Consider the following 107,487-nt stretch of genomic DNA (forward strand, 5'->3'; position numbering starts at 1 on the left):
TAAATAAAGATTGTGATTCTGAAAGATTATCAATAAAAATTTTAAAGTGTTTTTCTGATGACAAGTTCTTTTTGTTTATAATCCTGAGAATAAGGTAATTGCGACTCTCAGTACAGTTACAGACTGTGCGGAAAGTCGCTCTACCCCTTGACATCTGAGAGCACATGCAAGCAGCGTATTAAGACAGATTGAGGGACTTTATCGCCCACCTAAAACTGGAGGTGCATACGAGCGAGCGCACAGGCACATACAAATAAACGTCGCCCCCCTTTGCATCCCTCCTCCCTTACTCTTATCCTATAACACATTCCTGCGGAGGGAGCTGGTAGGAACGTTGGGTTGCTCGGTCAATGGCCAGGGTCAACGGCGGCGTGGTGTATTCCGCAAATATGGCCGACTGTGAGGGCGGGCACAAGCCGGCGTGAGTAGGTTAAACGTTGAGTTTTATAAGGGCACCACGGGGTGACCAGCCCCTCCCCACCCACCCCCACCCAGCCCCACCCCTCCCACCAACCACCCAGCCCAACCCTCACCCCCCAGCCCCCCACCCTCCCCACCCAGCCTCTCCCGTCCTCCCCACCCAGCCCCTCCCCACCCAGCCCTCCCCTCCCCACCCAGCCCCTCCCTCCCCACCCAGCCCCTCCCTGCACGACCGACGGACGGACACAATAATCCCCTATGGGCTGGTGTAACCAGGAGGTTCCTACCAGTATAATCGCTTGTCACATACAGCTCGCTCTGCCCACGACAGTAAAAAAAATGTTGCTGGGGTTGTCCCACCTGATGACGGAAGCTTGTGTTGCCTCTGCAACGTCGTGATTAAGTTATTTTATTTTCACCTACGTGACTTTACCGAAAGAACCAAAGAGTATGGATCCTTGCAGTCACTAAAACATCAAATCTAATACAAACTAGGGTTGCCACCTGCCCGAATTTCACCCGGACAGGTTACAGCCGGACAAGTGGAAACCCGGTTCAACCCGGACAGTCCGGGAATTGGCATCCGTTGTTCCGGTGGCAGGGATTGGGTTCTACTAAGGGGCCGTCCATAAATTACGTCACGCACCTAGGGGCGGCGGGTCAGACATTTGTGACGATGCGTGACGAGGAGGAGGGGTTTGATAAATGTGACGTCACGTAAAAATGCGCAACTTTAAATAAATATAGACAACACGTTCTACTTAATTAAATCGACTTATTAATAAATGTTTTCTCCTACAATATCATAGTGCAGCGGCACATTAAATACGCACTACAATGACAATAGTTTAAAGCGATTTGAAGCATGTTATATTTTGGGGGGAGGGCAGAGCTTTGTGACGTCATATTTGAGGAGGGGTCTGACTTTTTGTGACGCCGTGTGACGAGGGGGGGGGGGTCAAAAATCGTCCAAAATCGCGTGACGTCATTTATGGACGGCCCCTAAGATCTGGTGGCATCATGTTGAACTGTTACAATATGGACGTATTGACGGTACTCAGCATAACACACCGGTCCTCATAAGCCTTGGGCACGAGTCAAATCAGCATTTGGATGACTTGAGCAGCCAATCATCATCAGGCTGGGTGCTGCGATACGGCAACAGACTGTGAAGCTTCGTGTTCAGCTGCCCGTAACGTTCGTCTTCTGACTGCTTCGACATCACGGGAACCGATTTTGACGCACCACCCACACCCCACAAGATTCCCTGACCGGGGGATTGCGAATCACGGGAAGAAAAAAAAAATCGTGAACATTTGGCACATTTTTTTTTAGACCGGTGTACTGCCAATGCATATTCTTAGGTTTTTTTCGGTAAAGTCACGTAGGTAAAAAAATTTAAAATTAATAAAAGTAAAATAAAAATAAAATAAAAATCACGACGTTTCGGAGGCAACACAAGCCTCCGTCTTCAGGTAGAACTGTCACAGCATGATAGCTGTATCAATGAAGACGGAGGCTTGTGTTGCCTCCGAAACGTCGTGATTTTTATTTTATTTTTTATTTTACTTTTAGTATTTTTTTTTACCTACGTGACTTTACCGAAAAAACCTAAGAATATGAATCCTTGCAGTCACGAAAGCTTCAAATCTAGAATTACTGCCAATACGTTCATATACAGTCCTGCAAGTTAACGATAACACACCTAGTACTTGATAACAAGACAACGCCTATCGTACGCAATTGTGATCCTGAGATAATAATGGTTATTGACACCAAAAAATATCATTTTTCGATTTAAAGCTTTCGTGACTGCAGGGATTCATCTTCTTGGTTCTTTCGGTAAAGTCATGTAGAAGGGAAATAATAAAATAATAAAAATAAAACATAATAAAATAATATAATAATATAAAAACATTTCTTTTGTTTTATTTTTATTACTTTATTATTTCCCTTCTACGTGACTTTACCGAAAGAACCAAGAAGAAAAAATGTCATTGTTTAGAATATGCCACTCGAAGTGGTTATCCCATTGGTTTGGGGTCATGACCCCATGGTGGGCTGGCTCACGCCTGCTGTGCCACTGATGCGACTCGGAGGGGAGCGCCGCTCTTTATTCAGAGCAGCAAGATGCACAAGGGGAATAAGTCACAAGATGTCGACGTTGAGTCACATATTCACTTTAAGATGTTTTTTCTTCATGTTTTTGTTTTTTTCATAATCAACGTTTTTGGGTTTAGATCGCGTTATTTATGAATGTGTCGTAACCCTCCACCACCCGATGATGCTGGATGCAATTACCAGCGAAACGTCGTACTCAAATTGTAAATGTTGTGGTTTCACGCTTCAACACACCGGTGGGCTAAAGCAGTGAACTATTTGTCTTTTGTCAACGTGACACTTTTTTACTGATTGGCCGTGTCGGGTGGTGGAGGGTTACGACACATTTATAAATATCGCGATCTAACCCAAAAACGTTGATTATGAATAATATTGGTCGCGAAAGCGTAAGTGTTAAACCTTTTAGTTTTTTGCTTGTTGCGGTTGCACCCGATTCAAGAGCCGAATGGCTCACAGGGCTATACCTAATAAATGAGCTTGAACTTGAAACTTGAGTGGACGTCAGCCCGCGTTATCACAGAGCCACACGACATACATATAGCCGCTGTTCTGGCTGTAAAACAATCACCAACAAACTGGCAGGCCAGTCCAATGACGGAGCCTTACATTTTCTTAGATATATCCTGAGCGATATTCAATGGGGGGACCTCACTGTAGAAATATAATAAAATCGTTACAAACAATTTTTTTAATACATGTTTATAAAAGGAAACAGAAGCTTAATATTGTATATTGTAGATATGGGCTCAGCCTATTGTAGGTTTGACCAGCAGAGTTCGGCAATTGGCATCTGAGTTCGGCTGGCGCCACATTTTTTGTACCAAGATGTGCTGTCGATGTTGTGTTGAACTATATTGCACTCGCCCGTTTAGCCAGTCAGGGCTCGGCACGGCAACCTGCCAGTAGGAAAAAATCACCCATACCGCGTACCGTGAGGTCTCCGCGTGGGTTCGGCTCAGGGTTGTTACGGTGGTGAGATGTTAACTACCTCGCCTGGCATACAGGAGGTCGTGGGTTCGATCCCAACCCTGATTCCTGCTGCTGTATATTTGGAGTTCGCATGTTCTCCCCGTAGTCGTGTGTATTTTTTCTCCGGGATCTCTGTTTTTTTTCCTCTACATTTGGAAACGTGCGTCAAGAGTATTTGGCGACTGCTATAAATTTCCACATAACCAACTTCATTGGGCTGGGCTATCATTTGTGGCCAGGTCGCTAAAATAAAATGTGTCAGTGGGAAAATGAGCATCGCTATCTCACCTGGATTACACTCTGGGGATAGAGCAGTGCTTCTGTGGTTAGCACACTGCATAGTGGATTGGAAAAGGGCATTGCCTTTCCCTATATACAGCAACTCCCAGCCTCCAAATCGTCTTCTCTTGCAGAGTGCATTTGAATACGGTCGTTGACAAGTGAGTGACGATGCCTGCAAGTTGAATTGAACTCACATACGCAAATTCATACATGAACTCCTCTACTTATAAACAAGTTAGGTTCCCAGAGGCCTGTTCGTAAGTCGATTTGTTCGTAAGTCTAACTTTACTTCTGTCAATTTCAAACACGTTGTACGGCATGTACACTATACATGGGGAATGGCTTTAAAAGTTGTATAAGCTCCTGTAGATTTAGATGCCACTGGTTCTTCACGTTCTGCAGATGTAGATGCCACTGGTTCTTCACGTTCTGCCATCTATTGCGCGGCGGTTGAGCTTACAACTCTCGGTTCGAACAGGCAACTGGACATACTGAGATATTTGGTCGTATCTCTAAATGTTTGTAATTCGACTGTTCGTAAGTAGAGGAGTCCCTATATACCAAGAAGAATATATCAATAATGCAGGGGTTTTGTTTGGGTTAGATCGCGTAAATTTACGTGATCTAACCCAAAAAAACCGGTATTATGGATGACATTGGTCACGAATATAACAAGCAGGACAAAGTCGGCCAATTAAGAGAGCCTCTGTTCTAGTTGCGAGCGATTCGACTGCGCCGAGAAGCGTGCGGTAGGCAAACGTACGCACACACACAGCAGCGTAGAAAAATTAATCCCGTAAAAACTAAGTTTTTCTACTATAAATCCTTTATATGCGTGGCGGCTAGAGTCCTCTCGTCCTCTGGCTTGAGATGGCTGCCACCTATGGGTCAGATGATTGCCTGCCACCATTAAGCAATTGGTAATTAAATATAATTTATTTTTTCCTAAAATGTTGAATATTTTGGAAATGTTTTTTCACGAAAATAAATTGTCACGCACAACGAGTCTGTGTGCAAAATGTCAGCTCGATTGGATGACGGGAAGTGGGTTAAAAAACGACCGAAAGATTTGCACGGTCGTAAGCGCGCAAGCAAGCAAGCAAGTGAACTTAATATAAAGGATTTAAAAAGGACGCACCTGTCGCGCGTTCTGATTGTGCGTGCATGCGCACAGCATCACATTCAACAAATCAAACTTTTAAAACGTATGTTGTTGCCATCGTTCTCCCCCCCCCCCCCCCGTAAGAACTGCACTGATATGAGCACTGGTATTGATAAGCCGTTGGGGTACATTGCGTAACGATTGGGATAGAGGTTTTATATGCTTCGTCGATAGCATGTGTGAAGTGTCCTTGAACAGACAAGAGGGACGGACAGACCATGTTTTCTGGATCGGCAACATGTGGCGTTTGGACTCCGTTAAAAATCGAAATGCAGCCAACATATATGTAAAACAATACGTATTTTTTGGTAAAATATTGATACGCGTGCTCCATCTTCAAACATTGCAATTAGATGCAGCATAACAGAGCGTGGGTCGTTATTGAGCAATGACCCCGTTATCAAATCTGGCACGTGATGTTTGCAATTGTTGCGCTCACAAACAGGACTTTGTATGTCAGATAAGGCCTCCTACCTGGTCCCATCGAATGTTTGCGTCCTACGAACCTTTGCCACCCGAAGGGAACATTATGGAAGCGATGCTGCATCACATTTTGCAGTTGGAAGCATGTTTCCCACGCAACGTGAAAACTAAAACCCAGCAAATTGGAAGAGCGTGTATTGTAGTTATCCCAATTTATCTCGATTCTCGCTTTGTTTCGTATCTGTTTGTTTCTATCCCTTTATTCCTCTCTCTCCTCTTCTAAATCTCCCTCCCTGTCGATTTCTCTCCTCCCTCCACTCGATCTCATTCACATCCCTCCCGCTATCTGCCTGTTTCTATCTCTCTCTATCTCTCTCACCTCTCACCCTCACTCTCATTCCCACCTCTCTCAAATTCGCTTGCCTTTCCCGAACCCTCCCTCCTACGACTTGTCGCTCTCCCTCTGTTCCCTCTGTTTCAAGCCCTGCCACTCTCTGCCCACACCTCTCTCCCCTTCGTTCCTCTCCAGGTCATCCTCGTTCCTCTATCTCCTCCCTCACCTCCCTCACCTCCCTCCCTCACCTCCCCCTATCTCCCTCCCTCACCTCCCCCGATCTCCCTCCCTCACCTCCCCCTATCTCCCTCCCTCACCTCCCCCTATCTCCCTCCCTCACCTCCCGCCCTCACCTCCCTCACCTCCCTCACCTCTCCCTCCTTCACCGCCCCCTATCTCCCTCACCTCCCCCTATCTCTATCACCTCCCTCACCTCCCGCTATCTCCCTCACGTCCCCCTATCTCCCTCCCTCACCTCCCTCACCTCCCTCACCTCTCCCTCCTTCACCGCCCCCTATCTCCCTCACCTCCCCCTATCTCTATCACCTCCCTCACCTCCCTCACCTCCCTCACCTCCCTCACCTCCCTCACCTCCCCCACCTCCCCCTATCTCCCTCCCTCACCTCTCCCTCCTTCACCGCCCCCTATCTCCCTCACCTCCCCCTATCTCTATCACCTCCCTCACCTCCCTCACCTCCCCCACCTCCCCCTATCTCCCTCACTCACCTCCCTCCCTCACCTCCCCCACCTCCCTCACCTCCCTCACCTCTCCCTCACCTCCCTCACCTCCCTCACCTCTCCCTCCTTCACCGCCCCCTATCTCCCTCACCTCCCCCTATCTCCCTCACCTCCCTCACCTCCCGCTATCTCCCTCCCTCACCTCCCTCACCTCCCTCACCTCTCCCTCCTTCACCGCCCCCTATCTCCCTCACCTCCCCCTATCTCCCTCACCTCCCTCACCTCCCCCTATCTCCCTCCCTCACCTCCCTCCCTCACCTCCCCACCTCCCTCACCTCCCCCCCTCCCTCACCTCCCTCACCTCTCCCTCACCTCCCTCACCTCCCTCACCTCTCCCTCCTTCACCGCCCCCTATCTCCCTCACCTCCCCCTATCTCCCTCACCTCCCTCACCTCCCCCTATCTCCCTCCCTCACCTCCCTCCCTCACCTCCCCCACCTCCCTCACCTCCCCCTATCTCCCTCCCTCACCTCCCTCACCTCTCCCTCACCTCCCTCACCTCCCTCACCTCTCCCTCCTTCACCGCCCCCTATCTCCCTCACCTCCCCCTATCTCCCTCACCTCCCTCACGTCCCCCTATCTCCCTCACGTCGCCCTATCTCCCTCCCTCACCTCCCTCACCTCTATCTCCCTCACCTCCCTCACGTCCCCCTATCTCCCTCCCTCACATCCCTCCCTCACCTCCCTCACCTCTCCCTCCCTCACCTCCCCCTATCTCCCTCCCTCACCTCCCTCACTTCCCCCTATCTCCCACATCTATCGTACACGACTGGGGTGGAAGTTTGGGGAAGGCCGGGGGGGGAACGTGACGTCAGCCCGATGCACGAACCCGGATCGTCTCTGTGGGACGCGGGTGATGTCATCACGGAGATGTGCGCAGTGATGTCAGCCAGGCAGCCAGCCAGGAATCCAGGAAAAGTCAGCAACACTTTTTTCTTAATGTACTGTGTAAGATAAATATATACACAATAAAAATGCTGAATTAGGATGCAAACTATTTGGAAGTACGAACATTTGTGAATACACGTAGCTTCAAATCAATTAGCTTTTGATTATTTAAGTGTTTGGAGTTAGTATTATTCGGTTCTCTTGAAATGGATATGACCTGGCCCTCGCCTGGGATCGGGCGCTTTGGAGGCAAGGGTTGGTGGGTCACGTCGATTTATGAAACTGCCCAACGAACTGGGCTGCGAGATTGCCATAAGGTGGCAGTGCAGAAAGTTCGTGAACCCAACATACCCTAGACTGGCGCTCCTAGAACTCTCTCTCTCTCTCTCTCGAGCGGAGGCACTTCTGCCTGGCAGCGGCATGGGCAAAAGCAGTTGCAGGGCCGCGCCGACGAATGGGCCGATGAATGGGGTGAACGAGATTGTACAAAGGAGACAAAACCAACACGAACGGAATGGTACAAACAAAACAGCGGGACGGGAAGAAAGAAAAAAAACAATAAATTGTGACACACACTCGCGACAAGTTATCGAATCACGATAACGTGGTTCTTCCGTTTGGGGCCAATTTTCGCACAACGCGGAACGTGCAGCGTTAAAACGCGGAACGCTCCCGTTATAACGCGGTACGAGCACTGTTATAACATGGAACGCTCCCGTTATAATGCGGTACAAGCACCGTTATAACGCAGAATGCTCCCGTTATAACGCGGTACGAGCGCCGTTATATCGCAAAACGCTCCCGTTATAACGTGGTACAAGCACCGTTATAACGCGGTACGCGCACCGTTATAATGTGGTACAAGCACCGTTATAACGCGGTACGCGCACCGTTATAATGTGGTACAAGCACCGTTATAACGCGGTTTATGAGCGGTCAACGACGAACTACTTTCTTGAGCTGCGCGGCCGAGTGGTGTGATACGGTACGCGAAGTGATACAGTAACGGGGCCCTCATCTCAGGCTGATTTGACAGCGCAAATGCGATTCAGTAACCTGCAACAATTTCTCGCTTGATGAGTTCTTTTCGCTCAATGCGGCACATTTTCAGGAACGCATCTTCCGCGTTAAACGAGGAATTGCTGCATTAACCCCCCCCCCCCCCCTCCGGCAATAAGCCGGGCGTGTTCCTCGATTTACGTTGTTTTGTTTCACCTCTGCAATAATTGTGCATTGTCTCAAATCAGGGCAGGGCCCTTTGACTCTTCTCGGCCTCTGAAATGCTGACATAGATGCCCAACTCCCCACCCCGCACGCACACCGCTCTACCTCCCCGCGATTAAGACACGAGGAGGTGACTCGCCCCAGCTGGTGTTTTTTTTGTTCTAGGGGAAAGGGCCCAAGGACGAAGGTCGGCAGCTACACCTCAGCTGTGTGTGCGTGGCAGGGTTGCAGGGCCTCTTAAACCCGAAATCTCAACCTCGTAATGGGGACTGAGACGGCTGTAAACAATACGGCTAAGTAAACAAATATGTTTCGATTTAAAGCTTTCGTGACTGCAGGGATTCATCTTCTTGGTTCTTTCGGTAAAGTCACGTAGAATGGAAATAATAAAATAATAAAACATTATTAAATAATTCTCACGACGTTTCGGCCACAACGCAAGACAGACCTGTTCTCCACCTGAGGACAGACCTGTTCTCCACCCGAGGACGGCTGCTTGCGTTGTGGCCGAAACGTCGTGAGAATTATTTTATTATGTTTTATTTGTAATGTTTTATTATTTCCATTCTACGTGACTTTACCGAAAGAACCAAGAAGATAAACAAATATGTTGCCTCGTACGAGCTGTGCGGGTAACCGCGATATGCGGCTGACTGGTGCGGTTGGTGTGGGGCTGCCAGATATTTCACGCAAAATCCTCGAGACCTGTCACACATCAGCAGCCACGCTCTATCCGCTGTTCGATGAAGGCATCGCCAGCGTTGTCCCCATACCTTACGGCAAGTGTTTAGTTGAAGCCGGAGCGGCCTCGGTAGTTTTCACACAGAGTTATATCCACCTCGCCAGACGTATGAATGGAGTTGGCCAAACTTCCCAATATAGAACCACAGCGCTTGGGAAATGAACTAAACTAACCTTTTTATTTTACCAGGTAAGGCCCACTGAGCTTTGTAGCTCTCTTTCAGAAGCGACCTGGCTGTCAGAAGCGACGAAGTGGCTTTATCATATGGAAATGTATAAGCAGCCGAATACTTTGAACGCATGTTTCTAAATGTGGAGGGAAAACCCGGAGGACCCATAGAAAGATCCACGGGGAGAGACGTGCAGACTCAAACATATACAGCAGGTATCAGTATCGGGATCGAACCCACAAACTCCTGTATACCAGGCGAGGTACTTAACATCTTGTTGATAGTGCTGGTTCTGGCTGCCTTCCTTCCCCGCGTCTCCGTACGGAATCGGCGCCCGTTACAAATTCTGCGGCGTTTTGATATCCGCGAATTTGCACGAACGCCGCCGCCATTTTTGCGACGCGAAATAAAACGAGGCCTGCAAATAATTGCACTGAATAATGATGATTTCGCACGTGGGGATGGGGGTATTTGCACTCTCGTTGTTATTCGAGCGCAAGGCTGTCATGGCGAAAGGCACTGCGTTTCACAAACTCCATCTACAGTCGTCGCACATTATGGGGGCGACATTGCCACTGTGTCATCCCTGTTGAGTAATTTGCAGGTAATTAAACAAAAATTGGACCATGATCTTTAACTTCCACCAGTGGAGCAGACAGAGTGTCGTGGTTTATGGGGTTTTGACGGTTAATTCACCCGCCAGTATTCGCCAGGACAGCTGCTGGACTTGAACCTCTACATAAATCGGCGAATACGCCACGTCACCGCCATAATTACTAAACATCTGTGAAAAAGAGCCTCATAGCTCATCAGATTCCTCCAGTATAAATACATGTTCGGATTAGTAAGTACATTTATGAATGCGCAATTCTTACCACCTAAGTTTTCATGAGTGTGCAGGATTCATACATTGTAAGCTCTTGCATCTTCTGCTGAACTGGTTGAATGTCTGTAAAGAGTCTCCAATATCGTGCAGCGGCAGTGAGTTCCAGGCTGACAGACCACTGAGTAGGTGAATGGGTGGGTGAGTAGGTGAGTGAGTGGGTAGTTGAGTTCCAAACCGATGGAAAGCTGAGTAGGTGAATGGGTGGGTGAGTAGATGAGTGAGTGGGTAGTTGAGTTCCAAGTCGATGGAAAGCTGAGTAGGTAAATGGGTCGGTGAGTAGGTGAGTGAGTGGGCAGTTGAGTTCCAAGCCGATTGACAGCTTAGTAGGTGTGTGAGTCGGTGAGTAGGTGAGTGAGTGGGTAGTTGAGTTCCAAGCAGACTGATAGCTGAGTAGAAGGTTGGGGCGATGAGTAGGTGGGTGATTAGGTGGTTGAATTCCAAGCCGATGGAAAGCTGAGTAGGTGAGTGGGTCGGTGAGTAGGTGAGTGAGTGGGCAGTTGAGTTCCAAGCCGATGGAACGCTGAGTAGGTGTGTGAGTCGGTGAGTAGGTGAGTGAGTGGGTAGTTGAGTTCCAAGCTGACTGATAGCTGAGTAGAAGGTTGGGGCGATGAGTAGGTGAGTGATTAGGTGGTTGAATTCCAAGCTGATGGAACGCTGAGTAGGTGAGTGGGTCGGTGAGTAGGTGAGTGAGAGTGGGTAGTTGAGTTCCAAGCCGATTGACAGCTTAGTAGGTGTGTGAGTCGGTGAGTAGGTGACTGAGTGGGTAGTTGAGTTCCAATTAGCCTGATAGCTGAGTAGAAGGTTGGGGCGATGAGTAGGTGAGTGATTAGGCGGTTGAATTCCAAGTCGATGGAACGCTGAGTAGGTGAGTGGGTCGGTGAGTAGGTGAGTGAGTGGGCAGTTGAGTTTCAAGCCGATGGACAGCTTAGTAGGTGTGTGAGTCGGTGAGTAGGTGACTGAGTGGGTAGTTGAGTTACAATTAGCCTGATAGCTGAGTAGACGGTTGGGGCGATGAGTAGGTGAGTGATTAGGTGGTTGAATTCCAAGTCGATGGAACGCTGAGTAGGTGAGTGGGTCGGTGAGTAGGTGAGTGAGTGGGCAGTTGAGTTTCAAGCCGATGGACAGCTTAGTAGGTGTGTGAGTCGGTGAGTAGGTGACTGAGTGGGTAGTTGAGTTACAATTAGCCTGATAGCTGAGTAGACGGTTGGGGCGATGAGTAGGTGAGTGATTAGGTGGTTGAATTCCAAGTCGATGGAACGCTGAGTAGGTGAGTGGGTCGGTGAGTAGGTGAGTAAGAGTGGGTAGTTGAGTTCCAGGTCAATGGACCGGCCTCCACCACGTGTCCATGAGATAGCCGCGAACAGATTGGTGTAGACACTTGGAGTATACCACGGTACACAACTTGTAATAAATCCTTCATTATCATGGAACTAAAAGGCAACTGATGCGGTACCTTTGTTATAACTCTGAAAACATTTACGCAACCAGTTCTGAGTTGACGCGCGAACAGTTTTCCATTAACAGAGCATCAGAGTTATCAAGCGAGTGTTACTCAGTATCTGTGGTCTCTGAGGTGCCACCAGTGGTGGGATGTTAACTACCTCGCCTGGTTTACAGGAAGTCGTGGGCTCGATCCCGGCCCTGATGCCTACAGTATATATTTTGAGTTTGCATGTTCTCCCCGTGGTCGCGTGGGTTTTTCTCCGAGTCCTCCGGTTTTCCCCTCCACAGTTAAAAAAATATGCATTTAGAATATTTGGCTGCTGTAGATTTCCACTTGATAAGTCACTTCGTTGAGCTATCATTTGTGGCCAGATCGCTTCTGAAAAAAGAGCTATACAGCTCAGTGGGCCTGACCTGGTAAAATAAATGTTTTAGGTCTCACCTGGTTAAACACATACACTCCAATTAGCACGGTTAACCACGTAGGGTGGAAAAGAATTTCAACATACATATACTTGAACATTGTGAAGGTGCCACGGTGTGAAGTGTACCAATCTCCCTGCCCTATCTCGAGATGACCCCTAACTGAGAGTTGAACGTGCAATCGCCTTCATTGGAGGACCATTGACTGGAACGTTCATTAATTTGAGGTTGTTCTCTGATAAGTATTTCGCGTTAAAAAATCAATTTCTATCAGCGTCCTGCTTCGAGGCGAGCTGTCCATTTGGAATTCTCACAGAGTGGTGCATCAACCTGTGGGGTAGAGAACGGCCCGTGGAAGGTGACATCACAGAACTGCTTCTGAGATTTCTTCAAGTGATCTCTTATCTGCACTAAGGATGTGGCACGCATTAATATGCTCTATTATAGAGCTGTCTCACATGACAGTCAAACCACATTCTTCATCCAATTCTCAGAACTTTAATTTGGCCAAATTAGGTGAAAAATTAAACTGATTTAACATAATATATTTTGTACAGTCATTGGTGGCTCACTGAGACCATCAACTCGCGTGCGGCTTCAACCCAGATTCAAACCCAGGATCTCAGCGGACCTGCCTCAGCACTCTGAGCCATTCGGCCACACCATGCAAGTCGTTATCCACCTTTGGATTTACACCGCAGATGACCTTTTCGTAGCTGTGCGGTGAGCGGCACACATCAGCGTATCTTCAATGTGCTCCCCCCACCCGATGGCAATTGCGAGACAGGTAGGTGAGGTAACATGACCTCTGCTGCTGCAGAGAAACGTCACGCGTCGGTAATGCGTCTTGTCATCACGATCGGCGCTGACAAATGGTCGTTGGTGCAGCCACCTTTGTTCTGCTGAGGTATGAATTCCCCTCTCCACCAGTGGGGCATCTTCACGCACATCCTCCAAAGTCGGCAGCACACACCGCACGGCACGTGCGCAAACCATCGCCAGTGAAAGGTCTTGGCAGAGGCACGAATTCGGAAAACTCCACGTGAACGGTGGCTTGGAGATGTTAACTACCTCGCCTGCTATATGTTTAGAGTTTGCATCTCTCTCCCTCTCTCTCATCATCATCATGGTAGGTAGGAGTTCAAGTTTCATTTATTAGGTATAGCCCTGTGAGCCATTCGGCTCTTGAATCGGGTGCAACCGCAACAAACAGAAAACAAAAACATGAACAAGAAAACATCTTAAAGTGACTATGTGCAAACAGAAAATCCAAGAAAAGACAGCAAAATATTGCAGAAAAGCACCGTACAACAACACTGTGTGCAAAAATCCCAGTGGGATGCAAGTCAAACAACCACAACCACAAGAATACTTAGATTAAGGCCATCAGTCTAACTCTGTACTACAACAAACAAACATGGCCAAACCAAAACACTTTTCGAAAATCACCAATATAAAGCCATAAAAGCAATGAAACAGTGATCATAGGAACTGTGACCGAATTTTCACAATAAACGACGTAAACAACATGTACTACCAAACTCTGCAGCCATAGCTGGCTGCATGAGTCACTCCACAACAGCAGGAGCATCAGTCGGAGTATCAACATTTTTCAATGCACCTTTAAGATTAGCACACTAAATGTTAACTAGGAGATGTTAACTACCTCGCCTGGTACACAGGAGGTCGTGGGTTCGATCCCGACCCTGACGCCTGCTGCTGTATATTTGGAGTTTGGATTTTTCTCCAGGTCCTCCGGTTTTTTTTCCCCTCCACATTTAGAGTCAACGTGCGTTTCGAGCATCTGGCTGCTATGAATGTCCATGTGACAGGCTACTTGGTCGAGCGATAATTTGTGGCCAGGTCGTTTCTGAAAAAGAGTGATATAGCTCAGAGGGCCTTAATTGATAAAATATAAATAGTTTAGTTTGGAGTGCCTCCCAATATTACATTTGAGCAGGGCAATGATTTGTCTCGCTGCTTATACTGTACAGATACATAAGTAACACATAAACTGAATGCTGGTAGCACGAGGACCTCTCCATATTTCGTTTGCTCATCCCAATCGATCCCATTGTTGTCGATTGGTGCTCCTCCTCTATCTGGGTCGTGTGTTAACGGCAGTTACTCATTTACCTGGCTCTGGCCACTGCCCCGCGGGAGGGAGAAAGAAGACTCGGTGTTCCCTTGTGGGTAAACACTCCTCATGTGAGCGGCCTTTCCGTGTCAACAAAGCGGCCCAGACGGCCGGAACCGTAGGGAAAAAAACCGTCTCTCCACCAAAATCCATCCCCAGTAAACAGGCAAATGTTGGTCCAACAACGTTTGGTTGGGACCTTTGGGTCTAACTTTTGCCCAATGAGGCTTTGCACGTTTACTGGATCTCCGTCGTGTGATTTTAAACTCTACAATTACACTGCTTTGAAAGGTAAATATAAAGGTGCAGCCCTGATAATGTTTCGGCCATGCCATGTGCTGACAGAGGGACTTTCATGCCTGGGCAGCTCTAGAAATCCCTTCAAGGGCAGTGGTGGTTCCCAGCCTGAGGTACGTGGACCACCACTGGTCTGCAACACTTTTTGAGGCCTGACAGAGGTTCATGGGTCCAGAAAGGTTGGGAACCACTGCGTCACGGTGGCGAGATGTTAACTACCTTGCCTGGTATACCGGAAGTCGTGGGTTCGATCCTGGCCCTGACACCTGCTGTATAGTTGGAGTTTGCATGTCTCTTCTCACCGAGGTGGCGTGGATCTTTCTCCAGGTCCTCCGATTTTTCCGTCCACATTTAGAATCAACATGCGTTTCCAGTGTTTGGCTGCTATAAATTCCCACGTGATAAGCCACTTCGTGGAGCTATCATTTGTGGCCAGGTCGCTTCCGAAAAAGAGCTACATAGCTCAATGGGCCTTACCTGGCAAAATAAAATAAATGGTTTTCAGACTTACACTTTACCCCACCACACGGCCGACCGTAGACTACCTGTGGTGTGCCCATGAATACTGCTGGGTGGACAGAGCCGACAGGGTGGGATTTCAAGAGATTCAATAAACTTGCTCCATTCGTTCAGCTAACGGCGCCTGGGAGGTCAAATTGACCCGGCGCCCTCTGGTTGGCGAGCCCAGTGTGTTGACCGGATTTAAATGGAATAACATGAAATAATTTATTAATAAAAAGAGGCTTTCCTCCTCAAGGCCGCGGGTGCCTTCAGCGTTGGTGTTCGGTGTTTTTTCTGCAATATTTTGCTGTCTTTTCTTGGATTTTCTGTTTGCACATAGTCACTTTAAAATGTTTTCTTGTTCATGTTTTTGTTTTTTGTTTGTTGCGGTTGCCCCCGATTCAAGAGCCGAATAGCTCACAGGGCTATACCTAATAAATGAAACTTGAACTTGCCTTGGGTACCTTAAGGGCAATTCTTGTTGGCACTTGTCACCAGCAACGCGCATTCTGTGGGCACCTACGGTGACTGTATGTAATGTCATCTCGAGTTACAGAGTTGCATCTGGCCAATGAAAAGTGGTCTGTTTGGCGCACAACCTCCGGTAGCCACGTGACCTTTGTCTGTTATCTGATTGGCGGTTGCCCATCTGAGTTTGCCACTCGAGGGAGGAGCAATCAGGATTTTCTCGATTTGGGGCAACTACATATGTTGTTTACAACGGAAATTGTCAAAGCAACTAATATCGCCAGTTACAATTACTGAAAAATGGCGCCCAAGAATTGGCCTGAAGGCATTCTGGACCGACTGCTGCACTTGATGGTTCAAAATGTAGTGGAAAAGATACGTATTATCTTATTACCCACAATCCAACGTGACAACACAATACTGTACATTGTGAGCATGTAATGATTGATTTCCTGCCTACACCACCTGTTATTCAATTAGGTTTCATGATCCAGGACACAAATATATCGAGGATTTTCTTCGCCTCTCGTTTGAACTGTCTCGTTTATCCCTTTAGCCTGAATGTGCCATATGACGAATTCCACAATTCCAGAAAACCACTTCTGGATGACTTGTCCACAGAGAAAAACGGAAAATGAGTTTAATCTGCAGCTACTTCTAAGTGACTTATCGGTAATCCCCCCGAAGATAATAGAGCTAGTTAATTTGTGATAAAAGACATTTTTGTGTGGATTGATTCGGGTACATATAATCGGAGTAATGGATTTACTAATAATATGGCCTCTGGTAATCGGATTTTCGCTGTACATTTGGGGTATCCCTGGTATGTAATTTTTCAGCAGTGATGAATTTTCAGCCAGAACTGTCGGGTGATAATGTTGGCACCCAGCCACATCTATCTCACCTCATTTTATTGTCGTGATTGTTACAATGCTGTTCGTTGGATAGTTATGGATAAAAGTGTCCAATAAAATTGGATTATTATTGATAGGCATACCTCGTACTCTAGTGGTAGTGCCTTACACCGATACATTCCCTCCTCCTGCAAAAAATACCGCGTGGGGAATGGAGGAGCCCTGATGATCGCCGATCCTGTTCCACCTCACACCTATCTTCATCGGTTCCACATGTTTATGATCTGTTCGTCTCGTCGGATGCTGCGAGTGTGCGCGCACAGGGTGGACGCAAAGACAGCGCCACTGTGAACTCCCGAATGATCATCCATCGGCCACGCATCCGCATTCGCCAGCACCGAGCGTGGAACGCTTGCTCAGCCAAATGCCACACTCCTCTGTGACCCCGGCCCCGGGTCCAACCCGTCCGTCCCCTTCCACGTCTCGGCGCAAAGTCCGTCCGCTGTCTCGTCACGGCTTAGCGCTTCTGGCTGCGCGGGGCTGTTGCTGGGTTGTAAAGTTGCGGCTCAGTGCGATGCTCGTGCACGGGCAAAAGCCCCGACGGCATGGGATTGAGTAAGGCAGTGCGGTCATCTTTTAAAATCGGGTTATGGAAGCCAGTGCGAGGCGGTATAATGTCATCATGTCAGCCAGAGGCGTGCCAGCTATGCTGGCGGTCGGGGGAAGAGCAGCAACAACAGCAATAAAGTTTCAGAAAATGTAATAATTGTGCGTCCGTCTAGCCTGGTGGCTCAGCGGTTCGCAATTGGAAGTTCAATTCCTGGTTGGCTGGGGTTGTTGACTCAGCCCATCGTCTCTCCAGCGGTCGATAAAATATGTACCACTGCGGTCGCCCTATCGGGAGACTCACCCCCGCCATACGAATGTGGAATTTCACTACTGACACACCCATGCCTCAATGCTCATTTGGATTTAAATTTGACTTTTAATCTTGTGTCGAATTATAAATAAGTGAATACAGTACTGATTTTTGATACATGGAATTCTGGAAACATTTTGAAGAAAAATAGAGGCAGGAAAACTAAATCTACAGGCGTTTAGAGTATTTGGCTGTTTATACATTTCCACGTGATAAGCCACTTCTTTGAGCAATCATTTATGACTAGGTCACTTCCGAAAAAGAGCTACAGAGCTCAGTGTACCTTACCTGGGAAAAAAATATTGTTTTTATTTTATACCCAATGGCACCCTTAATAATAAAAAAAACTAATTTGCCCATTCCGAATAGTTGAGCTGCGTGGGCCAGCCACTGAAAACAACACCCCGCCCCTCATCACCCCCCCACCCCTCATCCACCCTCTCATCCCATCTGCCTCACCCCCCCCGCCCCCCAGTTCCCTTGGTCTTCCTCTCCCTTGTTTTCGTGTCTGGAGTGTATAAACTCTGCGTTAATAATTGGCGACGCTACCAGTTTTTGCAACCTGTGCTTGGAATTACACGCGAGAGTCGTTTTTACTTGCATTGTTCGGGCGGCAGAAGTGGCGGCCGTGGCTTTACACTCGTGCCTCACAGCGAACAAGGCCGCTGGGTTCGACTCCTGACTCGGGCACCCCTCTGTGTGGAGGAGTTTGTGTGTTCTCCCCCTGTTCTGCATGGGTCTACTCCGGGGTTCTTCGGTTTCATCCCGTCGCTAAGTACACATACCATGCGAGTGGTATTTGTCAATTATCCCAATACTGAAATGCAGATTCGAATTCAGAATTTCAGCAGTGTTTATTTTATATCAGGTATTTTTTTTCAATGGCAAAATAAAAAACCTGTTAAAATGTACATTTAAAAGTAATTTAAAAAAGGGGATGATTTAAGACATTTTCTCAAAGTTGTTTGCCATTTTGAATCGATCCTGATATATTAGATTCACAGGAATTCTAAATACGGGTCAACTGGTTCACAAAGGGCCCACGTGCCTGCCGATGTATATTTGTATGGCAATCTGAACTTCTTTCGCACCGTACCTAGCCAACCGTGCTCATCGGAGATGCGGGGCATGGGGGGCGTGGGAAGGACAACAAACTAAACACAAAAAAAGAACGGACGTAACGTTTATCCGGGTGATAGCAATAAGTATGCTCTGAGCTTGTACGCGGGTTTTGCTGCGATGTTTTATTTGCCACGTTTGTTTCCCGCATGCGTCAGCCGCATCACGAGGCTCAGGAGGTGTCGAAGGCCTAAAGCGCAGAGCCTCGAAGCCTGTCCACTGATGCCCCCCCTGGCCCTGTCGATTTTTTCTCTGCTATTTTAATCTGCGTCGTCTGACAATCAGGATTAGCTCAGAACACAATTCCAAAAGGTCGAGGCAGGGTGTCGACAGCGATGACGCCCCCCCCCCCCCTGCCTGCAAAGTTAATGGTTGCTTACTGGCATGGAGCCTTATGGCATTGTGAGACTGTGAGATACTTTGGGAGGCCTTCACCCAGCAGTGGATAGGTCATGGCTGATGGTGATGATGTTGGCAGAGGCTTCAGTTGAGAGTGGGCAAGGACTTGCGTTGTCCTGCCATGGCAAAGGGGCATTTGCTGCATCTGCTCTGAAACAGGGCCATAGTCCGAAACTTGAATGTTTTGTTACCCCAATAACATTACAAAAGTGTGATATTGGCATTGTTTCAGGAGCCTACGTGCTCATTACGAGCTCTTTTAGAACAGTGCTAATGTGGGAGTGAGAGAACAAAATGTGGAAGTAAATGTCACAGAACTACTTCTGACATCCTTTCAAGTGACCTCTTTCAAGTGACCGGAGAAAACCGATCACCGCTACTCCCACTATCACAGCATGACCACCACAACTGCTAAACCGCCGTCAAAATTAACACTACCACTTCCACCACCACGACTACTACCAGCAAAACCACCAAAAGCACCATACAAAGACAAAAGACAAAGATCCCCCAGATAGCCTTAACAGACTGTTGCGGCAGGTTTGCGAGCACCTATGAAGGCTGGCACGGCACACGAAGGAGTGGGTGGCCAACACCATGCCCGGTCACCTTTGTCTCCCCGGTGCTAACATTTACACACCGCACCAGGCGCCTATTTAAGGCTGAGTAGATCCAGGACAGGTTTAGATATTTCACCACGACTATTCGTCGTGAGCGGGAAATTAACTCTGGTTCACTGGGTTCATAGCGTTTTGCACTATCCACTATACTGTACTACCACTCCCACCACCTTAACCACTACCACCATCAAAGATAAAAACAAAGATCCCTCATATAACATTTAACAGACTGTGAGGGCAAGTACTGTAAGCGAGCACCTAAGAAGATCGGCATGGCACACGAGGTGGGTGACCAGCACCAATCCCGGCAGCCTTTGTCTCCCTAGTGTCGATGTTTAAACACCGCAGCAGGTACTCATTTGAGTCTGAGTCGACCTAGGGGAGAGCCCAGGACCGGTTCAAATAATCATCACTGGTGTTGGCCATGAGCGGGAATCGAACTCCGGTCACTGGGCTCGTAGCACAGAGCGCGAAGCCACTGCACTACTTGCTGCGCTACCCGCTACACTACCGCCACCACCATTGCCACCACCTGCACGCCCACAGTGGCATGGCCTACTTCGACGTTCTCTGCTCGGACTGTGTTTTCGGAATCTCGTGCTGTCTCTCACACCTGCTTGTTGACACTAACACAGAAAAAAATTCAAATCACGATGCCAACCTCTGGCTTATCTGCGCGGATAAGAGCGCGCTGATCCTGCATGCACGCTGGAAGGACCAGGGCGACCTTTGAACCGATGGAATGAAATAAACGAGCGCAATAAACCCCCGCCCCGTTATATGGCGTTTTTTTGTGCCTCGCTTTCAAGGTAGGTACGCGGCGAGTGGCCCCCTCCCCATTTGTAAATGTGATTTGTCGTGAAGTGACACGGACAATGAGAGCCCGTCTTTCGTTTGAAACCCCCCCCCCCCCAAAAAAAGTTGTGAATCATCCTCCCGCTCATGCACACGTCACAAACAACGAGCAAAAGCAGAACGAGCGCTGGTCGCTCGAGCCCTTCACGTGCCCCCATCATGTTGTCACCCACCCCCGCTAGCTTGGGGCTGTCGAAATTGGCCCGGCGATAGCAAACGAAATATAGATAACGTCCTCAGGAATGGACCCCCCCCCCCTTTCATGGATTAATACGGGGAGGGAGGTCAATCAGGTTTGTTCAATCTTGTTCATACCTCTGCTGTCATCTGGTTCCAAGTTTATAAATGTGAAGCGGGGGCCTCTCCCCAAAATTATGTCTCCTTAGGGTACCCCCCCCCTCGCCCCAAGTAAGTCGCCCCCCCCCCTCCCCCACAATGGACCAGCAGCACCACTGAAGAGTATGGCCTTCGTGCCATCTAGGCAGGACAGGAAAAAGGCCACCTTGTAGAAAGGAAGATGGTCCCCTTGTAGACAGGAAGAAGGCAACCATGTAAACAGGTAGACGGCCACCTTGTAGACAGGAAGGCCACCTGGTCGACAGGAACATGGCCACCTTGTAGACAGGAAGATGGCCACGGTAGAGACAGAAAGATGGCCACCGTGTAGACAGGAAGATGGCCACCGTGTAGATAGGAAGATGGCCACCGTGTAGATAGGAAGATGGTCACCGTGTAGACAGGAAGATGGCCACCGTGTAGACAGGAAAATGGCCACCTTGTAGACAGGAAAATGGCCACCGTGTAGACAGGAAGATGGCCACCGTGTAGATAGGAAGATGGCCACCTTATAGACAGGAAGATGGCCACTTTGTAGACAGGAAGATGGCCACCATGTAGACAAGAAGATGGCCACCGTGTAGACAAGAAAATGGCCACCATGTAGACAGGAAGATGGCCACCTTATAAACAGGGAAATGGCCACCGTGTAGACAGGAAGATGGCCACCGTGTAGACAGGAAGATGGCCACCGTGTAGATAAGAAGATGGCCACCGTGTAGACAGGAAGATGGCCACCGCGTAGACAGGAAGATGGCCACCGTGTAGATAGGAAGATGGCCACCGTGTAGATAGTAAGATGGCCACCTTTTAGACAGGAAGATGGCCACCGTGTAGACAGGAAAAAGGCCACCTTGTCGACAGGGCCTTATCCTTGTACTACTTTTCATTCTCGAGTTACAATAAGAATAATGACAACTTGTACATCCTCGTGACATGGCAATCCATTTTCCATTCATCATATATGCATTTGTGTAGTCATTTAAATGCCTCAGCAACTCAAAGCACATGACATCTCATATAAAACATTCAAGGGGCACCCACATCAGCAGCTATCCCCGTGCAGCATCAGGTGCCGTGGTGGCGAGGTGTTAACTGCCTTGCCTGGTATGCAAGAGGCTGTTGGTTCAATCCTGACCCGTAGTCGCGTGGATTTTTATCCGGGTCTTTTCGGTTTTCCCTCCACATTTAGAATGAACATGCGTTTAAAGTATTTGGCTGATATAAATGTCCACATGATAAGCCACTTCGTTGAGCTATCTTTTCTGGCCAGGTCACTTCTTAAACAGAGCTCATATACGCAGTTTGACAAACGCCTTTGAATAACCGAACATTAGTTTACTTCATCTTTGCGACTCAACTATGAAGTTCCCTGTAGTGAGACAACACTTAAGAGCAGTGGCGTAGCAAGAGCCGTCCCTAGGGTACGGTGACTCCGAATCAGGGCGACCGTCCTGGGCCCCACGCCTTTGGGGGGGGGGGCGGGGGCGTGCTTTGACGTCAAAGTGGTAGATGTAGTTGTTTGAAGGCATTGGGGGGCCCACACCGTGGGATTTTCCCCGGGACCCCCCCCCCCCCCCCCGCCGAACTGAGGCCCACGGGCCGGAGAGGCAGACCCAGCCACCGGGCTAGGCAGAATTAAGTAAGGGGTAGGGTCCATTTTATGTATTGCACCGGGTACATGCCAACCAGACTACGCCACTCAGGTAATCGTGGCGCTATCGCTATCATTGCCCCCCCCCCCCCTCCCTCTTTGAAACCCACTGCCCTCGGAGTCTTACGCAATCGTGACCTACCATCCAACAAACACCTTACAACCCCCTACCTCCACTACCACCTCCATCACCACCTCCACCACCTCCCACCACCACCTCCCACCACCACCAACCACCCCAACCCCGTGCGTGCGTGGGCTGTCCGAGAGTTTAAAACGCTGCGCCAGATTTGGCGTTGCTCACTTCGCGAGAGAGAAAGAGAGTGGAAGAAGGTGGAGGAGAAGGAAGGAGAGCAAGGGAGAAAGGAGTGAGAGGAGACAGACGCTGCCAAGGGGCAGGAGGGGTGCAACATGGCACGGTTATCGCCGTTCCACGTGGCCCTTCTGCTGGTGTTGGCCACAGCAACTGCACGTGAGTGATCTTGCACCTACGAAGCCTTTGGGCTCGAGCCCTGGTTGGGTCACCACTGCTTGCTTGGGTAACCAGTGGTGGTGAGTCGTGTCTGGTTCTGGGTTCTGATAATTCAAAAGTTTGTGCGCCACGGCAGCGAGATGTTAACTTGATTGCCTAGTATACAGGAGATCGTGAGTTCGAACCCGATCCTGATGCCTGCTATATATTTGGAGTTTGCATGTCTCTCTCTCCCTGTGGTCGCGTGGATTTTCCTCCGGGTTCTCCGGTGTTTTTCCCTCCACATTTAGAACCATGCATTTAGAGTATTTGGCTGCTATAAATGTCCACGTGATAAGCCACTTCGTTGAGCTATCATTTCTGGCCAGGTCACTTCTGAAACAGAACGATATAGCTCAGTGGGCCTTACATTGTAAAATAAAACGTAGTTCGTAGTTTTAATGGGTACTCAGTGCGGTACAGTCGACGCTATCACTGGGGAAACCAAGGTGATCGTGTCACGTGCAAATCAAGCCGCCCATAAGAAGTGCTCACTGTATAATGTAAGCTTACGCAGCGATCGTATATATTTTTTTTATATCAACAATGAAATTGCACTCTCTTAGAAATGTGTTGACGGTTTGACGAATATACGCGTGTGGTCAATGTGATGGGCAGGCAATGTTGTGACAAGGCTGAAATGCATTATTACTACCAAGGGAATGTGCCTGCATAATATTTAGCTAAGCTGAAATCTTCATCTTTCGGTGAGGGCAGTATAATTCAGGGTCATATAATTATCAAAGGTCACTTTCACACGAGTTACGTAAATAATACGGCGTATAGTGGCATAGGCTTTGATGTGATTAAGCTAAAGTCACAATTATAAGTAACATTTACATACAGCTCAACATATGTAGTATTGCATAAGTATATGAAGGGGCCATTAAAATTAGCCTTGGTCAATCCACTGCTAGCTGAGGGCCTCCAGCTATGTCAACAATGGGGAGTTAGACCATACCTCGTCGTGTTTGGCCAGTACAGGTCTGTGAAGTGGGTTCCAAGACCGATTCAGATCTTAAATGTCCACTGGTGTCTGGTAGCCGTGGCTGGGAATCGAACTCGGGTCAATGGGTTCAACCCACCCTCTCCACACTACAGTACAATATACACTATACAGCATAGACCAGCGGGCATCAAAATGTGCATTATTTGTCTAAAATGTATTTGCTCTGATTTACAATTGCTGTCATTTCGAATTGTTAAGTATGATATTGTTTTACCCAGGGCATAATCAATGTAGTATATTGATATAATGAATGCATTATTACCAAGAGGGAGAAAAAAAAAACATCGAAATATTTTAATTATATATTTTTTGCCGTGGTTTTCACAACTGATGATGATTGCTTGTATTGCAATCGAAACGTCGTGAGGATTCTATTGTTTTATTTTTTTATTTTATTATTTCCCTTCTACGTGACTTTACCGAAAGAACCAAGAAAATAATGTATCTTCATGTCATTTGTATGTATATGGATGTATTATACAGTATTGTTCGAGCTCGTGGTGATGCATTGGATGACGCATTGCGTTATGAACCTAGCCGTCCGAGTTCGATTCCCTGGCCACAGCTAACATCATTGGCGAGTGACATCTGAACGGTCCTTGAGTCTTCTTGGTTCTTTCGGTAAAGTCACGTAGAAGGGAAGTAATAAAATAATAAAAATAAAACATAATAGAATAATTCTCACGACGTTTCGGCCACAACGCAAGCAGCCGTCCTCAGGTGAAAACCAGGTCCGTCGAGGCCTGAGGACGGCTGCTTGCGTTGTGGCCGAAACGTCGTGATAATTATTTTATTGTGTTTTATTTTTATTATTTTATTACTTCCCTTCTTACGTGACTTTACCGAAAGAACCAAGAAGATAAATCCCTGCAGTCACGAAAGCTTTAAATCGAAATTTGGTCCTTGAGTCGTCAGCTTTTTTCATCGTTTTCTTGTTCAATTCGAGATATACGAATGGCAAAGCTAGATCACAGTTTAAACCGAGAAAAACTATTTAGTTTGGGCCCACGACTGGTGGTGGAACACTTACCTATGCTTTGGCTTTATTTACCCAATGGCCTATAGGATTTATCAGTTGCTAGACTTTTGCAATTCAACCATAATAATTCAGTTTACTGCGCAGATTTCTGGTAAAGGTAAAGATGCAGCTCCTCCAATTGCTCTCCCACGCCACTGCTGGCGGAAGGGCCACCACTAGAGGCAGTTCAAGAGAGTCCATCCAATCAGTATTTGGCCAACTCTTCCACACTGGCTAGACGTGTTGGGAAGTGTTAATCTATAATTTGGGAGGCACCTAAAAATCTAACGCCGGCCCTGGGCAAGAAGGGGCGAGTTGAGTGTCTGGAAGATCGTGCATCGTGACTCATGAAGTCTTCCCGAATCTTGCCCACGCAGAATACGCGGAAGATGACTCTTCCGAAGAGGCGACGTCCACAGACTGCCCAAGTGAGCATTCATTATTCCGCACGCTCGCTGCTCGCTCCTCACACGCAGCTTTCGCTTCGCCGCGCCTCAACCTCCTCACTCTGCCACCGGCAGCACCAGTGGTGTTACCATCGATGACCGACCATATCAGACCTCTCCGAGACGTTTCCCAGTTAACGAGCAACGTTAGCCCAACGTTGCCATGTGGTTGTAGCCGTTGGCTCAACGTCGACACAACGTTGGCATGTGGTTGGCACCGTTGGCTCAACGTTGGTCCAACGTTGGCATCTGGTTAGAACCATTAGCCCGACGTTGGAATATGGTTGGCACCCTTGGCCCAACGTCGGCCCAACGTTGCCATGTGGCTGGCGCCATCGGCCCTAACGTTGCCATGTGGCTGGCGCCATTGTCCCAACGTCGTTGCGGCATGTCGGCGCGTCGCTAATGCCCTCGCCTGCTCCCTGTGGCCGTGCAGAGGAGGCAGCGCGCTTCAGGCCACTCCGCAAGTACACCTACAGCTACGAGGCCGAGGTGGGCAGCGGCGTGGAGGGAGCGGCGCCCAACCGAGCCGGATTCCGCCTTCAATGCAAGGTGCTCCTTCCCACCGCTTCACTTGCCCCCTAACTTCTCTACCCCCCCCCCCTCCAGTTGCCCCCCTAAGCCCCCCCCCCTCTCCCCCCTCTCCATCTCCCCCCCAACCGGTCCATTCCCCCACCCCTAAGGCTCCACTGCCTCCCCCCCATCCTGCTCCACCCGAACCAGACCTGAAACATAACAATGGCCCTGTACCATAGACCTAAACCATAACCACAACAAATATAAACATTCTAGCCCTAACCCCGTGCAATTGACCTGAACCACAACACTATACTATAGGCCTGAACTTAAACCTAAACCCTTATACAATACCTATAACACTAACCATTGATCTGAACCCTAACACCACGTCATAGATCTGAACTTTAACCCCCAACTCCCCTCCGCCATGAGCAAGGAATAATCATGATGATGGTGATGGTGATCATTCCAGTCATGATGATGATGATGATAAAGAAGGTGATAATTATGTTACTGATATTGGAAACTATAATCAGATGTCGATCCAGTCTTCTCTCCATATAAAATCATATTTTAGTCCATCAGCCGATTCTCTTTCCAGATCAAAATTACCAAGCAACATTTGTTTAAGCAAGTAAACTTCTGGACCGGTTTCAACATTTTGGGACTCGCCAGCAGAGCCAGGCTTGTTGAATCTTGCTGGATTACGAGATGTTATTGGCAAGCACACTTCATATAATCTGTGCATTCACCTTCAACACATAGAGCACAACTAATGAGACATACACATAAAAAATAATTGTCCATCAGCCTAGTTGATTTTACCCATGATTATCTGCGGCAACTCAACGAGTCCGTGTTTTGACATCACGTGTTCTCGACGGTGCCAATGATGAGGCAGTTGATAACAGAACGACACATGACGACTATGCTATGCACGCTTGTGGCGGACTAAGCTAATAACAATTGCGTATTCTCCTGCGTCTTCTTCTGCCGCTGCCACTGCTCCTGCTGTTTCTTCTGCTCCTCCTACTTTCTGTTGCTTCTGCCGCTTTTTCCCCTGGCGCCGCCGCCGCTTCTCCTGCGCGCACACAGGTCGAACTGGAGGTCCCGGAACGCTGCGCCTTCGTGCTGCGCGTGAAAGACTGCGCACTGCACGAAGCCACGTCCACAGGACCCGACGGACGGCCGATCTACAGCCAGATCCGTAGGAGCGAGCTGCAGCAGAGCCTGAGCCGGTAGGAGACAGCACGCGCCTGGCCCGTGTACAGACGTACGCAGACTGCCGACGCCACATCACCCCCCCCACCCCCAGTGCAGTTAGCGAGTACCTATTAAGGCCGGGGGTGGCTTGGCCAGCACCACACCTGGCCACCTCGGTCTCCGTACTGCACGTGTTTCCAGACTTGGCAATGTTGGCAGTGGTTTAGGGTTAGTGCGATGATTCGTAATTGTTTTTGGTTATTGTGCGTTACGCCATGTAGTAGCCATCTGGCTAAATTTGTGTCGTTAAAACCCTCCACCACCCTACACAGCCAAACGTTTCAGCTCACTACCCCGGTAAGTTGAAGAACAATTCTCGCAACTAGATTTCGCGGCAGTCAGACACAGGCTTGGGGTGCCACGGTGGCGAGATGTTAACTACCTCGTCTGGAATTCAGGAGGTGGTGGGTTTGACCCTGACACCTGTATATTTGGAGTTTGTTCTCTCTCCCCGTGGACAGGTGGATATTTCTCCGGGTCCTCCGGTTTTTTCGCTCCACATTTAGAAATACGCATTTAGAGTTGTTGGCTGCTAGACATTTCCACGTGATGAACCAACTTCGTTGAGCTATCATTTGTGGCCAGGTCGCTTGTGAAAAAGGGCTGTATAACTCCGTGGGCTTTGCCTGGTAAAATAAAAATAGTTGAGCTCAGATTGAGATAAAGGTGAACACGAGGGTTGTATCGTACGTGTTGCATTCGCGCACAAAGTGTGAACCGTGTAGGAGTTTACACTTTGTTCCACTTTCAGAGCAGCTGTTCATGACGCTATCACAATTAAACACGCCCGGGTTAGGACACACACGCTCATAAAACAGCAAAACATCTTGAGCAATAGGGGTTGTCCCCTGCTCAATAACCCCCCCACTCCCCGGCAATCTTTAGAGCGCTGCACCTTTGCGCGACCCTAGGCACGGTGTGTAACGTGGCCCGGGTGGCTCAGCGGGTTCAGAGCATGGAGCCAGTGCCCTTTGAGAGCCTCAATTTTGAATCTGGGTCTCAGTCGGAAGACCCTTCCTCGGTTCAGTTCATTTAATGTATTAGGTATAACCCTGTGAGCCATTCGGCTCTTGACTCGGGTGCGACCGCAACAAACAAAAAGATGAACAAGAAACATCTTAAAGTGACTACACGCAACATAAAAATCCAGGAAAAAACAGGAGTCTTCCAGAAAAAGCACCGTATTTCAACGCTGTGTGCAAAAATCCCAGTGGGATGCAAGTCAAACAATAACAACCATAAGAGAATTTAAATTAAAGTTATCAGTCTAACTCTGAACTACAACTAACAAATATGGCTAAACCAAAACGTTTTCGAAATCACCAAAATAAAGCGATACAAATTATGTAACATTGATCATAGGAACTGTGATTCAAATTGATTGAACCGTGTTCCAAAAATGCAGTGAGCCCGCGGTCTCGGTCCGGTTACTGGCCATTTGTGGTAAAAGGGCTTCGGATTCTCATCGGATTTCTCCAGGATGAATATTCTCATTCAATGACTGCAATCGTAAAGAAACATGAGAAATGGCAGGAAGAAGTGGAGGGGACTCACTGTGAGGCCTCATGTCCCATAGGGAATGAAGCGGATTCATTAGATTTCGATTTAAAGCTTTCGTGACTGCAGGGATTCATCTTCTTGGTTCTTTCGGTAAAGTCACGTAGAAGGGAAGTAATAAAATAATAAAAATAAAACGTAATAAAATGTTTTATTTGTATTATTGTATTACTTCCCTTCTATGTGACTTTACCGAAAGAACCAAGAAGACGGATTAATTAGCTAAGGAACTCACCGAAAAGACACCCCATTGCGTCAATTTAGAATTTCTCACTTTAACTCGGCAAACCTTTGCGCCCTGAAAATCACCCCCCCACCAAAAAGATGTATCGTGACAATATCATGTTGACTGTCACGTGACGGGCATCTCTCCCTCTCTGTCACTCACTCTCTTGGTGGCGGCGGGTCGACATGATCCGCTAACGGATGATGATGTCGACGGTCCTCCACATTGTGCCTTCACCCCATTCGTCAGCGACGTTCAAGCCACTTCGCAACAACTCCGGCCTGACCCCCCCCCTCCCACACACCCCTACCCCCACCGCCACTTCGATCGCTCGCTCCTCCAATCACGGCGGACAATTCACGATCGGCCAAAGACACGCGAGACGACACCGTGGTTCTTTATCGCGATTGCCCGACGCACCGAGGCCTTGAGCAAAGTCACGGCAGGTTTTCTAGGGAAGTTTGAGCCGCGGCTATCTCGAGAGTTCATTCGGTTCAGGACGTGCTGATGCGGAGCAATTTCTTTGCTTTATTGGTTCGCCCGCACCACCCCGCACCCATATCGCACCACCAGAGTCAGCGCCACCTTATCTGCCGCGCGCCGCTATCAGGGCCCTGCTTGCTTGCAGAACAAATCTGAATGGCAACATTTCAGCGCAGGTTAATCATTGGCCCGGCGACCTTGGCTGGGTCTGGCCGATGCGATTGGTGGGACGCCCCCCCCCGCATCCCTGGTTTAATATGAGGCAATGGAAGAGCACCCTCTGCTGGGGCTTTGGAAGCTGTGAACGATGGGGGGGGGGGGGGGGGGCAATGATGAGAGCCGTGCAGACAAATACCGACCGGCGGTGGAGTCGACTAACTCGGCACACCTGGGCTGAGATCGATCTATAGAGACCCACGTAAATCAACGGAGACGCGTGCTGATCAATATACCCATATCAATCAATAGAGAGCCGTATTGATCAATAGAGACCCATGTTGCTCAATAATAGACCAATATTAATCAATAGATCTGTATGAATCAATAGCCGCCCACACTGATTAATAGACTGAGAGTAATAAATAAACACCTGTACTGATCAATATATCCATTTGGATTAATATACACCCATATAGATCAATAGAAACCCACATGAACCGATGGATATCCGTTCTGATCAATACTGATATTGATCAATAAAGATACGTACGAATCAATGACAGATCCATGTGAATCGACGGAAACCCATATTGATCAATAAGTATTCGAGTCGTCCTTGTTAATCAATGGAGATCCATTTTAAATAACAGAAACTCATAATCAATATTATACTTGTATCAGTGAATAGAGATTCTAGAGACTCGTATGGCTCGATCGAGACACATATTCAGTAGAAACCCAGAGAAGTCAATAGGGACCCATAACAAACATGGTCTTTATCAATCAATAGAGTCCTCACCGAATATTAATATTAAAACCAACAATATCGTATTTAAAAATCATAGTTAAGAGACAAACAACAAACATACGATAAAATAGAATAAAAATTTATATTTTTTAATCACATATTTTTTTCTAGAACAGCCCCATATTAATCAAGATACCCCAGAATCAGAATGTTAATTTATAACGGATGGAATCAGATTAGCGATAAAGCTCTTTTTCACAGATCTCCAGTAGAGTCGGGTCAGAACGTGACAACAAACAATAGAAAAGATGAAAGGAGTGCAAACTATAGGGAAGGTAAATTTCGATTTAAAGCTTTCGTGACTGCAGGAATTCATCTTCTTGGTTCTGTCGGTAAAGTGACGTAGAAGGGAAATAACAAAAATAATAAATATTTATTTGGTATTTTATTGTTTTATTTTTATTATTTTATTATTTCCCTTCTACGTGACTTTACCAAAAGAACCAAGAAGATATAGAGAAGGTTAACAAATCACTTAAAAACTAAACTATTTTTATTTTACCAGTTAAGGCCCACTGAGCGACGCTCTTTTTCAGAAGGGACCTGGCCACAAATGATAGCTCAACGAAGTGGCTTATCATCATCACGTGCAAAATGTACAGCAGCCTATCAAGACGAGCCATGCGGCTCATCGAATGCGTCCCGGGGCTAACGCATGGGGGCAATGTGTTGGTGGTTTGTGCCGCAGGTTCGAGCTGGGATTCCGCACCTCGTACGGCTCCGTGGCGACCCTCTTCCCGCACAGCGACGAGCCCGAGGCGGTGCTCAACGTCAAGAGGGGAATCATCGCGGCGCTGATGCCACCCCCTACAGGGGAAGGAGACCGCGACTCGCGCGTGCTGGTCAGTCTCCCTCTCTCTCTCTTTCATAAGCTCTCTCTTTCTTTCTTTTACGCTCTCTCACCCACTCACTCTCTCTCTATCCCTCTCTCTCTCCACGTGACTTTTTTTTGTATTGTGCGCGGTGCTTTTAGCACCGCAGCGCGTCGATTTGTAGCGTTTAATTTCATTTGTTTGCTGGTGACTGCATTTCATATTGAAATCGCCTCCAGTGCATTTGCTGCTGGTGGCAAAAAAAGTTGTTTAAAAGTCAAAAAGTCTCTTTCATAAGCTCTCTCTTTCTTTCTTTTACGCTCTCTCACCCACTCACTCTCTCTCTCTCTATCTCTCTCTCACGTTCCCTATCTCTCTCTCAGGCTTTCTTTGTCTCATGCTCTCACTCTCCCTATCTCTCGCAAGCTCTCTCTCTCTTTCTCTCTTTTTTTACGATCAGTGGAAACAAGAAGATGCTCGGTGTAGTCGGCACTTTGCTTCGTTCATCATTTCGTAAATTTTTTTAAACTTTGCTTTATGTAAACCCCCACCTCTCGCTCACTCTCTCACTCTTTTTTTTCATAAGCTCTCTCTTTCTTTCTTTTACGCTCTCTCACCCACTCACTCTCTCTCTATCCCTCTGTCTCTCTCTCACGTTCCTTATCTCTCTGTCAAGCTTTCTTTGCCTCGTGCTCTCACTCTCCCTATCTCTCACAAGCTCTCTCTCTTTCTCTCATGCTGTGACTCTCTCCCACTGTCGCAAGCTCTTTCGAGCTCTCTTACTCTCCCAATGTCTATCTGTCTCTCTCGCTCTCTCACGTGCTCTCTCTCACTTCAAGCATGCAGGTCACTCTTTCTCATCCTCTCGCACCCTCTCTCTCTCCCTCTGTCTCTAACTCACTCTCTCCCAAGCATGCTGGCCAGAGCAAAACTCAGAGTATGGGATGCCCATGCCTGATGTTAGCCGTTGACCAGGAAGCCAATTCAGGTTGCAGCGTTCACAGCGCAGCGTGCGAAACGAAAGGCAGCATTCGTCATCGACTAAGTAGCGGTGGATCAGCTACGGGAGAGAGGAACGAGCCGGTTGGAGGCCTCTTCCCGCCACCTTCACCAGCGTGGTGAAGTATGGTCAAACAACCCCCTCGACTGACACGGTTGCGGGGGGCGGGAGAGGCCTTCATCCAGAAGGGGATCGACAGAAAAGGGGCTGTAACCGAGCGCGACTTGATGGTTGTGATCGTGCCGGCCGGGCTAACGTTGCACGCGTGTCTCCCATGCGCGTGTCTCCGAGCAGCCAAGCGTGCACGGCTCGTGCCCCACGGAGGTGACGGTGACCGCCCGGAAGGGCATTGTCCCGTCCGAGGTGACCCTGACCCGCGACCTACGCTCCTGCGACTCGCCCGTGGGCAAGGGCGCCACCGCGAGCCCGCTCGCCCTCGTCTCGGGCCTGGTGGGTAGCGCGCGTGCACACGGGCACACGCACAAAGATCCCCCCATATGGCCTCAATGGGATGTTGGGGCAGCCAAGTGTCGGGAGCGAGGAGCACCTACGAAGGCCGGGACGGCGCGCACGAGGGGAGTGGGTGGTCGGCACCACGCCCGTGCCGATGTTTGATACACATCATAGCGGATACTCGTTTTGAGGCTGAGCTGACCTAGGGGAGGCCCAGGACCAGTTCAGATAATCGTCACTGGTGTTGGCCGTGAGCAGGGTTCGAAGCACAGTGCGCTCACCGCCACACTACCACTCCCCACACATACAAAGAAAAAAAAAGATCCCCCGTGTAGCCTTAACAGACTGTAGGGGCAAGTGCTGTTAGCGAGCACCTATGAAGGCCGAAACGGTACACGAAGGGGTGGGTGGCCAGCACCACGCCCGACCGCCTTTGTCTCCCCAGTGGCGATGTTTACACACCGCACCAGGTACTCATTTGAGGCTGAGTCGACCTAGGGGAGGCCTAGGACCGGTTCAGATAATCGTCACTGGTGTTGGCCGTGAGCGGGAATCGAACTCGGGTCGTTGGGTTCACAGCACAGCGCGCTAACCGCTACATTATCGCTCCCCACACACACACATACGAGCACGCACACTGATACACATGGCTACATATGCACGTACACTCATGAATATCCAGAGGTAGACACACACACACGTGTGTGTGTGCCAGGAACATCGTCACCCGCAGAGCATCATTGAGACCTCGCATGTACCCTCGCTGCATCACCTGGGCATTTAGAAAACGACGATGACGACGATGATGACGTCATCGTCGGGGCACGTGCATCGCCTCCGCGCGATCCTCCGATCGACGCTCGATCTATTCGCTGACGCGGGCTCACCGTGGGGCGGTGTTTGATTGGTTGGTGTGGAATTCTCTCGTTGGCGCTGTCCACAGACCACGTTTGCCACGTCGCTCTTCGCCTCGACGCAAGAATGCACCTACAGCCTGGACAGCCGTCGCAAGGCGGTCAGCGAAGTGACCTGCACAGAGCGCCACATGTTCCTGCCCTTCTCCAACAGGTGCCCGACAATACCGGTGACGTTCGAAGATGTTCAGACGGCAAATAATAGACGCACATGCTTTGTTATTAAACACGCGCACAAATATGCTTCGGTAATGTGTGCGTTGTTCTTGAAACTGGTTGGCCAAACACCAGAGAGGGCCTCCTTTATAGATTTGTCTCCACCGGTGCTATAGACCAAAGGACGCCAATAGGCGAACAGTGTAAAGGCAATGCAAGTCTCAAGGTGTCGATAGCCCCGGGAGTTGAACAGTTAAACCCACGGGACCTTTTTGGCATCTGTGTTTGGGCGGCAGGAATTGATGTGGATTTTCTTTTTTCTTCTCCTTCCAGGGGCAAAAGCGGAGCGGTCTCCACCGTGAAGCAGACGCTGAAGATGACCGACCAGGCCAAGTCCAACATTCGCAACTTTGACGTCAGTGAGTTCCCGCACCTTTTCTCGATCTGGCAAGAATGAAGGAAGCGATGGCGAGGTGCGGTGGCCGCCGGTGTGGCATTGAATCGCGATGGCCTATTGACATTTCTACACCATTGGGGTTCCCGGGAGGTGGGGGGGGGTCGAAGGGGTGGGAGGGGTGGGGGGTGGAAGGGGTGGCGGTGTGACCGGATCGCCTTCATCGCGCGTCCCCCTCTTGCGGGCGAAGTAGCCGCGATGGGTCACACGGGGCAATTTTAATGGATCACTCCCACCGCCCGCTCGCCCCCGCTACAAGACAAAGATCCCCCGTGTAGCCTTAACAGACTGTTGGGGCAAGTGCTGTCAGTTAGTAGCACCTACGAAGGCCGGCATGGCACACCAGGGGGTGGGTGGCCAGCACCACGCCCGACCGCCTTTTTTTCCCGAGTGGTGCTATTTACACACCTAGGAGAAGCCCAGGACGGGTTAAAATAATCGTCACCGGTGTTGGCCGTGAGCGAGAATCGAACCCCGGGTCGCCTTTTTCTCAGCGCAGCGTAGCGCTAACCGCTGCACCGCCGCTCTCTCACCCCCGCCCCCCCGCCGCCCCCCCACCAATCACTCACCCCACCCCCCCGCCACCGCAGACGAGAAGAACGGACGCGAGATGACGTACGAGCCCCAGGCGACGGAGGCCGCTGGGGAGGATCCGCAGCGAGTGCTGAGCACGCTGGCCGAGATGGTGGAGCTGGGCACCGGCGCCGACAGCAAGCGGCAGGCGGAGCTGTTCGCCAGCCTCCTGGCCGGCCTGCGGGCGCTATCCAACGGGACGCTCTTCGAAATACTTCCACGCCTGCTCGAGTCGTCCAGGTACGCGACGCCGCCGATCGACGCGGTCGGCTACGCACGGCGCGATAGAAGTTCAACGGGCATAAGGGGTAGCACAGGGAGTTGTAGGGGGAGCACAGGCAGAGTTTCAGGGGGGCTGCCGGGGGAGCACAGATGGAGCACTGAAGGAGTGCAGGTGGAGCGTGCACAGCTGACGGTGGCGTTCCCACTCGCCGCTCGACTCCCGTGATGCAGTTGAGCAGTCCCAATTGTCGAGGGAGAAGCGCCTCTCGCACTCCCTCCCTCCCGTTATCCGCGCGCCCCGGTTAGCGGCGACTCGGGGATTTTCTCAGTGTCCCCACGTGAATGCCTGAAACTCGGAGCGCCAGACGAAGGCATCTTTAGGATTCTAGTTATTCAGTGTTAAGTGGATGATTGACCTGCGAGTCAGCAGGCTAAGGCAACTTTAGGATGCATCAGGTTCAGTGCCAGTACCCAAGGTTAACATAAACAGACTGAGCCATGATGACGATTACGATGGAGGGTGATGTTTGCCTTAATTAACGATGACGGTGGTTACGAGGAAGATGTTAATCAATGTGACGATGACAACGTCGGCTAAATCCCTGTCGCTCCATGTGCCCCCGTGCCCCACACTGCTCCTCCTCGACCTCCTGCTATCCCCCCCTCCACCCCCAACAGCTCCATCACCCTGCAGTCGCTGCCCCAGTGCGGCACGGCGCCGTGCTACAGCGCGCTGCTGCAGCTGCTCCGCTCCAACCGCGTACCGCCGGCACTCTCCGGCGTCGTGGCCTACGCCCTGGGCTTCCACCCGGCGCCCTGCACCATGGTGGTCCGCGACACGCTCACGCTCGCGCAGGCGGCGCCGACGCGCGCCAGCATGCTCGCCCTCAGCATGGTCGTGCACAGGTGACTTGCGGCGCCAAACGACGCGCGGGCAGCAGCCGCCGTGTTCTTTAACAACCCACGTGCTCGCACCACGTGCGGAGTACGTACGTGCGTGCGTGCGTTGAGCTTCATTTCCGTGGCGTGTAGCCAGCCGTGCTCACTGTTATAGGGCAACACCCCGGTTGACGGCGGGGGATGCGTCATTACCCGCGTGAACAAATTAAATCAACTTCTTGGTTCTATCGGTAAAGTCACGTAGAAGGGAAGTAATAAAATAATAAAAATAAAACATAATAAAATAGTAATTATATTATATTATTATTTTATTATATTATTTTATTGTGTTTTATTTTTATTATTTTATTACTTCCCTTCTACGTGACTTTACCGAAAGAACCAAGAAGATGAATCCCTGCAGTCACGAAAGCTTTAAATCGAAAATTAAATCAACTCGAGCACTTACCCCGATGGAACTGCGCGGGCTACACTTGGTGGGGGGGGGGGGGGTGTCTCTGCGTTTGCGTGTGTGTGTATGCGCGTACAAAGCAGTTGGTCAACCATGCTGCTGCAATGCCCTTTATTGAATTTCCCCCCCCCCCCCCCCCCCCCGCTTGCAGGCACTTCACAACACACAAGCAGGTTGGGCCAGAGCTGCAAGACGTGGCCGCCTTCGTGCGGTCGCAGCTGGGAGCCGACTGCTCCGGAGACGAAGACAAAACTTACCTGGCGCTCAAGGTACGGGACCCCCACACTCATAATATAGTTTTGTTTTTTTGGGGTTGGACCGCGTAAATATAAATGTGTCGTTAAATCCGCCACCACCCGACACAGCCAATTAGTAAGAAAAAAAAAACGTGTCTATTTGTTTGTGTTTCTCCCTTGTGATGGGACTTTGTGGGATGAACGTTGAGATTTATATGGGCACGAGGTGACCACTACGGTCTGAATTGGTCAGTGATAAGGTAGGACACTGATACGGGGTTGACAGGTATTGACTCGGGCTGCAGGCAGCACCGCTGACTGGTGGTGCGACGGGCGACGCGTGACGTGGCATTTCCCTTGTGTTGGGCTCTCTGCAGGCGGCGGGCAACATGGGCGGTGCCCTCCAGGCGGCGGACGGCGCTGTGGTGGACACCCTGGCAGCGTGCGTGGGGAACACGCAGCTGCCGCTGCCGGTCCAGATCGCCGCCATCCAGGCGCTGCGCCGGACCCAGCTCACCGAAGGGGTGCGGTCAGAACGCGGCGCGCCGGCACCGACACAAACACCCCCACCTCCCCGTCATCCGTGGTCGGGCCTGATCGTCACGGGGTGGCTGCACGCTGGCGGATTCTTGAATCTGTCTTCGCGGGAGGTTCCAGCGGTGCTCGTGGGAAGAAGCGGCAGTGCGACGTTCGGCACGGTAGAAGTCGATAATGTCGGCGCAGTGGCAATGTGGACCGGATCGATCGCCCCGAGCGCAATCAATCGTTTCAGATCTCGCAGGCTAAGCAGGTGTATTCGAGCCTGCCCAAGCGCTTGAACGGGAAGGCAACCTGGGTGCGCTCTGTGGTGTGGTGTTGGGTTGCTGCCAAATCACAAAAAGCAGTTCAAAAGTTTTCAGTCTAGACGGTTTCAAAGTGCATAACTCCGAGACGCCTCCTAACATCGGAAAGGAAGAGCGTTCCAGACGGCCGCGGAAGCAGCGCATCTGAAAGCGCCGCGCGATGCGGCGAACATCTGTGTTTGACGGACAGCCGAAAATTCGACAACCAGCCAGTAAGGTTCGCAACGCCGCCGCGGCCAACACTGCCGCCGCCGTCAACCTGAACCCACCCCACCCCTTGCTCCCTCCCGCAGACTCGCACGGCTCTGCTGGACGCCTACCGCAACTCGCGGGCGCCTGTGCAGCGCCGCATCGCCGCCTACCTGGCCCTGATGTCGCAGCCGGAGCCGGCGCTGCTGTGGGACGTGCTGAACACGCTGCCGCGGGAGGAAAACAAGCAGCTGCGCAGCTACGTGGTGTCGCACGTTGAGGCGCTGCGCACCAGCAAGGGCCCGGCCGCCTCCGCGTGAGTGCACGGAAAACTCGGCGGCACCGAATTAAGAGGAGTCCGACCGTGGAATTTTCCACGCCCCACTTCCGCCTGTTGTTGCTCGCGTTCTGGAGTAAATTTCTATTATTCAACTACGACTCGGTGTGGCTCTCCACGGAATAAATTAATTGGTCTTCATATTCTTAGGTTTTTTCGGTAAAGTCACGTAGGTAAAAAATTAACATTAATAAAAGTAAAATAAAATAAAAAAATAAAATTAAAAATCACGACGTTTCGGAGGCAACACAAGCTTCCGTCTTCAGGTGGAACCGTCACAGCACGCTTGCTGTATCAAGTAAATGCGTGCTGTGACGGTTCCACCTGAAGACGGAAGCTTGTGTTGCCTCCGAAACGTCGTGATTTTTTTGTTTACTTTTATTAATTTAATTTAAATTTTTTACCTACGTGACTTTACCGAAAAAACCTAAGAATATGAATCCTTGCAGTCACGAAAGCTTCAAATCTAGAATTAATTGGTCATCGCCGCAGGCTGCGCGAGATGCTGGAGCAGGTGATTTCCGGGATGGAGCTGCCGGCGTCGTACGCCTACAGCTCGCTCAAGTACTCGCGCAGGATGTCGGCGTCGCGCGTCGTCAGGCTGCCCGGCGCGGAGCATCCCGTGGCTGGCACCGTGCAGCTCGACGTCATCCTGGAGCCCAGCGGGTTCCTGCCGCGCTCCGTCGTGCTCGAGACGTCGCTGGACGTGCTGGGAGAGTCGCTCGACGTGTTCGAGGTGCGAGCGTGAGCGACCGGACGACCCGCGGCCGCCTTGTCCGGGAGCGGTTGTGCGAAGTGTCCCCGCGTCTTGAACGTGTGCGCGCGGTGTTTTTATTTTCTCACATTGTGACGATCGTCTCTCTTGGTGCCCATCGCTCCTTTTAAACGATGGTCACGTGAATGACCGACGAAGAGTCCTTTTATCTGTCATTCTCTTGTGTTTACAAATGTGTTTTCTTTTTTTACGGTGTCATTCGACGTTGATTTTCTTTGATGTCGCTCTGTTGCAATAACTCTGCGGAACCTACCGGGCTGCTTGCTGGCCAGTAGATGGCTGTACAGCTAGCGGGTTCTTTAACAACCCATCTGGGGAGATATTTTTTGGTATTATTCATAGCCACTCATGCGCACGGTGGGTGTTGTTGTAAGTCACCTGTCAGGCGGCTCGCAATCGGAAGGTTGCGAGTTCGAATCCAGGTTGGGCATTATCATCCCCACCGGCACTCGATAAAATGAGTACAGATTTATTGGGGAAGCCAACAGTGGTTGTCCTCTGTATCGACTCGTCCCCCACCGCCACTAGGAATGTGAACATTTCCAAACCTCTAATTTGGTTTTTGCCGGCGTGACAATACGCGTCCCCGAACGGATGAACGACGTTCTGAGCGTGATGTCTGCGATGTCGACGACAGATCGGCGTGGAGGGCCAGGGCTTCGAGGCTCCGCTGGAGGCCCTCTTCGGGCCCAAGGGCTTCTTCCCGAACAGCGCAATGAGCGCCGCCTTCTGGGTGGACGGCAAACTTCCCGAGCAGCTGGCGGCCGTCCTTCGCAAGTGGACGGGAGTCAACCCCGACCAGCGCAAGCAGGTACGGGCACGAGCCTGCTCCGCCCCACCCCCCTCTCCCGCGCCTTCGCCTGGCTCACCGCCACAGGCAGCCCGCCCGGGAAAAGTCCGTGAGTCAGGAACGCGTTAAGAGTCCTGGGTTTTTTTTGTTGTTGTAACTTTCGTTACGAATGGCGCGGGCACGCTCAAGATTACGCGTTCACATGGGCGACGTAACAGACACGTGGATTAAATAACACGCGCGGTAAAATTACATCGGTCACACCATTCACAGTCGCAGGCAAGGAATGGAGCGCGTTCCAGAGGACCACCGCTGCGGAGAGCAATGAAATCGCCTCGTGTATAGGTGCTGGGTTGATCGTAGAATTCGCACAATAGTCTCAGAATGTTTCACGTGAAGCTTAAGTAACGGGGAAAGCTTGCTGTAAAAACACGCGAGTCTTGAGACTAGAACTAAAAAGTGTAACAGACTCAGATTCCCCAATGGACCAATGAAGGAAGGGAATTCCACAATCGTGGAGCCTGGCTGCAAGAAGCTCCATCTCCCATCGAGCAAAGCTCTGGTCTTTGGAATAATGAGCAGACCGTAATCAGCAGATCTACGTTTTGTTCACAATGGAATATTAAACCAGAAGCAGATGGGCGAGATATATAGGAGCCAACCGATGGCCACATGGGAGGATCGAGAGAGAGGGAGACTGCGGACGGCTAGGCGAGGCCTTCGCGACTGTGGCCGACGCCGATGACGACACGGCGCCGCCTCTCTTCTTCGTTTTCCCCGCGTCCCAGAACATCGACCTGCCCAAGGAGATGTTGGGCACCATGCAGAAGCTCATGCAGGAGGTGAACCTCCAGAAGCTGCCCATGGAGGCGTCGGCGTTCCTGCGCGTCATGGGCACGGAGCTCGGCTACGTGCGGCACAGCGACATCAAGATGCTCATCGGCTTCGCCACCATGGCCGGCCGCGGGCTCCAGGCCCTGCCCAAGCAGGTGAGATGGGGGGGGGGCGCTTCGTGGCGCGTAAAACATCGCCGCTCGGGAGACGAAGGCGGCCGAGGCGTGGCGTTGGCCACCAGCCCCCCTCGTGTGCCGTGCCGGCCGGCCTTCGTGGGTGCTCGCTGGCACCGCTTCAGGCGACACGGGCGACCCTTGTCTTTGTGCGAAATGAAATGAATCGCAAAAATAACGAAGCGCTATCCATTCAAACACGAATGAACAAACGTTGTTGCTTTTCGATTTAAAGCTTTCGTGACTGCAGGGATTCATCTTCTTGGTTCTTTCGGTAAAGTCACGTAGAAGGGAAATAATAATAAAATAATAATTCACCTGAGGACAGCTGCTTGCGTTGTGGCCAAAACGTCGTGAGAATTATTTTATCATGTTTAAAATGTATTATTTTATTATTTCTCTTCTTCGTGACTTTACCAAAAGAACCAAGAAGATGAAACGTTGTTGCTGTTTGCGTGCCACTCGAGGTTTTGTGCCAGCGTCGTCGTCCCTATTTAAATAATGGCCCGCGAATACCCAACCTGGGTGACGCACGGCACGGCAAAAAAACCCTCCGCGACCGGCAAGATTTCTAGAGCTTACGTAATCGCCGGCGCCGGCTTTCCCGTCCACCTCGCAGCTCGTCCCGTGGTCTCGAGCCCTGACGAGCAAAGCGGCCCCAGCGCTCCCCGGCTCCTCGCTCGTCATGTGACTGGAATTCTCACGCCCACTCCGGTGTCTGTCCCCGCGCGCAGATCCTGAGCGCGCTGGCGGGCGGCGTGGAGGCCGACCTGTTCGTGCACTACGTGTTCATGGACAACGACGTGACGGTGCCCACCGGCGCCGGCCTGCCCCTCCGCCTCGCCAGCACCGGCAGTCTGGTCGCCGGCGCCAAGGTCAAGGCCTCGATGCGCCCAGGAGAGGTGCGTGTGTGGGCACGTGCGCGCGTGTATGTGTGTGCAAGTAAATGTGTGCATGCGTGTGAGCACATAGGGAGCGGTAGTGTGGCGGTTAGCGCTACGCTGCGCTACGAACCAGACAACCCGAGTTCGATTCCCGCTCATGGCCAACACCAGTGACGATTATCTGAACCGGTCGTGGGCCTCCCCTAGGTCGACTCAGCCTCAAATGAGTACCTGGTACGTTGTGTAAACATCATCACTAGGGAAACAAGGCGCTCAGGCGTGGTGATGGACACCCACCCCCTTTGTGTACCGTGTCGGCCTTTATAGGTTCTCGCTAACAGCACTTGCCCCAACAGTATGTTTCAGGCTATACGGGGAATTTTTGTCTTTGTGTGAGCACAGGCAAACTAAAACACAGTAAGTGGGCTCAGTAGGGGGCACAGGTGGTGCATCTGCCAGTCATCTCAGACATTCAATCCAAGGGAGTAGTGAACAAAGCGAATGGCTGGAGGTGCCACTCCCTGCCGGGGCTGGGCCAGTAATATGGAGTGAGCTGACGGGAGAGGAGGAGGAGGAGTGAGGGTGAGTGGGGATGGGGCTGCCAGCTTAGGCCCTGGTTGAGTCTCCCAGAAATACGGTGGCCTTTTTTGTTGCTGTAAAAGCCCAGCCCGGCGGAAATCCACCGCCGATTCAATCCCTAATCACGTGACGTGAGCCGGCACAACCGGAGCGGACGCAACCGCGAGCTGTGGCCGAACGACTTAGCCCAGGCGATTGGAATGCCGACGCGCGGCTAACCGCCCTCCCCCCCCACATCACATGTCCGCTCCGTCTCCAGGCGAGGCGAGCCTCCGCCGCCCCGTCGCTCTCGCTGGAGGTGGTGTCCTCCATGGAGGTGATGCTGCCCGGCGGCGTAGCGCGCGCCGGCCTGCACTCGGCCACCAGCCTCTACCACGAGTCGGCGCTCGGCGTGGCGGTGCAGGCCACGGGCGGGGAGCTCCGCGTGACCCTCACGCCGCCGCAGAAGACCAACCGCCTCCTGAGCTTCGGGTGAGTCCTCGGCTCTTGCAGCCACGCGGTGAATGTCCGTTTATATAACCGCGGTCGGTAGGGGGGGGGGTGCTGGGTTCCAGGTCGCGTTTTTCCTCCCACCGATGGAATTGTGCAAACGGTGTAAAGTAGGTCCACGTCGAACCACGGCCGGGATTTGAACCCCGCGGACTTTGCGATGGCGGGCTGCCACCAGGGCTTCACGGCCCAGCGCTTGTTGACCTCTAACCCCTCCCTCACCACCCACAGGAACCAGCTGAGGCTGCTGCACCGACAGAGGGTGGAGACGCTGCCGAGCATCGAGGAGAACCGCGAGCAGTGGCAGTCGTGTCGGCCGCTCGTGTTCGGCGTGTCGCTGTGCCAGAGCGGTGCCTACTCCAACGCCAGCTACATCGAGGCTGCGCCCTGGTTCCCGCTCACCGGCGCCACCAGGTGCCCCCCCCCTCACCTCCCATCCGCGTCCCAAGCCCCCCCCCCCTGGAGCGGAGTCGAACACGCCGCCGCTAGGTCGGATACACGCTCCGGCAATTGTGCTTACAAAGGGCAGCTGCGTGGCGAGTTCGAACGCCGGTGGCGTCGTTCAGCGACGGAACTGCGCTTGTCAAAAAGTGCGCGTGATGAACAAGTTATCTCGGTCAAGCCATGGCGACGGGGTTTGTCCCTTGGGCTCCTGTCAGCAAGCGGGTCTTCGACACTTCACGCGGCTTCAAAGTGCACCTAGCCTGGCACAAGCACCGTGGTGACATCACCGCCACTTAGTGTCGAACGGCGGCTGTTATCGTTGTTCATGAGCCACGATGGGTTTTGCAGAGAACAACAACCTCAGGTAGCCGCGTGACGTCCGCCCGTGATCCCATGGGCAGTTTTGCATCATAACAGGGCGACTCAATTCTTTGACAAACGAAATGTGGTGCCGCAAACGTTGCGGGTGACCGTTTGCCGGCGACGGACGTCCCGAAAGTTCCCCTAGGAGCGGAGGCCGTTCCGCCAGCAGTGTCGCCGAGCGAGCGCCTTGCGAGGGGTACGACCTTCATCCATTCTTCCCCGTCACGTTCCGCCCGCCAGGTTTGAGATCTCGACGGAGCCCGCGGACGGTGTGACCGAGTACTCCGCCATCGCTGCGCTCTACTCGCAGGCCGGACAAGAGAACCTGCAGTTCAAGGTGCAGGCCACAGGTAAAGGCCTCCCTCCGCACGATGCAACGTTGCACACTCCGACGTAACTGCGTGCGTACGTAATATGTATATATGTTGAAATTCTTAAAAGTCGGTGACCCCCCCCCGCTCCCGCCCGCGCCGTCTCCCTCCGTCCCTGCGAAGGCACGGGAGAGACGAAGGAACTCGGGAGCATCCTGATGCTCGACCGCGACCGCCACCGCATCCAGTGGGACCTGGACCTGCCGAGCTGCCCCGGCTGCCTCAGGGTGGAAGTGGGCGTAGACGACGAGTCGGACGCCCGCCTCAACCAGGGTGGCTACGCGGCCTCCTTCAACGTGAGCTACCAGGAGCAGCGGGAGGCCTTCCTGCTCGCTCGGATCAGGTAAGGTCGGCATGCGCCGCCAGCAGCACCCCGAGGTTGGTCGGCGACTGGGCACCGAGGGGGGGGGGGGTGGGGAGAACTGGACCGTTGACGTCGTGATGTGAAAGTTCATATGGAGGGGGAGAGGAAAAGGGGTAAGGGGGAAAGATAACTAACACACTTTCGGGGGGGAAGGAATGGCACAGGTGAGAGGAGGATTAGCACGGTTGGCTACGTACGGTGCGAAAGAAGTTCAACATATGTACGTACGTACTGTGGAAGGTGGGGAACCGGTAGGGGGGTGAGCGGGTGGGTTGGGGGGGCCACGAGTTTTTGTCTGATGCGCCGGCGGACGGGCGAGCGAGCCGGTGAGACCGTCCCCTTTTTCTCTCTCCTCGGCGGTTCCGCGCGCACGCAGGCAGACGGTGACGGACGCTCGCAGCCTGCTTTTGCAGTACTCCGCTGGGGTGCCGCGCCTCGGCCTCCATGGCAACTACGTGGCGAGGGCGTCCCTCGGCCAGGACGACCGCATCGTCGTCAACGCCGAGATGACGGGAGCAGGCCCTTTCTCCTCCGCCTCTTACGGGAGCGAGGTGGTCTACGGTACGTCGTGCCCGCCAGATGGTCGGTGGGAACCGGCGAGATGTCAACTACCTCGCATGGTGTACAGGAGGTCGTGGGTTCAATCCCGACCCTGACGCCTGCTGTATGTTTGGAGTTTCCATGGCCTCTCTCCCCGTGGTCGCGTGGATTTTTGTCTGGGCCCTCCACATTTAGAATTGGATGCTATAAATATCCACGCGATAAGCCACTTCGTTGCGCTAACATTTGTGACCAGGTCGCTTCTGAAAAAGAGCTTCATAGCTCAGTGGAGCCTTGCCTGGTAAAATAAAAGAAAAATTTGTTTCAATAACAATTTTTTTTATAGATTAAAGCCAAACATCCACCACCGCAATGCGATCCGGTGGTGAAAGCCACCGAGTGTATTTTTTTTTTACGTGGAATATCAATCCACACTGTCAAGAAAAATTAAATGTTAGTTTGGCCGAGAGGCAGGGAACATGCCCCTCGCCTCTTGGAACGCTTCATTAGGCTCAGCGTGCTGGTGTTCGTGGTAGTAGTGGTCGTGATGTAGATATGTATGTTGAACATCTTTCGCACCGTACATAGTCAAGCGTGCTAATCTGAGGTGCGCGGGAACGAAAACATTCTAAACACAAAAAGCAGTTCTATAGAAATTAGTTTTCAATCTATATTTTAAAGTGCATAGCTCCAGTGGCTTCCTGATATCGGAAGGAAAAGCATTCCAGACGGCCACAGAAGCACATCTGAAAGCGCGCGATGCGGTGACCATCTTTGTTCGATGGCCAGCCAGAAGCCGCTGCGAGGATGACCGGAGTTCGCTTGATGGTTTATGCTCCCTGACGAAATCAGCGAGGTGATATTAGTGGTGGTGGTGGTGGTGGTGATCATCCTATTGACTGCAAAGAAAAGTAAGAGGGCTTGGCCAGGATACGTCAGACGATGATGACCGATGTTTCTAGTCTAACGACGGATTGGCAGCCAGAGAAGGAAACTCGTGGCAAGAGGATGTCTCCCACGGCCGAGATCAGCTCTCGTGCAGGAGCTGAATGGGTCGTTACACACAGCCGGAGCGTGAGAGATGGCAACGGCCAAGGGGTTGTCCTTCGTCCAGCAGTGGACTGATCACGGCTGCTGATAAAACGAGGTTGTGGTGGCGTGATACGTGACTCTCTCTCCCTTCCCGGCCCTCTGCAGACCTCGACAAGGTGCAGGCCCAGTGGAGCGCGGAGGCATCGTCGGACCCGAAGGGCGCCCTGGAGGCCCTGCGCGATGGCCTGGCGTACATCGACGTGCCGTCCCCCGATGAGTACCGCCTGCAGCTGCAGAGGGCGCTCAACGCCATGCTGGAGGGCCGCGTGGCGCAGACCGACATGACGCTGCGGCACATCGTCGTCAAGGGCCTCGAGGTGAGCGGCGGGCCCCCACGCGTGCGTTTGCTGGCGGCAGAATTGTCGAGTCAATTTATATTTGTTGGTTAACATGCTGGCGCCTGTCTGGCTGGAATCTGTAACCCGAAAGCGCCATCGTGCCGGTGTTATCATTGTCGTCATCTGCATCGCCGTCATTATCAGCAGCAGCAGCAGTGGCGGCATTGTTACTAGCAATATTCCCACGTCGCCCTTGCAAAAGGGGCAGTGCTGTTTCATGTGTGTCACTGGGTTTATTTGATCTCCGGGGTTAAATAAAGGACACGTCACACAAAAAACGGAGTATCAGCAGCAGCACAGGCAACAGAATTGTCATCCGGTAATATCATCTCCCTCATCCGTACTGTCTTCAGCAGAAGCAGCACTATTTGTAGAATCAGCATTCATTGCATAGGCAGAATTGTCGTCATTATCATCGATGTCATCGATATCATCAGTGTAGCGACTTAATGGGCAGTTGCAGCTGCTGCTGCCCATTAAGTCGCGACACTTAATAGCCCGATTTAATCATCTCCTCCTTGACGATCGCTCGCTCGGCGTCGTGTCCCTCAGGCCATGGACATGTGGATAAAGAAGTCGACAAACAACGGCAACTGGAACCTCTCGCAGCTGCAGCGGCTGCAGACGCAGCTGTCGCGGGGCCAGGAGATCACTATCCCGTCGCTCAGCGAGTTCATCAACATCGAGATGCCCCACAGGAGCTTCGTGTCGAGGTGTGTGTGTGCAGTCGCCGGCTCGTCTCCAGTTCGCCTTCACTCTGTTACCACCGCCTCCGGTTTGGCTCCTCTCTTCTCCCCGCCTCAGCGTTGGCGTGCTTATTTATCTCTCTCTGTCTGTCTCTAAACTAAACTATAAACTATTGTTATTTTACCAGGAAAGGGCCCACTGAGCTATGTAGCTCTTTGTCAGAAGCGACCTGGACACAAATGATCGCTCAACGAAGTGGGCTTATCACGTATAAATTTAGAGCAGCCAAATACTCTAAACGCACGTTTCTAAATGGTGATGGAAAAACTGGAACACCTGGAGAAAAATCCCCGCGACCACAGGGAGAGGGAGAACACGCAAACTCCAAATATACAGCAGCAGGCATCAGGGTCGGGATCGAACCCACTACCTCCTGCACACCAGGTGAGCGAGTTAACATCTCGCTGCCGTGGCACCAAAACTTTGAAATTCTCAGAACCCAGAACCGGACACGACTCGCCACCACTGGTTACCCAATTAACCCAAGTAAGCAGTGGTGACCCAACCAGGGCTCGAGCCCAAAGGCTTCCTGCGTCCGTAGGTGGGGTACAAGATCACTTACGTGCAGTTGCCGTGGCCATCACCATCAGGCGAGATAGTTAACGTCTCTCTCTCTCTGTCTCACAGCGCCGTAACTGTGGGCTACCAATTCAACAAGCAGTCGTGGACGCTGCAGATCCCGGTGCCCATGGGTGGGCGCATGACCGACCCAGTGCGACTGCTGCCTCGCACGCTCCGCACGCCGGCGCTGCGCATCGCTCCTCTCGGCATCAACGTTGCGCCACGGCAGTTCACCATGCAGCCCGTCTACCTGCCCGGCCTCGGCATGGTGAGTTGGAAATGGAAATAAATAAATATTTATAAATATATATAATCGTCACCATTCATGCCTCCACATTGCTGGACTACAGGCCACGTGCAGCACAGCCACCACCGCCTGAGTCGTTGGCCGTTGTGTCAGTACGAGAGCAAATGATCGATTTTGATTTACGCGACATCCGTTATGAGCCAAGTAAAACGCATCTCGGCGTTGCATGACGCCGACGGCATTCCTGCATCGTGTGTACGTATGAACGTTTAACTTCTTTCGCACTGTACGTGGGCAACCATGCTAATCAGAGGTACGGGGGGAAGGACAACAGACTAAACACAAAACGCAGTTCTCAAGAAATGAGTGTTCAATTGAGATTATTTAAAAGTGGCTTCATCTGCATCCCGTGCCTCCGCGCAGGTCGACTCCATCCCGGCCTTCAAAGTCCCCGAGCGTGTCACACTCAAGGTGCCGCTGTTCGGCGAGCTGAGCGTCGATGCCAAAGTGAAGAGCAATATGTACAACTGGACGGCGAGCGCTCACGTCGCCAACGTCGTGGGCGACGAGGAGGACACCTCCGAGATCCGGGTGCGCTCCGGCGTAACGGCCGTGTGCCCCTGCGACATGCTGTCGTACGTCTTCAACGGTGAGAGCCGGGGGAGGGGGGGGGGGGCGAGACGCGCGCCGAACCTTGTCGCGGCGACAATGACGATGCAGCAAAGGCAAAATATTTATCGCTTGGCATTTAGCCGTCTTGGCAGATCAGCGGTGCCCGGAGTGCATAACGATGACGAGACGACACGATGACGACGTTGACCCTCCACCCTCCCCCCCCCCCACGCGCGTGAGTGCCAACGCTAGAGTGGTCGGGCAGCAACCTCGCGGTCGAAAGTTCATGATGGTCGACGTCGCGCGACGTTTTCCCCCGCTCGCAGCGGAGCCCGGTTGCTACACCGGTGGCGCACTTGCGGCGGAGAGTAGGGCACGGGCAGTTGCCCGGTCACTCGAGTGGCAGGGCGATCTAGACGCAGGCACGACGCAAGAAACCTTTGCTCCCTTTGCTCCGTTGTGAGAACAGGAACCCTAGACCGCCGGTTTAACGCGAATACCGCCCACGCTGCTCGTTCGATGATGGCGGCACCGTGACGTTACAATAAATATGTTAATTTTTTTTATAATATGCGTCCAAATGCAGTGGGACCCGTGAAACAGTGGGCCTGTGCAGTCACGAGCAGCCTCTTAAAACAAGGATATACATATGATTATTCTCATCACTATTATATGTGAATCAATTCATAGATGAAAGTCCTGATCTTGGGCAATTTAATTGCTGGGAATTGGCAGCAAGGATTGTCGGGGGGTGGGGAGGGACTTCCAGACCGTGGGTGCAAAAGCAGAGGAGGCAACCTCCCATTGAGTGGCGGTAAACAGAGGGTTCTGACATAGGGCCTTGGTTTCTGGAGTGGAGACAATGTGAAGGGTAGTAGAGTGAGACGAACAGCGGTGCATCCACGGGCAATCTTGAAGATAGCGAGGGCCTTCTTGTAGTTAAAACTATAAACAATTTTTTTTATTTTAGCAGGTAAGGCCCAGAAGCGGCCTGGCCACAAATAATAGTTAAACGAAGTGGCTTACCGAATACTCTAAATGCACGTTTTTAAATGTGGAGGGAATGAGAGAAAAATCCACACACCATGGGGAGAGAGATACGCAAACTCCAAATATATAGGCTTCAGGGTAGGGATTGAACCCACGACTTCCTGTATACCAGGTGAGGAAGTTAACATCACGCCACCGTGATGCGGGAATGGATTGGGAATGGGTGCGGTGATTCGAGGGTTGAAGTGACGCGGCCTTTTGTGACGTGTTTCTGCAGGCTACACGGCACTGTCACAAAAGCACTGGAGCGCGTTCGAGATCCGCACGGACAACACCATCACCAGCCAGCTGCTGAACCTGACCACCAGCTACAAGAGCACCGCGGACATGAGCGAGGGCCTGAACGTCAAGACCGAGTTCACCAACCGTGTCGCCACCGGCCTGCTGACCACCACCGCCAACGTCGTCGCGTCCGCGACTGGGGATGCCACCCAATCGTCCTTCACCGGCGAGCTGGCCGCCAGTGCCGAACTGCCTCGGGGCGTCCGCGCCAAGGTGGCATCGTCGTCGTCGGGCACCGTCAACTTCCAGACGCGCGACCACATGCTCAATGGCGAGCTCCGTGTCGACTCCGACTTCCACTCGCTGGCGGCGACCTGGCGCAGCGACTACGACGGGTCGCGCTACTCGATGGTGGCGTCGAACGATCTGACCGTCGGCGCGGACCTCAAGTCACGCAACCGCGTTGAGCTGCAATCAGGGCTGCGCGCAGACAAGCTGGCCGTTCGCACGGAACTGGCCTTCCGAGAGGAGAACGTCACCAACGTGCTGAGCGTGATGTGGGACGGCCGCTTGTTCCATATGCAGGACACGCTCCAGGGCCGCCTGCTGGGCTCCTCCTTTACGCACGCATCCACCTTTGACGCGGGCAAGGAACGGGCATCGTTCTCCGGGCAGACGGACGGGCTTTTCGGCGGCGTAGGCGTGACGAGCAAGCTAGATGCCGCGTATGCCTCTGGCGCCCTCAGGCTCAGCACAGAGAACAAGGCTGAGTGTGCACGCGGCCGCTTTGACCACATGCTCACGGCCGGCGTGACGGCCGAGGGCCTGGAAGTGTCGGTGGAGACGAGCCTCGTGGGTGCGCCCGGCCGCGCCGCCTACAAGGCATCGCTCGTCGTGGACGCGGCCGGCGCCGGGGGCAGTGCCAACGCCGTGGTAACGAGCGGCCGTGTCGTGCTGGAGACCACTGCGGAGGGCAGCGCCCGTGCGTCAGGCCTCAAGGTCACCACGAACACCGTGGGACGGGCAGCGGGCAGCAAGGTGCAGCACAACGCAGAGGGAAGGCTCGACGGAGGCGGCCTGGTCCTCGTCAGTGCCTACTCCGGGCAGATCCTGGAGACGGACTCAAGCAGCACGGTCAACTTCGAGCTGAACAGGGCAGGCCTGAGCTTTGTCACCAAGACCATGGCCTCCTACGCCGAGAACAAGGTCGACCACGGCTGTAACCTCAAGGTCGCGCCGTGGTCCGTCGACCTCACCGCCGTCGACGAGGTAAAGGTCCTCGGCGCCTCCTTCTCCAACCAGGTGGCGGCCAAGGCCGGCTTCCTCACTGCGTCGGTGAGCGGCTCCGCGTCCGGCGACTTCTCCGGCAATGAGGTGCGGCACACATACAAGCTGGGCTATGCCGACCTGGCTGGCTCAGCCTCCTTCGACACCGTCGCGAACCTCAACGGCGGCAAGCTGCAGAACCAGCTCAGCCTGGAGTTCGCCGGGCTCGCTGGCAAGGTGGGCGCAACCACGACGTGCGAAACGCCGGCGCTTAAATTCTCGAACGTGGCGCGCGGGGCGGCACTGCCGTACTCGCTCAGCTACGAGGTCATCACCGACTCCCAGGGCAGCCTCAGCGCCTATGGCGAGCACATGGGCAGCCTGTCCAACAAGTTCTTCGTGCAGGCCGAGCCGCTTGCACTGGTGCTCTCCAACGAGTACCGCGGGTCGACGCAGCACGACATCGCGGGCGGCAGCCACGTGTCGTTACTGCGCCACAAGCTGGGCGCGCAGGTGAACCCGACGGAGCAGAGCGCCGACTGGGAGCTGACGGCCGAGCTTAATGACAACCGGTACGTGCAGAAGCTGGAGGCGCAGAACGACCCACTCAGTGTGGGCGCTAAGCTCAGCGCGCAGTCGACGGTCAACCTGGGCTTCCTCGACATCAACATCCAGACGCCTGCGCTGATGCTGCCATTCCTCAATGTAGCACGGCCCGCCCGAAGCTACAACGTCATCTCCAGCCTCGGCCTGGACCGCGCTGTCATCAGCAGCCCGCAGGACTTCAGCGTGCAGGCGTCGGTGAGCTATGACAAGAACCAGGATGTCCACGTTATCAGCATCCCGTTCGTGGAGAGCCTACCCGCACTCTACGAGCAGCTGCGCAATTGCATCCGCGCCGTCCTGGACAACATGAAGAACTCGCTGACGCGTCAGGAGATCCAGCGTTACTACCAGCAGTACCAGAGGGTGCTGGACGAGATCCCGGGCAAGATTAACAATGCGATTGACCAGCTGGAGCTGAAGAACAAGGTGAAGCATGTGCAGGGGCAGCTCCTGCTGGCCCTCCAGAACTACGACCCCCGCGACTTTTCCACCCAAGAACTGATGGAAAGCTTCCGTCACTTCTCCAGAAACGTGGCATCCTGGGTCAAGAGAGTGCTCTTCTACCCACTGTCCGCACTCGACAGCGACAAAGTGAAGGAAAGCATCCAGTTGTACATCGAGCAGGCAGTACGGAGGGTTAAGGAGTTTGATCGCGAGTATGGGTTCACAGACACCCTGATGAAGGCCATCGAGCAGCTGATGGACAACGTCAGGAACATGGACCTCTCCGAACTGACGAGCAGAGGGAGATACATGCAGGAAAAGGTGATCCAGGCTCTCGATGACCTCAAGCAGTGGCTGCAGCGGTTCGACGTCGATCGGGCGGCACGGCAGATCCAGGAGGCGATCAGGTCAGTCGACGTGCGTGAAGTCCTAGGCCGAATGGAGCAAGTGATCTTCGTGGAGATGCAGAAGATGATGGAGAAGATCGCCAGCTACCTGGAGAACTTCATGACCACGTACAGGGTGCGGGAGATGGTGCAGAATGGCAAGAAGAATTTGATGCAGTTCGTCGAGAACTACGAGGTTTCTGAGAATCTGAACATCATCAGGGACACTCTGGTGGGCCTGGATTTAGAATACCAGTTTAGTGCAAAGGCCCAGAGGATGGTGCGTGACATGAAAGCCATCGATTTGAAGGGCTACCTCGAGAAGCTGAGCCAGGCGGTCAACAGCATCAGCCAGAAGCTCACGTCCATGGACTACCCGGCCTTCATCAAGAGTCTCAACGAGCTCCTGAAGCTTGCCCTGGAGCATGTCGAGAGCTTTGACTATAACCAGTTCGTGGTCACGGCCAACTTGTGGCTTCGGGAGCAGACGGCGATGGTGAACAAAAAACTGCAGGAGTTCAACATCCCCGAGAGGGTGCAGCAACTGAGAGAGCGAGTGAACACGGTGTCCAGTTACCTTTCCGGCTACATGCACTCGTTCTCCATGCGTGACGTGGAGGCCTATGTCACTGACTGTGTCTCGGCGCTCTTTGAGATACCCGCCGTTCGCCAGGTGGCCAACCGGGTCCTGGAGTACGTCGAGTATGTCCGCCTTAGGATGGAGGAGACCGACATCCAAGCTGAGATGCAGAAGTTATGGACGGGAGCCACCGCCTCCATCTCGGATGTCGCCCGATCCATCGCTGAGTTCGACATCAACGCAGCGGTGACAGATGCGGTCGAGCAGCTCAACACCCTGGCCGTGAGCCTCGACATTCAGGAGGTCATCCAGAAAATCCTCCGCTACCTCGAGGAAGGCTTCGTCATCCCGCGGTTCAAGCTCTTTGGACACATGTTCCACAGGACCGAAGTAAGCCTCAGGGCCCTGCGCAGGATGCAGATCTCGACATATATCTACACGCCGCCGCTCATCGTGCCGTTCACCAGCCTTTACCTCTCGCCGGACCTCGTCGACCTGAAGACGCTGTCTTCCATCGAGATGCCGACTCGCATCTCCTTACCGGCCTTCACCTTCCTGGGCAAGTTCCATGTCGAGCCGATCACCATCGACTTTCAGAAAATCAAGCAGCAAATCATCGAGTTCCTCGACAAAATCCGCAACATGGACATGGCCACGGTCCACAGGGCAATCCAGGACTCCACGGCACAGATGGGAGAGCTGAGGCTCAATGACATCCCCTTCGAGAAGTACCTGGTGGTGCCAGAATTCCATTTCCCTGAAATCAGTATGCCAGAGTTCAACTTGCCCCAGCTGAACCTGGACGACATCAAGTTCATCAAGATGCCCGAGTTCCAGCTGCCGCGCATCCCTCACGAGATGCAGCTGCCAGCAATGGGCAAGCTGAACGCCAACCTCAAGGTCATGTCGCCATTCTACACGCTCACTGCGACCGCGGGACTCCACAACTCCACAGAAGTATACGGCTCGCCGGCCCTGCGCTCGTTTGCCAACGCGCAGGCTACATCCACGTCGAGCCTCCTTGCGTTCGCCGTGAGCACGGAGGCACGGCTCTCCGCACCACGGCTCCAGCGGCTGGAGCTGAGCGCCAACGCCAAGCTGACGCATGACCTCTGCGGCCTGACGCACAGCTCAGATGTGACCGTCGACCGCTCGGGAGCGACGGCCCAGTTCAACACGCAGGCATCGGCTAAGTCGGCACCCTACACCGGCGAGGCGAACTCTGTGGTGACCTTCACGCTGAACCGCGCCGTCACCTGGGAGGCGACGGGCAGCTACCGCCACGTTCTGGACGTGCCCGCGGCGGACACCGCCGGCTCGATGAATGTGCGGAGCACGGCGAAGCTCATGGTGCAGGGGACGAAGCTGGAGGCGGACGTGGTGACGACGGGCGAGGCACAGGGCACAGTGTACGGCGCATCCCATGAGGGCACGCACAAGGCGGAGACACGGCTGCGCGTCGACGGCGCGGTGCTGCTGCTCTCCGGCAAGGTGGACTCAGTGGAAAAGTTCGGCTCGCTCAAGCACGAGGCGACCCTCGAGGTGGTGCCATTCGACCGTGTGGTGTACGCACACAACGGCGACACCGTGCTGACTGGCGTGGGGCGTGGCAGCATGCAGGTGAATGCCAAGGTGCAGGGCCTGCGGGTCGACGTGACCGTCCGCCACTCGGCCGTGGGCACCAAGCTGACGTCCGGCAAGATGACGAGCGCGACGACGTTCCATGCCGAGCCTTTCCAGCTGCTGCTCACCTCCAATACGTTGGGCGGTGGGAAGCTGCAGCTACCGCTGCGCCTCTCCGCTAAGGTCGAGGTGGTCAACAACTTCACGGTGTCACTGGCACCGGATGCGCAGCATGCCGACTGGACGTTCGGCAGCGACTTCAACCAGTACCGCTACCTCCACGACGCGTCGGTGGACAACAACGCAGAGCGCGCTGGGGCGCGCATCTCCGTGAGTGGCAATGCCAACCTGGAGTTCCTCCGCAAAGAGGTCAGCCTCCCGTCCATCCTCCTGCCGTACACCAACTACCGCACACCCGAGGTGCGCAACTTCCAGATCTGGGAGCGCACAGGCCTGGGGGCGCTGCTTAGGACGCCGCAGCAAACGCTTAATGTGACCGCGCAGCTGCAGTACGCCAAGAACAAGGAGTGGCACACGGTGCGCCTGCCGTTTGTGCCAGCGCTGCATTATGCTGTCGAGCGCTCCCGCCATGTTGCCAACGCGGCGTTTGAGCGCTACCGCGACGCGACGCTGCAATGGGCACGCGAGGCCTACGACGACACACGCGCGATGGGCGCCGACAACGTGCCGAAGCGATTCACCGTGCCAGGTTTCACCGTGCCACTGCTCAACATGGAGGTGTCGCCCTACACGGTGGAGCTCCCGGACATGAGCATCCTGGTTGCGCAGTCGTACCGCACCCCGCGTGTCTACCTGCCCCTCGTCGGCTACCGCGTGCCATCGTACGAGCTGTCGCTGCCCAGGGTGAACCTACCTCCAATGAAGATCCCCGGGGCACTACGCCGGCTATCCCTACCGGAGATCAGCCTGCGCGCGCTTCCGACGGCGCTGCACCTGCCGGCCATGGGCAACCTGACGTACGACTTCACCTTCCGGTGCTCTGCCATCGCCGTCGCCATCAACTCGGGCGTGTACAACCAGAGCGACATCGTCGCCAAGCTGTCGGCGTCGTCCGCGTCAGAGCACACCCTCCTGAACGGCGAGCTGAGCGCCGCGGCGACGCTGTCGCGCAAGCGCGGCATCAAACTATCGACGGCGCTCGCGCTCTCCCACCGTGCGGCGCAGGTGTCCCACAGCGGCGTCGCCGTAGTGAATAAGCGCGTCGGCGAGCTCACATCTGACACGGCGGTGAAGGTGGACATGCCATACCTGCGCGTCGATTTCAAGCAGGCGGTGAATGCCAGCACGAGGCAGCGGCCACATGTGCGAGTGCGCCACGTGCTCTCCTACAAGGTGACGGCGCTCGAGCTGGAGGCAGACCTGAGTGGCAGGCTGGAGCACAATGGCACGGTGGAGGTGGTGTGGCTCAGCCTCTCGCTCGACTCGAACTTTGCCGGCGCGACGCAGTTCAAGCAGAGCTCATCGGCGAACGCCTTCTCCTGCAAGTTGGACAACATGGCCAACCTGTACGTGGACCAGCGTGGCGTGCGCTCAGCCCTGCGCAACGAGGCGCAGAGCAAGGCGTCGCACGCCTCGGGACTCGCGTGGGACGTCAGCGGCAAGCAGGAAGCTGACCTGGAGATGTCGCCGCTGCGGCTCTACGCCATCGCCAAGCACATGGGGCGCAACCAGCTGCGTGGCGCCGGCGCCTTCAGCACGCAGGGCACACAGACCACCGAGGCGCGTCTCGAGTTCGTGCAGTGGGAGCTCAAGGGCCTGGCCAAGGGCGAGGCAAGCCAGGGCAGCAGCCTGATGCCCAAGGCCGCCTCCAAGCAGTCCCTGAGCCTGGCCGTGAGCGCAGAGAAGCAGCAGCTGGCGTGGACGGGCGAGGCACAGCTGGGCAGCGTCGCGTACGCACACGAGGCAGCGCTCTCCAACGAGCGTGCACGCGCACGCTGCAGCTTCGACGCGTCACTGCAGGGCCACGCCGCCTTCCTCAAGGGTGTCGTGCTGCCCGTGTACGGCCGCAGCCTGTGGGATGTGCTCAAGATGGACGTGACGACAAAGACCCATGACGTGCAGGTGCTCCGGGCCACCTCGTCGGTGGAGTACACCAAGAACCTCAACGGCTACGTGCTGGCGCTGCCTGTGATGTCCGAGGGCAACGGCTACAAGGTCAGCATCCCGAAGATTCGCCTGAGGGTGCCCGAGTTCATAAAGCAGATACCGGCGGCCATCCAGGCCGTGCTGAGGGACGTGTTCGACAGTGTAGTCGCCGGACCGCCCACGTTCATCAACATCCCAGCGTTCCGCGTGCCATTCATCGAGATGTCCCTTGGGCCATACACGATCGACCTCGACAACCTGGCGGCGCTGTTCGACTTCCCTGAGGAATTCACGGTGCCCCAATTCCGCGTGCCCCTCTTTGACGTGTATGTGCCCGCGTACACGGTGCGCATGTGGGACATCACCTTGCCCACTGTGTTCGTGACGCAGTCATTCCGAGTGCCATTCACTAGCATCATGGTGCCATCGTACAGAGTTGACCTGCACAACATCCAGGTGCCGAAGATGCTCCGAGTGCCCTCCTTCGCGTTCGAATTACCCGCGCTGCCCAGAATACCGATGCCCCAGCTGGACGTGACTCTCGAGTACGTGGCCATGGAGGACTACAAGGTGCCCTACTTCCAGCTCATGGTGCCCGCCTTCCGTGTGGAATTCCCGACCTTCACGCTGCCCAAGGAGCTCAACATCCCGGCCTTCTCGTTCCTCGGCCTGGACTCCCCACGCTACGTGCTCAGGCTTGACGACGTGTTTTCGTATGTCACCAACTTCGAGCTGCCGACCCTCATGCTGCCGGCCGTGAGCATGGAGCTGCCGGCCCTGCGGCTGGCACTGCCCATGGCGGTGACGCTGCCGGCGTTCGGCAGCCTCGTCGGCAGCGCCAAGGTGCAGTCGCCCGTCTACAACGTGACGTGCTCGTACAGCTCGTTCGCCGGAGAGGACCCCGACGCATTGCTCATCATCGACGCCACGGCCAGCTCCACGCTGCGCTTCCTGGAGTTCGACGTGGATGGTGAGAAGGAGGAGCGGCAGTCGAGCGGCGGTGGATTTGAGCGGCATGCACCGCCGCACGTCCAGCACAAATCCCGTCGTCGCTTTCACACCGTATTGCAATCGAGCCAATGTGGAAATACGTAACAGGGTCAAGGCACAGCCCCTGCAGTTGCTCGCTCATGCCACTGCTGGTGGAAGGGGCCTCCACTGGACCTCTTAGAGAGCCCCTCGAGTGTGAGGGCCTCCACTGGAGTGGTGTTTCTCAAAATAGTTTTAGCACCGTGGACCACTCGGCAGAATTAAACATTTCACCTGACCACCCAGCCACCCCCCGCCCGGCACCCCTTGTGGCAAAACGCATTAACTTCTCTCTCTCAATACCAAGAATACAAAATTATTCATCTTACCAGAACGTATAAAAAAACATTTTAAACGCATCTACAGGTATAAGATTTTTTTAGGGCATTTAGATCTTAGGGTTAAGGTAGTTTAATCCGGATAGTTTACATTTCTTAATATCACAAGTAAAAATATTAATTAACGTCTGAAACAAAAAGAATAATAAATGTATTATACCTTTGGTATATAAAAAATACGAATGGTCATTTTCCCGCGCGCTCCGATTAGCACGGTTGGCTACGTACGATGCGGAAGAAGCTCCAACATACGTACGGTGTCGTAGTCAGTCGTAGCCAATCTGCCACTGGATGAAGGCCTCCCAACGAAGCATCCACCATCGATCGTTGCGACATGCCCCCTGGCAGGGAGGCGTCGCTGATGCATCTTTCACAATGTATTTTTTTCTGCCGTTTGCAGTCAAGTCCAAGATCTCGCCCAAGGAGGACGGCAGTGAGATGAGAACTCAAGCGAGCCTCTCCCACCCCGAGCTCACCGTAGAGTTGCTGGAAGTCCTGACCTTCTCTGAGAGCGACACCAGGTTTGGCGCCGCACGGTTTCTCCCGGCCGCACGTTGAAAGTGTAAAGGCAATATTCTTTGGGTGTTACGGTAAAGTCACGTAGATAAGTTCAAAGAAAATAAGAAATAAACTCCTTTAAAAAAAGTTTTTTTTTAAACAACGGTTTTATCAACAACTTCGTTTAACTCGTGGTCGAGAAGTACGTCAATGGCGCCTGAGACACGCGGCGCCTGCTTTTTGTGCGAGCCGATTCCACAGTTTAGGGACTGCTTTACATTGATTAATTGATGCCGAGTTTGATACTGGCATGCATTGTCACCGGATCTGAGTACGCGTGCAAAATGTGGAATTGATTGGACAACGGGAAGTGGACGAAATTTTTATTACAAAATTTGACCACGACAGAGGAATCAAGTTAAGTAAAACCGTTGAAAAACTACGACGTTTCTATCGCAACACAAGCGGTTGTCATCAGGAGAAGGGGGTTAGCTTCTAAAGGTTTGAAATGGGCGTAGCCCAAATTTCAGCAGCTAATGTTAATGTAAGTGGTGGGTAGCAACCACTATGGTGGTTGGTTTTCCACCAATCAAAGGACTGCCCGGTAAAAATCAGCATGTTAACGTAAGATCAGTGAGCGGCCTCCACGGCGCATGCGCTGAGTCAAGTCAAGTGTAAAGTAAAGACTGCCCGTAGCAGCGCGGCCGTGCAGTGCGTTCGGAAATGTGTGCTGTGGTGTGGTTAATGGCCAACGGAATGAAATGCTTGCGGTTGACAAGATTGCTGTCGCCCACAACCGTGCGCTTATTCAGCCGAACGCAGACTAATTCACTAATTCACCCAGAAATCGCTCAGATACTCCTTCATCCACCCGTCTGATCACTCACCCACCCACCCAATCATTCGCCCACCCATTTATTGAGTTACCCACTCACCCACCCATCTAAACACTCACCCAATCACTCACTCACGCACCCACCCATCGAATCACTCACCCACCCACTCACAAATTCACCCGCCAGTCTATTCACTCACCCACTCACCCGCTCACCTGTCAATAATCGCTCAAGCACCCACCCGTGCCGGGAATGGTTTGCGCTGAATGCAGTGAGATGTACGAGGCGACCATCGATGTGCTGAGTCCCTCTCTGACGGACGCGAGCATGCGCCTGAGCTACGGCAACGCGCGAGCGCGCATGTCCATGTCGTCGCCCTCGCTCGGCTTCCTGGGCTTCGTGGCCGAGAGGCAGAGCCCGCAGGTGCTGAGTGCGCAGGTGTACGCCCGTGACACGGTGAGCCCCCCCCCCGCCTCGACACACCCACCAATTCATTCGCTCGGTCCGTGTGTCTGTCCGTCCATCTATCCACCCGTCTGTCTGTCCATCCGTTTGTCAGTCTGTCAGTCCATCCATCCGTCAATCCATCTATCTGTCCGTTCATCTGTCTGTCTGTCTGTTCGTCAGTCCATCTGTCTTATCAAGCTGCCCATCTGGGCGTCGCTAATTAAACACAATTCCGAGGACGCGCGTGTGGCAGAGAAGCGTTACGGAAACCGTGGACGCGCGCAAATGACTGCTACCCTTCGTTTGCGATGGCGACCGCTGAGCGTCTGTGACGCGGCCGTTATTGTGCCGCCGCTGACGGTGATCGCCCCTCGTGTCGTGCGGCGGACAGGCGTCGCCGGAGTCGGACGTGCAGCTGGCGCTGCTGACGCTGTCACTGAACACCCCTGACATCCTGGGCGTGGAATCGCACTGGAAGGGGGGCATGGCTCACGATGCTGCCTCCCTGGTGCGCCGCAGCGCACCCCGCGCCGCCCGCAGCCTCTACAGCATCGTCGACAAGTACGTCGCCCGGGGAGTCGCCCGGAAGACCCTCACACAGAACACCCCCCCACCCGGAACACCCGCTCACCAGAACACTCCATGCAGAACACAAGGAACACATGAAACACTCCGTACGCAACGCACCGAGCACATGACACACTCTGAATGCAAAACAAGGAACAGCCAACAATTACCAGAACACCCTTCTGCAACATGCGAAGCATTGTGACAATGAATCGGTGCCATAGAAGAGGTGCGTCACTGCCAGTCCGCACCTCCCTTAGCGATACGAGAACACCCGCCACGGCGAGTAACGAGTGGTCGCCCCTGCCACCCCTCTCCACACGTCCTCCACACCCCAGGTACCACACGGAGCACCTGGGACTCACACTGGAGGAGTTCCCGTCACGGGCACAGGAGTCGCTCGACGCCTCCAAGGAAAATCTGCGCTCGGCGATCCTCAGGGCCAGGGAAGCGGTGGAGCCCATTCCTGATAGACTACGCAGCCTCATCCAGGAGCTCTTGGGCAAGGTGGGGGTCTTCGCCGAGCAGATGCAACTCAACCTCGTGACCGCCATCCGCAACATCCAGGAGGGCATCCGCCCGTCGCTGCGGCAGCTGGCTAAGAGGGCGTCGGACCTCGTCGCGAGGATCGACGCAGGCCTGAAGGACGGCTTTGAGAAGGCCAGTGAAGCCCTGGAGGTCTTCGCCAAGTGGCTGAAGCAGACGCGGCTTCAGATCGCCAGCTCCAACAAGTACTACACGGTGGAGCGCCTCTTCAGCTCCGCGCTGCAGGTCACCACCGAAGCCGGGGAGGCCATCCTCCAGGTGCTGCGCGTCGCGTATCACAACCTGCACTTGCAGTTGAACCAACTCGAGTTCCGCGAGCCGTTCACGGGCCAACTGGTGAAGGGCTCCGACCTGACGGCGGCGTTGGACAGCTCCATTGAAAACTTGGCGGACCGCGCCGCACTGGCCTACCAGAGCCTGGACGTAAAGGCCGCATACCGCGACGCTTACTCCAAGGCTAGCTACCTTGCGGACGACGCGAAGCGCGCGTACTCCTCTGCCGTCAACTACGACTACGCCGCCGGCGCCTCAAGGGCCATGCAGAGCCTGCGTGACACGGAACAGCTGCGCTACATCCACCACATGATGCAGGAGTTCTTCGTCTTGATCGGCGACGCCGTGAAGGTAGCGCTCGACGAGCTCAACCGCTACTACAATGCCATCGTGGAAACCGCCCGCGCCGTTCAGCGCAAGTACCTCGAGGGCACCGCACTGGACTTGAACCTCAAGTACTGGGAGGTGGAGGAGCGCGCGGTGGCGCTCGTCCGGACCGTCCTCGACTACTTCCGCCAGATGGGACCCAAGTACTACCAGGACGGCCTGTCGCTCGTGCAAAAGCTGGCATTCGAGCTGAGCGAGGTCGCCAGCGCCGTCAACCTGGACCGCCCAGAGAAGATGGGCGCCAAGGCGATGGAGTTGTCGGCGCATGCCAAGCGCGCGGTCGAGCGCTTCGTCGTGGCCATCACGGCCAAGTTGGGCGAGGTGTCGGCGAGCGCTGGCGACCGGGTGGCGCGGCTCTCGGCCGAGGCACGCGAGCGAATCCGGGAGGCGTACGAGCGCTTCGCCGAGTCCTACGACGGGCTGATGGAGCGGGCGTCGCGAGCCCTCGACTCGTCCCTCGAGCGCTACGCCGGCCTCGCCCGCTCGCTCGTCGAGTTCCTGCGCCGGTTGCCGCGCGCCGTCTCGGGCGCCCTCGCCGACTACGCGGTGGTGCGGCCCGGTCGTCTGTCGCTCCGGCTGCCCCAGGGCGTCGTGTCGTGGCGCTCGTTCGACGAGCTGCCCCGCCTCAGGGACGAGGCGATGAGCGGCATCAACAGCACGGTGGCCATCGGGCGGCAGATCATCAACGAGCGGCTGGCGCAGACGCGCGCGCTCATCAGCGCCAACCTGGCCGTCCTCGAGAAGACCATGGAGGACGCCATCCCCAAGCTGGGCCAGGGAGTGAACGATGCGAAGGTGAGCGACCCCCTCCTTGATCGATACCGTACAGGGATCAGGTGCAGTCCCACCTTTGATTACCAACTATCAGGCGCGCGAAGAGTGCAGTAGCTTGGTTCGTACATGAACAAAAGCTGCACCCATGCAGCTTCCGTTCATATACAAATTAATTTACGCATTAACTAGAAACGTGGTTTAGTGTACGCGTTTAAGACAAAGCTGTAATTGGTACATACTGCCAAATAAAATACAAATTCGACTACTGTATCTGCCATCACGCAGGTCAATGTACAAATATATAACGAGGTAAATGAACAGCCCTGCAAATGCTCACTCGTGCCACTTGCTAATGGGAAAAGCCGGCCGTGCCATGACCGGTCAGACTAGGGTCATCCTGGTCGGGGATAGGGGTGGCTAACTAGTCAACCGTTTTACTGCACACGTTGTCAGTAGTTGGGATGCTCTAGAGAGGAGATTTTGGCCTACTTGTCCACGCCGGCCGGACATCTTGGGAAGATGTGCGAGTCCCCACACTTTTTCCCCACCCCACATGATTTGCCGAACGACCAATTGGGGTGCACACATCTATACGCACGTAAACATATATATATACGTACTGCTGGGTGGGATTCAAGATACTTGCACCATCGGAACCAGCGACCTCTGGCGGTCGTGGCGTTCCCGTTTTGTTCCCTGCGAGCGTGTGTACAGACGATCACTCGTATCCCCCTGCCCGCCCCCCGCTTCCCGTCACTCGTTCTCATTCTCCCTTACCCCCGCTTGTCTGTGAACAGGCGATCGTTGACAACGCGCTGTGGTTCGCGATGGACCCCACCGTCTACATAGGCCTGCCCACGCTGGACGACTTTCCCCCGTTCAAAGGTAAACCGCGCGCAAGCGAGCGAGTGGAGAAGCCATGGCACCGCGTGTCGAGGAGTGTTCCCCATGCGTCCTCAGCCCGGCTCCCATTTGTCTGCGAGCAAAAAAGAAATCGGCCTGAACGGGTCGGTTCCCCCATCTACGGCAAACGCAGGGCTGGATCTAGGCCTAGGCTAAGCGAGCTACAGGCGAGGGCCTCACATTACGAGGGGGCCTCTAAATACGTAAAAACATATACATTTAGTGTAATAAAACGAAGTTCAAATGTTCAACAGGTACAAAAGACACTCTAAAAATGTACCAGAATTCCTTCGCTGGGGGCCTCTTCCACTTGGCGTCGCTTACGGCACCCAGCGTTGTGAGAATCTGGCCATGGTCAGATCGTGTAGCCTCATCGAGGAACGAGGCTGGGGTGGTGCTTGGAAGGGCGACCGACCGGTGGTGCCCATCGAGGGGTTGTGGGAGACGGCCTGCGAGTTGGCCCGGTGTAGGTAATGAAAGATAGAAAAAACGTAATTGTTTAAATCTGATTCTCATCCTCCTATCTGCGAACCACCCCTGCTTCATGCATCCCCTCTCCGCCCACCATCAGCGTCGGCCATGGTCTTTGCTGACGGCGACTACATGGTGACGTTCGACGGCCGAGTCGTCGAGACCCCGCAGCTGCCGGGCGGCCGCTGCGCCTTCCTGCTGGCGCACGACTTCCTCGACCAGAACTTCACCCTCGTCAAGCTGCAGGGCTTCATCGCCCTGCGCCTGCCGACCACCGTTCTCTACATGACCTCCGCCGGCGCCGTCTCCGTCGACAGTACGTCGCCGGGAGTCGTCGCGGCTTAAGCGGCGTGCGCAATCGCGGAGAGTGGCGGCTCAGCGGCTAGCGCGCTTCGCTGCGGAAACCCTGGCGACAGATATCTGAGCCGGTCCCGAACCTTCCCCGAGGTCGACTCATCCCTAAATATGTACCCCGGTGTGTAAACATCAGCGCCGGGGAGATAAATGTGGGCGTTGGCCTTGGCCACGCCGCTGCCTCCCCCTTGTGCGCCGTGCTAGTTTTAATAGGTGCTCGCTAGCAGCACTTGATCCAACAGTCTGTGTTGGCTACATGGGGGGATCTTGTCAGCTTTCCGGACCTCACCGTCACCCCAGTTTGGCTACTGGCTGCTCGACTTGCGATGACACACCGCCTGCATTGTCGACATATCGACAATTTGCCCAGAGTCGAACGCGGTAAACTGACACAGGGCCCAAAAACGCCCTCCTCCCAGAGAGCTGCAGGATTGGTCATGAGTCACTGCGATAAGAGCTCGCCTCTGAGGAATACCAACGAGTCACACGACTCTGCGGAAACTGCTCGTCCGTCCGCCTACGTGCGCCGGTCCCTTGCGGTATTCAACATCGCTGCCCCCCCCCCCACCCCACCCTCTTGCCGCTGGCGCCCGCGTACCCCCCGCAGCGCCGTCCAACAAGATCAACATCCCGTACGTCGACGGGTCGTCCGGCGTGAGCGTCACCCGCGAGGGCGACCTCGTGCTGGTGGAGACGAGCGCAGGGGCGAGCGTGCGCATTGACACGGTGCGCCGCACCTTCCTCTTCGAGCTCAGCGGCTGGTACCACGGGCGCACCTTGGGCCTGCTGGGCACCAACGATCACGAGCCGACCACCGACATGATGGTAAGGCAGTGGCCGTGAAAGTGTCCCCCCCCCCCCCCCCAGCATTAGCCCCTCCTGCCCGAGAGTGGTGTTTTGTCGTTGCTCAAAAGCGATTTACAGCAGAGACAACCCACATCAAGCACGGTATCGTCGAATCGTCAGAAGCTAAGCAGGGGGCTCTGAGCACGGCTCTGTAATTGGATGTGGAGGCCGCCTGGCGATGGCGGGTGTCGTAGGCTCGGGCGGCAATGTTAACCAGGAGATGGGTTTCACGTTCATCTTTGTGGGAACCAGGCGATAACTCAAGCGATCGGGAAGGGTCGCATTTGCAGGAGTGATGTGAGGTCACCTACATAGCAAACGCAACAGAATACAATTCAGCAATGAAGCAAAGTAGAAACCAGGGCAAAGTCAGCCGACGGTACAGGAGATGGTGGTACAGCACTGGATTTTGTAACGTACAGGACGATGCGCTGCTCGGTGGGAAATCCCGTGAGACATGATGCCGATAGTACGATTGAAATAAAACGTAGCGACTGCTACAACAGCTTCTCACAGACCAACTTTGAAAATAAGTCGTGAACGCTGCGAATGACGACGCATCCACTGTGCTCGCTTTGCAGATCTCGAACGGGTTCCAGGCATCGGACACAGCAGCGTTCTTCTCCTCGTGGGAGATGACGGGAGCGAGCGAGTGTGCCTCGGTGCGCGTCGTCCCATCCTCTCGCCGGCAGCTTTCCTCACCACGGTGAGACGCTCGATGGAACGACACTCAGCCCGTGCTGCCCACCCAAAGACCCATAACCACCCTCCAAAAACGCATGCGACCCACTCAAACTAAACAATTTTTATTTTACCAGGTAAGGCTCACTGAGCTATATAATCAAAATAAAAAAAAAACTGAATATGTATTTATACTGGAGGAATCTGATGAGCTATAAAGTTATTTTTCACAGATGTCACCCACCCAAGCCCGTGCCAGCCATCCAAAATCTATGCCACCCACCAAAATCCCACGGCCACCCACTCAAAACCCACAGCCACACATAGAAATCCTACAGCCACCCACCCATATCCCAAGGCCACCCACCAAAATCCCATGGCCACCCACCCATATCCCATAGCCACCCACCCAAATTCCACGGCCACCCACCCAAATCCCATGGCCACCCACCCAAATCCCACGGCCACCCACTCAAATCCCACGGCCACTCATCCAAAAGTCCTACTGCGGCACCGTCTACAACTGTAGGTTATACAAGTGTGTTTACCTCTCTGTTTGCCGGTGCAGGTGCAAACACCTCCTGGACAAGATGAACACGAGCTCTCCGTTCAACCCCTGCTTCAAAGAGCTGGATCCATCAGAGTTCCTGAGCCTGTGCCAGAAGGGCAGCGACATCTGCCCCACTTCCACCGCCTACCGCATGCTCTGTGAGCAGAAGGGCATCGACCTCTCAAACCCGGATGACTGCGGTGAGTGTCGCCCTTGTCAGGTGCCACACACTTGGTGAGAGACGTCTGTGACTCTCACTGTGGTGGCGGCGGTGTGATTTCCGATTGGGAATAGAAGTTCTATGACACGCATTGGCTGAAAATAGCCGGCTCCCACAGGGCGCGTCCTGTTGTCGAGATGTAGCTCTAGTGTTCGCTCCCACAATGCACTGCGTGTCGTGCTGCAGACATATTTAAATCGATGGCAGTCACACCGCAGTCACGACTTTTGACTTTCATATCTCTGCCCTCGAAGCGTCAACGGACAGTCAACCAGATCTACACGACGGGAGCCGTTTGAGTCTCATTACGCATGTGACCACCCCCTCCCCCGATCCACCCCACAGCTCGCTGCAACAGGAAGAGGCTGCAGGACCTGTGGATGGTAAACGGCGCGCCCAGCGCAGATGTGCTGTTCGTGATCGACCAGAGCAACAAGCTGCAGCAGGCCAAGGTCAAGGGGCTGCTGCAGGCAGTGGATGAAAGCCTCTCAGCGCAGGGCATCAAGGTAAGCAATGTAATCCGGCGTCATTTCTCGCTTCCATTTCAAAAGCACTAAACTAAAACTATAAACAACTTGTTTTATTTTACCAGGAAAGGCTCACTGAGATAATAGCTTCTTTTTCAGAAGCGACCTGGTCACAAATAATAGCTCAACAAAGTGGATTATCGTCGCATAAAATTTTACAGTGGCCAAATAGTCTAAACGCACGTTGATTCTAAATGTGGAGGGGAAAACCAGAGGACCCGGAGAAAACTCCACACGACCCTGGGAAGAACACGTAAACTCCAAATATGCAGCAGGTGTCAGGGTCGGGATCGATCCCACGACCTCCTGCATACTGGGCGAGGTAGTTAACATCTCGCCACCGCGGCGCCCCAAGAGCAGCGTGGCTTTCGGCCGAACGGGTACCGCCAGGTGGCAGCAGGCCTGCCCGCCCCGCCGCCCGATCCACCCGACTGCCAACCCGGAACCGCGCGTCGCCCACAATCCGTAGCCGGCGCATCGCCCCGAAGCTCCGCGGCGGGAAGAGACGATGTCGTGTAACACCGCCACCCCTTTTCCCCCCTCCCCCGTGACCCCACCTCCCCCCACCCCTCCCCAACCCCGTCGCAGGACGCGCGCTACGGCCTGGTGACGTTCGGTGGCAGGGATAGCGACGGGCAACCCCAGGTGAACGCGGTGCGCGGCGAGGTGTGGACCTCCGCGACCAACATGAAGAGGGCCCTCAGCGGCATGGAGTTCACGGGGGCCAGCGGCACGCCGGCGTACGATGCGCTCGTGGCGGCCGCCGGATACGACTTCCAGCCCGAGGCGGCGCGCCTCGTGGTGCTCGTGGCCGAGTTCGACCAGGTCGGTGCTCGTCGTCGGTGCACGTTGCGTGTGTGCTTGCGTGTGGACGTGTGCGCGCGTGGAACAGTAGTGTAGCGGTTAGCGTGCTGCGCTACGAACCCAGCGGGCCAGAGTTCGATTCCCGCTCACGGCCAACACCGGTGACGATTATTTACACCGGTCTTGGGCCTCCCCTCGGTCGACTCAGCATCAAATGAGTACCTGGTGCGGTGTGTAAAGATCACCACTGGGGAGACAAAGGCGGCCGAGCGTGGCGTTGGCCACCCACCCCCTCGTGTGCCGTGCCGGCCTTCATAGGTGCTCGCTAACAGCACTTGCCCCAACAGTCTGTTAAGGCTATACGGGGGATCTTTGTCTTTGTGTGTGTGACCGGGTTTAATATTTTACTCGTGGTTGAGTGGTAATTGAATTGAACGTGGAGGGGTCACCAGCTGCTCGAACCGGTCATCTCAGTGAACCCATAGCACCTGGGTCTGTTCCGTGACCTCCTCCTAGTGAGACTTCGACGCTCACGTTGCTTCAAAGTGCACATAGCCTGGCACAAGTGACGCGAATGGTGGTTGTTGTTGTGTGACCGGTTGATGCTATCAAATTTTTTTATTAAAACATGTAATGTATGACTCAAAAGAACATTCGTAATAACCAAGCAATGAATACAATTTCCTATAAACAACCGATTTTTTTATTTAACGTGCCATGAAGAAGGGCCCATCAGCTTATATTTTCTTAATTTTGAGGCCAAGAGTGTTAAATGATGAACGCGACCGAGTTTCCCCGTGAATTCTCTGCGCCATTTTTGCAGCAAAAATAAAACCGCGTCGCGGGAAAAATCCGGCGAAGGAGCGGTCACCCTAACGAGCGCGTTGCGTGTGGGGGGGGTGCAGGTGGCATCCTTCCTGTCGTCCGTGGACCTGGCCAACGTCGACCACCTGCTCAAGAGCAACGGCGTCGTGCTGAGCGTGCTCAGCGACTACCGCGCGCTCCGCAAGTCCGGTGGCGCCAAGTCGGCGCTCGTGGGCCTGACCGGCGACGGGCAGCCAATCTCGGGCAAGGGCGGCCCGTGGGCGGGTGGCGATGACGAGGTGGTGCCGCTGCCCCGCGGCGACTACGTCAAGCTCGTCCGCTCCACCAACGGTAACGGGGCCACTGCGGCGCATGTGACGGAACCGCCTGGGTCGGGGGGGGGGAGGTTACTGCGTTGGTTGGGTGGTGGGGGAGCACTTGGGTTGTCGTGGCAATGAGCCGGCGGCCACTGGGATCCGACGTTCGAATGCAGGGTTCAGCCGCCACCTGTGCCGAAAGCGGAATTATCGCGCGACGCAGCGGTGGAAGTTTTCGCGCGAGAGTTCTCCTTCCCCGTTGCGTGCGTGGATCCGCGTGCGACCGTGCGGTGGGGAGCGGCGGCGCAGTGGTTTGCGCACCGCGGCCACGAAAGCCGGCGAAGCGAGCCACATCAATTCCCTGCTCGCGGCCAATGTCGGTGACGAATATACCCGCACCGGTCTGAGGTCACCTCGAACTTAAATGAGCAGCTGGTGTGGCGGGTAAACACCAGCACTGGGGCGACAAAGGCGGCCGGGCACCACACGCAACCTGTCCCGTCGTGTTCCGTGCCAGCCTTAATAGGTGCTAGCTTGTGGCACTTGCCCCAACGGATTTGCTAAAAGCTGTAACGGGGGGCGGGGGGGGGGGAAAGAGCAGATCTGTATATTGAAAACTCATTTCTTTACAACTGCATTTTGTGTTTAGTTTGTTGTCCTTCCCGCGCACCTCCGATTACCACGGACGGTGCGAAAGAAGTTCAACATACATACATAGACATACCATCATCACCACCATCAGCTCCGATTAGCACGGTCGGCTCGGTGCGGTGCGAAACAAGTTCAACATACTCACGTGTCATCCATGTGGCTTGCGTGCAGGAGCCGTGTTCAGCGTGGACGCACTGCGCACCGACGTGGACGCCGCGGCCGTGGGCCAGGCGATCGCCGGCTACGCGGGCCGCAACGTGGCGCAGCGCAAGGAGTGCTCGTGCGTGCGCAACGAGCACGGACGCGGCAAGGTGCAGTGCCGCTACGCGTCGTAAGCAAAGGAGGAAGCATTCCCCAACACCGCCGCTGCCACCGCCACCAACGCAACAACAAGAGAACGACGATGACATCCATCCATTGATAGGCACCTATCCGTTTCCGATAACGAAGAATGCAAAAAAATGAATCGCCGAAAATTTTTGCAAAGCGAATCCCTCGCGAATGAAATGCCGCACCGCGCCTTTAGTTTATGGGTTTTCCCCCGGTCGCGAGCTGTCGCAACCCGTCTCTTCGAGGTTAACCGAGTCTCGCTTCGTCCTAAAATGTTAAATTGTCAACGCGCGATGCCGCACACACCCGATGAACGCCGACGATGTCACCCCCCCCCCTCACCCCCGCTTGGCGCAGAGAACGCCGCGGCTTTGTACGCAGCTCCGAGGGCGTCGAGGAAAAACAAAAAAATACGAAACGAAAACAGCCGCGTGTCTACATCGCGTGGGGAGCGTTCGACGATCGCCGGGTTGCAATCGCTGTACGAATTGAACGTGGAAATGTGTACCACCGTGGCCTCCGCCGAGAATTGCAATTGACGAAGCCCTTAAAGTTTGTATCGCGTGAGAGTCTTTATTTCTGGAGGTGCGAGGGATGTAACGGTGGCTTGAAACGTGTTTTGAAGGCCCTGTAAAGAGAGCACGAGGCGCCCCTAAGAGTGCATTCATAAGTTTTCGTGTGTTTGGAAAATGTAATTTTTTTTGGACCATTTTATATATTTTTAGGGCCTAATTCTTGATGGATGACGCGGTCTGTATTCCTAGAGGAGTGTGCGGGAAGTGTTTATGCAAATTATAACAACAAAAAAACTGCTGCTTTTAAATTGAAGAATAAAGACGTTTTTAAATAATTACCCGTAAAGGTGTACCTCGTTTAACACACATTTTTAAGACGCAAAAAAACAAATACATCTATTAGAAGCGACACAAACCTTTTACGTCATCAAAAAACAAAAACTCAACACATTTGTCAATGCAACCCTTGTTGTGCCATGAAGAAGGCCCATTGCCTGAAACGTCACCTGTTGTAGACTTAATGTCCTTTTAAGGGCACACAGGGTTAGGGTTAGGGTTAGGGTTGTCATTGGCGAGCGTGTTGAGTTGTGATTGTTAATTGTGCGGCGTGCACCTCTGCCAACGCAGCAGCAGCAGCACAAACGTAATTTGCCTTTCTATGTAACCAGATCAGTAATCGAATTACATGTCAATTTAACCTTACAGGTAGTATTAAATAAAGCAAATCTTTGACGAGAAATTTGACGCAAACGACTGGCTCGTGGTTATTTTACGCGCAAGTTCGCGAGCCGGCCCCCGACTAGGACTAACTTCGCACTGCTCACGGGTGTGACAATGTTCACGACGGCTACACACGAAACGGGTTCCACGCAACCCCCGCCACCCATACTGCACGGGGCGTTCAGTCCGGAACGCTCTTCCTGGACATGAGCTCTGTTCTCAACGTCCATCTCGCCCTAATTTGTTCTCGCGGTCGTGCGGTTGGTGATCCACGATCGTAGAAACATATGGCACAGTAACTACGGATTGTTATAACGGATAGGCGTATCTTGTATTGTATTCTAGTGGTAGTGCCTTACGCCGATAACCCCCACTCCAAGCCAGCCTGGCGGGGTTACGGAAAATATTTGAGTGGCAAACTCGGCCCGCACCTTCAAATTACGCGGCGTTTCTCAAACTCCCTTCTGGTCGGGTCCTTCGGCGGTGTGGCTTTGATTACCAACTATCAGGTGTGTGAAGTGTGCCGCGGCTTGATGTGTTGCACGAGTGGGTCACCAGGATTGGCGAATACGAACAAACTGATGTACGCGTTTAAACACAACGCTCGAATTGGTACTGCCAAAATCAAGCCAAACTTATGTGTCTCACATCAGAGGCAACCTAAAAATATGAGGTCAAGGAGCAGCCCTGAAATTGCCTCCACTGGAGGGAGCTCTGGAGTGCATTTTGGTCTCCTCTTCCAAGCTGAACAGAAGAGGTGGAAGTAGCCACACTTGACCCCACCACATAAGCGACCTACCGAGTGGTACACTCCTCCATACCCAGTAGAGCGGTGGTGTCGTGGTTGGCGCAACTGCGCTACAAACCCCGCAACCCGAGTTAGGCTCCCGTTCACGGCTAATAATAGTGGATATTTGAACCGGTTCTGGGGCCTCCCCTAGGTAGACTTAGCCTTTAACGAGTACCTGGTGCAAGTGTGTAAAACACTACCCATTGGTCGAGACAAAGGCGGCCGGGCGTGGTGTTGGCCACCCTCTTGTGCCGTGCCGGCCTTCATAGACGCTCGCTAACAGCACTTGCCCCGACAGTCTGTTGGCGGCTATACGGGGGGACCTTTGTCTTTGTTGTGTACCCAATAAACAAGTTCAGAATGTACGCGTTTGTGCGCGTGCAATTTTGGAAACCTTCAACCCACAGTCTACGATCGAGATTCAATTAGCTGTCTATGCAATAGAGGTCGCTGATGCACCAGTGCATATTTATGCACAACGCGTTATGCACGCCGAGGGTCATACCACTGAGTAAAAGCCGACTGGGTGGGTGGGGGGGTCTTCAACAGAAAGCCTTGGCAGCTGGAGCGGAGAGCTGCATGGAAGAGAGTAGAGTGATATGAGAGGGGAGAGGGAGGTGGGAGAGTGCGTGGAAGGGAGTCGAGTGAGATGAGAGGGGAGAGCGAGGTAGGAAAGTTGCATGGAAGGGAGTAGAGTGAGATGAGAGGGGAGAGAGAGGTGAGAGTCGCATGGAAGGGAGTAGAGTGAGATGAGAGGGGAGAGAGAGGGGGGAGAGTTGCATGGAAGAGAGTAGAGTGAGATGAGAGGGGAGAGAGAGGTAGGAGAGGTACGATTTTCCGGGCTACGGCAATGTAACGAATCGTCGCGTGCCCAGTACCGATCGATTACAATGCAATGAGGATGAATACGGTAGCGTCTAAATGCGATCCAATCTCAAAACGATGCACAGAAATCAGTGAGTACGGTAAAAAACATTTTGAAGGGGGTGGGGGGGGAGAGGCAAAGACTGTCAAAGGTAAACCCATGAAGGTCTGAGAAGGTCCTTGAACGGGTGTAGGGGGTCGACAGCACGGGTGGCTGGAGAGATGGAACTCCAGACGATGGGACTCGCGCTCCTTTCCCCGGACAGCGACGTCACGCTGAGAGAAAGTCGACTGGGGACTTCAACGGAAAGCCTTGGCAGCTGGAGCGGAGAGTCGCATGGAAGGGAGTAAGAGTGAGATGAGAGGAGAGAGGTAGGGGAGTGCGTGGAAAGAAGGAGAGTGAGATGAGAGGAAAGAGAGAGGTAGGAGAGTGCGGGGAAGGGAGTAGAGTGAGATGAGAGGGGAGAGAGAGGTAGGCGAGTGCGTGGTAGGGAGCAGAGTGAGTGAGAGGAGATACGTAACCAGGGGCGAGATCATAACGGATCTTGAAGACAGTGTATGCTATCTCAAAGTTCATTTGGGAGACAGAGGGAGGGATTGGGGTACTAAATTCAATCATCGATAATGTTTGGCGACGAACTATCAAGTAGCTCCTCTCGTGGAATTACAACGTATACTATTTAGGTGCTTTTGGTCTACACGTGCAATAAGATGCACGCATCGTGATTCTCTCAGAACCAAGATTAATTGACGAGTTGATGCATCGGTCAACCGGTCGGAGTCTCGGTAATTTCTAAATGCTATTATTGTTCGCCACGACTAGCGATATCGGAACCTCCCGTGATACAAAGCAAATGCACACCCACTTCAGGTGTGGTATTGTACGAGTGCGATGTGAATTGGAAACACGTGTTCTGTTAATAAAGATATATTAATAATGGTACGAGTGTTTTTAATCAGCCAGCTGTGTTGCCATCAGGATTGGAACCTGTGTGACAAGGCCTTAATTATAATATTGGGGGGGACACATTCTCCCTAATATTCAAAAATGCTCAAAATGTCCCCCCCAATATCTTGCAATAAAATAGATTTCTGTTTATATGATTGTGGTTATGGTTGTACTTTATTAATCCCTAATCTCTGCCATTACATACAATGAAACAAGAAAAGGTCAAAAAGAAAAAACAGAGCAATGTAATACAATACACTATTAGACATTGTAAAAAAAAACAAAAAAGTCCATCCTATGTGTTAGTGAATTTTTCTATATTTTAGGCAGGAAATTCTTTTCAAATTTAAATTTTTTTCTGGGGGGGGGGGCTTTGGTCCCCCCAATGTTGACTCCATGGCTACGGCCTTGCTGTGTGAAGCGGCAAGCCCCCTCCACTCCACCCCCCCCCCCCATGAATGTATAACCCACTTCAAGCCGTGGTTGCCACGCATTCAATGCAGCCCTCAGTTAACATATGGACACGTTTGCATGCAAGGCGTGGAACAGCAATTATGCCTGACCGAATTATGCCTTGACCCAATAATCCCTTGACCAAATTATACCTGACCAAATTATACTTCCATCCATTTATTCCTTGACCCAATGCCTCGACCAAATTATGCCAGACCAAATTTATCTCCCCACCCATTTATGCCCTGACCCCTTTCATGTCAGCAAAGCGATTGCATTTGCGGAGGAGAAAAACAGCGCGCGATCGACAACGGTTAAGACTCGTGATGGGAACCAACATTGTGACGATGCTTCCATCCCTTGATTAAAATTGTCGTGCTCATGACACGTGCGTCCGCGTGCTGTGCGGATCGTTTACGGTGCACGCGACGTGACGTGCGAATTCTCGGCTCGTGCTTTCGCCAAGTGCAGCAAACTAAAGCGCGCAGGACGAAACAACATACCGAGACGATGGGAAAGCTACGGTACGTGTGTATGTTGAACTTCTTTCGCACCGCACGCAGCCAACCGTGCCCATCGGAGGTGCGCGGGGGGGGAGGACAACAAACTGAACTGACGAAAAAGTTCCGTTTAGTTTTTGTGATGACCCATAACGCTGTACATTAGGCGAAACGTTTTGTATCGTCGTCTTGGGTTGCATCGACTGAGCTCACTAACGACGAAAGATCCCCCCGTGTAGCCTTGACGGACTTTTGGGGCAAGCTGCTGTTCGCGAGCACCTATTAAGGCCACGAGGGGGTTGCGGGGGGGGGGGTGCCGCTAATCGCTGCGCCACCGCTCCGCGGCTGAGCTCACGCGCACACGAGGTGGCGGAGCCGTCACCACGGCGCCTGGTGCCAGGCTAGGTGCACTTTGAGGCCACGTGAAGTTGTCGAAGCAAGGCTGTAATGACACATCCCCCCCCAATATTCAAATATGCTCAAAAAGTTCCCCGCCCCCCAATATATTGCTATAAAATATATTTATGTTTATATGATTGTGGTTATGGTTGTACTTTATTAATCCCTAATCTCTTCCATTACAATACAATGAAACAAGAAAAGGTAAAAAAGAAAAACAGAGCAATGTAATACAATACACTATTAGAAATTATTGTAAAAAAAAGTCCATCCTATGTGTTAGTGAATTTTTCAATATTTTAGGCAGGAAATTCGTTTTCAAATTTAGATTTTTTTTCTGGGGGGGGGACCCCCAGACCCCCTGGAAGATTTGGTCCCCCCCCCAATGTTGACTCCATAGCTACGGCCTTGTGTCGAAGGCTCTCTGGCAGGTCAGGGGACAAGCCCAGGTTGCACGTGGGTTGACTAACTGGGCAGACTGGCTCCCCGCTGCGCCAGCTGGCTGCGTTTTTAGTTTTTATCCGCCCGGCGCTTCGCTCGTTGTTGTGAGCGTCGCTCCTGCGCCCTCCGCTGTTGCTGGAGGGCGACTGCCTCCAAGTGCCCAGTAGCAGCAGCAGCGTCCTTCACGAGCCTCCTCCACGGAGGCCGATCTTGACACCGCCGGTACCATTCACCCGCAAATCAAATCAACTCCACTGCGCACAAAGGCAAAGATCCCCTCCCCATATAGCCCTAACAGACTGTTGGGGCAAGTGCTGTTAGCGAGCAGCACCTATGAAGGCCGGCACGGCACACGAAGCTGAGTTGGGGTGGCCAGCAAAATCACTCCCGGCCGCCTTTGTCTCCCTCAGTGGCGATGTTCACACACCGCACCGTGGCACTCATTCGAGGCTGAGTCGACCACGCAAACACAAAAAAACACGCACAAATACACAAACACACAGAGAGAAACATTAAAAAACGAACGAAGTAAATTATTAAAAATCGTGCTACAAATCGGAAGTTGCGTTTCCGACACGCGCAGCCTGCGGGCCAATCAGCGCGCGAGACGCAACTGCCTGGGCCCCGCGTGAGGGGGGGGGGGGCTTGTGAGGGGGGGGGGCCTCGTGAGGGGGGGGGGGCTTGTAAGGGGTGGGGCCTCGTGAGGGGGGGGGGCTTGTGAGGGGTGGGGCCTTCTGAGGGGTGGGGCCTTGTGAGGGGGGGGGGGCTTGTGAGGGGGTGGGCCTTGTGAGGGGGGGGGGCTTGTGAGGGGTGGGGCCTTGTGAGGGGGGGGGGCCTTGTGAGGGGGTGGGGCCTTGTGAGGGGGGGGGGCCTCGTGAGGGGGGGGGCCTCGTGAGGGGGGGGGTCTCGTGAGGGTGGGGTCTCGTGAGGGGTGGGGCCTTGTAAGGGGTGGGGCCTTGTGAGGGGTGGGGCCTTGTGAGGGGGGGGGGGTCTCGTGAGGGGGGGGGGGCCTTGTGAGGGGGGGGGGTCTCGTGAGGGGGGGGGGCCTTGTGAGGGGGGGGGGCCTTGTGAGGGGTGGGGGCCTTGTGAGGGGTGGGGCCTTGTGAGGGGGGGGGGCTTGTAAGGGGTGGGGCCTCGTGAGGGGGGGGGGCTTATGAGGGGTGGGGCCTTCTGAGGGGTGGGGCCTTGTGAGGGGGGGGGGCTTGTGAGAGGGTGGGCCTTGTGAGGGGGGGGGGGTTTGTGAGGGGTGGGGCCTTGTGAGGGGGGGGGCCTTGTGAGGGGGTGGGGCCTCGTGAGGGGGGGGGGGGCCTTGTGAGGGGGGGGGGGAGCTTGTGAGGGGGGGGGGCCTTGTAAGGGGTGGGGCCTCGTGAGGGGGGGGGACCTCGTGAGGGGGGGGGCCTCGTGAGGGGGGGGTCTTGTGAGGGGTGGGGGCCTTGTGAGGGGGGGGGGTCGTGAGGGGGGGGGGTCTCGTGAGGGGGGGGGGCCTTGTGAGGGGGGGGCCTTATGAGGGGGGGGGGTCTCGTGAGCAGGCGGGGGCCTTGTGAGGGGGGGGGGTCTCGTGAGGGGGGGGGGGCCTTGTGAGGGGTGGGGCCTCGTGAGGGGGGGGGGTCGTGAGGGGGGGGGGGGTCGTGAGCGGGGAGGGCCTTGTGAGGAGGGGGTTGGGGGGGGCTCGTGAGGGGGTGGGCCTAGTGAGAGGGGGGGGGGGGCTCGTGAAGTGGGGGTCTTGCGAGGGGCGGGGGGCTTACGAGGGGGGTGTGGCTTGTGAGGGGGGAGGGGCTTCGTGCTATTTAAAGGGACGGGGGGGTGGAGGGGCAGCGTCACGCTGCGTGTTATTGTGCTGCAGTTTCCGGCAACACAGCAGCTGCTGCTGCTCTTACCACTGCGCTGATCCTCTGTTATTGTTGTTCCGTGTGCTTCCTCGCGATAATAATTAACGTGAGTTCACAATCGTCATCGGCATCATATTTTTTTGTGGCAGCCCTTTGTTGCGAGTAATCCACTGCTGGATGAAGGTCTCCTAGCCCAATTTGTCCGTGTCATCATCGTCGTCATTGGTGGTGGTGGTGGGGGGTTGCTTCACCATACTTCACCACGCTGGTGAATATATTACTTGCTGTTTCACCTTCCGCTGTACAGGTGAGTGACTGCGTATCGTGATTAGCGCCACTTATGTCGGCAACGTTTCGAACACACACACACACAATGTACTGTATACATACGCAGATATATACTGTACCTTAGTACATACGCAGGATGTATTTCTTCCTGAATAATCCGTGTGCCGTGAAGAAGGGACATTTGCCCGAAACGTCGTCTATTATATATTCCAGATTAAAGCTGCAGCCTTATTGAGTTTTTAGATATGTTTACTGTACTGTACGTGAATTGTGAGCTTTGTGCGACCGTTGCGATGGACCAGTTATATTCAGTCTCCATTCGCGTGTTACATAAACATACTATCATCAGCGCCGACCAAATTACACGCCAATTCAGACCTTGTTGACCCTTCGTACATCTAAAACGTTCATCCCACAAAATCCCCATCGCAAGGGGAGAAACACAAAGAAATAGACAAACACATTTTTTGTGGGTGCCCCTATTGAAACGTCTCTACGCCGTTGTGGACTTTAACACTCAATTTCCCTGTACAATAATAGGGAGAAAGCCGTATGGATTGGCGGCTATGCATAAACACGTGCACACACGACACTGCTGAACACGTATCCACGAGGCTTAGTTTATTGCTGATTTTTTTAAATTATTATTTTAGTTTTTTCACAAAAAATGGCACGCGCGCACAGTTACCAAAGATGTAATTCGTTTGACAAAAGCTGCGTGCAGTCTCCTGCTGTATACAAACAAAACGAAGGCGAAGATATGAATATATCTCCCCCCCCTTACACAAAGAACGAGGGGGTGGGTGGCCAGTTCTACACCCTGCCGCCTTTGTCTCCCCAATAGTGACGTTTATACACCAGCTTTTTTTGAGGCTGGGTCGATCTAGGGGAGGCCCAGGACCAGTTCAGATATTCGTCACTGGTGTTGGCCGTGAACGGGTATGGAGCTGTGGGGTCACCGGGTTCACAGTGCAGTCTGCTAACCACTGCGCCACCGCTCTCCACATACCAAAATTAACACACAACTCTAACGAGAGCTACGCACATGAGCACGCACGCAAACATAACGCGTGTCTACATTTATCGTTATGTAAAGCATACAAATACGTCTGTACGTACATACAATAATCCACATACATGGACTTGTATAATAGACAAATATGAACACGTAAACATGTGCATTATAGACATCTTTGGATTTGTTTAAAAAATTTCAAATAAATGCCATGAAAAGGGGACCATTGCCCGAAACGTCGCCTATTCTACATTTTATTTATTATACGTGTTTTCCTTTTTTTTTTTGGCCAATGTTATTGTCGAACACGTTAAGTTATTTATTGTTGTTATCATGCGTGCACATGCCCCATTGTGCCACAGACGGGCCCGTGTTTGTGTTTAGCATTGGCCAAACACATCTGCGTGGGGTTTTTATTTCTTTGCTGCAGGTGGTGTCAAGGAGGAGATGCCGTTCCTGGGACAAGACTGGCGTGCTCCTGGTGACAGCTGGTTCAAAACCCGGGCTGGATGGAAGCGATATAGCGAGCCCCAACTAAACGGCGGGATCGGCAGCATCGTCATCTCAGATCTCGGCGAAGACAACCGCCTGGATTCTTTGCACGCGTGAGACAATCTTCTTGCTCTCGTAAAAAAACTAAACACGATTTAAAAATGTTTTTTACCAGGTAACTCCCACTGAGCTATATTTACAGGCAATGCTCCGGTTTACGCACTTTTGTTGTATGTTATTTTGGAATAACGCGGCACGCTTTGCCTTTAGAACTTTTATTGACGTGCGCGGGGCGACTTTCGGAATAACGTCATCCGCAACGCGACGACGTATGCCACCCGAGCCTGGCACCACCACCCAGTGGCGTTGCCAGCAGCCAGTGCGATACGATAGCTAGTGCGCTATACTCGCTGTGTGTACACCAGCGGCCCTCCCTTTGTCTCTACAACGCAACTCCGGCGTAGTTTCAAGTAAGTAATGCTGTATTTGTTTTTCTTTTGTTTTACAGGAAGTATTTTTGTGTACATGTATTGTATTGATATAGGCTCGGATAATAGAGGCGATTATGTCTGCGAGTGTAAATGAAATGCCCGAACCTCCTCCTTTACCATTATTTCTTAGGGGAAAATTGCTTTTCACGAAAGGCAATTTTGAGATGCGCGTGCTTTTCCAGGAACACATTTATCGCGTATGTCAAGGAGTGCCTGTACATCTTTTTGAGAAGCTACCTGGCCACAAATGATGGCTCAATGAAGTGGCCTATCATGTGGAAATGAATAGCAGCCAAATACTCTAAATGCATGCTGATTCTAAACGTGACGATTTATCTGCAAATAAATTCCTTGGCTGCCTGGCGCGTTCTTTTACCGGCAGCTGTTATTGACTCAATCTCTCTGGCCCCTATATATGTGTACATGTGTGCCATGAACAATGACCATTGCCCAAAACGTCACCCACTATAAATTATCTTCCTTATAGAGGGCTTTTGGTACCAAATGCGTTGAGTTTTTTTTTGTTGTTGAACGTTTTTATCCTTAACGTGTTCCCGTGTTTTTGGAACGGTCGACCACTTTGGCAGAGTGGGACTGGCGCTACTACCCAGCAAGCCTTTCAAGATAAATAAGAAAGAGCCCCCTACACTTAGCGGGGCGATGATGGGTGTTTTGAGGGATATTTTCCATTTGTTTTTATTGTAATCGAGGAGACCTGGATTGGACAAAGTGTCCACTGTAAAAAAAAAATGAAATTCTCATTTACAATTTTAGAGGTATGGGTAACATCGACAGGAAAAACAAACACTCTCACTGCTGTAGTCTCTAGAGGTAATCTCAGATGACGTCAGTTCCAAGATGATGATAATGGCTTGGGAGGCCTTCATCCAGCAGTGGATAGGTCATGGCCGATGATGATGCTTATACTTGTTTGTACCCACATCTCACTTGGAAAAAAACTTTAGGTCTCATTGATCTCTCACCTGCTTTTAAAACCATCACTGTTGTTTTTTTGTATTTTGTCAAATTAATAAAAACAATCTGTTATGCAGTCATTAGTGTTCAGATTGGGATCATCAACTCGCTACATATGAGAACAATGTTTAATCACGGGTGGCTGAAATTCCCATTTGAACCCAGAGTCTTTGCAGTGCCAGCACGGCGCTCTGATCTTGAATCCATTGATCCACTTCTGTTATTATCATCATCTTCCATGGTCAGTCCACTGCTGGATGAAAGCCTCCGCAAGCATCCGCCACCACCTCTCGCTATCCTGCGATGTGACAATGCAGCCAGCAGCACCTGCGTATGAACCGAAGGTCAAATTCCAGAAGGCGTCCTTTTTGTAACCCATCGCCGTTAGCACATTCTTTTTAATTAGCATTATAACTGATCGGATTCCCATGGGAGTAGGTCGTAAAGTGGTGGTGCCGAGTGTTCGGTATCGGGGTGTTGAAGTCCCGCGTACCACAGGGGGATTGTTTTACAAATTGAAATTGCCCTCACTCGACGCTGGGAGAGGTCCTCCCGGCTTGCGCTCCTCGCGCCAGCTCAGTTTCATCTCATGCATGATTGAAGGCCATTGTCAGTGGTCATATAAGGAAGGTGGGAGTCGTAGCATCAGTTTGCGTGCGTGGAACGTACGTACCGGAGTATGTGTTCACGTGTGTGCATGTGTCCAAGCGAGTGGGGTGCGGTAGTGTAGCGGTTAGTGCGCCACGCTACGAACCTTATGACGTGGGTTTGATTCCCGCTCACGGCCAAAACCAGGTGACGATTATCTGAACTGGACCTGGGCCTTACCGAGGTCGATTCAGCTTTAAATAAGTACCTGGTGTGGTGTGTAAACATTGCCACTAGGGACACAACGGCGGCCAAGCGTGGTACTGGCCACCCACCCCCTCGTGTGCCGTGCCGGCCTTCATAGGTGTTCGCTAACAGCACTTACTCCAGCAGTCTGTTAGGTTATAGGGGGGATCTTTATGTTTGGGGAGCGGTAGTGTAGCGGTTAGCGCGCTGTGCTACGAATCCAGCTACTTGAGTTCAATTTCCGCTCACGGCCAACATCAGTGATGATTATCTGAACCAGTCCTGGGCTTCCCCTAGGTCGACTCGTCCTTAAATGAGTACAAGATACGATATGTAAACATCGCCACTAAGGAGACAAAGGCGGTTGGCAGTAGTGTTGGCCGCCCATCCCCTCGTGTGCCGTTCCGGCCTCCGTAGGTGCTTGCTAACAGCACTTGCCCCAATGGTCAGTTTAGGCTATACGGGGGGGATCTTTGTCTTTTTTGTCTGGGCGAGTTGGCTGAGCGGGAGCGTCGTGGCTTGCACGCCGAGTTACGAACCTGGTGGCTCAAGTTTAATTCTAGGCTACGGCGGCTGAGATGAGTGGTGATTATCTGAACCAGTCCTGGGTCTTCCACGAGTTTGACTCGACCTTAAATGAGCACCTGGTGTGGTGTATTCACATTGGTGCTGGGGAGATTAAGGTGGCCAGACACGGTTACAGTCGCACCACCCTATCGTCGTGTGCCTTACCAACCTTTGCGTTTGTGCACTGTGTCAAAGTAGATTTTAATACGGATAGTTTCGCTTGTTCAGCAGCCATGCTTTAAACGTTTTCCCCTTTGCTCGTTCAAAGTCAGACGTTTTCAAAATGTCGAGTTTTAGTTGGGAAGGTTTTCTTTTCGTTTTTCAAATAATTATCTTGCGTTGCTGGATTGAAAATAAAGCATGGGGGGAGGAGAGGTGTGGGCGGTGTTTTTTTTTACGTTGGAATAACGTTGTGGGGGTGTGCGCCACCACGTTTTTCTCAAGCCATGAATGTAAGCAGAATTTAGCAATCTCCAGCCTGCTACGCACATGCGATGCCTGTGCTCGTGACTAGCATTGCATTTAGTCGCACGCGCTACAATGGCATTAATCGATAGGTGTGCCCTGGTTTCTGTAGGGGGCCTCCTCATGGCTGTGTCTGATTGCCAGAACAAGTATCACTAACTGACGGTCGTGGGGTTTTTTCTGTTCACGATTAGTCAGCCACCCGTCCAGGGTTCTTCCTATGTATTTTAATTTCCTGTCGATGTTTCATATCACTCACGTGATTGTTGGCGTTGTTGCACGATATTCTCCATCAAAGACACTCCGGTACCCTTTTTGGTGAAATTTGCACCCACATCAAGCTACCACGGTGATCTTGCTATCATAGCCACTTGTGATCTCGAGATAGAATGCTTGAGGAAAATTATTGGTAGCATATGCCACCCTAGGTGGTACTGATCGGTAATTTTTGGACCAAATTGAGCCACATTTAGAGACATGCGTTTCGACTATTTAAATTATTTTGCTGATATAAATGGCCAAATAATGAGCCGCTTTGTTCAGCTATCGTTTGTGGCCAGGTCGCTTTTGAACAATAAGTAATGCCTCGGTGGGCTTTGCCTGGTAGGATGGGGTTTGTTTAGTTTAATTTGTAAGTTTTAAGGGTGATTTCTTTATCTTTCTTGTACTTTATACTCCTATCGTGTTTCTGTATTGTTTGTTGTTGTAATATTCTTACTTGGCCCTACTAGACATCTGTGAAAAAGTGCTCTTTTGCTCATAGGATTCCTCCAGTATAAATAAATTATTCTGATTGAGCCAACGGTTCCGTGATGTCTCTTCACCCCCTTGTGCCCCGCTCCGCCTGCTCCATCCGCTCCACCTTGACCCTGGCACATCGCAACCCGGGCTCGCCGTGAAGGAGTGACGGCGTGGACAAGGAGAACGAGCGTCGTGACTGTATCAACGCGGCCAAGAAGCGGCGGAAGGAGAACGCCAACAACAACGTCCGCACGCAATGTACGCTCGAGCGAGCCGCGAGCCGGTGCAGAGGCCGTTTCCACCAATGTTTGGTGATTGAATGAGCAATCGCATCGAGAATGGCGATTTCTACGGGGTTTTTTTTCGGTATAAAAAATTGGCAGGAACTTGAACGCGATTTACGCCATCACGCAATTTACTCTCTCGTGCCACACCCAGCATCGCGAACACATACCATTTTACTCGGCATTATTTGCATCGCTGTACCGTGTTACTTTATTGTTGAATGTGGTCTACTGGTGTTTAGGTTTTTTTGTTACATATCTGTAATATCGTGGTTCAAAAATGGTTCTTGATGTAACCCACGTCACCCTAGCAGAAGAGGCGGTGTTGTTGCATCCGTCTGGGTGGGTTAATTGAATGCGTGTATGTATGTTGTTGAACTTCTTTCGCACCATACGTAGCCAACCGTGCTAATTGGAGGTGCGGATCTCCTGGTTACATAACGGAAACGGCGTTGATAGCAGTGACGATAACTGCGATGCTAACAAACGATTAGCTCGGTCGTGATGCGACATCATATTTCCACATTGCGGTGATTCGAAATTGTTTTGCAGACTTCCATAAGGACAAGTGGATTTACGTTCACAAAGGGAGCACCAAGGAGGTGAGATTTGCGATGCTGGTGTCTTCGTACGTGCGTGCCAGTATATCGCCAGTCGTGGGCAGTGCCACCGGTTTGAGTAGTTGGGGGGGGGGGGGTATCTGAGGGGAAGTGGGGGGCATGAGGGGGCAGGGAAGTTGGGGCCAGGGAGCTGAGGCAAAGGGGATGCCACATATATTCAAGAGGATATAATCTTCCTTTGCTCTGTGGGGGAATTGTAGATGAGGGGGTGGGACATGAGGAGGTTTAGTGTAGCTGTGGTGGGGGAGCTGTAGCTGAGGGGATAGGACACAGGGAGGCTGAGTAGCTGAGTGGGGGAGCTGTAGCTGAGGGGACACGGGGAGGCTGAGTGTAGCTGTGTGGAGGAGCTGTAGCTGAGGGGACACGGGGTGGCTGAGTGTAGCTGAGTGGGGGAGCTGTAGCTGAGGGGACACGGGGAGGCTGAGTGTAGCTGTGTTGGGGAGCTGTAGCTGAGGGGATGGGACACAGGGAGGCTGAGTGTAGCCGTGTGGAGAAACTGTAGCTGAGGAAGATGGGACACGCGGTGGCTTAGTTAAACAAGCAAATGATGCGAGTGAATCTCTGCTTCAGTTTCCATTTGTATTTTTGCCTACCCCCTTGGCAAGGCCATTTATAATGATAAAAAAATATGTATTTCATACGGCGCCCATGCTATTTTAACTGTAAAATGTTATCACTCGATATATAAAATTGCCTTGCACCCTTGCTTGTTGGGACAACAGCCGAGTTGGTCTACGCGTGGGGTGGGGAGATCCTTGTCTTTGTGTTTTGCCGGCAGCGCCACGGCTACTGCACGCTGGGGGAGGCGTTCAATCGCCTCGACTTCTCCAGCGCCATCCAGGACACCCGCAGGTTCCACTACGTTGTGCGGGTGAGTCGTGCCCCCGATGAGAACTCACCTGATTTAAAGCTTTCGTGACTGCAGGGATTCATATTCTGGGTTCTTTCGGTAAAGTCACGTAGAAGGGAAATAATAAAATAATACAAATATGCAACAATAAAAATTCTCACGACGTTTCGACTGCAATACAAGCGATCATCATCAGCTGTGGATTTCACACCTGATGATGATTGCTTGTGTTGCAGTCGAAATGTCGTGAGAATTTTTATTGTTTATATTTTTTAGTTTATTATTTTCCTTCTACGTGACTATACCGAAAGAACCAAGAATATGAGAACTTGCTTATTCAGGCGGTGGAGGGAAGGGCAGGGGGGGTGATGCATGTACGTTGAACTTCTTTCGCACAGTATGACGTTGGTCAGTGCGACTCAAACACAGCGTCAACACTTCGTCTATCCACAACACCTTGCTGATCTCGTCACGGAGAATAAACCATCACGCGGACTCCGGTCATCCTCGTGGCGGCTTCTGGGTAGCCATGGAACAAAGATGGTCCCCGTATCGCGCGCTTTCAGATGCGCTTCTGCAGCCCGTCTGGAACGCTCTCCCGATATTAGGAGGCCACTGGAGCTGTGCACTTTAAAATCTAGACTGAAAACTATTTTGTTTAGAGCTGCTTTTTGTGTTTAGTTTGTTGTCCTTCCCCCACACACCTCCGATTACCATGGTCGGCTATGTAAATTGCGAAAGAAGTTCTACGTACGTACATATACGTACATACAAACGTCTATGTCAGTGGTGGGCAACCTGCTGTCCGCGTGCCGCATGCTTCCCGTGGGGCCCAATGTGGTAGCCTGGTCTCGGTGTGATACGTGTGGAGCCATGGTGAGTCCACAAGCGCGATGTGAAGCTTGCACTCACGCGGCCCTCCGACTAGCCTAGGTGACCCATCACTGATCTGTACATATGTATGTATGTTGAACTTTTTTCTCGTTGTACGTGGCCAACCGTGCTAACCGTAGGTGCGGGGGTGGGGGAAAGGACAACATGACCCATAATGCCATACAGTATAATGCCATACAGATTAGCACGGTTGGCTACATACGGTGCGATAAAAGTTCAACATGTATACACAGATGCGTATACAACCCAGAGTCGGTGGTGGAAATTCCACAATCCTATGACGAGGCAGCCCACTGAATATACTGCCGAAGTGTGAGCCAACTATATATTTGCATCGCTACCTTGTAACAGAAACGCATTCTTATACAAAACCGTACGTAGCCAACTGTGCCAATCGGAGGTGCGATTAGCACGGTTGCTACGTTGTGGGTGGAGAGGGCGGTGGGGGGGGGAGTGTGGAGGTGTGGAGTGAAGAGATGGAGTATTTAACATTTAAAAGTATCGAAACCATCTGCTGCTCCTGAGGTTTATGGAAAGACCGTCCCATAATGATGGAGCCAGACATCAAGAGGAACGCCAGCCCGCCCGTCCAATGTCAATACCAGCGCCGGGTGTGACTGAGGTGGCTGAGCCTGCATGGTCTTGAATCCATTTGAGCCGCTCTTGTGCGGTGCCAAACTGAATAAGCCGCTCGCCATCCACAGCACTTGCTCTGACAGTTTACAAGGCGAGACAGGATCGCTGCTGTCTTTGGGCAAAGTGCTGTCTCTGGGCAAAGTGCTGTCTCTGCGGCAGTGGCCACGGTGAGTCTTAACCTGCTTTTATTGGCCCATTTATGAATGCTGACCCGTAAGCCCGGAGTTACTCAACCCTCTACGTATGTTTTAATTTATTGTGAAAAAAGCAAGGATTTTATTTTTCCTGCGGGTTTGTGTGTGCGTGTGTCGTTGTATATATGTGTGTGTGTGTGTATTTGTAAAGACAGAAACCACCGTATAGCCTTAAGAGACTGTTGGGGCAAGTGATGTTAGGAAGCACCTATGAAGGCCGGTACGGCACACGAGGGAGTGGGTGGCTAGCACCGAGCCCGGCCACCTTTGTCTCTCTAGTGGCCTTAATTTAAGGCTGAGTCGACCTTGGGGAGGCCCAGAACCAGTTCAGATAATTGTCACCGTTTTTGGTCGTGAGCGGGAATCCAACTCTGTTTGCCGGCTCCTCACTTGTGTACAGACACACTTGTGTTGACGGAATGCGTGTCGTATGATCTGACGGACGTACACATGCGCACACATGCACACGCATGACATGGGCGTGTGCAGCTGAGAAGCATCGCCCCCTCGGGGGAAGGCTGGGAACCGTGTGACCTGTGGCCGTGTTTGCTTTTCTGAAATTCCCACGTTCCCTCCGTACAATGCGGGTTCCCGACGACGCCCTCCGCGCGGAATCGCCAGCACTGCCGCATCTCTCCCACCCACTCTACTGCTGCTGCTTCTCCTCCTCCACCTCCTGCTCCCACTCGGCGTGCTCCCAGCAGCACAGCTGCGTCGCTTCGCCGCTACGAACCCAGCGTATCCCCGCTTGGGTCGGCCGCGGTGTAGCGGTGCAAATGAAATTGACGTGCGATATTCACTCGTTCGTTTGGGGTTCTGTCCGTAGACAGGCGTGTGGCCCGTGTATTGAAGTTTGCTGAACCAGGTGAGAACTCGAGAGGCCAGGATGAGTCTGATTTACAAGTGTTAACTGACCTGGGTTACCACAGTAACTAAAGCAATGATATAAAAACAAGTACAACAACGAGGCAAATTGAAATCGGAGCAAAAAAAGCAACTGCCCATTTTCCCCGTTCACGATGCTCTGCATTCCACTGCTCTCTCCGTCTGTCGCTTACGTCGTTCCTCATCAAACGTCGTCTGGCGTCGCCGTTTCTTTTCCTTCCCCTTGGTCTCGTCGGAAATAATCTTCTCTCGATCACTTTCAGTAAAACGTTCCCTCTCACTACCGCTCGCTCAGTCACCTCCTTCAGCAAACCGTTCCCTGTATGTATGCATGTTGAACTTCTTTCACACCGTGCATAGCCATCTGTGCTAATTGGAAGTTCCCTGTCGTGCCATTCCAGAACTGCGATGATTGTATCGCCCGTTTTGTGAGAATATCATTGCCTCATTACATTTTTCATAAAAAAATTTTTATGGTTATTTCTTGACTAAATATGAAAAGCATAATCTCACTATCCAAAGTTATAAATATTTAGCAATTATCTATAACAGTGTTTTGTTAAATGTTTTCCGGACTAACTAAGTGCAGGGAAATAAAAAAAGCATTATAATTTTCGTAATTGTAATTATTTATTCCTCGCATACCTGACAGAATACACGTGCTATAAGGCGGCGGTTCTAAGACTCGCGGCAGAATTCTTTCCTGTGTACTCCAGTTTATAAGGTTGAATGTTCACCCGTTACTGGAAGTCCAGCAATACACAAACGATACGAAAAACGTTTCGAACACGTTTACAAGGAAATATCATGAACATACGATGTCAACGGTATTGAACAAACATCCCAATGCTTAAAGTGTGCTTTCACATGCCTCAATTGGGATCGCACACAGCAGCAGTATTGTCCAGCGACTGTGACAACTTGGCAGGACCCTCCTGAAACAGAGTCTTGAGACTCTGTGAGGCTTTCCTGGCTAAACAGGCGTAGTAGTAGGTTTAACACGTAGGCTTTCGCGACCAATATTATCCATAATAGAGGTTTTTGGGTTCGATCGCATGAATATAAATATGTCGTTAAGAGCCAAACGGGAGGATTTCTCCACAACTCTGGCTGTCGCCTGATGATGCTCGTTAAAATTACTGGTGAAACGTTGTACTCTGGTTTACTCTCCAACACACCGGTGTGCCTGTACTAGTAATTACGTGACAAACCTTACTAATTGGCTCGTAGCGGGTTTAACGACACTGTTATATTTACGCGATCTAACCCAAAAACCACCTATGGGTAGTAGTAGTAGTAATAAAAATGTGTCGCGCCTGTTGCAATAAACTGTTGCTGCATTATAAAATATGGGCGCTTGAGGCTGTTTGATAAGCTCGGCAAGCGCGGACTATGCAGAAGTTTCCAAATATTTTTTGTTTAATGCGCATTACGAAAATATGTACCCGTGCGTGGCACTGTACACTCACTCCCCAGACATTCCCACACTTTCCCGCAAAACAGTCGTGATATTTTCTGCGTTATTTTCAATGTTATTTTTTTTCAGCGTGTGTGTTTATACAGTGTGGTGAGCGGTAGTGTAGCGGTTCACGCGCTGCGCTACGAATCCGGCTACCCGAGTTCAATTCCCGCGCACGGCCACCAACGCCAGCGACAAATATCTGAGCCGGTTCTGGGCCTCCCCTAGGTCACCTCGGCCTCAAAACGAGTACCTGATGCAGTGTGTAAACATTGCCACGAGGGAGACATATGCGGCCGGGCGTGGTGTTGGCCACCCTCTTGTGCCGTGCCGGCCTTCATAGACGCTTTGATCAATGATTTAAACATACGAATGGGTGTGTAAAATAAGATGACAAGTGGGAGTGCTCTCTGTTAATATCTTTCTCTCAAGGATGTAAAGAGTTACACCGACACTTTGGTGCGAGTTAAATCAAAAAACGAGAATAATAAAGTAACGTATAAACGGGACGTATTATACGTCGTTTATATGAATTATGTAAATTTACAGCCTTTTGTCAATCCACTGCTGGCTGAAGGCATCCCCCCCACTCTGTCAACCATGTGGGGAAGGGCTGTGGAGGTGGGGGGCATTTGACCATACTTCACCACGTTTGATCGGTACAGGTTGGTAAAGGGGGGCCCAAGACTGAATCGTCAGACATCACTCGCCACCGTTAACTGGGGCCGGGGAATCGAACTTGGGTCGCCGGGTTCATGACACAGTGCGACAACCACCGCACCACCACCACTTCGCCCCTTGTCATGAATTATATTATTATTTACTTACCTGGGATAGACCCCCCCCCATCTGGACGTATTGGCCCTGTGCCTTTCAGTCACTTTGGGGACTCTCGGTACGGATTCAGATATCACTTGTTGCGAATGTTTGCCGAGAAAAAAAAAACACTTTGACATTCACTTCATCTCGGGATTTATAGTGGAGCGGGGGTGTGGGAGAGATTGGGGGTAGTGGGGGTTGGTGAGAAGTGGCGTTGGGAGAGGGGGGCAGGGTTTTTGGGGGGGAGGGGGGATGCGTGGGGGGGGGGGCAAAGGGGGCGGGGGGGTCTGGTTTGAGGCCCGCGATGCACCGCGCACGCTCCGCTCTTGACTCCGTGGCGCCAGGGCAGGGGGATGCGTTCCGCGCCGTTTGCCTCCGAAAATATTGCCTCAAAATTGTTCGGTCAATCGAAGATGTACATTTCTTTTTTTCCTAAGCGAAATAACACCGGGCAAGTTAAGTGCTTGGCGGGTTTATTTACATCCCGTTTCGGGCGCCTGACGAGAGTTGGTATTTGTTGTTTTTGCGCGGCGTTGCAATTTATGAATTTTGATATTCTCGATAGGCGTGGGTATTTCACGAGGGAAATGTACGGGAGGACGGCGACTGATAAGTTGCGCAAAAGAAGCGCGGAGAGACGCGCGCTTGGAATCGCGCCGAGGAGACAGGAGGACGAACACGTGGGTCGGAGAGAGACATACGCTGGCTAATGACATAATTCACACTGGTGGGTTTGGGTGGGACGCGCTGCGGCGATGGCCGATGGGCAAGAACCAGAATAACGGAGCGACAGCCAGGGAACGGAACGCGTTCGAAAGGGCATCTTCCCTAGGAGATGGAGCGACGAAATTGGTTTGCGTGGAGGGGTGCTGGGTGGATTGTTAGGTCGCAGGATCGTGGGAGGTGGTGGCGGTGGCTTGGGGTGGCCTTCATCCAGCAGTGGATTGACAGTTGCTGAAGATGATACATTTTTGTAAACATTGTGTGTGCTAATAATGTAAAGTTGGGTTAAAGCTTTGTTATTCACTGTTTACAATGCGGGTAGGCAAGTAGGCAAGTGGTGAGGTAGGTATGTTGATTGGTAAGTAGGCAGTCAAGCAGTTGTGTAGGTAGGTAAGAGCTGAGGTGGCTAGATATGTAAACACGTGGTTATGTGAGTAATATTATAGTTACATGTCGTGGATATATGGGTGGTAGGTATGTATGTGGGTAGGTCGATAAGTAGGCGATGGATAGGGTAAGTACGTTGGTATGTGGGTAGTTAGGTATATTGATAAACAGATAGGTATGTGGGTAGATCAGGTATGTGGATAGATGTGTAGGTAGGTCGGCATGATGCCTGCATGACAAGGGAGTCAAATGTGAAATGACAAGTGGACAAACACATGGAACAACGATGCACTGCTATGAAAGATGCACCCACGGGTTTCACATTCAGGGCATCGTTGTCTATTGAGCTCAACCCAAGCCAACAACCAAGCCCTGACCTTTCTACCAAAACCACTCACCCCTCTACCCTCCCCTCCTCCCAATACCTCCTCCTTCCACTCATTCATCTACCTCCTTATTCCACTCACTCACCCACCCCTCTACCAGCCCCCCCTCCTTACACTCATCAAATTTTCCTCCTTCCCACAACAACACCCATGACTCCCCTGACCCTCTGCGACCGGCCGCCCTTCCGCTCCCCTGTCCAATGTCCAATCCCACAGCCGTTCAGTTCTCTTCCCCAGGAGAGAATGGGGGTGGGGGTTGTGCGGTGGGGGGGGGGCGCTGTGGGGTGGGGGTGTTCTTTATTTTTATCGTTAACGTACCAGCGTTGCTCGGGGAGGTTTGGGAACGTTCGGCGGCTCTGTAGGGCGCATGTGGGAACGTGGGAGCGTGGAGCGCGGGAGCGTGCGCCGCCGCCACCGCCGCCGGGTTATTTTTGCGGAGGCGGTTGGCAGTTTGCGTTCGCGTCACGCCGATAGCGGCGGTCGATTTGTCGGTGCGCCCCGCTGACCCTGTGCCCATTCTGCCGATCCGGCGGTTGAAGTCCTAGCGGTGTGCGTGGTATGCAGCGCTGTGGTTCGGCGGTTGGGCGAGCAGCTCTCAATCGTAAATGTTGTGAGTTTAATTCCTGGTCAGGGGTGGGGGGGTGAGTTGGCTTGTCCTCTCCTTCCGGGGTTGATAACATTATTACCGCTTTATGGGGAAGCGAACGATGGTTGTGCTCGGAGCAGACTTTGCCTCCCCCCCCCCCCCCCTGCCATAGACATGTGGAACTTCCACCACTGGCCCAAGGCTGCAAATGCAACCACGGGAACCACCTCAGTGCTCATTAGAGCAGGAAATCACTTCGACTTTTGAGTGGCTAAATAGATAGACCTTTGTTAATTGGCTTCAGAAGTAGTTCTGTGATCTCATCTTCTGTGGCCCACTCCACAGCACGTCGAGGTGCACTCTTAGCTGCAAGCATCCCACACCGTGCACGTCTCTTCGTCCCATCGCGTTGAGAATGTAATCGGTGCGAGCAAGAAAGTGTGGCAGAAATATTTTATTGCAAAAGCCTTCTTTTGCCAGGAAGTGGTTGTTATGGAAGCCATGTCATCCTGACAAATTATCAGACGTTGCATATTTCATAACTCCCACCGCAATGACCCCCCCGCCCACCGTATAGCCTTAACAGACTGTTGGGGCAAGTTCTGTTAGCGAGCAACACCTATGAAGGACGGCACAGCACACGATGGGGCGGTGTAGCCAGCACCACGTCCGAGCCGCCTTTGTCTCCCCAGTGGTGATGTTTACACACCGCAGCGGGTGCTCATTTCAGACAGAGTCAACCTAGTGGAGGCCCGGACACAAGATACGAGACGCTGCTCGGGGCAGCGATCGCGTTCGCCTCTCATTACAGAGGTACACAGTTCGGTTCCACAGGCCACCCTGATTAATACGATAACAACTAACAATAATAACAAAGATCCTCTGGCACAATTCGCAAGAGTGGGCGATCCTGTGCCGGCGGCGTCGGGGTTAAAATTTGCCAAGTTAAAAATTACACCGTAAATGACCAAATCAGGGTCACACACAGCAACAATCATTGCCACCCCCCCCCCCCCCCCCCTTACTGGCTGGCAGACGAACGCCCCCAGTTCACGTTTGCAAACGAGACTCCGGGTCGGTCTCTCTCGTGCTCTCAGCTGGTGGTCAAACAGAATCGACGTGGAACATGGTTGGCATAGAGAAGAGCGTTCATTTCTTTTTTCCCACCTCTCGCCATTTCTGTCCCCTGCCCCCAGCTGCTGCAGCTGATCGCGGACACGCAGCTGACGTCGCTGAGCGGGGTGGCTCAGACCAACTACTTCAGCATCCTGGAGAGAGTTGTCTGCAAAGGTGCTTCACTCGGCGGTGGCGGCAGCAGCACTCGCGCACACAAACACTAAGACAAAGATAGATTCCCCCCCCCCCCCCCCCATATAGTCTGTAACAGACTGTTGGGGCAAGTGCTGTTCGTTGAGCACCTATGAAGGCCGGCCAATGTAACACATGAGCGCACACACACACATACAGGCTCGCGCCATCACGCGGGAGTGCATGCGCATGTGTATGAGAGAGTGTGTGAGAGTGTGCTGTGTGTTATGGGGAGCGGTAGTGTAGCGGTTAGCGCGCTGCACTATGAACCTGGCGACCAGAGTTCGATTCCTGCTCACGGCCAACACCAGTGACGATTATCTGAACCGGTCCTGGGCCTCCCCTAGTTCGACTCGGACTCAAATGAGTACCTGGTGCGATGTGCAAACGTTTCCACTAGCACGGTTTGCTACGTGCGAAAGAAGTTCAACATGCATACATAAAAAAGGTGGCCGTGCGTGCCTGTGGTGCTGGCCACCAACCCCCTCATGTGCCGCGCTGGCCGGCGTAGGTAATGCTGGCTAACAACACTTTCCTCATTGGCGTCCCGTTCATTTGAAAATTAAGGTCCAGGAATTGCCGTTCGACCGAAATTGGAGTCTGCAGACGACTCTTGCGCCGATGATCCCGTCAATAGGTGCCGCTCGCCAACGGCACTTGCCGCAAAAAGCCCCCGCAAAAAGGCTGCACGGTGGATCTTTGTCTTTGTGCGCGGCAGTGGTGGATGACCAGCACAGCATGCGCCCGATCCGCGAGCTGCTCTCCGGCCTGTGTTCGTCGGTGGCGCGCCTCGTGTGCGGCGTGGGCAAGTCGCCTCTCGTGGGCAACGTGAACACCTGGACCCGCCGCCTCGACACCATCCTGCTGTGGCAGCGTCTGCTGTGCGGCCTGCAGATCAGCCGCGTGCGTTCACACCGCCGACGCCGCCGCCCACGTGTCTGTTAAATCGTCTCGGTTGAAAACTCGCTTCTTTCTTTAGGACTCCTTTTGTTGCGTTTAGTTTGTTGACCTTGGCCCACGCGCACAATTAGCACTGTTGGGTACGTACGGTGCAAAGGAAGTTCAACATACATGCACACTACTACTATACACTACACTATACACTACACTATACACTACACTATACACTACTATACACTACCCTACTATACTAAATTGAAAACTTATTTCTTTAACTGCTTCTTGTATTCTTGAGTCTTACGCAAGCGGTCGTCTTCAGAAAAGGTTTTTTCTGAAGACGACCACTTGCGTTGCGATCGAAACGTCGTAGTTTTCTGTTATTTTTTATTATTTTCTTTGAACCTATCTACGCGACTTTACCGAAACACCCAAAAATATGAATTCCTGCAGTCACAAGATTTAACTGCTTGTTATGTTTAGTTTGTTGTCCTTACCCCGCACCTCCGATTACCACAGTTGGCTACGTACTGTGCGAAAGAAGTTCAACCTACGTACGTACATAATTATCGCGCGCATCTATGCCGCCAACGAGCGGCGAGCCCGCCCCGAGATTCAAACTGCGGAGTGACCTGCCCATGCCTATCCGTAGTATGATTTTGAAGGCACGTGCTGGGGCTGTTGTAAATGATGGAGCAGATAAGCGGCCGAGTTATCGGCTCGGAAGGCAGCACTTGTCGTGATTTCAAGAGCTCGTAAGCGATTGGCACCTAATTAATTAAAGTCGGTGGCGCGATCTTAGAGTTCTACGGACAAACATAAAAACAACAAATGTGCATACAGATTCCCTACTTATAATTGTAGTTCCTCCATGCAAATTCACCTTGCCAATGCTTGGCGTGTGGCGGCCATTAGCGGTCCCGTTCATTTAAAATGGGAGCCCTAGGATTTGCCATTCAAACGAATGGGAATCTACGAACAACTCTTGGGCCGCTGATACCATCCATTCATCCGTTTGGAAGAATGGTATTAACGGTCTGGCACGTTGCTGCTCAGAGGCACCAGTGGAAAAAGGGGCATTCGTTCTCTTAGCCACCCAGAATCGCGCATCGTTGGGAACACCGGCGTCGCAGCGGTCCGACCCTCTCCGCTCCTCCCCGCCTCTCTCTCTCGCCCCCCACTTCTCCGTGCCGGAACCAGAGAGGCGACGAGGGGCTGACGCTGAGCGACCTCCCGCCACACACGCAGCTCTCCATCCTGCAGCGCCTGGACGACGGGCGAGACATCGTGAGCCTGGGCCGCGTCACCGCCACGCTGCACTCGCTGAGCGAGGACCGCATGCTCTGGCGCACGCTCTGCCGATACCACTTCACCGACAAGCAGGTACGGGCGGCGCAGCCTGCCTCCTTCTTTCGATGTACGTGTGTACGTATGTTGAACTTCTTTCGCACCGTACGTAGCCAACCATGCTAATCGGAGGTGCGGGGGAAGAACAACAAACAAAAAAGTGTTCTTTAGAGTAAGTTTTCAATCTAGATTTCAAAGTGTATAGCTCCAGTGGCTTCCTAATATTGGGAGGAAGAGCATTTCCAGATGGCCGCCTAAGTGTGTCCGAATGCGCGCATTGCAGTGACCGTCTTTGTTCGATGGCCAGCCAAAAGCCGTCTTTCTTTCCCTCTTCCGTCGGCCGTCGCGGCATGCTCAGAGAACTTAGCTCTTCAGCTTGTTTAAGGCTACACAAGTGGTGGGTCTTTTGTGTTTGTCTTATACGTGTGTGTGTGTGTTATGTGTGCTGTAGGACCGGTTGTGTCGTGGTAAGCACGCTGCGTTACCAACCCTGCTCACTGCCAACGCCAGTGACAATAATCTGAACTCGTCCTAGGCCTCCTCTAGGTCGACTCAGCCTCAAATGAGTATCTGGTGCGGTGTGTAAACATTGGTCCTCGGGAAACAAAGGCAGCCGGGTATGGTGCTGGCCACCCACCCTCTCGAGTGCCGTCCCAGGCCTTCATAGATGCCACTCGCTTAACAGCACTTGCTCCTACAGTCTGTTAAGGCTACACGGGAGGGGACGTTTATCCTCATTTGCGTGCGCGTGGTTGCGGCTGTTGCGACTGACTGGCAGTTCTGCCGGCATCTGGTGGTGCGCGAGGGCGGCTCGGCCGACTGGAAGGCGACGTACTTCACCCTGCAGAAGCTGTACCCGCGGCGCGAGCAGTACGCCGACAGCCTTCAGTTCTGCCGCCACTGCAGCATTCTCTTCTGGAAGGTACCGGCGCGGTGGTCGGCAGCGCGAGCCTGTGGCCAGGCCTAGCAGGGGCGCCGTTCACAGCCCCTGCTATTTGTGCATGGGGTAGCTGCCGTTTTCTATAGAAGTTCACATTTTATTTAGCGAACGCTTTTACATGTGATTTTTACACAGAGCACTAGATACGCAAGAAAAATAATTCGTGAACAAGTACGTTTCCAGTGTTCTCTTGTGAGTGGACGTCAGCCCCTGTAGCCACACGGCCATGTGACGGCCTCCTCCTCTCAGCACGTGAATATATCGGACCTTGACGTGCGCTAATATGTAATGTAATAAGAAAAAAATGTGTTATTGCAACTCAACGCGAGCCCGGTACAGTACGCTGATAGCAGAATAGGGCAGGGAGAAGTGGGGAGCAGGAACTCCGAGAACAGCAGCCCGAGGAGTTTGGGGGTGACAGGGCCCTGTGAAGGGGGGAGAATTGGGCCACGTGCAGGCGACCATGAAGATTTACATGGGAAAGGGGAAAGGGGTAAGGGTGAACGGTGAGCTCGAATGATCCTTGCGTATTGCACTGCGATCTGCATTCTCAAAGCGTCTATTTTTTGACAGCGCGACCGTATTTGCAGACGCGAATGCGCCCACGCAAAGAGTTTTTTCGAATCGGTTTGGGGAATGGTGGGTAGAATTCCACTGACCAGGGAGCGAATTGAGATGACATTTATGGCGTCAGTGCGAGTGAAGTCACGTTACGGATGTGAGAATAGGGATGGAACGCCATCCCTATTCTCTCACATCCATAACGATTGATCATTTTCTTCGTTCATTTAACCACCGAGTCTCCCTGGAACCACGCAACGCCATCTGACACTTGACGTCGGCTCCGCATCTCAGAATTGTGTCTTAGGTCCGCAACATTGTGCAGGCAATAAATTGCATTATTATTATTAGGGAGAGATGGAGTCGGCCGTAGACAGGGGAGAAAAGGAAAGTCTGGAGTTTTGAACGGTGGAGGTGTCTCGACAGTGGAGATGGCGAGAGCAAGGGAACTCGTATGCAGTGCTTTTTGTATATTTAAAGCGTAGGTTTTGTGCGGGACGTAGTATGCGATTCGTAATTGACACTTGGGTTAGGCCACGTAACGATCTGGCCAATTTCTGTGGCGTAAGTCCCTCTCATCAACTGACACAGCCAAACAAACTAAATTGTCCCATGGTGTACACGCATTTGACGATGAGCCAATTATTGTTTCTGAAGTTCGCCGGGATGGTGAAGACTAAATGTAACGAGTAAAGTTATCGATTAGATGGTTGTGAGAATAGCCCTTCAACTTACCGGCGAACTCAAACAATGACCATTTGGCACGTTGTTAAACGCATGCACACGCGACAATTTAATTTGTTTGGCTGTGTCGGGAGGTGCAGGATCTTCCTAACGACTTTCCATAAATGACGAGACAACCCCTCGCAGCAGAGCACTGCGCATGCAACGTGCAACGGGAATTATAGACAGCGGAAGCAGCAGCAGGGCAGGGGTGATCTCCCACCGAGCAAAGGCCGACTGAGGTTGACCGACGGAAGACCTTTGGTCACAAATGCAATCGTGGATATATCCTCGCCTCATGATCCTTTTTGAAATGCAAGCCACTAATGCCCGTCTCTCCTCCCCTCGGCGCTTCACAGGACTATCCCCTGGCTGTCGTGTGGGAGGTACAATGTTGTCCTTTCTCCCTTACGATCATTTCACCCGTTGCTGTTCAATATGGAGACAGGTCGTCTCCGTGTGTTAGCATCATCACTTTCTATTTTGAATTTCACATCATTACTTTTTTCGCCTCCACGTCTTTTTCTCATCGGATCTTAAAGACACCGGTGTATTTGTGCCGCGCATCCATTCCGTTGTTGGGACACCACAGTGCACACCACCCAGCCCTGCCCTTTTGCCGGACTCCATGGTGCTTTTAATAGGCAACGAAGACGAAATAAACCGCCCCCCCCCACCCCCAAAAACAAAAAACTCTTCCAAAATACGGGGGGGGGCGGGGTTTGTTAGATCGCGTAAATATATAAATGTGTCGATAAATATTTAAATGTGTCTAACCCCCCAAAAATCCAGCATCATGGATATTGGTCGCGAAAGCCTCCTACGTGTTAAACAAACAACTCTTATTCAAGATCGTCATAGACAGCGAATGCTCGCGTGCACTCCAGAAACAGACAGACAGACGGGGCCGGTTTCAGTCCCCCCACCGTGCCGGTGTGACCAGTGTCGCCAGACCTTTAGAAGTGTTCGTCTAGGGGTGGAGACGAGATTGCAGGTCGCTCGTCTCCTGTGCAGCAGTCATGGGATCTGGTGCACCGCGTTGGTGTGCCCTGTGCGGTGACAGCCGTGTCTACGATAGCTTCCTGATCTTGAGTTTGAGAAACACGCCCAACTTGCCTGCAGGAACCGCTGATTAAAAGCCTGCATGTGGTTTTATCACTCAGCACCAAACGTGGCTAATGCCACACCACGCGCGATAGAGGTGGCTCGTATCTTGAAGCAACACACGTAGGCTCTGTGTGCATCGGGAGTGTCCGACTTAAAAGTTGGCAGCCCCGGTAATGAGAGGACTCTTAAAGTGACTTTCACGCACTCTCAAGTGATGTTAGTTTGCTGTCGAATGGGGTACCACTTAATACACCAATGCGGTGACCGTATTACAGTGCACGTGAAAGTCGCTTGCAAGTCACGGGCACGGCACTCGTGGCCTGCCTGCAATGCACATTTTTTACGACGGTTGCCGAGCACAGGGCCCAAAAGGCCCAGATCGCCAAACGGGACCGCAACCGACAGTACAATTAAAGTTGCATCTGCAACATAGGAGCCGTTTCCTTTTTTTCGTCCTTGTCACGCGCAGTCTGATTTACCCCCCGTCGCCGTCGCGTGTCACGCGTCCATCGCCAAGTTACATGTGCTTACCAATGCATGCGTCACTCACCGCCTCACAACACCCCTTTTCCACTGGCTCAGCCAAGCCGTGCCAGGGCCATGTTGAGCCAGGCTGGTTCGGGTCAGGGGGGTGACGGGGTTGTTTTTCCACCGCACAAAACGATAACCGATCCATTCTGGTGATGTTACACACAAAATGCGAGTGACGTCAAGAAGGTCGGAAATGGGCAACCCTAGACTAGTCAGTTGCCACATGAGTGGCCCTCCATCAACTCAGTGGGCCGCAAGCTTGACATTGTCCTTGTGCACTCATCATGACCTCGCGCATCAACCTTAGACACTCTTAGACCAGGCCACCACGATGGGCCTGGTTGCCCACCACCTGCGGCCCGCAGGTTGCCCACCAATGACATAGATGATGCGTCGATGCTGTGTTCGACTTGTACTGACCGACCCTGGCCCTGCTTGGCCCCAGAGTCAGATTCTGATGTTTTGCGAGGCCAGTGCATCACGGTTTGGTTCTGACACGGCTCGGTAAACAGGCAGTGGAAAAACACCTGTGCCGTACTGGCCCTGTGTGCTGGCTGAGCTCGAATGTGCAAGTGGAAAAGCGGTGATAAAATCCGCGAACATAGAAATTTCTTTGCAGCAGAGAATGTCATGGATATTGGATGTCTGTCTTTCCTCTTCCTTTGTCGTTCGATGACAAATAATAATTTTCAGCCTTTTGTCAATCCACTGCTGGATAAAAGCCTCACCACGCCATGTCGGTAATTGTGGTTGATCGACCGTACTTGACCACGCTGGTCAGTGCGGGTTGGTGAAGGGGGTCACCCAGGAACCAGTTAAGATTTAACTTTCCACCGTCAGCTCACCGGGTTCATGCCATCGCTTCTCACCACCCCCCACACCCCATCATGAGTATAATTCTTGCTTATTTAACCGGAATAAACCCAGCCTCTGTCCTTCATAGCCCTGTGCCTCCCCGTCACTTGGGGGGGACACAATAATTGGACAGCAGTGTTATTGTTATTCCTGCAATTTGGCTGTCGGCTCCGGTTGCGCAAAGCGAGGGATCATCCCGACGCGTCACCTCATGTGCCGCCGCGTGTCTCGGCACAGACCGGCACGTGGGAACCTGTCCGTGCGGTAGCCGCCAGATCTGCTTCTTGTCTCACAAAACGCTCAATAACATTGCAGACCGTTGTTGCAGCGTGATGAAATGTGTTTCTGACGTGGGGTTGTTTTTTTAAATCAATATATATATTTTTCATAGTTCTCCATTTGTTCTATTGGTGTCACGAGACAAAGTATCCACTCGGGTCTGTCGCAGAGCAGGGCAACCTCTGCGTTTTGGACAATGGCCTGTGGAAGCAGATATCACAGAGCCACTGCTGAGAACCCTTCATTAAGTGACCTCTGGTCCACACACAGCAGCAGGTAGCACTTTCCCACTCGCTCTACATATGACAGTAAATGTTGATCGCATGGCAGTCAAACCAATATTTGTATTCTGAGAGGTTGAATTTAGGTGACTGGGCTGAGATTACTATAGTTGTGAACCCAGGTTAATCACAGGCAGTTGCCTGGAATCGAACCCAGGTCCTCAGCAGTGTCAGATCAGCGCCCTTGACCTCTGAGCTACCCGGCCACCTCAGGTGCTGTTTTAATTTTAAAGAGACTTGGGCAGCCATTTTATGGGCAGCCATTTTTGAGTGGCTGGTCTCAACCTAGTTACTGATTATTATGCAAACACTGATTTATTAAATTTGATAGATGTTTATGGGGGCATTTTTGTAAAAAAAATTATCAGAATGTTTTTAACTTTGCTTTGTCTAGAAAAGGAACACTGCTTTCAAGGCATATAAATGGTACCGTGAGGTATTGAAGTGACATCAGAAGTAGTTTTGTGACTTAATTTTCCTCGAGTCGTTCTCTGACACAGGATGGTGCACTGCTCACTGCAATAACTCCGAAAAGAATAAAAGTTTGGGTACAAGTGCCATGCGATGAGCATCTCTATAGCGGAATGCGTGGGAAAAGCACAAGCCCCCCTTAAGTGCGGATGAGAGACCCACTTGGATGGATCTTGAAAATAGTTCTGTAAAATCTGCTTCTGCGGGCCATATTCTAGCACATGGAGTGATGCACTCCTTCGCCAGTGTTCCAAATTGGCACTTTATCTCACGAAGTTGTTCATATTACACTCGATTACCCACGAAAGCCTCGGTGCATCTCAAGGCTTCTTCAGGAGGGGTCCTGCTAAGTTTTTGCAGTAGCGGCGTGACGATGACCCCCATGTGTTTTCCCAATTGAGTAATTAGCTATGTCATCTCTACATTTTCGACAGTGGCGCCGGCAAACAATCGCTCACTCCACTTCGAATGGCATCGCTGGGTCTTAAACATCAACGACATAGCAGGCGGTCGTGCTTGTTGATAGTCAATAGGCCTGCAGTATTAACCAGGGGCGGTCTTCTGGATTGGAACCACGAACCTCTGCCACTAGTGCCATCACAATCTAAATATGAAGGCATGGGGGGGGTGGTGGAGAAATATTTGGAACGCACAATTTTGAAATGCTCCTCCACTGCGCGTGCGCGTGTTTTTACAGGACACCGGACACCCGTGTTCTGCCAACGACCCCGAAACCTCCTTCATCTCCGTGTCGCCGCAGGACTTCATGAAGCTCTTCCGATACTAGCGGGCTGCAGGGCACTCCGCGGCACACACGCGCTTGGCCAACCAAGCACGTGTCGCCACACAGTCACAGACGCGCGCACCAACTCGAACTAACATTTGTACACATACAGAGACAAAGACACCCACCCCTCCTCCGCCCCACCCGTACAGCGTAGACTGTTGGGCCAAATGCTGTGAGCGAGCACCTATGCAGGCCACGTACCCACACCCTTATGCATACATACTTTGGCGAGCTTGCACAAAGACAAAAATGCCCCCATACCGCTCTGACAGACTGTTAGGATCAGTGCTGTGAGCGAGCACCTATGAAGGGCGACACGGCGCACGAGGGGGTGGGTGGCCAGCACCACGCCCAACCGCCTTGGTCTCCCTAGTGATGTTTTCACACCGCACCAGGTACTCATTTGAGGCTGGGTCGACCTAGGGGAGGCCCAGGGCCGGTTCAGATAATCGTCACTGGTGTCGACCGTGAGTGGGAATCGAACTTGGGTCATCGGGTTTGTAGCGCAGTGTGCTAACCGCTACACCACCGCTCCCCACACCAGTACACACACACACATACGCGCGTTCGCTAGCATTGGCAGCACCAACACATTACAATTTGGGGGGCTATGGTGGGAGGCTGGGGGGCAGGGGCGGGCGGCATAACACGTATGCTAACTAGTATTGCACACGTGGTTATATGCTTCGCAGTTTCATATGACTTTGTACATTGCCCCTAAAACACGGGGTCTTATACGGTGTCACTTTGTTTTGAGGACAGAATCATTGACATATTGCTTGCAAACTCCAACACAGGCGTTCGGATTCGTGGCCAGTCGGTGGCTTTAATTTTTTTTCACCGATTAAGTTCTACAGCACTGGTAGGCTGGCTTGGAGTCGGAACAGTCGGTGTTAGTCACTACCGCTAGAGTTACAGGTTTCCCTCGCTTTGTGCGGTAGCAGATGCATTCCAAAAAAAAATGGGCACAGAAAGCAAAACTGCACGAGGGGATGGCTTTCCTGCGGCGATACGTCCGACCGTATAGTCGCGTATGCTTAAATTAAAACCACGTATAACGAATTTTGGGTAGAAATAGGTTGGCCGCATGTACAGCGCAAAATCGCACAAACCGAACCCGCATCGAGCAAGGGAAACCTGTACATGGTACACTTAGCCAACACATTCCTTCGGAGTGGGCAGGTAGGAACTTGATTGGACAGCGCATTCGTGCGATACGTGTCACGCGGCGCAAGCTGCGTGGGGCGGCGCGTCACGTGGTGCTTAGCCCGCCCGAAGCGCTCTGAAATACAAATCGAGGGCGTGGCTATGCACGACAGACAGACAGACAGACAAATAATCCCTGGTGGGCAGTGTAGAACTGTTGTTCCTACCTGTACAAGTAATCTCTATTGTACCCTATAGTCCTATAATCCTATAAACAGGTTTAGGGTGTATACTACGGCGCGATGGACGTGCTCTGCTGAAAGAATTCCGGGAACGGCATTCCGGACTGCTGTGGCTGTAATCGAAACCCCTTTAGCTCGTAAACATGGACACGTGCACGCACACACACCTCGACATGCTCATCCAGTGCTATTTTTCTATCAAGTTGAAACTTTCATTTCTGGAAATAAGCTCCTTGTGTACGCACCTTGTGAAGAGGCGGCGTTACCTACGCGGGCAGTTAAAGCCCGGCCCCGTGTCTTCAGCGCACGTTCGCAGCATTTCATTCGTCACCCAAGAGGTACTTTTGTATTTTTAGTTTCGACGGTAACGCAGCTCCCGAGCAGTACGACGTGCAAAGGCTGTTCGGGGTCCATTTTTTGTTTGTTCCAGACACCTGATCGGAAGGCTTGTTCGCAGCGTGGATTTACCCACCCCGCGTTGATGGTTTCTGATTGGCCGAAACTTTCCTCCGCACCTCGGCGCTCGGTTTGTGCAACGCAATCGCCCCCCCCCCCCCCCCCCCCGCAACAGCTTTTGTCCGCGTCTGGGCGAGTAGTTGCGCAGCGAGGAAATGAACGGACGTGTGCGGCGCTGTAACCAGCCAATCGCGATTCGCGAACGCGTCGCACGGTGACGAAATGCGTCGCGACAAATCGCTGAGCAGATCGACACTTGGAGCGGGTCGAGTCCGTCTCTACTGTGAGCAACCGGTTGTGCTACTGCTCGCAACTGGTTGCACAGACGTGGATACATTTAAATTAAGCTCGGAAGACCCCGATGAACTATGGGGATCTTTTTTTTCACAGCTGCCCTGCCCAAAGCCACTCGGCAATGGCGTAACATTGCAGGGCAAGTTACACAGCTAGATACAATAAAGAATCGGAAACTTAAACAAAAGGATGATGTGTGGGAAAACAAATAATGGCAGTAACAAAATAAAATTCGACAAAGGATGCATCTCACTTGGCAAAGCCACCGTTTGTTGAATCAATCGCAGAGAGGTCCAAACACACAAGCAAGCGACTGTGAGTCCCTGAGGCTCGGACCCCAGCCCAATGCTCGCTGGGCCAGAGACGTCCACTCTCGTCCCACATCGAGCGACGCGCGTGGCGGTGGTTCCCCTGCAGCCCGATTTGTCACGGGCCGCACGAGCGTCCCCGGTGTGGATGACGCCTCCGTGCGTTTTAAGGCAACGGATGCCGTCCGTCGCTTGGCCATTTGACCTCTGGTGGCCCGTACCTTGCCATCCACCTCCTTTACATTCCCCCCCCCCCCCCAATCGGCATCTGCACGCCACGCGGTCGTTGGCCTCGCTTAAATCCGAATGGGCGAACGCTGCAAGCCAATTTGTTGGTTACGTCGATTTGCGGAATTCTATTGCGCGGTTATTTGCTAGGCATTTTGAAAAGCAATGCTGGTCGTCCGAATGCGTGCAGTCAATTGAGGTGCAAGGCCTAACGAAAAGCCCGGGCTTAAGAAACGTTGAACTATTTTTTTTATTTTAACCGATAAGGACCATCGAGATCTATAAAGCTCTTTTTCAGAAGCGACCACGCCACAAATTATAGCCCAGTGAAGTGGCTTATCCCGTGTAAATTGATAGCAACCAAATACTGTATAAAGGCATATTTCTACATGTGGAGGGAAAAACTGGAGGACCCGAAGAAAATGCATGGGACCACGGGATCGAACCCACAACCTCCTGTATATCAAGCGAGGTGGTTAACATCTCACCACCGTGGCGCTTTGTGATCGTCTAGCAGTAGGTTGACCATGGCTGATGATGGTGAGATGGCGATGTAACATTTTCTAAGGGGAACAACGAAATTTAAATGTGGATGTTAGAAATATTCAATCGGCAGACCCGGACTTTGTGTCATTGATTTATTTTGGGGACTTTAATAACGTGATGTCAGATTATGGAAAAATGCACACGGTGCTAATATTATAATTGGGGCTTAATTTATTGGTGTTTTCCAGAACGAAGCTCGGCTGGCCTGGACTATGGATTTTCGCCCTAAGGCACTACCACTAGCATACGAGGTATGCCTCTCAATAATAAGCTATTGTACCCTAAATTCGTATAATCATATCAACGTGATGATAAAAATTATGAGGATGTGGCATGCCAAAATAATTTCCGCAGACTGTTCCGGCTGAAATTAAGCGCCGATTTTCACGTTCTTCTGTATCGTAGAGATGATGAGATGCAGAGAAGTGAGCTGAGGAGGGAGTGAAGCCGTGGGATTTGACGGGAAGAGTTGAATTCCCTTTCGTTTTCCAACAAATCCTCGCCGAGTCTCGACAGCTTTTCACGAGGATCCTCCTGCTTTGGGATGTTGACCACTTGTGGGCAGTCAAGCTGCCCATCCTCCTTCCCGACGGTGAGGAGCTAAGGAGAGGCGAGACTGGTGCCCGCGATCGTGAAACATGACTTTGCTGGGCTTGGTTAATGATTCTAGATTTGAAGCTTTCGTGACTGCAAGGATTCATATTCTTAGGTTTTTGCGGTAAAGTCACGTAGGTAAAAAAAAATTAAATTAATAAAAGTAAAATAAAAATAAAATAAAAATCACGACGTTTTAGAGGCAACACAAGCTTCCGTCTTCAGGTGGAACCGTCACAGCACGATAGCTGTAAACGTCGTGATTTTTATTTTATTTTAATTTTACTTTTATTCATTAAAAAAAAATTGGTTAATGATGATGAATACGGGGGGAAAAAAGAGACGCACAATACATTTCCAAGGGGATGTTGCCGTGGTGTAACGTTCAGCACACCCGACACTTGCAATCCAGAGGTCGCCGGTTTGATTGCATTTCGAGGCGCGTCAATTTTGAAACGGGTGGAGCAAGTTTCTTAAAATCCCCACCGCCGCCTCAATCCACACAGTGTGGGCACACGAACGTCTGGCCGGCACGGAAGAGGAGGCCAAATTTCCCTCGAGGGAGCGAGGCTCTTCCGGAGCCTCCTCAAGTGGAGGCTCGTCTACCAGCAGTGGACAAAAGCAAGCGGTTGCAGTGCTGCACCTTTACTTTCTAGCTCGGTGTGTTCCTAAGTGCAAGGCCCGCGGACCACTTGCGGCCCCTGGTGGCCTTTAGTGCTCCCCCCCCCCCCCCCGACTACACAACATGTGAACACACCCCTTGCGAGCGGTGTGGGAGCCTCTCAACGCCTGATGTCTTATCGGCGAAAGTGGGCCCTCTCCCTCTGAAAATTAGTGAAGAACGCTGATCTCCAGATGTACGTTGGCGAGGTTCAAGGAGGCCAGCTCGCTGAACCCGCAAAAGCGTGCCGACGGGCGTTCGCTGCGCCGACGATGGGCGTGCTGCCACGGAAGGGGAGCGGGGGGCGGGTAGTCGTGTGTCGTGTCATCATCCCAGCGCTCAAGTGGCGGCAGCAGCAAAGCGGGGATTTTGCTCCGTACGCATTCCGGCTTGGAGCCAGCGGGCCAAAAAAATGTGTGGGGCCCTCAGCGCAAAAGAGGGGCCCTAACACGTCAGGACTTTTTGTTTTGGTCGCTAACGAGCGGCGTCGGGCAATTCGGTGAGCGTCGGGTCCCAGAACTCTGGACACCTTCCGAGCGGCGGTCAGCGGCGGTGGCAGCAGCGTGACAGACGGCCCGGGGCGCGTTATTTAAGCGACGGTTCTGCCGGAGGGCTACGCAGAAACCCGCACGCATTTCTAAGCGAGCACGAGGCACCAGGTATCCGGGTCTATTCTCAAACCTGTGCAAAGTCTCCTGCATTGACGGTCAACAATGCAGCCATACCCGGTACCAGATCTCAGTACCAGTCTATTCGTGCTGCCACACGAACACAATGCCAATTCCCGTGCCGTGTCCAGGTCAAAACCTAACAACTGGCAACCCTTTGGTTATAGTCTGCTGCTGTGTCCTGTGCTTTGTGGTAGCATTCTGCACATAACCCCTCCCGTCTCCCCCGTCCTGTGCTTAGGCTGATCGGAGAGACGCTTTTGTAAGCTTTGGTTATCTTCTATTCGATGTATGGTAATGTTATGGAGCTGTTAAACATTTATGTGTATGTACTGTATGTATTACATTCTGTATATGTTAAGCCCATATAATATATATCATGTCCTTGACCGACAATTTGCATTCCCAGTGCCTCTTGTTTTACCATGGGCAGGATAGGGTAAGCAACTTTGACGTTTGTAATAGTGTGCTGAGAAAGTGTTGCAGGTGTAGTCCGATGAGCATGGTTGGCTACATACTGGTGCGAAATAATTTTAACATACATCCAGGCAGGACCAGCTCCGATATTACTCGCCGCCGATTTTATAGCCGTGGCAATACAGTTTAAATTCGGGTCGCAGGCTTCGGTGCGCTAACCACTGCACCGC

General features: G+C 52.5%; 2 protein-coding genes across 4 annotated transcripts; both read left to right on the forward strand.

Annotated features, from left to right (window-relative positions):
- The first annotated feature begins 22,666 nt into the window (after positions 1–22,666).
- On the forward strand, positions 22,667–70,818 carry APOB (apolipoprotein B). Its single transcript, XM_061569548.1, has 40 exons — positions 22,667–22,854; positions 25,298–25,348; positions 25,803–25,918; positions 26,981–27,123; positions 31,070–31,223; positions 32,488–32,643; positions 33,590–33,714; positions 34,050–34,135; positions 34,761–34,983; positions 35,644–35,871; positions 36,468–36,585; positions 36,930–37,076; positions 37,688–37,899; positions 38,413–38,656; positions 39,333–39,506; positions 40,274–40,474; positions 41,227–41,394; positions 42,215–42,426; positions 42,676–42,858; positions 43,492–43,601; positions 43,746–43,965; positions 44,363–44,547; positions 45,724–45,935; positions 46,509–46,669; positions 47,331–47,532; positions 47,935–48,160; positions 49,391–57,376; positions 58,174–58,294; positions 59,380–59,563; positions 59,946–60,115; positions 60,460–62,122; positions 62,899–62,986; positions 63,576–63,791; positions 64,437–64,654; positions 65,257–65,381; positions 65,925–66,106; positions 66,472–66,632; positions 67,242–67,478; positions 68,363–68,612; positions 69,401–70,818. The coding sequence occupies exons 1-40, from the start codon at positions 22,794–22,796 to the stop codon at positions 69,562–69,564; spliced, it is 16,083 nt and encodes a 5,360-aa protein (XP_061425532.1). The 5' UTR covers positions 22,667–22,793; the 3' UTR covers positions 69,565–70,818.
- A 6,206-nt stretch (positions 70,819–77,024) lies between these two features.
- LOC133353251 (F-box only protein 32-like) lies at positions 77,025–107,231 on the forward strand. 3 transcript variants are annotated; one of them, XM_061569349.1, is made up of 13 exons: positions 77,025–77,326; positions 78,753–78,927; positions 83,048–83,145; positions 83,724–83,773; positions 84,570–84,662; positions 92,807–92,900; positions 93,637–93,821; positions 95,016–95,198; positions 95,941–96,084; positions 97,746–97,772; positions 101,608–103,611; positions 105,106–105,168; positions 105,323–107,231. In XM_061569349.1, the coding sequence occupies exons 2-11, from the start codon at positions 78,770–78,772 to the stop codon at positions 101,695–101,697; spliced, it is 1,122 nt and encodes a 373-aa protein (XP_061425333.1). In that variant the 5' UTR covers positions 77,025–77,326; positions 78,753–78,769; the 3' UTR covers positions 101,698–103,611; positions 105,106–105,168; positions 105,323–107,231. The 3 variants fall into 3 exon arrangements, with proteins under 3 accessions (XP_061425333.1, XP_061425332.1, XP_061425334.1); XM_061569348.1 differs by having other exon boundaries at positions 105,106–107,231; XM_061569350.1 differs by lacking the exon at positions 97,746–97,772 and having other exon boundaries at positions 105,106–107,231.
- Positions 107,232–107,487: the final 256 nt, after the last annotated feature.

Source organism: Lethenteron reissneri, chromosome 43, assembly GCF_015708825.2.
Source record: "Lethenteron reissneri isolate LAM-NWPU_2019-01 chromosome 43, ASM1570882v1, whole genome shotgun sequence".
NCBI classification, from domain to species: Eukaryota; Metazoa; Chordata; class Hyperoartia; order Petromyzontiformes; family Petromyzontidae; genus Lethenteron; species Lethenteron reissneri.

Bases quoted from the DNA above. Each gene is read 5' to 3' on its own strand.
- APOB (XM_061569548.1), top strand. From the start codon at position 22,794: ATGGCACGGTTATCGCCGTTCCACGTGGCCCTTCTGCTGGTGTTGGCC. The intron at 62,123-62,898 runs GTGAGCGACCCC...GTCTGTGAACAG, and splicing joins AGGGAGTGAACGATGCGAAG to GCGATCGTTGACAACGCGCT. The intron at 66,633-67,241 runs GTAAGCAATGTA...ACCCCGTCGCAG, and splicing joins TCTCAGCGCAGGGCATCAAG to GACGCGCGCTACGGCCTGGT.
- LOC133353251 (XM_061569348.1), top strand. From the start codon at position 78,770: ATGCCGTTCCTGGGACAAGACTGGCGTGCTCCTGGTGACAGCTGGTTC. The intron at 83,146-83,723 runs GTACGCTCGAGC...ATTGTTTTGCAG, and splicing joins CAACAACGTCCGCACGCAAT to ACTTCCATAAGGACAAGTGG. The intron at 93,822-95,015 runs GTGCGTTCACAC...TGCCGGAACCAG, and splicing joins GCGGCCTGCAGATCAGCCGC to AGAGGCGACGAGGGGCTGAC.